The 144,179-nt window shown below is 34.0% G+C and overlaps 5 protein-coding genes and 1 long non-coding RNA gene across 7 annotated transcripts; 3 read left to right on the top strand and 3 right to left on the bottom strand.

Moving 5' to 3' along the window:
- Positions 1 to 5,527: 5,527 nt before the first annotated feature.
- On the top strand, positions 5,528 to 8,173 carry LOC116133858 ((R)-limonene synthase 1, chloroplastic-like). The gene is made up of 7 exons (XM_031419535.1): positions 5,528 to 5,755; positions 5,860 to 6,121; positions 6,204 to 6,579; positions 6,980 to 7,195; positions 7,286 to 7,424; positions 7,515 to 7,763; positions 7,865 to 8,173. The coding sequence occupies exons 1-7, from the start codon at positions 5,528 to 5,530 to the stop codon at positions 8,171 to 8,173; spliced, it is 1,779 nt and encodes a 592-aa protein (XP_031275395.1).
- Positions 8,174 to 27,709: 19,536 nt separating this feature from the next.
- Positions 27,710 to 29,223, bottom strand: LOC116133867. Its single transcript, XR_004128613.1, has 3 exons — positions 29,084 to 29,223; positions 28,700 to 28,963; positions 27,710 to 28,044 (listed from the first exon to the last, which is right to left on the bottom strand). It is a non-coding gene; the product is annotated as an uncharacterized LOC116133867 (long non-coding RNA).
- Positions 29,224 to 52,393: 23,170 nt separating this feature from the next.
- LOC116133857 (circumsporozoite protein-like) lies at positions 52,394 to 52,810 on the bottom strand. Its single transcript, XM_031419534.1, has one exon. The coding sequence runs from the start codon at positions 52,808 to 52,810 to the stop codon at positions 52,394 to 52,396; it is 417 nt and encodes a 138-aa protein (XP_031275394.1).
- An 18,078-nt stretch (positions 52,811 to 70,888) lies between these two features.
- Positions 70,889 to 88,086, top strand: LOC116133856 ((R)-limonene synthase 1, chloroplastic-like). The gene is made up of 13 exons (XM_031419533.1): positions 70,889 to 71,116; positions 71,221 to 71,482; positions 71,565 to 71,940; positions 72,169 to 72,384; positions 72,475 to 72,613; positions 72,704 to 72,952; positions 73,054 to 73,352; positions 74,362 to 74,389; positions 78,394 to 78,444; positions 78,555 to 78,701; positions 87,358 to 87,433; positions 87,523 to 87,816; positions 87,905 to 88,086. The coding sequence occupies exons 1-13, from the start codon at positions 70,889 to 70,891 to the stop codon at positions 88,084 to 88,086; spliced, it is 2,547 nt and encodes an 848-aa protein (XP_031275393.1).
- A 4,294-nt stretch (positions 88,087 to 92,380) lies between these two features.
- On the bottom strand, positions 92,381 to 99,183 carry LOC116133863 (subtilisin-like protease SBT2.3). Its single transcript, XM_031419538.1, is given in 11 exon segments — positions 92,381 to 92,950; positions 93,530 to 93,811; positions 93,918 to 94,188; positions 94,550 to 94,875; positions 95,232 to 95,514; positions 95,704 to 95,776; positions 95,992 to 96,087; positions 96,930 to 97,194; positions 97,197 to 97,326; positions 97,642 to 97,795; positions 98,535 to 99,183. Coding segments are annotated over 11 exon segments (2,535 nt in total). The 5' UTR covers positions 98,780 to 99,183; the 3' UTR covers positions 92,381 to 92,540.
- Positions 99,184 to 107,710: 8,527 nt separating this feature from the next.
- On the top strand, positions 107,711 to 111,866 carry LOC116133819 (probable ribose-5-phosphate isomerase 4, chloroplastic). 2 transcript variants are annotated; one of them, XM_031419503.1, is made up of 10 exons: positions 107,808 to 107,921; positions 108,664 to 108,789; positions 108,887 to 109,014; positions 109,557 to 109,626; positions 109,965 to 110,069; positions 110,179 to 110,274; positions 110,362 to 110,418; positions 111,013 to 111,130; positions 111,224 to 111,290; positions 111,578 to 111,866. In XM_031419503.1, the coding sequence occupies exons 2-10, from the start codon at positions 108,754 to 108,756 to the stop codon at positions 111,654 to 111,656; spliced, it is 756 nt and encodes a 251-aa protein (XP_031275363.1). In that variant the 5' UTR covers positions 107,808 to 107,921; positions 108,664 to 108,753; the 3' UTR covers positions 111,657 to 111,866. The 2 variants fall into 2 exon arrangements, with proteins under 2 accessions (XP_031275362.1, XP_031275363.1); XM_031419502.1 differs by lacking the exon at positions 108,664 to 108,789 and having other exon boundaries at positions 107,711 to 107,921.
- Positions 111,867 to 144,179: the final 32,313 nt, after the last annotated feature.

The raw sequence follows: 144,179 nt of genomic DNA, 5'->3' as shown, positions 1-144,179 counted from the left end.
ATAGTTTTTAGAATAATCTTTTGAAAAAAGTTAAATTGGGTGGGTATTACGATGTAGGATTTGAAAATTAACAAAAATATCCCCTATGTTTGTTTATTTACTAAACACCCCTATAATAAAATATTAAAAGTTAACAAAAACACCCCCAACCCACTCATTAAATACAGATAGCCGGCCACCACCACAGGAGGGTGGCCGGAGTGTTTTTGCAATTTCTAAAAAAAATATTTAGGGGTGCTTAGTTAAATTAACAAATTTAGGAGGTTTAAAAGAAATTGAAAAATATAGAATAATATTTTGGGAATAATGACATTTTACTGTTTAACTTTTTTGGGAATACTAATAATAGTATTCCCAAAAGCGAACCAAATGAAGCCTTAATCATTATCTTCAACAGGTTAATTTTATGCGCACCCCGTGTAATTAAGCGACACATTAATTTTCAGTTAGTCTTATAGGCCCCTACTATTTTCAGAAAGTCTTAAAGAAGCCCCCACTGTTAAGACCGCGTTGGCTCAAGACAAATGAAAAGTATTAAATAGCTTTATTAACCTTATTAAAGCTGCTCAATAAAAATAGAAGGACAAAAAAGAAACTTCAGACAAAATTTTAAAACATCCCTACAGGTTTTCAAATTCGCAAATAGACCTCTAAAAAAATGTTATAGGTTTCAAAACCTACAAATAGGCCCCTATGATCTGGGTTTCTTTAATGTGGGAAAGTCTTTAAGCCACAAACTTAGCCCTATCCAGCACCAGAAAACCACAATCCGGCCAACCAAACAACAAATCAATTCAAATTAAAATAAATACAGATTGACAAAATCAACTGTACAAAGCTGAACACCAAAAAAAAAACTCTCCAACTAATTAATTCCCAAACACAATCTCAAATATCAAAACAATTCCCAAGTACACATGAAAACAATCAGAATTAACACAAATCTCTTATTGACATAATCAACACGGTATAAGCACAAAATCAATAACTTCAGACACAAACTCAATACAGTATAAAAAAATCAATTTCTTCATTACACAAATTCAACACAATAAAACAGAAAATCAAATTCTTCAATAAAACTTCCACCATAAAATTAATATCTATAGCACATTGTTTTGAAGAAAGTTGATGATTTGAACTTGAATTTGTGTATGTTGAAGCCACCACCTACAGTACCACTACTAATTCAATTGGTATTGAAGCCACCCACCCTTGATTTGAATAGTGGGTATTGAAGCCACCTCCCACAATCCACTACTGATTCAAGCCCACATATAACTGAGAGAAGTCGCCCCTCACCAACTTCTTTGTTGTGTCCTAATTTCTCGAATTTAGGATATGGAAAAAGAATGAGAGAGGGGAAGAGGAGAGAATAAAGAAAATGGCAAGAGAATGAGGGAAGAAGAATATTGAAGAATCCAATTCATCACAAGATAACACCTTTAGATATGCCCACCACCATTGGTGGGGTGCAAACCGTGTGTATAACTCTTCTATAGCCTTTAACATTACATTTGTCTAGATGCATAGAAACTAGCAACTTATGCGGTAATGTTCTAGGAATCAACATTACACCAACCATGTTTGGCCTTGCTTGTGCCGACGAACACTCAACCAAGATAATGGCTGTTGCGCCTCTCAATAACGATACTGTTTTTTTTTTTTTCCCTGATTGCTTTTACCTATTTAAGAGGATTATGAGCGATCTTGGTGAATGATTCTTTGGTTTAGTTTTATTTTTCAGGGAACTTTTGGTTTATATAATGTTTTATTATAGGGATGTTATATTAATGGAAATATAGATCACCTTAAAGATTATTGAATATTTAGAGAAATGTGTTTGGTTGGTTTGAATAAATTGGTGAGTATGTTACATTAATATTTTTTGTTAGAAGGATAAATGGGTGAGTATGTTATATAGATTACTAAATTGTCCTCATTTTTAAATATTAATATATTATTATTTTTTGTACCATTTCTTTTAACCCCTTACATTTGAAATTTTGCTAAAACACCCCAACCATATAAAATTTTAATTCATAGCAAAATCACCCATACCCACCCCAAGCCACTGCCGACAACCATTAAAAGTCTCCGTAATGGCGCATGACTAGCGGGATCTAGCAGGTCGTGCGCGGGTAAGACCATTTTCGGCCATGGATCTCTGATTCATGGTCAGAAATAGCCAGATCTGGTCGTTTCTATGGCCGTTTCATGGCCAAAGGTGTGGCTGTGAAACAGCCATAGAAACAGCCTTACCGACGTACAACCAGCAAGATCCTATCGGTCGTGCGCTATTATGGCATGATGAAGGGAAAACATTTACAACCAAAAGTTCTAAGGGCTTTGCAATCAGGTACTTTATCAAATAACGTCTGAAATGGATTGTTAGGCATCAAAATAGCTGAAAGAAGTCGATTTATCAGGTATATGATTGTATGGAAGGCAAACCATCAGTAATGAAGTGGCATAAAGGCTTGAGCCAATAGTGTAAGTCCAATTTCAATAACATGTCGATGCTTGCGTTCTACCTTGTCATTTTGATGATGAATATGAGGACATGGATGCCAGAAATCGATACCTTGTTGTGTAAAGTAAGCTGCCAGGGGTCTGAACTCACCACCCCAATCTGATTGAAAGGATTGAATTTTCCTGTCAAATTGCTAGTCTACTAATTTGGTAAAATGAATTACAGTGGAACTAACTTCAGATTTGAATTTGAGAGCGTGGATCCAAGTATATATGGTGTAATCATCTCCAAATAGCAAGTAATATCTAAAACCAAAGGCAGATGCAATGGGAGCTAGTCCCCAAACATCAGCAAACACCAACTCAAAAGGTTTAAGAGATTGAGAAGAAGAAGATGGCTGAATGTTAAGATGAAGTTTCCCATATTAACAAGCTTCACAGAAATGGACTTTATTGATTTCAGTATGATGTTTTACATTCATGTCTTTCACAACTGATTTAAGAACAGAAAAGTGAGGGTGTCCCAATCTTCTATGCCAAAGTAAAATAACATCATCAACCATTGTAGTTGGAAAGCTATTTGCTAGCTTAGTGGCATTATTTTCAGAGTTATTCATAGCTAAAGTACTAGAGGTAACATGCAAAGATGGTTGAGAGAACAGTTCAGTAGGCTGAAAGGATTGTTGCTTGAGAGAATTTTGTAGAGATACTTCATCTGGTTTGGTTGTAACACATCCAGTGGTAGGTATGGCAAGCTGGTACAGTCCATTATTTAGAAATCCTTGAAGCAGAACTTCTTGACAGATCTTGTCCTTAATAATACACCCATCAGTAGAGAACTCCACAACAACATTATTATCTTTTGTAATTTTTGAAATACTAAGCAATTTCTTTGTTACATGAGGCACACAAAGTATATTTTGAAGATAAAGAGATCTATTGAGACAATTTGAGGGAAAAGTAGTCAAACCTGTATGAGAGATACCAGGGCACTATCCATTTCCAACTTGTAAAGTTTCTGGACCATTATATTAATTTTTCAAGGACATATTTTGTGTGTCAGGAGTGATGTGATGATCTGCTCCAAAGTCAATTAACCAATTGGGATCTGTGACAATGAGAGGTGAAGCTATTTGTGAAGGATGAGTTGTTGTAGAATTTTCTTTTTGGTGATTCTCAAAAGTTCTTTCAAAACCATATGTGACTAGTCTTGGAGAGTACTGCCACTTTGAATTTGTTGTACTTGACTAGTACTTTATTAGTGAAGTTTGATCACTTATCATGCTTGTGGGAACCACAGAGGATTGGTTTGCATAGAAAGGTGGATATGCAGAGTGTGTATTTGCAAGGTAAGCTTGTGCAAAAGTTATGTTTGATGGAGAATAATTGTAGTTTGGTGCAGGTTGGTATCTATGATTTTGAGCTCCTTGAAAATTTGTGTCAAATTTGTGATTGCATTGAAGTGTCATGTGTCATGTTTTCCCACACGGTTGACATATCATTCTTGGCTTGTAGAAATTTTGACCTCTACCGCGGCCTCTTTCAAAACCTATATTGATCAAGTGTAAGTCCTGACTATTTGTATAGAAGTTTCATGACTCAGTTTGTCCTTGGGATAGTGCATGTAAGAATGATTGGATTGCTAGACTGGTGTGTTGAAATTTGGTTGTTGTGGTTGAGGATTAACAAGTTGTTTGTTGCAAGGAAAACAGCTACTTCATGGAATCCTATATAAGTTGAATGTTGTTTTTCCAATCTCATCTCATGTTTGTGCAACAAGAATTGTGCTTCTTGTAGTGAAACTTCTCCACTTCAAGAGGTTAAATTGGCTACTACTGCGTCATACTCTGTTCTCAGGCCATCAAGGATATACATGAGTAGTTCCTCATCATTTACAACCACTCCACTAGTAGTCAAAGATCTAGCAACTTCTTTCATTTTTAGTACATAGTCATTACTGTTTAGATTGTCTTTTCTAGTTGTTTGTAGGAGGTTTCGTAGATGCAATAATTTGGCTTTTGAGTCAGTGAGAAAATGCATCTCTAAGGTTTTCCAAATATCAAAAGTTGTTTCACTATTAGCAACATGTCTGAACATTGTTTTGGAAATAGAAGATATTAGCTAACCAAACAAAAACTGATCTAATTTCTTCCACATAGTATGTTATGCATTTATGATTTTCCTAGAATCATCATCTGAAGAGATTATAAGAGCTAGAGGACATGGTTTATCACCTATAACAAAACCTTCAAGTTCATAGGCTTTTAACACAAGAAGCACTTGTGATTTCCAATAAGCATAGTTCTTCTCTCCCAACTTTACGGTAACATTTGGAAGTGCATTGGTCAAAGGAAAATATGAGACTGAGCTTGAAACCTTCCCATCAGTATTGATGTAAGTTGAAGCAGAAGTCTTAGGATCAACCATTTGACGTTTGTCAAACAAGCTCTGATACCATACAAAGTTTACGGCAACTCTGAACAGAAATAGAGAATAAAGAAAAGCAAAAAAAATTGAGCTGAAATTATTGTATTTTTCCTTAGGACTGTTTGCATTTGATTTGTTTTCCTAATGTAAGTTGCATTGCAACTTGTCAATTTGCATAACAACCTACTCTGCAACTTATCAACTTGCATAATAGTCTTCAATCCACTTGTAGTTTGTTGAAAGAGAACAAAAACGTGTTGACACATTTTGGCGCCTAAATCATTTTGTTTTGCTTAATGTTTGTAGTTATAACACAATCAACAATGTATGTGATTGCAAACGCCCATTTCTACTCGTCCTTCTAGAAAAAAAAAAAAAAAAAAAAAAAAAGAGAGACTATTATACAGAGAAGACTGATAAATGATTTTTATACGGAGAATTTTCAAAAATTATTGAGCAGTATCAAGTACAACTCCTTTTTGAGAGTTTCACAAATTGCAATTGTATCTAAAATTGCAATTTTATAAAATTCTTTCGCACGAAAAACTTCTGGTGGCCTCTTAACTGATCTATAAATATCTGCTTGCATCTCTCAAGTTTACGACAGAGTGAACTTCATAAATTACTAATGGCTTTTTGTATTGCATCAACCTGTAATATTCCTTCTGGTGCTATTTTTCAACACCGTCAACTACTTGTTTCTAAAACACCAACCAGCAGAGTCAGTGTGAAGAAGCAACCCCAGTGCATCGCTAACCCAGAACTTAGTACTTCAATTGCTGTAAGGCGATCGGGAAACTACAAACCTTGCATTTTTAACGAAGATTATCTGCCAAAATTGACTAATGAGTACACGGTAGGCATGGTCTTTTTTTCTTTTTTATGGTCTTAATTTGTTCTTTGCTGAATTTAATTAGTTCAAGTTCAGAAACTAATTACCAAAAACTTAATTTTCTTCAGGGAGAAGCATACAGAAAAAAAGCAGAAAAGCTGACAGAAGAAGTGAGGATGATAATCAATAGTATGGACAACCCATTGGATCAGCTTGAGCTGATTGACAACTTACAAAGACTTGGAGTGGCTTACCATTTTGAACGTGAAATAAAGAACATATTGGACCGTGTCCACAATATCAGCGATCATAAATGGAAGAAAGGAAATCTATATGCAACCTCTCTAGAGTTTAGACTCCTGAGACAACACGGCTATTATGTTACTGAAGGTACTGAACAATTAAAGTTCGAAAAAAGTTGTCATCATTTGAATAAACTAATATGTTTTTCTACTTTGCTTGTTGAGTGCAGAAGTTTTTGAGAGTTTCAGGGACAAGACGGGCAGTTTCTCGGCGTGTGTCTGTGATGATGTGAAGGCAATACTGAGCTTTTATGAAGTCTCATTCTATGGGTTAGAAGGAGAAAGTATGATGCAGGAGGCATGGGAATTCAGTTCCAAACATCTTAAAGATCTTGACGATAAGGATGTCGACCAGAATCTTTTACCGCTTGTTGAGCATGCCTTGGAGCTTCCTCTTCATTGTTGGGCGCCACGATTAGAGACCAAATGGTTCATAGATTCATATGAGAGAAGGGAAGACAAGAATCACCTTTTACTCCAGCTTGCAAAGGTGGACTTTAATATTTTACAGGGAATTCACCAGGAAGATCTTAAAGACACATTGAGGCCAGTAACCCTTCCTCAACTTTTTGTCCTCGTGATTGCGTAGCCTTTATTAATGAAATACTTATTGAAATTGTACCTTTTCCATCCCAACTAATGCATCTGTTTATGTTTCATTACAACATTGATTATAAAATAACGCAAATAAGTGAGTAACTAACTTATAATTAATTAATAAATGGTGTTGACACGTAAACAATTACTTAAGTTAACATATAAAATTGGGATTCCAACTTTGTATGAATAATGTTGCTATTTGTAAAATATGAGTAAAGAGATTTGACAAACAAGTTGAACAAAAAAATTTAATCTGTTATATTGTTGAGATCTCTATGTCAACACTTATATTTGTAATCTGTTTTTAAGGGAGTCAAGTTGATATGTTTCTCTTTTGCTTGTGAAGGTGGTGGGAGAATACTGGTCTTCGAGAGTTAACTTTTGCTAGGAACAGCTTGATAACAGCATATTTATGGGGTTTGGGTATAGCTTTTCAACCTCAGTACTCTTACTGCAGAAGGTTCGTTGCAAAGGCCATTGCTCTAATTACAGTAATTGACGATATTTATGATGTTTATGGTACCTTGCCTGAACTAGAGCTCTTGACTGATGCTATTACGAGGTAATTGTTGGGCAAAATTTTCTTGTTATACAAACCTAGCAGTTCTAAGTAAAAATTATATGTTGCTTTTATATTACACATGTATTTCAGATGGGACATTAAAGCCATGAAACAGCTTCCCAGTTACATGAAAACAAGTTTTCTCTCGCTGTTCAACTTTGTTAATGAAGTGGCTCATCAAGTTCTCAAAGAAAAGAATTCAGACGTCTCAATGACTCTAATCAAAATGGTAATATTATAAAAATCGTTTCTTCCTCTAGTTTTATAATGTTTTGTTGTTTAAATATCTCACTACTCGTCGCTGTGCCATTTACATCAGTGGAAAGATATGGCGCAAGCCCAAATAACAGAGGCAAGATGGTACCACTATCAGTATAAGCCAACGCTAGATGAATATTTGAATAATGCTTATATATCAATTACAGGTCCTATTATAGCAACTCTATCATATATATCGTCAGCAAATCCGATATTAGAGAAGGACTTAGAATTTCTAGAAAGCAATCCGGATGTTATAAAATGGTCATCCACGGCTTTCCGACTTCAAGATGATTTGGGAACTTCACCGGTATAAAATCTAGCATTAATTTATTTACAATTGTTTTTATATACTTTAATTTGAATTCTCTATGAATTAATTGGTTGTGTTTCTTTCAATAAATAAATCAGGATGAGATGAAGAGAGGTGATGTACCTAAAGCAATCCAATGTTACATGAATGATACTGGTTGTTCAGAGGAAGTTGCTCGCGAATACATTAAGGATCTAACAAGGAAGATATGGAAGAAGATAAATGTATACAGAGCTGCAACAAATTGTCCCTTACCTCAACCTATTTTTGAAATGATCATAAATCTTGTGAGAACTTCCCATTACATTTATCGCCGCGGAGATGGGCATGGTGGTGGAGGTCAAGAGATTAAGGATGTTATGTTTTCATCACTCTTTCAACCCATTCTATTGCCAGAAATTAAATAACATGTTTTTTCCGATATGTTCTTGTTGCAAGGAGAATAAGTGTAATCATGTCATGAAATGCAAAATTTAAGGATTAGAACTATATTGTGTTATAATTAACATTATGAATTATTCACCTGAGGTATCTTCATTAATAATTCATGCTTTGCAGATATCATCTGATATGTGGAGGCATTTATAAGTGTGTGACCTGATTGTTTCGAGAATGGTATATGTGATATAATCTGCATATCGTATGTTTAAAAATAATTTCATTGGGTTCCTTTGAGACTACAAAATTTTTACATTTGTCCATCGATGTGTTGTTACATGTGGAAGGGTCATTGATGATCACATAAAGAATTGTCTAACTCTCACCTAAGGACATGAGTGTTAGCTTCAATATGTTGTGAGGATTTAATTAGATGCTAGCAAATCATAAATCCCTATGAAAACGAAAATAATGCGAATAAAGGGCAAATAAATAATCACACACACAAACAAAAGATTTATAATAATTTACTTTCTGTATGAGAACTATGTCCACTTTGCCGTTGCGGAATTTCCACTACTAAAAAATCTCCTTTCTTGACAGATTTTCTTAACCATTCTAGAAACATGTCAAGAATTGTAATTCTTGATAGTTTATGAACTGTCAAGAATTGTAATTCTTGATAGTTTATGAACTGTCAAGAATTTGAAATAATCTTTAACCGTTTTGGATGATTCTTAATAGTTATTAACTGTCAAGGATTTGATTAAAAATAAATTATATAATTTTTTTCTTGACAGTCGTAGTCTTAATTCTTGACAATTTTTAACCGTCAAGGATTAAGTTGAAAAAACAAATATAAAAAAACCCAAACACAATTTTCCCTAGTGAACATTCCCGAAGCCATGGCTGATATTTTTGAAGAAAAAGAGGGATTGAAGGCATGAAAAGAGAATTCTGTTGAGGAGTTTATATAGAGAGAGAGAGAGGTAATATTAATGGTTGGATTGAATGAAGAAGAAAAATGGAAACTGTGTTGGAAAATAAATCAAACATCTCAGTTTTAGTAAAAGTTTCGTTAGTGCGTTATCTATTAGATTAGTGTTTGATTTAATTGATGAATCAGGGGTTTTATCATTTTTATATAAAGATTTGTTATTTATTAGTTTATTGGCGGAAAAATAAAAATGCATGTGACGTGTTTGTATAAAGATAATATTTGAAAGAATAATACTACACATACATCATTTTTATACAACATTTCATATACAATATTATGTGACAATATATGATTGGGTGAAAATTTAATTTTAACTTTAAATTAGCCAATCATATCTTGCCACATAATGTTGTATGGAAAATGTTGTATGGAAAATGTTGTATGAAAATGATGTATGTGTAGTAATACTCTGAATTTGAAAATATATAAAATGAAAACATCTTTCATAATATTGTTTGAAAACACCAATAAAAGAATGAAATACATGAAATTTATCACTTCCATAATCGATAAAAAAAACATTTCAAATCAACTCATCTCAAAAACTTTTCTTTAATATATCAATAGTTAATTTTTCGTTTACAATTTTGGATTAAAAATTCTGATTTGAAATGAAAGTTTTTTTTTTTTTTTTAAAGAGAAAAAAAAAATAAAAAATAAATGATTTTTTCGTTTAAAAATTCTTCTTGGCGTTGCTAATTCATGTAATGTTCAATCTGTTTTTCAAACTCTTTATCTTTTTGTTTGAATTTTTCTTTAATTGGTGATTATGGTTTGCTATGTGTTTTAGGATCCGGTGTGAAATTTTATTGGAGAAGTTGTTGTTTTGGAGTTTTGATTTGGAAGTGTTTGAACTGGATTTTGTGATTGACTTTACCGGTTGAATTCGCCATTTTCACCTTGCCCACCACCTGCTTAAGAAATTGCACAGGCCGCTCTCACCATCATAAATGAGCTGGCTCAAGCTCGAGCTTGAGCACATTTTGCTGGGCTCGTCAAGCTTGAACTCAACACTGTTCAAATCGAGCCTAACTCATTTACCCCAGAACTGGACACGATTACACCCTAGGCCCATCTCTCCTGGTTTCCTGGGTATATATTATGCAATAAAATGAACTAATAGGCAAGAAAAGGTAAACAACGCACCGTAAATTTAATAGTTTTCAATATATAATATTAACAAATTGTTATATTGAGATTCTACAAAATCAAATTAAAATATCAGAAAATGATAAAATAAAAAATAAAAAGCAGGAAAAAGTATAAAGAAAACATGACAGTGTTTGGATGCAGCCACAATTGCAATCGTGTAAAATTTTTAATAAATAAATATATATTTCTTATCATATTAGACATTTAATGATGTATCATTAACACCCTTTGACGATGATTCTGTTATCTAGAAGTTAGAATCAAAGAATTTAAAGACAAAAATACCTCAAATTATGTTATTGAAGATGTGGAAATTAATAAAATAAGACAAATGACTAATATAACTACTATGTTGTCCCTAAGGGGGCGTTTGGTTGGAGGTTCTGTGAGATTACTAGGGTTAAATCATCTTATATTACTTGATTATCATGTTTAGTTGTTAAATAATATAAGATACTGATAATCTTCAAATACCAATAGTGGTTACTATTGGTAATATTATTGGTAATACTGGAAGTAATTTGATTACCTCCATTTTTTTAGGTATTCTAAGATTATTATCTTTTTTTTTGTTACAATTTTATCCCTTATTAATAGAATTTTGGAACAATAATGCCCTTATTTTTAAATTTATTTACATAAATGTCTTTTACTATTTCACCCCAATTAATTAACTTTTTGGACAAAATTACCCTTGAATTCAAAACAAATTGCAGCCCACCCAAGCTGCCACCCCCACCCGCCTGCCACCAGCAAACACCGCCACTGCCAGCCACCGCCGGAATGGCACATGGAAGGTCGAAAATGGTCGTCGTGCACTGATATGGCCATTTCCGGCCAGATCGATGGTCGTTAACGACCGCGTCTATGGCCGTCAATGGCCATTGATCTGGTCGTTGACTACCAAATCAACAGATCTGGCCATCGACCGCCAGATCTGTCACGTCTGGCCATTTTCAGCCAGATCTCTGGCCGGAAATGGCCATACAGTGCACGAAGGCCATTTTTTGCCTTCTGTGCACTGTTAGGTTGCCGGCGGCAGGCAGTGGCTGGGTTGGTGGGGGTGCTTTGTTGATTTTTCAAAATTTTATTATGGGGTTGTTTTTGCTAAGTTTTTAAATGCAGGGGGGTTATAATAATCCAAATAATATAATAATTATTTAATTAGAGGACAATTCAGTAATTTAAATAACATATCCACCAATTTATTCCTTCCAACCAAACATATTAATATAACATACCCACCAATTAACCAAACGCATTTTCCTAAAGATTCCCAGTAATCTTCAAGGTAATCTAACTTTCAATAATCCAACATTCCCCGAACCAAATGCCCCTTACGTATTTTTTAATAGTATAAATTTATTTATTCATTATTTAGATATACTTACCAAAATGTCTGGAAGTTTTAAAATTTGCTCTTTTAACCTTTTGACTCTAACTTCTAGATTACGGAGTTAGCCCTGCAAGTGTTTGTGATACAATATCAAAAGTCCAAGGTAAAAAAGTATGACAAAAATTGGGAAAGTTTTCATCCTAGTGATACAAACACAAACCCTAGGGTGATTTGCATAATTTTCCCATGAATATAAGTACTTACTCGATGTAGACGCTAAAAATCTATGGTTACAGAAAGGATGGATCTTGTGAAGTTGAGGTCACTGATAATCCGCTGGACCTACTGTTAGAGTAGATGCCCTAGAGTCAATCAATTATTGTAGAATTGACTCTTTGTAATAATGTTCATTGATTAATAAAAGGCGTTTTATACTATATCATGTAAATCATCATTGTATGTATTGATATATGTCCTTAGAATGGTAGAACCGTGACAAGGGTATCAAGTGTTTCAAATCTTGATAGTGAAAACCCTATGAGCACATATGGTGGCCATTCTAGAAACGTCCATAGCCCCAGTATTATTCTGAAGTAAGGGCACAAATAATACGGTAAGGCTATCATAGTGTTGAACGACCCTGTTGAAAGGAAGTGACTGATCTCACTTGTCAAGGCTGTTTGGTGACAACCTGGTGCAACACATGGGTGCTTGTTGTAGTCAAGTTCACTGGACTGACCCACCAGAGGATTCCATATGGATGGTAACCCCAGTGTCTATGGAACAAATCCTCTAAAGAATGGTGGTGCATGTGATCCTTAGACTTGAGATCACCGGAGTGTCTTGTGCACCGATTGGTGCAGTTTGACACTAGCCTAACGCAGTTCTATTCAGAGCTATCAATACGATGGTGATTGGCTACATCAAGGAGTGTATCAAGACTATGGTGGATAGACAGAGGATTCATCACTCCCGGGTATAGGAGAAGTTATCTCACGGCCCAATTCAGTAAATGGCAATGACAATAAAACTGTGGCCACAGTGGGATTGAGTTGTTGCTCTATCCAGTTTATAATACAGGTCATTGGTCCAGTGACTGAACACACAGTATCGAGAGTAATCGAAGGTTGACACTATTTCTATGTCTCGGTCTCGTCAAGATAACGGATGATAAAAGGATCGGATTATACGGTAATCATATCGTTGACAGATAGCTGCTTTGCTAAATCTGAATCTATCGGGTGGCCATGATACCTTGCTAGGGGCCAATCTTGGTCTGTGTTTAGTGAGACGATTAATTGGTATTAATCGCGATACTATACACTACCGGTATGATGAGGAGCCTATGGGTCACACACATAGAAGATAATTTAAGAGCCAGCTTAGAAGAATGGCGTTTTTCGTCTTTTTAGGTGAAAGGGTATTTTGGTAATTTTATAGTGCAATTAAATTTGCTGAGGTCGTAGCCTTTATTTAATTTGATATTAAAATTAAATAAGTGAGATTACATTTAAATATGTGTTCGCATATATTTAAATAAATTATCATTATTGTTAAATGTTAATATATATATTAATTTAATTTAATTGAGATAATGATAAATTAAAATTAAAAATATCTTAAAGGGGGTGTTTGAAAACAAGGGGTGTTTGGGTTGGAGCCCAAGCCCATTCCATGATGGAATAGGGTATAGTGTGCACTATATAAGTACACACTTTGTGAAAAATTGAATCAACTCATTCATTGGAAAAAAAAAAAAAAAAAAAGGAAAAGTTCCAGCCCCTTAAACACTCTCACGCCAAATTGCATTTTGCTTGGAATCAAAGATACTTGATTTTTCTTCTTGGTTCTTAAAGGCTGAAGAGGATCTAGCAAATCTTTCTTTAGTTCCTTGAGGTTATTTTCGCGTGGACTACACCGGTTTGATCCTACACTTGGGTCGGTAGCGAAATACGCTCAGAGACAAGTTGGAGGAGCCTCCAAACGTGCGTATGATTTCTTAAACTCTAAACTAAAATCTGCAGATTCTTATTTAATATATATAAACTATAATTTTGTACCTAGATCTTGGTTCTAAGTAACGATGCATGTCATAAATATTTTTTGTTTTTCCGCTGCGTAACTGGATCGTTTACTAACACCTGCACACACGAAGAGACAAGCGTGAAGCTTGCGAGAAACACTGGGGTGGTGTTTGTCGTAAACACTCTGACACTCAAGTCAGCAAGGCTAAAAGAGACTATTTAATAAGCATTAATGGAAAGAAGGATTACTGAGAGTTTTGTCAGAGACCAGGACTATGGCGAAGGCATTAGGTTCTCGAGAGCAAGTAGGTGGTTTTAAGCAGTGGAGCTTGAATGAATTATGAGAGGGCATGCCTCTGTTTATATAATGAAACCAAAGGGTTGGACTCCTAGTAGGACATTGAGCCCTACTTTGGGAGATAATCCCTATCAGGAAAGAAAAATGATTTCTTGTCCTTATCAGATTAGGTTTACTAGTTTGAGTAAGATTCAGAAGAAGAAATAGAAGAGGATTCTAGTTTCCTATTTATGGGCTATTGTAGGCTAATGGGTTGGAACCCAATTTAGCTTAACTTGTAGGATAGTCCAACTCATATAGTGGGTAGTTCACAAGGTGACCAGGGTTAGGCTAAGGCGATTTTTTGCCCATACAATTAGCTCCCCACTCTCTAAGTTAAAGGGTACTTAGCTTAGAGAGTAGATTTAATCGAATGAGTGCAGACTGTGCGGATTAGTGCTAGCAGCTCGTCAGGTCGGATGGACAGTTGTTTGGAATGTGAAAGTTCGCTCGACCAACCTGAGTTGGGAGGAGTTTGCTTAACCAACCTAAGTTATAAGGAGTTTGCTCGTTGATAATCCTATTTTTCTCTATGATTTTGTATTGAATTTCAAAATGATTTAGGATACTTCTCATACAATTTAGGTCATAATTGCTACTTAATTCTATTAATTTTTCTTTGCAGGCCTAAACGATGATTTTGAGCATAAATGATGGTTTTGAGCGTAAATTACGTAACTTGGGGTTGGCAACTCAGAATGACCTGAATTTAGAAGCTATGGAAACCTAAGAAGGAAAGATACAACTTTCATGTTTTGTGTTTTTCCTAATTCTTACTGGAAGAAGGTGAAAATTTGGCTTGAAGTCGTGAACAGCATGTTAGGAACTTAAGAAAAATGTCTTTGGACGTGCTTCAGTATTTGGCCATAACTTGAAATGTAGACCTCAGATTGGGATGATTCTTGAACAAGTAGAAATATAATTGAAAGGTATACAATTATTATGTTTACCACTTTTCCAGATTCAGATTTTATCATGCTCAAATTGGGCCCGAAAGATCCTTGTCGTGGCAAAGAAAAATCATCACCACGGTGAAACTGCATCATATGCGAAAAAAAAAAAACGACCCATTTTGGCTTACCAGGGCTTCATCCTTAAATGAGAGAGTTATAAATTGGCACGAAATGGAAGGGAAAAGGATCTTGGTTCGTCATTTGGGAGGCAGCTCTTGGAATGAGAAGATTATTGAAGATTTAGACTTCAAATTAGAGAAGATTTCTCCATCTTTGCTTGTTTTTCAATGATGAACCTTGATTCAGTTTGTTTTTGTTATTTTGTTTTGTTTTTGAGTATGAACTGAGTTGTTTAGCTAGGGTTTGATGTAACCTTGATACAATGATTCAAATTTATATGAATTGATTTACTTTGAGTTTTAATTACATGATTGAGTGTTTATTTCTTTGCTTAATGACTTTTGGATGCTTGATCACAATTCAAATATATGTTGTTCACAATGAGACTGAGAAGTGATTTGTGATATGTGCCTCTTGGGATAAATACAATAGATTAAGCGAAAACTAGAGATAGATAAACGCGATCTATGAAATCTAGATAGAACTCCACAAAGCTTAAGAGACCTTGAACTATTAAACTTCAATTTTTGGGTTCGGAAGGTTAATAGGATTAGGTGGGGTGGGGTGGGGTAGGGTGGTATAACCAAAGAAGGAGTACCAAACAACTTAGGGAATATGATTTTCAATCAAGGAATTAGAACTTGGGTAATAAATTCTACAATTTGGGTTAGCGTATCTAGGTGAAATCAACACCCTAGCATTTTTTAGCATTGTTTAATTAGTTAAGTTGTTAGGTTTTGCTTTAATTTCATTATCATTTATTTATATTTTGTTAATTTGTTTTTAGTTTGTTAATTTTCCATCAATCCAATTTATGGTTGCCTCAATTAGGATTTAAACTAGAGAAATCGGTACTTAGTAACACTATCCTCGTGGGAATGATACTCTACTTATCACTTTATTACTTTTTACGACTAGTGCACTAGCAACATATGCATGTTTGTGAAATCATGCATCACTCGACCAACCTGAGTTGAGAACACTGAGTGTCCTAGAGAGTATGTTGTTCCTTCCGTAGATGTATGACTATGTGAATCATAGCCCTCTAAGGGTCGAGTTGATTCATCTTGGTCCACCCAGGTGTGGGTTTGGGCAAAGTATTATGGAGTCACTTCAAGATGGTGATGTGTACCTCCCACTCTCGGCTCAGCTCGGCTCATGCTAATGAGTGGATGGTGCTAGCCGAGCAGGGAATTTTTCGGTGATAAATATGAGATGGTATGTACCTCCCACTCGACCCGGCTCATGCTGATGAGCAAATGGTGTATGCCGAGTGGAGCTTGTATGGAGCTTAATGATGGTGCATGAGCTTGTATGGAGTTGGTCTTTGGAGCTAGAGGTTGTGCACATGAGGTTGTCGATAGTCGTTTGAAGGTGACTAAGCCGAGTGGAGAAGTATTTCATGACATCCATGTGCAAGACCAAATGAAAAATAAAACTTAAATGGAGGAATGGCATGCATGGCTTGCAAGTGCAAGACAAAATGAAAAATAAAACTTAATTGGAGGAGTGACCTGCATGGCATGCACATAAAAAGAGATAGCTCAAGGCCCATTCAGCTCGATTCACTATGCCAAGTGAAGGAGGTGCACCGAGTGGGAATGTTTGAGCTTATCCTCCATGAAGTTTTAATCTTAAGCAATAAAAAACTGACAGGTCATTCGGCTCTTCTTGGGGTTCGGAATGGAGCTAAATGATGGTGCATGACCGAATGAGCTTGTATGGAATTGGTCTTTGGAGTTGGAGGTTGTGCACATGAGGTTGTTAATGGTCATTTGAAGGTGACTGAGCCGAATGGAAAAGTGTTTCATGACGTACATGTGTAAGACCAAATGAAAAATAAAACTTATATGGAGAAATGACATGCATGGCTTACAAGTGCAAGACAAAATGAAAATTAAAACTTAACTAGAGGAGTGACCTGCATGGCGTGCACGTAAAAAGAGATAGCTCAAGGCCCACTCAGCTCGATTCATTATGCCGAGTGAAGGAGGCGCACTGAGTAGGAATGTTTGAGTTTATCCTCCATGAAGTTTTAATCTTAAGCAATAAAAAACTGACAGGTCATTCGGCTCTTCTTGGGGTTCCAAATAGAGGACACTTACCGAATGATGTGTTTGGTAACTTGTCATGTTATGGCGTCTTATGCATGCTGAGTGATATGTAGGTGGAGATTTGTTTAACTAGTTGAATAAGAGTTGAATTAGGTCGACTGAGGGATATTGGAGAGTGTCGAATGATGTTACACAGGCGAGCTGAGTGAAGCCAAGAGTGTCAACTAGGTAAAGCCAAGTAAGTAGGTGATTTGTTCATAGGCTAACTCAAATGAAGACGATTACATAATGCGAAGGCCGAGTCGAATAACATATGTGACTCCCTTACTACATGTGTGGAAGACGGAGCCGATTGAGCTTGTTTTGCCAAAGGTTGAATCGAGCGGACTTCATAAAGTTGAATGAAGGACGTCGACAAGACCGAATGGGATTTAAATACCTAATGAACTTCTACAAAGCTGAATAGTGATGCATGGCCGAGTGAAGCTCATAGTGTGATGCAGTTGTGTGGTGCTGAATGGGAATTCGAGGCTAAATGGAGACAAATATAGTAGGACTAGCGAAGTCTCCCACTATCTCCTAAAGAGGCCGAATGAGTGGTCAAATAGATGGACGACAGGATGCTCCAAGCCGCTTAACGATTTCCGAATGTGAAGATCCATTCGGCCTGAAGAGTAATGCCGGATGGATATTGTTTTTACATTAATGTTGGCTGAGTAAACCCATGACGAGTGAAAAGATAAAAGATCATCCAACACATCCATTAGGCAAATTTAGACTAACCATGCAAACGACTCGGCTCGTTGGACTTGATTTTTTGAAGTTGAATTGTTCTCAAACAACCAAGTGTCATGGGAGATTATGACACGCATAGCACCATGATCTAAAATGTTGTTGAAGGATGCTGTTAGAGTAGGTGCCCTAGAGCCAATCAATTATTGTGGAATTGACTCTTTGTAATGATGTTTATTAATCAATAAAATGCATTGTCTACTATATCATGTAAATCATAGTTGTATATATTGATATATGTCGTTAAGATGGTAGAACCATGACGAGGGTATCAAGTGTTTCAAATCGTGATAATGAGAACCCTATGATCACATATGGCAGCCTTTCTAGAAATGTCTATAACCCCAGCATTATTCTGACCAAGGGCACAGATAATACAGTAAGGCTATCACAGTGTTGAACGACTCTGTCAAAAGGCAGTGACTGATCTCACTTGTCAAGGTTGTTTGCTGACAACCTGGTGTAACACATGCGTGCTTGCTGTAGGCAATTTCACTAAACTGATCCACTAGAGGATTCCATATAGATGGTAACCCTAGTGTCTATGGAACAAATCCTTTATCGAATGGTGGTGCATGTGATCCTTAGACTTGAGATCAGCGAAGTGCCTTGTGTATCGATTGGTGTAGTTTGACACTAGTCTAACGTAGTTCTATTTAGAGTTATCAATATGGTAGTGATTGGCTGCATCGAGGAGTGTATCAAGACTATGGTGGATCCACAGAGGATTCATTACTCCCAGGTACGGGAGAAGTTATCTCACAACGCAATTCAGTTAATGACAATGATAGTAAATCTGCGATCACAGTGGGATTGAGTTGTTGCTCAATCTAATTTATTATTCCGGTTATTGGTCTAGTAACTTAATAAAAATATATCAAGGATAACTGAGGTTGACATTATTTCATACCTCAGTCTCGATGAGCTAATAGATGATTAAAAAATTTGATTGCACGGTAACCATATCGTTGATAGGTAGCTATTTCGCTGAATCCAAATATATCGAGTGGCCATGATGTCTTGCTAGGGGTCAATCTTGGTCTGTGTGTAGTGAGACGATTGATTGGTGTCAATCATGATTCTACTCACTACCAATATGATGAGGAGCCTATAGGTCACACACTAAGGAGACAGTTTAAGCATGGTTAACTATGGAATGATATATTCGTTTTTTGGACGAAAGGGCATATTATTAATTTTGTTGTGTAATTAAATTTACTAAGGTTGTAACCTGTATCCAATTTTATTATTGGAATTATTTATCAAAATTACAAGTTTAATTATTGAAGTTAATGTAAATATTTAATCAAATGATTAAACAAGGACCTATATGCAATTCCACCTAAGCTTGGGTTGTTGCTAAACTTTGGGGGTGGAATTGATATTTTTCTTTATTATATAAAGAAGAGTAAAAGACATTTTCCCACCCAAGGTTTGGCGAATCTGCAAGTTCCCACCCCTGGTTTCATAAATTGCAGATTCTCACCCTTAAATTAACGTTGTTACTTTTTTTTCAAAATAACCCCTATATCTCAAATTTCTCTCAAATAAACCCCCAAAGGATCCCGACCAAACCGAGAATCTAGCCTGATTTAGGCAACATTGGACCTCCCCGACACCACCATCAACATCCCTTTATCCTCCTCACCAAAACCCCTAACTTTTCCACCCGATTGCACCTCGACGAGGTGCCGGAATTTGGCTGGAAAAGGGTGAAAAAATGAAAAAACCTAAGAGAGAGGCGGTGGCAATTGGTAGGCAATTACAGCCGACGATGTTAGGAGTTTTAGTGGGGGGAAGTTGGGATTGCTATTGGTGGTCTTAAGGGTGGTTTTCGGTGTCGGGACTTGCCGAAATTTGGATGAAACGCCGATTGACACTAAAAGCAATGACCGGCGATTAAGGGGTTCAATCAGGCAGGGAGGTTAGGGGTTTTGATGTGGGGGTTGAGGGGATTATAATGGTGGTGTCATGAGGGGTTGATTGTGCTGGAAATAGGCCGGAATGGCTTGAAATTGCTGGTGGGGTGAATTAGAGAAGTGAAGGATTATTTTAAAATTTTCCAGTGGGGTGAATTTGAGAAGTGAAGGGCTATTTTGAAATATTTATCTTTGAAATGACCATTTTACCCTTTTAACTGTTAGATTAAACAATTATCTGTTAATTTAATGGTGGGAATCTGCAATTTATGAAACTAGGGGTGAGAACTTGCAGATTCGTCAAACCTTGGGTGGGAAACTGTCATTTACTCTATAAAGAAAGCAAAAGTTAGGTTATATAAGAATTCTCTCATTTTGCTGTCGTGAGTGAGTTTTAGAGATAGTTTTTCTCTCTTATTATTCTTTACACTATACCTTCCAAGTTTCTTGATTCCTTGAAGCCAAGGATTGATTTTAGCAAAATCAATCTTTGGTCTCTGTTGTACTGTCTTCGTGTGGACGACATAAGTTCGATCCTATTCTTGGATCAGTAGTGAAATCGCATTCAGAGACATTTGAAGGAGCCTCCAAACGTGTGTATGATTTTTTATCCTTGTCTGGATTATTGTTATATTTGTTCTTTTCATTTTAAGCATGTAAAATATATATATATATCAAACCCTGATCTTGGGTTATTCAGAGTAATCGATGGGAAATATTTTTGTTTTACATTGTACTTACCCATCGATTTACTTACAGATGCGGCCTTTGAAGGTGTCTTTTGTGGAGAGTCTTGTAATCTTAAACCTGCATGATGATAATGCTCTTTGTCTCTGTTGGTTCTATAGGATAGAGTCGAGTCGAGTCGAGTGGTTTTTCAATATGTAGCTAAGTCTTGTTGATGTTGTATTTTGACAAGTCGATTCCACTTGACTTGGTGGAATACTTGAGCTTTGTGTGGATTGGTATGAGATTGGTCAAGGCCGAGTGGTCTCTCCTTTTGGGGTACTTAATCCAAGTCGAGGGAAGTTTTGCTGAGCTTAAGGCAACCATGAGCAGTAAAGAACAGCTTTATTCAAGTAACTGCTATGCTGAACGAAAAAGAGAGACATGCTTAGATATTACAAGACGAGTTGGATGACGTAAAGCTAAAAGTCTTTGAAACTAAAACCGTTATTGGAAGTGTTATTGATCTTTCAAGCAAATGGTTTATCACCATCAAGGGTAAATGGTATAATACCCCAAGACCAATTGACTACATGGACCCACGTTACTACATCGAGTTTTGGAAAGACTAAATTATAACTTCCGGTTGTAAAAACTGAGTTGGAGTTAGGAAGAGAAACCTTAAGAACAAAAGAAATAGAGATTTCAGCTACAAGGAGAGCCCTCGCAATCAAAGATGAGGAGCTCAACAGTTTTCATAATGGATTAGATGCTCAGGAGCAAGAACTAAAAGGGGCTAAGGGAGAACGAGACCTAGACGAAGAACGAGGCAGGGACGCAAAGAAAGACGTTGACGACAATTGGTGAGACAGTGACAGTGAGGGAGAGTTAATGGTAGGGAGATTGAAGGCGTCGGGTTGCAAAGTAATAGCAGCAGCGATTGAAATGGCAATGGAGTCATCTAAGAAGTTGCTATGTGGGTTTCATGTTTTCAAGAAGAGTTGGCGTTTGATAGAGAACCTTACTTGTGTGATGCTAAGGATTCAGCTCAGTTTCACAGCTAAGAGTTGAGTTGGACAAGATAAGGTGGTCTTTGTTTCAAGGTTCTTGGTTTATTCATATGATGGACTCGTGTTAGGTGGTGTTTAAACAAAACATAGGTGGATAAAATGAAAATTCTCACTTCCCCAGATGCTACAGGGTGTCAACACCTGCCCAAGCATTTGTGGAAAAGAAGCAAGAGTCTAAATGAGTTCGCTGCAAAGCAGTTTTTGGCTTGGGTTGAAGTTTCAAGGTTTGTGGAGACTTGAGCTGAATTCACTTTAGATGGTTAAGTTGAGACTTGAGAGAGAGGCTGATACACGAAGACTGTGTCTCAGAGATTGCCAACAGTTGAATTAGTTTGACTCGATGGGAGTAACCGAGCCACATGGAGAACGTCTAGCGCACTTTGTGATGTTTTCGGAGAGTTGATGAAAAATAACTAAGTGTTTTTACCAGGGGATTTGCTGGTGTTAAGCCAAGTAGAGAGTGACTTGGGGTTGCTTGGACAGTGTTCGATTCTTTTGGAGTGGATTTGAGAAAATGGGTTTGTCACTTGGCGTGAAGGGTCGAGTAAGAAGAAAGACTCCTCATACTTGGTACCTTGTTTTCTTTGCCACTCGATGTGAGGGGTTGACTCGAGTGAAAGGTTGAGAGATTTTGTTAGCGCCAAAGTGAGTGACCAAGAAGAGTCAAGGGTCTAGTGATGGATTGAATGATGAATTGAGTGAGGGTTCTGATGAGCCGGATAGTAGTGAGGGGGATCCTTCCACTAGCAGAGGTTATGAGTCAAGCCGAAAGAAACTCTATAGACGTGAACCAGGCCTTATTGTGTGCATGGCTGACTGAGACTAAATGACAGGCTTGAAGGGGAATAAGATGGAGACGTAGGTGAATATGATGAAGATGTTAGGCTGTAAGAGGGTGATGTTGGTATAAATAAAAGAGAGAGCAAGAGTTCTAGCCATCACAAGATCGAGAGGGGTAACAACAATTTGAGCAGAAATTGCAATGATCAGTGGCTGAGTCCGATACCAAAAGAATTGGCTTGGTACCAAAAAAGATGTGCAAGAGTGGTCTTTGAAGTGGAGAAGGAGCAGAAAACAAGAAAACGTAGAAAGGGGGAGCTTAAGGGAGGTGGAGTAGAGAGAGGTATGAAGTAAATAGTAATCAGTTGCGGACTTGCGGTATAAGTCAGAAAAATAATAGGCGAGTGTTTCTTGATTGAGAGCAAATGCAAAGAGTGAGCTTACAGCTATAGGCGAAGTGAAAAATATAACAAAAATGATTTGGTGTATATGACATATCTTTTTCACATGGGAGATGTGTTTTGATGCTTCAAGGAATCATATCACATGCTAATTGCTAAATAGATATAATATGACATGTGAACAGATAAAACAAATGAAGGAAAGTAAAGAAAAAAAAATTTCTTATCCCGATGGAACTTTCTGATTAACGGTGTCAGTCAAAGGGAGTTTCGTGCCTCCTGCCATGTTGCAAGTCGTTGTTAGTAGATGATTGCCAAGGCCCCACGGTGAGGCCACTAACAATCTACTGGACCTGCACACACGAAGAGACAAGCGTGAAGCTTAAGGGAAACACCGGGTTGACGTTTACTGTGGGCACTTCGACGCTCAAGTCAGCAAGGCTAAAAGAGGCTATTTAATAAGAATTAATGAAAAGAAGGATTACCAGGAGTTTTGTCGGAGACCAAGACTACGACAAAGGCATCAGGTTCTCAAGAGCAAGAACTTAGGAGCAAGTAGGTGGTTTTGAGTAGTGGAGAGTGAATGAATTGTGAGAGAGCAGGCCTCTGTTTATATAGTGAACCCAAAGGGTTGGAATCTTAGTAGGATACTAAGCCCTACTTTGGGAGGTAATCCCTATCAAGAAAGAAAAATGATTTTTTGTCCTTATCATATTAGATTTACTAGTTTGAGTAAGATTCAGGATCTTATCAGAAGAGGAAATAAAATAGGATTCTGATTTCGTAATTTATGGACTGTTGTAGGCTAACAAGCCGAAACCTAGTTTAGCTTAACTTGTAGAAAAGTCCAACTCATAGATTAGGCAGTTCACAAGGTGACTTTAAGCGTAGGCCTAATCAAAGTTCAATTAAGGTCTTAGGCTGTGACATGTTTATTTCGTTATTGGCCTCATCAGAGCCAAGATGATTTTTTGCCCATAAACTCGATTAAGTTTCGGATGCGTTTAAAAAAAGCAAGACCAGATCAAGAAAAAGTTGGTTTTTAAAACCCTGGTTAAAGCTCGAGTTTGGATGAAATAAGAAGGATAATATTAAAACGTAGTGTATTGACAATCCTTTATCTCATATATGTTAGTTTTTCTATTGAATGAATAAGCCAAATTGTTTATAGGAATGAATTTAAAAAAAAAAAAAAAAAAAAAGGGCCTGGGCCTTAAAAATAAGGCTCGAAAAGTGCTTGAGTCGGACCTCGATTATATTATATGAAATTTTATAAAATTACATATACCCTTTAAAAAATTATGGGTAACCCTTGAAAAACTACATTAAGACACCTTCTATAAAGTAATTATAGAAAACCCTAAAATGAACCTTCTTATTTCATCCAAACTCGAGCTCTAACCCTAGTATTAAAAACCAGCTTTTTCTTGATCTGAGCTCACATATTTTTTAATGCATTTTAAGCTTAACCGAGTACGGACTTATTTTTTTAAATGTATCCTAGACTTAACCTAGGCAAGCCCAACTTAGGTATTTACGCCCCTAATTTTCTAAGACCTCAATATCTTGAAAAAATTATAGTCTCCTAAGGGTTACCTATAAGTTTTTAAGGGATATTTGTAATTTGCCAAAGGATTATATGAAATTTTATACATAGTATAACCGGTCCAATCCAAGTACATTCAGAGCCTTACATTCAAGAACCTGGCCTAATGGCCAGATTAGGCCACGTTTCTTTTTTTTTTTTTTTTTTTTTTTTTTGGTATATCAATTCAATAATAGACTACAATTTTTGAGAAATAAGGCATTTGGCCATTTTTTTTTTCTTTTTTTTTTTTCTTTTTTACATTCCGATAAAAGACTTTGGTATATTAATTCAATAAAAAGACTAATATATATGAGATATATTGTGACATGTGTCTTTTTGGTGAGTCTCCACCATGTTTTCTTTCATTTGAATGGAAATTTTTTTGAAGTTATGTTAGTATGAGTTAAGACAGCAAATATTAGAATAGTCTCATATCTCCCAATTCTCTCTTTTCAGTCCTTTTGTTTACTTAATCTCTTACTGTGTTTTATTATTATACAACAAGATAAAGGATAATCAATCCACCATTTGCTAATGCTAACAGAATTTGGATTGTATTTTTCTTAAAATAAAATTACTTAAACCCACCCCCACCCCCACCCCCATGTATATCTATATTACAAAAAGCGTCTTGGATATTTAAAATTGTTTTCAACCCCTTATCAATAAAACCAAGTCCCTATCAACTCCAATACCTTATTTATCCCCAATTCCACTAAAATAAAAAATTAATAAATACAATTTACTTTTAATTCTATATGTTGAGGTGAAAAGTACTTTTCTATTAACAGAACTTTTCAGACTTTTGCAATGAGAGGATATAAATTACAAATGGTTTAATTGAAAGACATTTAACAATAATTTAGTATTAATTTTAACAGAAAATGATAAAAAGACTTAGATACTCTTGATTTTTTTTTTTCTTAAATTAAATTTTTTTACAAAACTAAAAAGTACCCAAAAAACCTATTTTTTAAGAAACCCAAAAAAATTAAAAATTAAAAGGAAATTTAATAAAAATGAAAAAATAGAAAATATTTGGAAAAAAAAAAAACTTTAAAAATTTCTTCTTCTTTTCAAAAAAAAATTAGTATTTACTACATACCTTATGATAAAAGTAAGTCAACTGATTACCAAAAAATAAGTAAATAATCCATGTTTAGCCAAGATTAATATTTTTGTTCTTTATAATCTTCATTGTTATTTATCAAATATAACAACCTTAAGACGCATAAATAATATAAAAGATCTAACTATCTTACCTCAATATATGATAAAAAAAACAATTTAGTAAATATTGATTTATTTAGAATATAGAAATTCTATTGACTCACTAACAGTTAACTAAAACTATTTTTGTCCTTAGGGGTCGATATCCTTTTAACTCTCAATAATATGAAATATTTTCATATTTAATAATCTTAATTCCCAAAATGTTAATGTTTTGTTTAAATGATAGATTTAACCATAAAATCACATTACTTAACTTAATTGTCATTAATAATATAACAAGAACAAAAATAATTGAAATACACTCGACTACCAACTCAAACAATATATAATATGGTCTAATATGTTTTAGTTGGACTATTAAACAAGACACTTAAATATTAGACTCATAGTCTAGTGTTATATATTAAAAATATATAATTTGTTGTTTCATTATAAGTAAATCATTCAATTTTATGACTAAATTTGTTCTTTAAATAAATTCTATACATTTTCGAAAAATACAATTATTGAGTTGATTATATATATCCAAACCCTAATAATATCATAACAAAGCCAAGAGTTGCACCGTAATTAAAAGGAGTTTTAATCACTGTTTTAAAAAACCTGCTATTAGTTAAAAAACTGTTTAAACCCACTATTAAACCGGATGAACATTGCGACCCGCCTGGTCGAACCGGACCGCTTGGTAAACTAGGTCAATGTTTAAAATGAAAAAAAAAAAAACCCTAAATCTAAGTTTTTTTCACGAGACTCCACTCCACTCCACTCTCTTCAATCTCTCAACTCTCTAAAATCGCAACTCCCTGCTCAAAGTAATTGCACTCGGTCTCAATTCAATCTCTCAACTCTACTCTCCCTTGGACCCTTGCTCAATGATGGCAGCACCTCCCTCGGTGGATTTCGACAACAATGCACCTCCCTTCTCCCTTGCTCGACGACGGCAGCACCTCCCTCGCTGGATTTCGACGACGACGCACCTCCCTTCTCCCTTGCTTGACGACGGTAGCACCTCCCTCACTTGATTTCGGTGACGACGCACCTCCATTCTCCCTTGCTCGACGATAGCAGCACCTCCCTCCCTGGATTTCGGCGGCAACGCACCTCCCTTCTCCTCTCTTGCTTGACGATGGCAGCACCTCCCTCACTAGATTTTGGCGACGACGCACCTCCCTTCTCCTCCCTTCTCCCTGGCTCGACGACGGCAACACCTCCCTCGCTGGATTTCGACAACGAAGCACCTCTCTTCTCCTCCCTTCTTCCTTGCTCGACGACAGCAACACCTCCCTCGTTGGATTTCGACAACGACGCACCTCCCTTCTCCCTTGCTTGACGACGACGGATGACGACGCCTCCCTCCTTTGCTGGAATCAACGAAGACAACACTTCTCTTATTCAAAATCGATGAAGACAACGCCTCTCTCTTTTGTAAAGATATTTCCACTATCTTTATTTGATGAATCTATTGCTTTGATGCATAATTTGCTCACTGAATTTGTATGTAAAAAACACTTGCACCAAATGTTTTATTATTAATTATTATGTATTTTATCATTTAATTTGTAATAAAAGAACACATCATGTTTGGACTTTGGAGACTTTGGATTGCAATTCAATCATATTGGGATTGTTATTGAGTTTGAATTGGGTAGTAATTAAGCTGGTATTCTTATTGAAAATCTGAAATTTTTCAAAAAAACATATTTTTTTTTTGCAATGCTAACGTCACCGGTCTAACCGATTGGACCAATTGACCCGTGACCCGGACAGTGAAGCGAGTTGCCCTCCGATTCAGGTTTTAAAACAATGGTTTTAATCTCGACCCTCCTAATGTTTAATCAAATTAAAAAAAAAAAAAAAAAAAACTCTTGAAATTTAAAAAATGACATAAAATCATTTATCATTAGTGAGCAGTTGGAATTTATGAATTTATAATATGATAAAATAAAACATATTTATCTAATTACCCCTCTTACCATTTATTTTAACACCAAACACTTAATATAGAATAATTATTTAATTACAACTAACCACAAGGGGTTTATTGTTATTTAATTATACCTAGTGAGATTATTGTTATTAACCCTAACTGAATTACTGGAATGAAAAAAATAAAGAAAGAATAAAGCACAAGAATAGCAGAGGAAAATTACTAGCTCTGTAATTTGAGTAACCTTGGCTGATGTAATAGTAATAACAAATAGTGATACAATTAACAATTAACAATTCCCCCCAAAATGATCAAATTTAACCATCAAACTATGCCTTTGTTTTTGTTCTTTTGATCGGGGAAAATAAAATGGTTCCATCTTCAACCCAAAAAAGAACTACACAAATAAGGGAACAAAACAGAAATGGTTCTATTTGTCACACACTTTGTATATATAGTGTGCCTCTACAAAACTTGTGGTTAAATACAATTCTTTTGCGAAACATATGAATGTGATATACCCTTCAGCCTGGGGGTAATCAGAACACCTGCCAAAAAAAAAAAAAAAAAAAAAAAAAAAAAAAAAAAAAAAAAAAAAAAAAAAAAAAAAAAAAAAAAAAAAAATTCAACCATTAGTAATCCATACTCAAATCTTGCTTCGTAATTTAGTTTCGGGTAGAAAGATGCTTCAGTAATTAGCTATGAAAGCAAAAAGATGACGAGAATCACAATATCGTTTCACACAGATGATAGTCAAATAGTTTGGGATCGGTGTACAACAAGTACTGTGTTGAAGATTATTTTCAGAATATGTGGATGAAAATTAGAGGGAAATAAAAAAGGAATGAACATGCCGTCAATCGTGACAATATCAATGAATTAGTCACCAAATTCTAATGTTCGATAGTTCTCAAACCCAAGCGATTGTTAAGACTTGAAATAACCAAAGATCATAGATGTGTACGTCGATACACAAGGGCATGGTTTAGTAACAGTGCTTTAGAAAAATGATTTCACAAAAGTGTGATACTATTGAATTGGAAAGCAGACCACTGAGTTTCAGAATATGAAAGCATCATAATAAGTTCCGCTTATTGAGAAAGATTCTCGTTTTGTGTATACTTCTGTTGTGAATTTGTGAAGGTATAAAAAGAAATGCAAGCAACAGATACATACTTTTGAACAATCAAAGAATAAATGTACCTCAAATTAACTCTACATGGAAAGTGCATAGGCAGAGAATTGGTTCTGACATCCCCTTTTGTTCCCTCCAAAATCTGGTTAGCCTTCATCAAAGAAGCAATCAATTTTCTACTCTACAACAAAATTTGTCAGCTAGCTTCAGCTCCAAATCTTTGCGCCAAGAATTCATCAAGTTGTCCCCAATTAGGGACACCAGAATCACTTGAAATATCAGAAGGCAATGATCGAATGCATCCTAGAATATGTTTGATATCGCGATGCAGCCTGGTACATGAATAAAAAAAAAAAAACATAAAATAAAAAATTGCTACCAACACAAATATCTAAAACTAATTCCCAATTCAGGAACAGAATATTTCTGATAGAAAACAGTGGGCATATTACCTTCCCTTTGCTTGTGGAGTGTTGATCTCTAAGCGCAAAAATGATTCTGAAATTTGTGAATGGAAGATTACAACTACTTGCCTGCAGAAAAGTATTCCATATAATTAAATATCAGAAATTATTTTCTCTCATTGATTATCTACAAAGAAGAAATAATCACAATGTACCAAAAGGAAAGGGAAGAAGAAAGAGGGTTCTCATCCAGTAGAATTCATCATAAATATTGCATGCATTACAAAAACTAATCACTTGGAAGCAATATAGACACTGATATTGCAAATACAATGACGACTTTGTCAAGTTATTATGTGAACACCACACCATTACTAATCAAAGATAGGATAATACCTCAAATTTTGTTTTTCATGAGAATTAAAACTCAATTTCTCTTAAAGTGAAAGCATCAGTCAAATAAAGAGAAATTCTGGAATTCTTAGGGCATGTTTGATATAGAATTTAAATGCAATTTTTAGTTTTTCAAANATTTGCATCAGCATAACATTCAACTTGCATAGAGCTTACTGGTTGGAATAACAACCCATGATTTAAGGTACCTTTAATATACCTAAGAACCCTTTTACATGCTTGCCACTGCAGGTCTGTTAGAGCTTCCAAAAACTGGATGAGTTTGTTCACAGTGAAGCAAATATCTGGTCTTGTAAAAGTGAAGTACTAGAGAGCTCATACAATGCTCCTGTATAATGTAGGATTCTAGAAAGACTCATTGTCAATAGAGAATAGTTTGGTCCCTATAGCCATTGGTGTAGAATTAAGCATGTGCCTCTGTCATGTTGGTTTTAGCAAGAAGATCAGAAGCATATTTGATCTATTTCAAATGAATCCCAGCTTATGTTCTGGTAGCTTCTGTAAGTTATTTGTCAACTTATGAATCTAGTGTGGTAACTCTAAGTCGTGGTATGAACACCTCACTTTGTCTTTAGCACAATTGTTTTGTTTAAATTCTGGAAAGACTCACTATCAATAGAGAATAGTTTGGTCCCTACAACCATTGCTGTAGAATAAGCATGTGCCTCTGTCATGTTGGTTTTAGCAAGAAGATCAAAAGCATATTATGTCTGTTTCAAATGAATCCCAGTTGTTGTTCTGGAAGCTTCTGTAAGTTATTTATCAACTTATGAATCTAGTGTGGTAACTCTGAGTCATAGTATGAACACCTCACTTTGTCTTTACCACAATCGTTTTGTTTAAATTTTTAATGTGACCACCTTGTGTTAAAGTGGCCACCTTTTATCAAGTTGTTTATCTGCTATCGGGTGAGCACCTCTAAGTCAAAGTGATCACAATGCATCTGCAATGTATTTTGGTTTACACATATTGTATTTCTAAATTCCGATGAGCTGTTATTATTCTCTTATGGGATATTTATGTGGTCCATAACACTTGTCAAATTGATATTCAATGTGCTGGAAAGTTTATTCTCTTTGATTGGTGGCATCAAGATAATGGAATAAACTTTTTATAAAGTTGAAATCCATAAAGTTCTTGTTAGCCACCTGTCCTTTGCATTGGCTGGTTTTTGCTTATATAAACTCTTCTCCAATGCAATTGTTCTTTAAGCCTGATATTTTCCTTGAAAAGTGTGATAAAATATTCTATTGTAGTTTATTCAAATAATCAAATAAAATAATAGTACACCCTATATAAATTTTCACTACTTTATATTTACACATATACCCCTAACTCTATACACATAACTTCTATCACTCCCTCTCAAGCTAGAGCATATATATATCTATCATGCCTAGCTTGTTACAAATATAGGTTACCCTTTTTCCAACTAGAGATTTAGTAAAGAAATCAACTAGTTGTTCCCTTGTTCTAACATGCTTAGTGGAAATTAATTTCTGTTCAAGTTTCTCTCGCACAAAATGACAATCAACTTCTATATGCTTTGTTCGCTCATGAAAAACTGGATTGTTGCTATATGTATGGCTGCTTGGTTATCACACCACAAGTCCATAATCCTTGGATCACCAATTCCAACTTCTATAAGGAGATATCTTGTCCATATAAGCTCACAAGTTACTTATGCCATAGCTCGGTACTCAGATTTTGCACTTGATCTAGCTACAACAATTTGTTTCTTACTTTTCCAAGAAATAAGATTCCTTCCAACAAAAACACAAAATCCAGTCACAGAATGCTTGTCTCCAGATGATCCTGCCCAATCTGCATCTGAAAATCCTTCTTCTTTACTATGGCCATGATTACTATAAAGGATCCCACGTCCAGGAGCCCCCTTGAGATATTTCAGAATATGAAGAAATGCATCCCAATGAAGTTTCCTAGGAGATGACATAAACTGACTTACCACACTCATTGAGAAAGCAATATCTGGACAAGTTACTGTAAGATAATTCAACTTGCTAACTATTCATCTATATCGCTCTGGATCATCAAACACCTCTCCGTCCTCAGCATTCAATTTTACATTAGGAACCATAGGAGTATCATAAGGCTTGGTTCTAATTAGACCTGTTTCAGTCAATAAATCTAACACATACTTGCGTTGAGACAAGACAATCCCTCTCATACTTCGAGAAACCTCAACTTCTAAAAAATACTTTAAAAGGCCTAAGTCTTTCATGTGAAATTTGGAAGCCAAAAAGATTTTCAAACTATGAGTACCAACACTATTACTACTAGTGATTACAATGTCATCAACATAAACAACAAGGAGGAGAATACTAGAACTAGATTGCCTATAGAAGACAAAATAATCATAAGCACTTCTGTGCAAACCAAATTCAATCACTACATCACTAAATCTCCCAAACCAAGCACGCGGAGATTGTTTCAAACCATATAAAGATTTCCTCAGTTTGCATACCTGTCCAGACTCCTCTTGAGCAACAAACCCTAGTGGTTGCTCCATGTAAACCTCCTCAGGAAGATCACCATGAAGAAAGGCATTCTAGACATCAAGTTGGTGAAGGGGCCAACCATAGGAAGCTACAAGAGAAATAAATAACCGAACTGAGTTCATCTTAGCAATAGGAGAAAATGTCTCCGAATAATCAATACTATATGTTTGAGCATAACCCTTAGCAACCAACTGATCTTTCAACTGGGCTACAGACCCATCAGGATTAACCTTCACCATGAAAACCCACTTACACCCAATGGCCTTTTTGTCACCAGGTAAATCAACGAGATCCCATGTACTATTATGCTCAAGAGCCAACATCTCTTCTTTCATGGCCCTTTGCCATCCATTATGAGCAACTGCTTCAGACACTAAACGAGGAACAGACATGAAATCTAAAGAGGCAACAAACGACTTGGAAGATAGAGACAATGATTTATAAGAAACAAAAGAGAAAATAAGATAAGTATAAGAGTGCTTACCTTTACGTAGAGTAATGGGAAGATTTAGGTCAGAAAAAGGAAGAGTTGGATTCGGGGGCGAGGCAGGCAGTAAGGGCAATGTCTCATGTGTCTCAGATGTCGATATTGGTGCTAGTGCCGATGCCACTTGCTGCGGTGGAGGGCGGCGAGAGTATATTTGAGTGACAAGAGGACGAAACAGGGGTGGAGAACTATAGTGAGTAGTGGTATAGATAAGAAAATCATCAGTGACCAGAGAAGAAGATAGAATGGAATCATCAACATAAGGGGTAGTTTCGAAGAATGAAACATCAGCTGAGACAATATACTTACCTAAAGTAGGAAAAAACAACGATAGCCCTTTTGATATCATGTGTAACCCAAGAATATACACTTGAGGGATCTAGGGTCTAATTTGGAAAGATGAAGGCAAATGTCTTGAACAAAGCAAGTACACCCAAATATTTTGGGAGCAATAGGGAACAAAGGTTGAGAAGGAAAAAGAATATAGTAAGGTATTTGACCAGACAGAATAGATGAAGGCATACGATTAATTAAGTAACAGGCAGTAGAAACAACATCTGCCTAAAACTCTTTACAGACTTTCATATGAAAGAGAAGTGTACAAGCAGTCTCTAACAAATGATGATTTTTTTGTTCAGAAACTCCATTTTGCTAAGGCGTATACACATAAGACGATTGGTGAATAATATCCCTGGTGGACAAAAAAAAAAAAAAAAAAAAAAAAAAAAGAGAAGTAGAAAAATATTTTTTAGCATTATCACTTCACAAAATTTTGATAGATTAAGCAAATTGGTTTTGTATCTTAGCATAAAAGACACAAAATATAGAGAATAATTCAAAACGATTTTTCATAAAATATAGCCATGTAACACGTGAAAAATCATCCACAAAAGTAACAAAATATTTATAACCAGATTTAGATAAAACATGACAAGGACCTCAAATGTCAGAATGTATAACATTAAAAGGAGCAATAGTTCGTTTATTTGTTCTAGGACTAAAAGACACTCGATGGTATTTCCCAAATTGAAACGCTTCACAGTTAAGCTATGACATTAACTGTAAACTAGGACATAAATTCTTTAGGATTGGAAGAGGAGGATGACCAAAACGACCATGGAAGAGAGAGAAGGACAAATCACTGGTACATGCAACATGTGGCAGCACTGGAGTAGAGATGTCATCAAGCACGTACAAGCCACCTGAAACACAGCCCTTACTAATAATTTGCTTTGTCCCGAGATCCTGAAAGATACAATAAGTAGGGAAAAAATAAAGACCACAATTAAACGCAGTAGTGATTTGACTAACAGATAAAAGATTAAAAGGAAAGTGAGAAAGACATAAAACAGAGGAGAGAGACATAGATTTGGTAGGATTATCAATACCACAACCCATAATCGGTACAGTAGACCCATTAGATAAAGCAATAGAAGACAAATCAAAAGAATGTGTAAATGAGGAGAGAATACCTGTATCACCTATCATATGGTGCGTAGCACCAGAATCAATGACCCAGTTATGACTAGAAGTAGATACACAAGCTATTGGATTACCTAGCTGAGTTAATGTAGCAAAAGTTGACGAAATGGATGACTGGGGGCTAGCAAGTTGAGTGAGGCAAGCATACTCATCTGCAAACATAGTAACCTATGAAGGAATAGGTAAAATACCATCTTGAGCAGCAACATGAGCATATTTCTGATTGCTCGACATAGTTGGAGGCTTTCCATGTAATTTCCAACAATTTCTTTTGACATGACCTTCAGCACCACAATGGAAGCAAGTACGAGGACCATTACCATTATCACGAGTACCCCCGATATCCCGACTAGCACCTTTGTTGCCTCTACTACTATTAGACTTCATGCTAGCAAGAGCCACATGATCTAGAGCAACATTCTGAATAGTCTCCTTGTCTTTTGATACTCCTCTATCCTCCCATTTACTAACCCAGAGATGATGAACATAAACTTCCATTAGAGAAGGAAGTTTGTCACTTGTAAGGAGTTGTGTCCGAACTATCTCATATTCTGGTCTCAGCCCAACCAGAAAACACTGCACCACCACTTGCTCTTCTTGTTTTTTCATTTGCACAACATTTGTAGTCACATGGAATATAGCCCGTTTTTCCTGAAAGGCTTGCTTCACCTCTGTATAGTATTCAAGTAATGTCTTCTCTTGCATATTTGCTCGATAAATCCGTAATAACAGCTCATGAAGATGAGACAAGTCCTATTTACTAGCATACAAAAACTCTAGATCCTCCCATAACTTTTTAATTGTATCACAATGATTAGTAACATCATCCACTATGGAATCCAGAGCATTCTAGATCTAATTAAACAATTTATCGTCCTCCATGAGCCATTTCTTCCTAATTCTCCTAACACTCTCTGATTTCTTATCACTCCCTCTGGTTGCTTATCACTCTTTTTTTGTGGAAGTGAATCCATAGGTGGATCCTCAGTCAAATGATCCCCCATGTCAATGCTAGAAACATATCTCCTAATAGTTCGTCTCCATTGAGCATAATTCTGCTTTCCCAGTAACTTCCTATTAGTAGTCTTTATAGATAAGTGGACTAAAATTTCAGTCACCACCTGTTTACCTTCCACTACCATAGCTTAATCAAACTAACAATGAATTCTCTACTAAGCTCACAGACAAGATCACCTCCAATCACCAATATCTAGCAAACCCAAATCACCAATTCACGACTCAAATCCAACACCACAACCAGAATAGTCATCAAATAAACATAAAAAAAGGAACACAATAACTGAAAACTGCATAATAATAAAAACAGATGACCAACCAAAAACCACGATTCAAAAACAGGAGACGTGACAAACTTAGTCATCGAAAAAAGTAACAACCATGAACAGTGTCTTGCGAACAATATCACGTGAATAGTGTCTCATGAACAGCATTGTCGTGAACCAAAACAAAACCCTAAGATTGGTGCTCTGATACCATGTGATTTATACACATAACTTCTATCAAAAAGTACTCTGAAATTCTCTAAATTTTTCTTTTGTTTTTGCAAGGATTCTATGCTTAGGTAAGCTTTAAAATACCTTCATTTAAGTACCTAGAATACGTATTTGCTCTCTATGTTTTGTCACGTAGCTGATGTATGAAACTTGTTAAGCTTCTTCAACCAAAGTGCATCTTTGTTGTTTTTCCATGAGAGAAGCTCAAGGTTGATCAGGTGGTTTTGTGTGTACTTGGAGCTAGCTATGGTAGTATGTTGTTTGACCAAAGGGTAGAGATTGAAGCATTGCAAAACAGGGGTGTTCTTGCAACTGAGGCTTAATCTTTGGCTTTATAATTAAACTAAAATGTATACCTAGTAGATTAACTTCATTTTGGACTTGGTCCCATGGATGAAGGCATTTTGCCGAACCATGTAAAAACCTAGTGGGTTTACTTGGGTTCATTTTTATTGTTTTGTATTTATGTTAAAAAAAAAAACTCTTAAAATCAACTTAGCAACCCTTTCCATTAGGTTTAATTCACTTGGTAAAGGAATTAAAACTTTCAAAATCAAGACCTAAAAAATACTTCAAGGAACCAAGTGTTTTTAGAGAACAGTCGTCATTGAGATCTGTTAGAAGTTGACTAATGTAGGCACCATCTAAACCAGTGATAAGAATATCATCAACGTAGACAAGAACATAGATCAAACCTGATGTTTATTAAAGAGTAAAAAAACTTGAATCAAAAACTGAATTTTTAAACCCTTTAAGTTGGAGAGCCTATTTCAGTTTATCAAACCAAGCCCTTGGGGTTTGTTTGAGTCCATATAGAGCTTTATTGAACTTGCATATAGATGTAGGATGAGCAGGATCCTCAAATCCAATAGGTTGCTTCATGTATACATTTTCAACCAAAACGCCATTTTAGAAGGCATTGTTCACATCTATCTGCTAAACATCCCACCCATTGGTGATAGCTAAGGTAAGTATAAGTCTAATGGTTGATGGTTTGATAACAAGGTTGAATGTTTCAAAGTAGTTAAGGCCAAGTGTTTGTTGGAAGCCCTTAGCTACAAGCCTAGCCTTATATTTTTGTAAGGAACCATCAACATTGAATTTAACTCTAAATACCCACTTGTTTCCTACCACATTCAAATCAGGAGATGAGGGAACTAATGTCCAAGTATTGCTCATAACCAAGGCATCAAATTCAGCTTGCATAACAGTTTTTCACTCATTGCAAGCTAAAGCTTTAGCTACTGATGTAGGTTCAAGCTCTATAGAAGATTGGCCTGTGGTAAGTAAGGCAACACTCCTATCATTGGAACTTGGCAATTGAGCTGTCTTTTTAAACCATGTAACCATAGGATGAGTGTTTGCATTGGTTGCAACCAACAGAGTAGAAGTGTCAGAAAATTGTGAAAAGGTTAGATCAACCTCAAGAAAATAAGTTGGAGGAGAACCTGGTGAAGTGTAAGAAGGAGAAGTGATTGTGGTTGGTGTACAATATACTCATGAATGAGGAGATCTAACTAAGTGTGGTAGGTGAACACTTTGTTATTAAACTAATTGTAGGAGGTGTAAAATCTAGTGCTAATACAACTGAGGGTTTTTTTTGGAAATAACAGATGAGGATAAGTTGAGATCAGTATTGTTAGAAGAGATAGTTGGAGCAGAATGAGTGCCCCCGGCTAAATGTTGAGTAGGATCTGTGTCTTGAGAATTAGTTATTGTAAAGGGAATAGAGGCAGTACCAGCTGAAGTGGGAATGGACATAGTGACAATAGGAAAAGAAGAAATAAGAGGTTCTTCAATGGTAGTGGACAAAGGAATTGTGTTTGTGTTTGACAAATGAGTTGTGTTTGATATACTGATCTGGTTTATAGAGAAAAAGAATTCAATTTCATTAAAACAAACGCTAGATATAATAAACAACTTGCCATCAGATCCCTAGCATTTATATCCTTTATGTATTAAACTATAACCCACAAACACACATTTAGATGAATGAAAACTGAACATATGTTTATTAAACACTCTAAGCAAAGGAAAACAAGAACAACCAAAAGTTTTGAGGTTTGCAGACGAAGGTTGAACATTGAACAATTTCTAATATGGAGATACATAATTGAGTTGGTGTAGGCATTTATTTATTAGAAAATAAGCTATTTCAAAAACTAGTCACCTATATGTCAAAGGCATGGATACATGAGCAAGTAAGGTAAGTCTTGTTTCTACAATATGCCTATGTTTCCTTTCACTTCTACCATTTTGCTGATGCACATATGAACAAGAGTGCCTAATCTAAATGCCTTGGTCAATGAGATAAGGAATGAGAGCTTTAAACTCTCCACCTTGATCAAACTGTAGACATTTCAATTTATAATTGAATTGTCTTTCAGCTAGATGATGGAACTTAATAAATATGGACTTAACTTCTGCTTTTGTTTTAAAAAGGAAAAGCCAAGTGAATGTACTAAAGTCATCAATGAAGGAAACATAATATTTGAAACCTTCAAATGAAGTATAAGGGGTAGGACCCCACACATCACTATGAACTAATTCAAGTGGGGCAACAGTGTAAGACTATGAAGATTGAAAGTTGGTTTGTTGTAGTTTCCCTAGTTGATAAGCATCACAAAAAGCAGTAGATAAGTTATTGGTAATCTTAAATCTAGAAGGATAGAGTTTTTGTAACTCTTTCATGATAGCATGTTGAGTGTGTGAATGAGGGTGACCTAGTCTCTTATGCCAAACCATATAATCATTTGTATGCTTATCAGCAAGAAGAAAAAACAATGGAGTCACTACAAGAAATATATATGTTGTGACAAAATTAATTTTATCAAAAGCTATTTCGTCACAAGTAATATAGGTATTATGACAAAATAAAAAAAAATCACATAAGTATGACAAAGGGAATATACAATGACTAAAAAAAATATGTCATAATATTTTATCACAATAAAAAAACCATAAGAAATATATTGAAGAAAAACAATTTTATCATAATATTTCGTCACAAATTTTTGGTGCCAAATTTGGCACTAGGTAAATGTTTATTGTGACAAACATATTTACTCATAAAACATTTTAGTCATATATTTAGTTATACATGTACTAACTACAAATTATTTGTCACGAAAGAATTTATTATTGCTATAAAAATAAATTGTCATAATATATGCTGAAATAGAGATATTAATGACAAATGTTTGAGTCAAAATTAAGCACCAAGAAAATTGTTTGTCGTGACAAAATATTTGTCATAAAAAACTTTAGTCACTATATTTAATAATACATTCTATAATTACAAACTAATTTGTCACAAAAGAATTATTATCATTACAAAAAAAAAAAAATTATTTATAAATGTTATAATGAGGTATTAGTGACAAAATATTTGAGTTAAATAAATGTGATATTTTGTGACAAAATTTGCTAAAAAAGATATAATATGGTCTCTTTAATTTTATTTTTAAAAACTCAAAAAGGCCAAAAAATTGTAAAAATACAAAATCATTAATAACTTTATAAATGTAAATATTATGTACCATTTCGGCTTTAATGATAAAAATATTTACATTTTCGGCTTTAATGTTATATACTTAATATTTGAATCACATGTTAAATATTAATGTATATATTACAAGTTTACATCAAAGATTAAATTACAAAAATAAATCGATTCAATCATGATTACAAAAAGGGAAAAAGGGAAAAATTGAATTAGGCAAAAAAGGGAATGTCTTTATGAACTCTCCTTTGATTCTCCTAATTTTCTTCGATGTTACAACGAAAAAGGGAAAATGAATTGGGTGAAGTGAGCCGTCTTTGGTCTCTTCTTTATTTGTAAAATTAAATTGGGAAAACCAAATCCTGAAGGAGAAAAATAAAACGCAAGAAGGAGAAGAAGCAGGGAGAAGGGACAAACACTCTTAAAATGCAATTGTTTCCCTCACATTTCAGCTGTGAGTCTGTATTTATAGATAGACATGTAGAACGAAATGCATATATATAATTAGTAAGGAAGAGAAATAGATGAGTAGATTGCTTGAGTGGTTAGGAAAGAATTGAGAGAAGAGTGCATTGATTCGAATCCCGCAGTATTGTTCTTTTAAAAAAAATGGTTTTTTTCTATGATCTTTTTTTTAATTATTATTTTTTTTTCAAAATGGTTTTTTCTTGCTCTTTTTTTTCTTTTAATTTATTTCATTAATGTTTAGCAGCTCCACAATGATCTTTGCACACAATTTACTCTTAATTTGAAAAAGAAAAGAAAAAAAGAACCCATTTTAGCATATTAGAATCTATCCTAATCCAATAAAAATACAATGAATAATCTATGGGTATGCTTCTTATATAGACTTAACAGTTATCTAATTCTAATCTTAAAAGGATTCTAATGATATAAATCCTAATTTTGTAATGAGTTATATTCTTCCATTACCTAGCAATACTTAATCGTAATACTACTCCAACTTCTAATAATAGCTCTGACAATAAAATTAGACTAAATTAATTATCAGAAAACGACCCTATAACCATATTTGATTGATGAATACATAATTTTTACACCATACAGGTGGTTGTCTCATCCATTTTGGAATACTTTCATTCTTTTGGGTGTTACGTACTAAAGTATATACAATATATGATCATATGAAATTAGAAAATTGAGGTAAATTATGCAATTCAAGCTAACTTAAGGTAGGTGTTTGATATATGGTTAGTTTATATCCTATTTAATTTAATGTCATTTCTAATTTATACAACAAGAACTCAATTGAGTGATTGATTTAAACTTCTATTTATAAGATGAATGAGAATATATATGCATGTAAATGATGAATAGTATTAGCTTGAAATTATAACAAAAAAATCAATTACAAATTTATAGTTATGACAAAATTATATACATTTATATATAAAGATAGACATTTTTTATTATAAGTATAAGTAATTGATTAATTAAACAGATATCAAAACTTGAAAAAAGCTTAATTGAAAAGTTTGGGTCGATAAATTTATAAAAATTATGAAAGGTGAATAACATAATTTATGTTGGATATGATGAATGATATATTATATTATTTTTAAAGATAAACATTTTTATTTATTAAAAATTAGTCATTAAATAAAAGAAAAAAAATTAAGTTTTTTAAACAAAAGAAGAAAGCCAATTTTAATAATTAAGGAAAAAATCAAATTCCAATAAATAGAAAAAAATGGCCCAAACCATTTTTATCTTTTCTCCCCACCCCACCGCCTCAAAAACTCCACCCCTAATTTGCTCTCGCAAGCGAGGATTCACTTCTTTACGTCATCCGACGATGCCGCAAGCATCCCTAAAATGTTCGTTAATCTAGGTTTTGATTCATATTTTAATTTAGTCATCATATCACATGCATTTGGTATATTTACGATTTTGGTCTGTATTCTGTGTTAAAATTTTGTTTTTTTTTTTTTTTTTGTAATTTGAGGATAGATTATGTCATGAATCGTGAACGGGGCGTGGGAGTTCTGGATTTGGTATGAAAGGCCTATACAATTTGGAATCTCTTTGAAGATGAGAGTAACAAGGAAACAGTCTTTTGGCAGTTTTGTTGTGTTTTTGGGTTTATCGAAATGAGAATCTAAATATTTGTTGTCTATATAGTTTGTATATTTAGAAACTTCTTTGAAGATTTCAATTGGTGTGATTGATTTGCTTGAAAAATTTGCTTAGATGAGACGGCGAAGTGGGAGAAGATAACATATTTAGGCATTGCTACATGCACTGTGCTTGCATTTACAAACTCTCAGAGGATCACCCAATGAAGAGCCTCTAGTGGAGTTGTTATTTTTATTTCTCTTTTCCTTAAGATTTTTTTTTGAATTTACAGTGGTTATTTTTGTTTTTGTAGAGATTTCTACTATATGCATTATGACAAACATCTGAATGTTGTCTACTTGTATGCATCCTGCCCATATTTACACATTCGCAACAAGGAGTTCCCATGAGGTATGATTTCACAGTTAAATAAATTTATTTGTGTCTAGCCTAGAAGAAGAGATGTCAATTTTGTGTTACATTGATTCTGTGTTTGATGGCACTTTGTCTGACATTCAAACTTTGGGTTGCCTATTGATTGCTTGTTGAGTTCAGCATTATGTCTTTGCTTTAATTTCTTTGGTTATCTAAATAACTAGCAGTATTGATTATCTTTTCTTTGCTTCTTGTGCCTGTTGAGTTCTTTTGCATTATGTATTGAAAGATTTCTATTGCTCTGTTGTTTCTTTCTGCGATTTGTAATATACTATCTTAAGTTGTAGAGAAGCCTAGCATTGCTCTCTCAATTGCATCGTACTCTCGCGTGGCAAAGTACTTGCCGTTTGCTCTCTTTTGTTGCTTTCTAGATAATTAATTCAACTTCTTTTAATAACAATGTTTATAGCTCAAGAAAACAAGTGAATTTGGTGTATCAAGCTTATTACGTTTCGTTGAATGAGAGTTATTGATAAAACATATCTTTGATAATAAGTCTTTTATAATAGTTTTGTGCAAAACTTGAGTAAGCAATTTTGGATTGACAGATTGATTATTTTTCATATGCCATTTTTGACCATTGGTTAGCTTCTATTACTTTAATCTAATTGTCTGCAACTTTAGTTAAGATTTGTATGAAATAAGCTCTTGGTCCTATCTAAAGCTAGTTTCATGTACTTCATTCTAAAGGATTTTTTTTTAGGCTTACTAATTTACAAGGTTTGAATTCCATGCTAATGCTGATATTTCTTGGATCTCAAGCGCATTATAAAGTCACATTGGTCGTTGGGCATGTTTCAGGTCGTTCTTTGTTCTAATTATGTTGACTAAAAAGGGTATATATATTTAATTGATGTTCTAGATTTATCCTGCCATTATATTTCTTGTGCCGGTCCGCAGTTGCTACACTTGTGATTTTCTAGTAGTGCTTGCTCCTACAAAGTGGTGAGTATTATGGTTGGTCTGTGGATACTTCTATGTCAAAACTTGGAGGCTGGGACAAGACTTTTCTCGTCGCTGACCAGAAGCTTTCCAAAGCTGTTTTTGTGGGGAATTATTTACAGATTGTAGGCTGCTGTTCCTCCTTTTCTTCTTTATTGGTTGCGTGTATATGCACGTTGGCTTTTGTAAACTAAAAGTCTGGTATTGTTTTGTGTTGCTGGTCCTTTTGTATGGTCCTCTTGAGGCTTGCTTGGTGGCTTTTTGGAATGTAAATCCATGCCACTTTTTGTGTTCTTCGGCTTGGTTGCTTGGGCTTGTCCAATGGACTTGACTTTGTAGGGGTTGGGACTTATTTTTTTATTCTTTATACAATTACCTTTTACCCAAAAAAATATACAAGAAAGGTTATAGAAATGGAGAAACAAAGTATATTGAGATGACAAAAAATATTTGTCACGCCTATATTATTTTGACAATAAAAAATTTGTCATGTAAAAAATTTGATTAAAAATTATTTGTCATGTTATTAATTTTTTACAAAAATTTTTCTCACTATATAATTTTGATAAATAATATTATCATATAAACAAACATATGACAAAGTAAATGTTGTCACAATAAAGTCAATGACAATAAATTTTGGTCACTATTAAAATTATGAGAAGATAAATTAGTCATTATTCACAATTTTTGATAAAAACAATTTCGGTCATCAAATATTATTTTCTCATTATAAAGCTTATCATTTGGTATTTAAATGTAAATCAATTATGACAAAATTTATTTATAGTGATAAAAATTATCGTCTATTGTTACAAATAATTTATCACAAAAACTAGTTTAAGTGACAAATATTATTGTCACAATAAATAATTAGACTATGGTGACCAAATGCTTTTCGTCACCATACACTTAAGAGTACGAGCTTAATGTGACAACCTGGTGATCAATAAATTCTTCAAGCTAATGTGACCAAACTGGTGACCAATATAATTCTTCAAGCTTAATGTGACCAACCTGGTGCCAATATAATTCTTCACATTAAAAAAATGGTCACAATTTTGATATTATAGTGACAAATTATTTGTTGTGAGAAGCCTAATTTCTTGAAGTGAGTTCAAGTGTATCAGTAGAGTAATATCAGATGCAACAAATGAAACAAAAGGAAAAAAAAAAAAAAAAAAGAGCAATATATAGTATACACATGTGGGAGCACAAAAAGAATGCTTACAAGTAGTAAGATCACATTCACTGTGTAAACAACCATGATGAATTAGATTATGTTTTATTAAGCAAGGTAATATTACAATGCAAGATAGCAGATTGTTCTTTAATAGACTCAAAAACAAAAGAAACATCATTGAACTGAAGCTTTGTCCCTACATCAGACTTATTGACATTAGACATAACATTGGATTTAGTGTTGGGCTTAGATAATTAAGGGATAATAGCTGGTAATGGTGAAGTGGAAACACAGTTTGATTTTAGTACAGAACTCTCAACATATTGTTTGACATCTATTGAAGTAGACGCATGATTTGTGGAAGCTAGAAAGCTGATCTATTGTTTAGAATCAACTGAGGGGGTTGTTGAGGATTAGTCTCTAAGGATGGAATATTCAGCTAATAATGTCCTCTTTTAAGTTCCCCTTGCAGTAAAATGGCTTTGGTTGACTTGTCCTTAACAACACAACAAGTTGCATCAAATTCTTCTAAAACATTGTTATCTCTAGTAAATTTTGAAATGTTGAGAAGGTTTTTGGTAATTTTTGGTACACACATAATGTGTTTAAGATGGAAACATTTAGAGTGTAATGTGTTAGGTAAAAGTTTGTGACTAGTGTGAGAAATGTCCAAGTACTCACCATTGCCAACCTGAAGTTGATCTTTACCCTCATAATTTTTGTTGACACTTAGATGACTCAGGTCTTATGCAACGTGGTCTATGGCTCCATAATCCAGATACCAGATTGGATCAATAGGGGTAAATAAAGTAGCAAGGGCAGTAGATGTAACCTGCTGATTATGAGAAGATCTTGAGGATCCACCAGGATGACTAGTATTGGAGCCAGGAGTGTGAGAAATATGATGTCCTGAACCAATGGAAACAAAATGTGCTTGACTACCTCCTCTAGACATTTGTTGGCTTGGTACTCCAAAAGTAGCATATTGATTAGTATTGCTCAGACTAGGATCAGGTGTAGTGTGAGCAGGAGAGTTAGGAACTTGTGATTGAACATCTCCTTGTTGAAATTTAGTATAAATTGAATTATGTTGCTGCTATTAAGAAGAAGAATCACCATAACCACCAGAGTATTGTTGAGGATTGTTGACTAGCGGAGTTGACATGCCATTGTAAGCAGAGTTAAATCGATGATAACATTGTGCTACTGAGTGTCTTGTTTGTTACAGAGCTAAAAAATGATCTTTCCCTGACCATTTCCTCTTCCTTTGCTTCTACCAAACACTGCAGGTCCATAAGGTCAAGGATAAAATAGAGTGGCTACATGGTGACCATAATATTGTGTAGGGTAATTTTGTGTAGATAAGACAAAATAAGAATGATTATAATGAGGATTGCCAAGTGAGGCTAGTGAAGGAACAAGTGTAGGTGAACATTCAGAGGTTTGGAAATTCTGTTGACTTGATTGATTGTTTGAGACATTGTGACCACCAGTATGTGTAATAGACACTGCATTAGCAGAGTTGTTGCAAACATCAACTGTATTGAGCCTCTCAAGTCTAATTTCGTATTTTTGTAGCAAGAATTGAGCCTCTTGTAAGGTACTATTATCGATTTTGGACTCAAGATGAGATATAAGAGTCACAACTGGTGCATGATACTCAGGTCCTAGACCATCCAACATATACTGCAAAAGCTCCTCATCTGTGATGATCAAACCACTAGTTGACAGACTTTATGCTATCTCCTTAATCTTCTTAACATAGTCACTTATTGTTAGATTTCGCCTTTTTGTAGTTTGTAATAGATTCTTTAGATGTAAAGCCCTAGTTTTGGAATCTCTGTTACAAATTCGTTTTCTAAAACATGCCAAATCTTAGTTGAAAAACAATATTTTGACACATTAGCAAACATGCTATCTAAAATCGAAGCTAGTAGCCAACTCACTAAGAACTTATCAGTTTGTTTCCAAAGGACATAAGTTGGATTGATCCTTTCATCACCTCTTTAATTTGACCTAGGTCACTATCAGTTCCGGAATCAAAAGGGATGAGTGGAGAAGGACATGAAATTCAACCTAAAAGATGATCCACTAGCTCATGAGAGCCGACTATAAAGAGAACTTGTGAACTCCAGAACCTATAGTTGTTTCTTGTGAGTTTAAGATTGATTACTTGTAATGTTGAAGCAAGAACAGATGTTGTGTGATTTGTTGCAGCTTGTATCAACTCCTCAAGGCTATTAAGCGGTTGAGAAGAGGATCATAAAGTTTCAGCCATTGACACAAGTCACAGTTATGATACCATCTAGATCTTGAAGAACAGGGAATGAAAACGAAAAAGGGAGAGTATTTTGATGAATCACTAAACTTTGTTCATTAATTCTTAACTAAATACAAATGTGGATTCAGTTCCATATTTATATAAAAGTGCTACAGTGACTACTTTTTCACTACACAGAAAACGGCAGCGTCTTATAGCTTCATTTTCTACTTTTTCACTGCACAAAAAACGAAAACGTCTTGTAGCTTCATTTTGGTCAACAATGTCCATTGACTTTGGCCAACAAAGTAGTGGCCAAAATTGTTCAAATCCCCAAGATTCAAATTGACTCAACCAATATACCAATTCTTTAATAACCAACCCGAGGTAAAATCTGGCAAAGTGGCTGCGTCTTGGGTTGACCGGTTCAATTGGCCAGGTCAACTGATGGCATCATCATGTTGATGTCAACATTGTTAGAATGTAATGTAAAATGGGTGTTATTTGTTAACTATCAAACTTATGAGGGCTTGTGAAAGATTTACAGAAACGTGTAGTTTTGACTACAACCGTTTTAGCTTAAGCTCAGCTCACTGTCTCACTTTACTCTTTTACATATAAAAGAGTAAAGTGAGCTAAGCTACTGTAGTTGTAAAACGCAGATTCAATAACAAATTTCTTCTCCATCTTTACCTAATTTTTTTTCGAATCTCACTCAACCTTCTCATAGTATCAAAGCTTAAAAATTCCAAAATCTAGAATACAAATTCCTAAAAAAACAAGCTTTTGGTTTGGATGTGGGCTGTTCATGTTTGCTTAGGCCTGTTAAGCAAATCTGGGTGGCAGTTCATTGACTCGAAGTATGCATTTCTCATTTTATTATAATTACAAACCAAGATACTATTGAAAGCGTATAAAACTACCAAATCAAACAAGCTCTCATGACATGTCACAATCTATTTTTATAATGCATCTAATGAGATAAATCTCTCATCAGTTCTATACAAACCAAATAAGCTCACTTAATTAACATTATCCAACTTAAAACAACTGAAGTTAAATTGTCAGGGCAGACACTCAAAATTCAAAAACACAAAATTGCAAACCAAGCAAAACCAATCAAAAAGAATTCTCTCATTTATATTTTGAATTGTCAAATAGTTTTAATTATAAGAAAGCATACAGATAGGTTCGGTGGGGAATCTTGAAGGCTTTGTATCCAATAAAAAAACCTACTAGTTTTTGTCAGTTGATTTAATTGGATGAGTACGAATATATAACAGGTTCCTTGTTGACCACTAATAAATATCTAATATTCTTATTCAGTAAATAATAATATTCCAAGAATTACGATTGTCCAGTGATGGAAACAGCTAGCTCCAGTCCCACTTTTTTGAAGAAAGATGTTCCAACAAACAAAATAAAAATAAAAATGCTCTTTGTGTATGTTATACTCGCAAGGAGAAGGAGAGTCGCATAATTGTTGAGGATGGATTTCAGTTCAAAAGAAACTTTCTATGATTTAAGACCATTATCTTAAGTTAGCTCCTATAAAATGCTAACTCAACATATGGTTAAATTTAATTTTTGCCTAACAAATGTTCTGCTAATAAATTAATTATGTATTGAGTACTTATTTGGGTTGAAACTTGAAATTGAATGAATATGGAATATGGATCCCCTTACTTCAAATTATGGAATATAGATTTAAATAAATATTTAATTAATTATTTTTATCAAATTATTGTTATGATTTATTTATATTTAATAAGATTTAATTTTAAGTTTTGAATATGTTCATATTAATTATGTTATTTTATTATTTGTAGCCCAAAATTACACAACGTATGCTATCTTAAAAATTCTATTATCTCTTCATGTCAAGTTCTATTCTTTTTCCTTGAAACTTTTCCTCTGATAAGTTTTTTGATGAAACTATTCTTGTTGAATAATAGTCGGAGTGGGAAGGGGAAGGGGAAGGGGAAGGGGAGGATAATAATCATGTCGTTTTCCATATATCTTAGAGAAAGAGATTTTAGAATACAAAATTTGATTATTTATGTTTAGATTCTAGATTTATTTTATTTTGGAAATTAAAAAAAAAGATGTATTAGCGCCATCTGCGCCAACAGAGCAAGAAAAGTGTGAACTCTGAAATGAGATTCTGTTGTATTTTTTACTGACTGACTGAACTGACTCTTTAACCAGTAGAAGGTTGACTTTATATAGACAGCCATCAGTAAAACGCAGCGTTTTATAACATTCATATTAAAGAAACGCTGCGTATTAGCCACACTTAAAGATATTACAAAAACCAAATATTAAACTAAGCTTCTCCTTGATCTGCATAAGCCGAGACTAAACCACCAAGTTCTACAGTCTTCTTCTTCTTCTTTTATCAACATCAACCCTTAATTCAAACCTCTTCAGTATTTTCATTCTTCTCAACATCACCCCTTAAACTGAACACCTTTTGATTCTCCATTCTTCTCAACATCACCCCTTAAACCAAACACCTTCTTATTCTCCATTACTTCTGTCGTTGACTTTCACTCTATATGTTGAGAGTGATGCTTTTGCTCAGTCATCGGATGTAAATCATTCAGGGATGAGACTACATTTAGCTTGCTTCTAAGTAGTTCAAACCGTGAACCAGATAGGGGCTTTGTAAGAACATCAGCAATCTGATACTCAGATGCCACATACTGTACACACAACTAGATTAGTGGCAAATGGGTGCAAATGGGGCTTTGGAAGATGAGTTCAAAGCCTTGATGAGAAATGAAACACGGTCTTTAATACCTTATAAACCGGATATGAATATAGTGGGGGTGCAAATGGGTGTTTAAGACAAAGCTGAAACCTAATGGAATCTTACAAAAATGTAAGGCTAGATTAGTGGTTAAAGGGTTCTAACAAACTCCTGGTTTGACTATTTTGATACTTTTTTTCCTGTTATCAAGCTTGCCATCATAAGGATTATTTTATCTCTTGCAGTATACAATCAATGGGATATTTAACAGATTGACATTAATAATGTCTTTCTCAACGGTGAATTGACAGAATCAGTTTTTATGAAGCAGCCTAAAGGTTTTACTAATTCAAAATTTCCGCAACATGTTTGCAAACTTAACAAAGCTCTGTATGGTTTAAAACAAACCCCAAGGCATGCTTTGACAAACTGAAGCACTGTTTGCTTGAATCAGTCACACGCTAAACTTAAAAAGAAAGTGGAAGAATAATGGGGCCAACTTCAGTCTGGGTCGGAGGAGAAAAATTAAACAGGTAATGACTGCAGACGTCATTAAATTTCTTAATACATTAATATGCTGTAATATTGTCATGTGAATATCATTTTAACTTTCTCAATAAATTTATTGTGAAACGTATTTTCTTTCTAAAGTTATACGTGTAAAATTCTATTTTATATCAATCTATAACATCTAACATTTATTTCTTTAACATTGATAATTTTATTATCATGCAACACTTAAAAAAATTAAAAAATATTTCAAATACTAAATAAATTAAACACTATAAATTAATTTTTTTTATTTCAATTAAAATTTTAATTTTTGTTAAAGTTTTATCTTGCTCCTACATTTAATTTTTGGCTACCTCCATTGGTACATATTAATAATTCAACAAGAGAATACATAATGAAATACACATAGCACAAGTCAATAAGCAAAACTCTCTCAAGGTGAGATTGGTGTTGCTATAGTTTCTCCTATAATCATTTATTTCTTAAGCAATTATCCAAAATGTGTTAAGTAAACATGTTTCAAAAGTGATTATTGAATAATCTACTTCTTCCATAATCTATTTTATCAAAAGATTTCAAAAGAAGATATTTCTAGATTTTATAATCCACAATCAGCTTTTATAAAAGTCAATTACCAAATTGTCCCAAGATTAATCATAAGTTCTAATTTTTGTATAAATAAATTTTAAAATTAGATTATAAAATAATAATAAAATATTACAAACACATAACCAAAAGACTAGCCAATAAAGTTGCCGGCCACCGTGTTGGAATATATTTTCTGACAAGTGAGATTGTATTGCCAACACCATTGGGATTGTTGGTTGATGATTTACACAATAGTGTTGACAATTCATATAAGTAACTAGGTGGTTTGCCGCAATGATTTGAGAAATTTTCATCGAAATTCTCCAATTTGTTATGGAGTAGTGCTAGTTGATTTGAGCAAACCCTTAACAGAGTAGATTACCAGCCAATGATTTAAATGATGCCAATGGTATAACCTCATATGTTGGAAAAATATTTTCAAGGGACGATGGCCAACCACCATCGATGGCAATTTTTGCATTTTTAAAATTTTAACCTTTTATTGAAGAAATTAAATTTAATGTATTTTAATCATAGTAGAAAAACTTATTTAAAAATACTTTTTTTGGTCTTTTTGTATTGGTAATATCTTATTTCCTAAAATCATAAGTAGTTTTAAAGTTAGAGAAAAACTATAATACAACCGTGTGAATCGGTACCACGCGCCACTTATAAATTGAAACTTGTTAATTTTATTTAATTAATAAAAATAGAACTAAAGTAATAAGAGTGATGCTATGGGTACCAATGGATGGGTACTAATATGTGTACTAACTAAAGTATAGTACCCGTACTATGGGTATAGTACGAGTACTATGCTTTAGTTAGTACACATATTAGTACACATCCATTAGTACCCAAAGTATTATTCAAGTAATAAACCATAAAAATAAATTATGCCAACTTGACGACAGTAGCAGACCCGAACAATTACCTGAGCAGGGGCAAGGGCAACTATATATAAAAATAATAAATAATAAATATTCATTATTCATTATATATTTTTTAATATATTTACAAACATCCTTAATGCTTTTTTTTTTTTTCTAATTTTACTTAAAGTAATATTTAATAATTTCATTATGATATAAATTTTAGATTCTTTATTACGATTTAATAATAATTTAAATTGATAATATTATTATTATAAATTACTAATGTATATACACTAAGATTAAATTTTTATCTTTAAATGTTTTTGGTCCATTTTAAAGTACAAATGTATAAAATAAGAAAACAAAATGAGGTATGACATTTAATTTTTTTAATAAATTTTGCTTTGACTACAATTATTTTATAGAGAAATATTTCTAATGATTTGTGGGGTCAAAGTAACTTAAATTAACTCACATTATTTTTTTAAAATGTAAAATATATATGCAGATTTGAAGGTGCAGTTGGGCTCAGTGGGTTTAGCCGCCCCCACTAAGCCCAATATGGGCCCGCCCCTGCTTGACGGCTTTCTAATTATTTCTCCGAAAACAAGCAGATGCAAAATACCAATTTCCAAAACCAAACAAAATTATGCGAAAGAGTTTTTGGAAAGGAGTAGTTCAGAAGAGACAGAGCTGACGGCGGAGGCAGTGGCGGCACCTATGGCTATGACAGTGAAGGTGGCAGTAGCGGTGGTGCAGTAGCAGAAACTTTGAATTTTTCTAGAGTTAACTCATAAGTATTATAAAAAAGTTACAACCACCCCAAAAAGTTTTAAGTTTTCACACGGTTAGATTTAAATTTTAAAATCATCAAGTTATGTCACATATGATATAGATTTAATTAAATGATTTCTTTACTTAATTGGATGATAATAATATTATTCTATAAGATATAGTTTATTTGATAATAGTATTATATTTCTACATTTACATTAGTCATTTGTTTAATATACTGTTGTGTGTGATTTGCCATAAAGCTCTGAGATCTAGAAGCTTGCAGAGAGATAGTTCGATCCAGAATTAGCTGACCCAAAAGCAAGCTCGACCTAGAATAAGTTCGATTCAGAGTAAGCTCGATCCAGGTGAAGCTCATCACAGCGACCAATTTAAACAGTTGTTCAACAAAATCAAAAATAAGCTTGAATCTCGGATATTTCGGAATGGATAAGATCAACACTACTGGCAATGCAATCTCAACGCTTAATCACAAAGATTTCATGATTGCAAATCAACTCTGATTGCAATCCAAACGTATCTCTCTTTCCATGAATTTGTTTTGGCATATTATACTTGTTATTGTAAACCCTTAACAGTAATAAGATAATAGGCTAAGTTTTAACTTGCCGAATCACTTTAAAATTCATTTTGTGTTCTTTATTTTACCATATTTTATATTCAATTGTTAGTTTATCTTAAATCACACACTTATCCGTTTCCTTTCTGTCAAGGTCAATTGATTCTCTCAGAATTTTCATATTAACATATACAAATAATATTATACATATCCATCTAAAATTAAACAAAACAAATTAAATAACGAAGAAATTAAAACATGAACATTCTCAACAATTTTTTTTTTTTTTGGACAAAAAAAGGGAAAATTAAGAACGTGGAAATTACAATATGGTACATACGCATGAAAGAAAAGAGAAGACCAGGCAGGCTAGCTAGAAAAGCAGTAGTAATTGAAGTCAATTAAGCTTCATGACTGAATCACTCGGAGCTGTTTAACGTTTTTTATTCTTTGGACAGCACTTTATGGAGCAGAAGGTGAATTGAAGGGAAAGGGAGGCAATGGAAAAGTAAAAGGAAACGGTGGCAATGGCATGTTAAATGGGTTGGGAGGAAATGGAAACTGAGGCAGTGGCGGTGGAAATGGAAAGTTTGGCAATGGAGGCGGCAAAGGCAAGTTTGGCAACGGAGGTAAAAATGGGATGTTGTCAGGAAGAGGAAACGACGGCAAGGCTTTCATATCTTTAAGGTTCGTCTTCTTCGCCTCCTGCTTCTTGTTGTTGTTGTTGTTATTCAAATTGAAGTTATTATTCACCATCTTTTCCGATTCATTTTCTTCTGCGAGGTTTGATTTAAGTGGGCGAGAATATGCAAATTTAAATACCAAAATCAAGGTGAACAAGATGATGATGAGATTGAGGTGGTGAGGTTGAGAAGCCATGGCTGCAGTTTATTTTTGAAGAAGAGAATTCTCTCTTGGGGAGTTTATATAGAGATCGAGAGAGAGAAACACCGAATGGTTGCATTGAATGAAGAAGAAAAATCTCATCTCCTCTTGAATCTTGATGGTCGTGCCATTGAAAGAGCAAAAATTGTAGGGTCTATTCAGATTACTAAATGCAAAGCAGGTAATATTTAGGAGAATCGAAATGAGTGCCGTTTTCAGCAGCATGCAAAACTTCATATTTATTTCCTTGTAAATTCTCTTTTTTTTTTTCTTTTTTTTTTTTAGGAAAATAATAATATGAGAAAAATTAAGGTTCCATTTGAATAGAGTTAATAGAAGAAGAGTTTAATGGAGTAGAGCTTATGAAAATATGGTTTATATGAGAAAGTGGTTAGTAGTTTAGTTAGAAAAATATAAGAGTTTTCTAGTATTAATTTACCAAAAAGAGTTTTGTTATACAAAAATAATTGAAGTCAAATTTATTAAATGTAATAAAGGTACTTTCAAATTTCCACGCTTTAAAAAAGCTCATGAAGAGTTTATGGAAGAAATTCAAATTTTGAACTTCTCCTATAAATCATAAAATAACTTATTTCAAAACATATAAATGCTTTTGAAATGCAATGAAATAACATAAAAATTTTTTAAGAGTGTTTATGTCTTAAAATAAGCTTTTTTGGCTAATAGCTAAGTTGGATTAAATTATATAAGCGTTGAAGAGTCATATTAATAAAATCAGTAAACAAATCAAATCAAAATTGCATTACACAAAAGATTAACAACAATAATCCTCCCTAGGTATAATTAAATAACAAAAATCTATTATAAATTCTAATATAACATTAATGATTCACCAACGACAGAAAAAATTATGTTATTACTGAAACGGAAGGATATTTTATTAAACCTTAGAGGCGTTGATATGATGAACCCATGCATACAAATATTGCAGGGGCATATTCTTATTCAACTTACAAAAAGCAATGACTGTGCGGTTCATATATATTAGTTTCATTTTCGAATTAAAATAAGAATTACAGTTTTTGTCCGAATAATAGAACAGAAATCCAAGTGTAAAGAAAACATGACAGATGTAGTGTGTGGATGCACCCACAATTGCAAGTGTGTAATTTTTGATAAAGAAATATGTTTCTGATAAGATCATGGCACACTTTGCCAGCAAGAAATAAATTAAATGCTGAGTTTTTATTATTATTATTATTATTTTGGAGTTACTTAATTGTGCATCTTCTACGAGAATGAGACCATTCTTGTTCACCCACACGAAATAATGCATAGACAGATATTGAGGTCTAAGAAAACTAGGGATGCAATATGTAAATTTATTAGATGAATTTCAATAAGTCCAATCTAGTAAAACCTCTCTATAGTGATACTTTACATAATAATAAACTCTACATAGCCATAAAAAAATATATTCCCAATTTATAAAAAAATACATTCCCAATTTGGGATAGTTATAAATAAGAATAAATTTCACATTATAATAAGTTATAATTTTTCTAATTCCCATCTTAAGGAAAGTTGCCTCGTAATAATTGTTTGTATATTACAAAATATATATATATATATATATATATATATGCGCTATGATATATTAAATGTTTAAGATGAAATAAAATATTTATCTAAAGTTATTTAGGACAATAATTTATATTTTAGAGTTGTTACAACATCTTTTAACTTGCGAGTACATTACTCGTTAGTATGAATATCTTCTTGTTGAAACCAAAATATTTCTAGCTTCTCAAGCATGTTTAGAGCTTCTCGGCATGAACTTTTTGTATTTCCATACTATCATCCTTATGATTATTTCCTTTCTTTTTTTGTCTAATTGAAGCAATGATTTCTTCTTCAATTAAAACTATATGACTTGTTGCTCATTTGGATGATTGAGAAAAACATTAATATTCATTTGATTAGTGTAGTGAAGTTGCTGAATCTGATCACTCAATTCTACAATGACTATTTAATTCTCCTCATCCACTTTATTTATAACTTGCAATTCATTGGGGGTCCTAATTTTACAATGTTTAAAACAATTGGCAATTGTCTATGGCTTCACATCAATTGACCATGCAACAACTACATTTATAATTTCATCAAGGACACCTATCTTTATTGATTTCAAGACATAATCTTCTACCTGTTTCAAAAGTAGGCAATTAAAGCACTAAATTGAAACCCTAATACTATTAAAACATGAATTGAAATCATAAAATTGTATTACTAAACATGAATTATGGAATGAGAACTTTTTGTAATTACATATTTATTATGTTATAACCTCCTCATAGTAATAAAATTAGTTAATCCCACTATAGAGAGGTTTTACTGTATTAATCTAATCACTCAACAAGGGCATTAATACATAATGAAAATCCACATCACACAATTCAATAGATTTTAACTTATTTTAAAATGATCAATTATATATCATTAGCTTTTCATATAATAATAATAATAATTCTCCAGTAAAGATATTATTAGGCAAATTTTGTGAGGATCATGTTTAAATATTATTGGATTTCTCTGTAAAATGTCAATTTAATTTAATAGTGAGATCTTTTATACTTTTACATGAAATTAACATTTAAATATATAAATAATTAATATTATATTTATCCAGTTAACAACGGAATTTGGATGGTCTATTAATTTAATTTTACATAATCTTTAAGGGATTTTAAGACATCACGTGGTTATATCATCTAATAGTTACAATTCATTTATATAAAATTAAAACATAGACCTAACCAACAAAGAACTCGTTACAACTATCCAAAAATATTTAAAACATAAAAGCTCTCTGGTTGAAATGCAATTGCAACTTAGTTCATTCTTCGTTCACTCTCCAGTTACAATCTAATTTTTTTATCAATCCAATGCAAAATCCTCACGAAATAGCGTTGTAATACTCAATCTATCCTCCTCACCAAAGCTTTGTTGCACGATCCTTGATCACGCTGAAAAAGCTTTGTTATTGATTTTATTATCATTTAATCCTGTAAAAATTGGATGTCATGAATAATGTGAAAAGATGGCGAGTCTTCCATATCTTCATCTTCTTTTTTGATTCATTTGGTTTCTAAGCATGAACAAGCGGGCGAGAATCTGCAACTTGAAGTGCGTATTTGAAAACCAAAATCAAGGTGAACAACAAGATGACGTTGAGCTGATGAGGTTGAAGAAAAAGAGAGACTGAATGCATGAAGAAGAGAATTCTGTTGGGGAGTTTACATTGAAAGAGAAAGAGAGAGGGAGAGAAAGGTAATATGTCTTGATTTCGTGCAATTGAAAGAGCAAAAATTGCAGGGTCAATTCAGTTTACTAAATGCAATGCCGGTAGAAGGAGGATCGAAATGATCGAGTGCCATTTTCAGCTGCATTCCCCGCAAGTCACACTAATTGGTTGACTAACAGTGTCTGGATCCTTAATTATTAGGGCATTGTAAATATTATTAGGTGTAGACGGTAAAATCTACGGTTACAGAAGGAGGACTGATCCTGTCAGGTTGAAGCCACTGATAATCCACTAAACCTACACATAAAGAAAATAAGCGTGAAGCTTACGTAAAACACCGGTGTAGTGTCTGCCATAAACACTTCGACACTTAAGTCAGTAAACAGAAAGAAGCTATTTAGTGAAGGCTAAGGGAAGGAAGGGTTCACCGAAGTCTAATCAAATAATAGAGCTACAGTGAAGGTGTTAGTTCTCAGGAGCAAGAACTTTAGGAGCTAGTAGGTGGTATTGAATAATTGATACTTAATGAGAGGCAAGACCTCTTTTTATATAATGGTCATAGGATCTTCGAATTTAGTAGGACTTTAAGTCCATAATGGCAAAGTTCTAGTAAATAGAAAGAACTCGATTTGCTTGCCTTTGTAGGAATGAAAGTCCGAATCCACATAACATATAGGATCTTGAGTGAATAAGAATAAAAACGAAATAGAAAGTAGATGTATTAGGGTTTTAGTGGGAATCTAGACCCTTAAAGGATATCATCGACCAATGGGTCTGGCCTTAGGTGGGCTAATGATGAGACTCAATCTAAATGATCCAATCTAGAGAGGCTAGATTGGTGTCATGGGTCTAGCCTGTGAAATAAACCTTGATGTAGACCCAACTTAAATTAGGCCATAGCCTTGAATCATGTAGTAAATGTTTCATGCTTGGACCTGATAAGGCTCAAGACTATTTTTGGCTCATACATGAGGCATCTTGACTAGGGAATGGCAACATCCAGTATTGCATCAATGATACAAGCGATAAGGTCCTAATAAAAAATATTTTGAATCCAAAAGAAAATCTTCAATTGCAAGTTGATAAGCTAATTCAATAAGAAATGGGAGTTAGCGCTCCATTTTGTTGGTAGCATATAACCCAATGCAATTCAATAACTTCATATTATAACTTTAGGAATATTTTTTTAGGAAAATAATAATAACCATGATGACAATTAAATTGCATTAATGTTAAGTCTTGAGAGTAATATTAATAAAACCTTTAAACAAATTAAATTGTATTGTATTATATAAAAAATAGTGAAGGCGTAGACATATATAATCAACCCAATAATATTAATTTCTCAAAATGTGAAGGTTTTGTCTAAAAAACAATCTAGGTGTAAAATCTCGTGACTAATCCCAAAATTTGAAGGTTTTGGTTAAAATGTTTTGTTTTATCAATTACACCTTTAATGAAATAATAAAGAGGCCGATTATATTTTTACATCCTAGGTATGACAAAAAAAAACAAATATCCGCACCCCAAGTTTCAAAAAATCTATCAACTTTATACCCAACATTAGTTTCCTTCCATCCAAATTGGCCTTTGGCTGAGTTTGACCATTCAAATGTCAATTTTACCCTTAGTTATCATTATTAAAATATTAAAATAAATATCAAATAATCTACAATCACTCTTCCATCTTTATCGAACAAATTCATTAATAATAAATGTCCAAATTAAGAAAAATCAACCAAAAAGTAATTAAAAAAAAAAAAAAAACTCGATTAAAAGTTGACAACAAACCTTATATAAGAAAATTGAAATAGAAATTTAATCATTATCTTCAACGAGTTAATTTTATTCGCACCCCGTGTAAAATCTATTGTTTAAGCGGCACATTAATTTTTAGAATGCCTTATAAGCCTCTACTATTTTCAAAAAGTCTTAAATTAGCCCCTACTGTTAAGATGTCGTTGACTTCAGACAAATGAACAGTATTAAATAGCTTTATTAGAGCATCACCAATGATGTTCTTTATTTTGAAAAATATCTTTCATATAAATAAAGAGCATCTTCATTAATTTTTAAATATAAAGAACACATTTTTTATTCAAATCCAATAGACTCTTTAAATTTAATGAAGATGCTCTTTATTTTTAAGAAAGACACTTAATGAGAGAGAAAATTAATAAATAAAATGCATAGAAACTTATAATTTATTAATTAAAATTAGGATAGAGAGTGAAATTTGACTTTCTAAATGTGGAGAGTCAAACTCACTCTCTAATTTATATTTTAAAGATAAAGAGTCTGTTGAACTCTTATTTTTATAGATAGACTCTTTATAATAAAGAGTTTGGGTCATATGAAGAGTCATTTAGAGATGCATGTGGAGAGTCAAACTCACTCTCTATTTTATATTTTAAAGATAAAGTTAGAGCATCTCCAAATGACTCTTTATATAACTCAAACTCTTTATTATGAAGAGTTTATCCATAGAAACAAGAATCCAACAGACTTTTTATTCTTTAAATATAAATTAAAGAGTGAGTTTGACTCTCTAGATTTAGAGAGTCAAATTTTACTCTCTATCCTCATTTTAAATAATAAATTGTAAGTTTCTATACATTTTATTTATGGTTTATCTCTTCTATTAAGTTTCTTTCTTTAAAAAACATATTCCGTCTCTTAAAATTTAAAGAGTCTATTGGATTTAAAAAAAAAAAAAATTGTTCTTTATATTTAAAAATCAATAAAAATATTTTTTGTTTATATGAAAGATGCTCTTTAAAATAAAGAGCATAATTGGAGATGTTCTTAACCTTATTAAACCTGCTCAATAAAAATAGAAGGACAAAAAATAAACTTCAGACAAAATTTTAAAACTCCCTACAGGTTTTCAAATGCTCAAATAGACCTCTAAAAAAAGGTTATAGGTTTGAAAACCTACAAATAGGCCCCTGTGATCTTGGTTTCTTTAATGTGGGGAAGTGCTCAGGCCATAAGCCACCACAAACTTAGCCCTATCCAGCACTAGAAAACCACAATCTGGCCAGCCTAACAACAAATCAATTCAAATTAAAATAAATACAGATTGACAAAATCAACTGTACAAAGCTGAAAAAAAAAAAAAAAAAAATCTCTTCAACTACTTAATTCCCAAACACAATCTCAAATATCAAAACAATTCCCAAGTACAATCTTCAGACATGAAAACAATCCGAATTAACACAAATTTCTTATTGATAGAATCAACACGGTACAAGCACAAAATCAATAACTTCAAACACAAATTCAATACAGTATAAAAAAAATCAATATCTTCATTACACAATAAAACACAAAGTTAAATTCTTCAATAAAACTTCCACCATAAAGTTAATATCTATAACACATTGTTTTGAAGAAAGTTGATGATTTGAACTTGAATTTGTGTATGTTGAAGCCACCACCTACAATACCACTAATAATTCAATTGGTATCGAAGCCACCCAGCCCTGATTTGAACAGTGGATATTGAAGCCACCACCCACAATCCACTGCTGATTCAAGCCCACATATAACTGAGAGAAGTCGCCCCTCACCTGCTTCTTTGTTGTGTCCTAATTTCTCGAATTTAGGATATGGAAAAAGAGTGAGAGAGGGGAAGAAGAGAGAATAAAGAAAATGGCAAGAGAATGAGGGAAGAAGAATATTGAAGAATCCAATTCATCACAGGATAACACCTTTAGATGTGCCCACCACCATTGGTGGGGTGAAAACTATGTGTATAACTCTTCTATAGCCTTTAACATTTTCTTCAAATCTAACCTCTCTCCATCACAACCGCTGTCTTACTCAACGCCACCGATTTAAGAATATTGAAGAACCCGGGAACGTGAAAATAGGGCATAATAAAAACACAACTGTCAGATATTCTCGCTTTTGTCTAGATGCATAGAAACTAGCAGCTTATGCGGTAATGTTTAGGAATCAACATTACACCTTTCACTCTTTCCGTTGTTGCCGCAATTGTCGATTGCTATTGGATTGCTGGAGAGATGATAATTTCAGCCAAATTTGAACTGACCTTACACCGACCATATTTGGCCTTGCTTGTGCTGATGAACACTCAGCCAAGATAATGGCCATTGCGCCTCTCAATAACGATACTGTTTTTTTTTTCCTGATTTCTTTTACCTATTTAAGAGGATTATGACCGATCTGGGTGAATGATTATTTGGTTTAGTTTTTTTTGTTCAGGGTGCGTTTGGTTTATATAATATTTTATTATGGGTCACCTTGAAGATTATTAAGAATGTTTAGAGAAATGTGTTTAGTTGATTCGAATAAATTGGTGAGTATGTTATATTAATATGTTTAGTTGAAATGATAAATGGGTGAGTATGTTATATAGATTACTAAATTGCTCTCCTTTTTAAATGTTAATATAATATTATTTTTATTATTATTTTAGGAATCATTTTTTAAACCCCTACGTTTGAAAATTTGCTAAAACACCCCAGCCATATAAAACTTTAATTTGTAGCAAAATCACTCCCACCTATCTCAAGCCATTGCCGACAGCTAGCCACCACTGCCGACAGCTATCGGAAGTCTCCGTAATGGCACATGACTAGCGAGATCTGGCGAATCATGCATAGGTAATGCCATTTTCAACCATTGATCTCTGATCCATGGTCGAAAACGACCAGATCTAATCATTTCTGTGGTCGTTTCATGGCCAAAGATATGGCCGTGAAACGGCCATAAAAACAGCCTTACCGGGATACAACCAGCAAGATCCTATCAGTCGTGCACCATTATGGTGACTGCCGCCAGCGGTGGTCTTTGGTGGCTGGGTTATAGCTAGGGTGTTTTAACTAAATTCTCAAATGTAGGGGGCCTGGGTAATGACTATTTGGTAGACATTTAAAGGCAATTGTATCCGAAATGGTATTTGATTAAGGGCAAAATAGGTATAAAAATCAGATTACATGGTAATCTTTTAATAACACCTCTTGGGAAGGGTATCTGATTACCCCCTATTTAACCAACAATAAACACTATTTACAATAAAAGATATCTGTAATATTTTATTACTTGCAAACCAAACAAATGAATCTCGAAAATTAAACGAAGATTACCGCCGTAATATTATGTGACCTCGAACCAAACGGACTCTCAGGGTTATTTATATTGGGTGAAAAAACATGAATACTATTTTACTGTTAAACTAAACATATGAAAACAAAATTTGGGTTTAACATTGATAGTCGAAAACTTGGTTGGGAAATTGTTGTCTCGTTAGTGGGAAAATATAAGTCGACCTAATAAAAAATATATTAGTTAATTAACATATAATACTAAATTATGTAAGATTATACTAGACTTGACAATCTAGCATTTAATTATAGTGATTTGAGGTTCTACGAGGTAAGTAAACTGGAATTTGTTTTAAAGAAATCATTGTAAGTGTATGTGTTTTGTTTTGAAATATGATTGGTGAATCAATGATTATGGCTTTGCTTGTGGAGCTGATTATTGTTTACGGGTCAGATTTTCATTTATATGTTCTGATCCAAGCATAATCAGATTTTTTTTTATATATTTTGATTATATTATGTTCAATTTCCTCTTTGTTATGGAAAGTCAACTAAGTTATGTGTTAAGTGAAAGAAACTTTGTGAAATGATATCGTGATACGTACATGTTTTGAAAGAAATTGTTTTATAAAAGGATTTATGAAAAACTCCGGTTTTCATACTAAGTTAGCATTCACATATTATTGAAGAATGAATACACAGTGGATTTGGCATAAAGGGTTCTACGGTTCCAAGTTGTCTAAGATAATTATGATTTCAATTATTCCAATTAATATATAGTTGATGGATTTTTAATAACCATGATTTCAGTTGTGATTTGTTCAGGTCATTAAAATCACTCCCTTAATATCTTTTAAATGTAGAGTGTGACAGTGATTTTACAGCTAAATTTCTTTTAAACAAAACCTCGATAATTTAGGAATTAATTAAATTAATGAAGATGATTGTATAAGGAAATCTCTCTTCTATATATAGGGTATGGGTGTCAGCCAAGTTGAGCCGCTCGTGAGCGGCTCAAGCTCGGCTCGTGTCAGCTATAGTGTCTAGTAGAGTTTGAGCTCGCCAGATTTCGACTCGAAAAGCTCAAGCTCGAAAAGCTCGATTGAGAAAGGAAAAAAAGGGGGAATTGGAAAGTTTTTTTTGTAAGCTCGAGTTCGAACTCGAATTTTCAACGTCGAGCTCGAGGACAAATTTTCAAGCTCGAGCTTGACACTATAACAAATGAGTCGAGATCAATTAACTCAAAGTTCAGCTCGGCTCAGCTCATTTACATCTCTAAATTATAGGGAAATGTTTGTGAGCACCACATTTTTTACACAAATCATGACATAATTTTTAAGCCTTTAGATTTAAGTACTTGAATGGTTGAGATTGAATCTTAATTATGTCATTTTAAAAGTGCATTAAATGTGCAAGTTTTTATAATTTTAATATTCAATTAGAATTAAAATAAGTATCATGGGTGCAAACGGTATTTCAAGGTCTTAGAAAACCAAGGACATAAATACTTGAGTCGAGCTTGTCCGGGTTACGCCAAGGCTCTATGATGCAGTTAGAAAGCCTAGGTCGTCTTAGGATGCATTTAAAATAGGGCTAACAACATTACACCCCCTGTAACTTGAAAAATTAGCACTTTGCTTCCAATAACTATGGAAACTACCAAGAACACCCGCTACTGTTAAAAACAAACCAAATTAAATGACATAGAAATTAAAAACATGATTTCTTATTTCTTATTTCTCTGACATGCTATAAGTTTTATTTCTTATATATTTTTTTGTTATTTTTTAGCATATTATATAAAAAGCAAAATTACATTCTCGTATATATGCATGAGGGAAAAGCAATAGTACAATAGTACTTGAAGTCAGTTAAGCTTCATCTTTGAAAAATTACTTATGGAGCAGGAGGCGAATTGAAGGGGAAGAGAGGTAGTGGCTTGTTAAATGATTTGGAAGGAAAAAGAAACTTATGCAAAGGAGGTGGAAATGGCTTGTCAAATGGTTTGGGAGGAAATGGAAACTTAGGCAGTGGAGGTGGAAATGGCTTGTGAAATCGTTTGGGAGGAAATGGAAACCTAGGCAGTACACGTGGAAAATGTTAGAGTAGGTGCATTAGAGCCAATAATTTGTCCCTTGTAAACATTATTTATAATGAATAAAGGCATTGCTTATTTACAAGCATCCATACTATAGCATTTATTTATTTCGTATAAATGAAAAATTGTGAGCAAAGGGAAAGTGACATTCATTAAATTTTACACTTTGCACAATATATACCTTGCCATGATTGTTTAACATAAATAGCCCTTATGATTGGAGTTGTAACCCAAAAGATCACATTCCTCATAATGAAAAGGAAATTTGTGTTTTTGATAAGGCCTGATGAAGGGAAAACATTAACAACCGAAAGTCCTAAGGGCTTTGCAATCAGGTACTTTATTAAATAACATATGAAATGGATTGTTATGCATCAAAACGGCTTAAAGAAGTCGATTTATCAGGTATAGGGTTGTATGGAAGGCAAACCACCAGTAACAAAGTGGCATAGAGGCTTGAGCCAATAGTGTAAGTCCAATTTCAATAACATGCCGATGCTTGCGTTCCACCTTGCCATTTTGATGATGAATATGAGGACATGGATGCCAGAAATGGATACCTTGTTGTGTAAAGTAAGCTGCCAGGGGTCTGAACTCACCACCCCAATGTGATTAAAAGGATCGAATTTTCCTTTCAAATTGTTGGTCTACTAATTTGGTAAAATGAATGACAGCGAACTGACTTTAGATTTAAATTTGAGAGGGTGGATCCAGATATATCTGGTGTAATCATCCACAAACAGCAAGTAATATCTAAAACCAAAGGCAGGGGCAATGGGAGCTGGTCCCCAAACATCAGCAAACACCAACTCAAAAGGTTTAAGAGATTGAGAAGAAGAAGATGGTTGAATGTTAAGATGAAGTTTCCCATATTAACAAGCTTCACAGAAATGGACTTTATTGATTTCAGCATGATGTTTTACATTCATGTCTTTCACAACTGATTTAAGAACAGAAAAGTGAGATTGTCCTAATCTTCTATGCCAAAGTAAAATAACATCATCAACCATTGTAGTTGGAAAGCTGTTTGCTAGCCTAGTGGCATTATTTTCAGAGTTATTCATAGCTAAAGTACTAGAGGTAACATGGAAAGATGGCTAAGAGACACTACAATAGGCTAAAAGGATTGTTGCCCGAGAGAATTTTGTAGAGATACTTCATCTGGTTTGGTTGTAACACGTCCAGTCCATTATTCAGAAATCCTTGAAGCAGAACTTCCTGAGAGATATTGTCCTTAATAATACACCCATTAGTAGAGAACTCTACAACAACATTATTATCTTTTGTAATTTTTGAAATTCTTTGCTACATGAGGCACACAAAGTATATTTTGAAGGTAAAGAGATCTACTGAGACAATTTGAGGGAAAAGTAGTCAAACCTGTATGAGAGATATCAAGGCACTGTCCATTTCCAACTTGTAAAGTTTCTGGACCATTGTATTAATTTTTCAAGGACAAATTTTGTATGTCAGGAGTGATGTGATGAGTTGCTCCAGAGTCAAGGAAACAATTTGGATCCGTGACTATAAGAGGTGAAACTATTTATGAAGAATGAGTTGTTGTAGAATTTTCTTTTTGGTGATTCTCAAAAGTTCTTTCAAAGCCATATGTGACTGGTCCTGGAGAGTACTGCTGCTTTGAATTTGTTGTACTTGACTAGTACTTTATTAGTGAAGTTTGATCACTTATCATGCTTCTGGGAATCACAGAGGACTGGTTTGCATAGAAAGGTGGATATGGAGAGTGTGTATTTGCAAGGTAAGCTTGTGCAAAAGTTATGTTTGATGGAGAATTATTGTAATTTGGTGGAGGTTGGTATCTATGATTTTGAGCTCCTTGAAAATTTGTGTCAAATTTATGATAGCATTGAAGTGTCATGTGTCCTGTTTTCCCACACAGTTGATATATCATTCTTGGCTTGTAGAAATTTTGACCTCTACCGCGGCCTCTATCAAAACCTATATTGATCAAGTGTAAATCTTGACTATTTGTATAGAAGTTTCATGACTCAGTTTGTCCTTGGGATAGTGCATGTACAGGATGATTGGATTGTTGGACTGGTGTGTTGAAATTTGGTTGTGGTTGAGGATTAACAAGCTGTTTGTTGCAAGGAAAGCGGCTACTTCATGGAATCCTATATAAGCTGAATGTTGTTTTTCCAATCTCATCTCATGTTTGTGCAACAAGAATTGTGCTTCTTGTAGTGAAACTTCTCCACTTCGAGATGTTAAATTGGCTACTACTACGTCATATTCTGTTCTCAGGCCATCAAGGATATACATGAGCAACTTCTTCATCATTTACAACCACTCCACTAGCAGTCAAAGATCCAACAACGTCTTTCATTTTTAGTACATGGTCATTAATGCTTAGATTGTATTTTCTAGTGGTTTGTAGGAGGTTTCGTAGATGCAAATATTTTGGCTTTTGAATCAGTGAGAAAATGCCTTTCTAAGGTTTTCCAAATATCAAAAGTTGTTTCACTATTAGCAGCATGTCTGAACATTGTTTCGGAAATAGAAGATATTAGCCAACCAAACCAAAATTGATCTAATTTCCTCCACATAGTATGTTATGCATTTATGATTTTCCTAGAATCATCATCTGAAGACATTATAAGAGCTGGAGGACATGGTTTATCACCTATAACAAAACCTTCAAGTTCATAGGCTTTTAACGCAGGAAGCACTAGTGATTTCCAATAAGCATAGTTCTTCTCTCCCAACTTTACCGTAACATTTGGAAGTGCATTGGCTAGAGGAAAAGATGAGACTGAGCTTGAAACCTTCCCATCAGTATTGATGTAAGTTGAAGCAGAAGACTTAGGATCAACCATTTGATGTTTGTCAAACAAGCTCTGATACCATGAAAAGTTTACGGCAACTCTGAACAGAAACAGAGAGTAAAGAAAAGCAAAAAAAATTGAGCTGAAATTATTGTATTTTTCCTTAGAACTAACTGTCCTCACGTTTTCAATTTATACAGAGAAGAAACAAGGTTGATCCTTGGCAACACTTATCTCAGCCGTTCAATCTTGGTTGAACAAACACAACAACAATTCATTCTAACCATTTGATTTGTTTTCCCACTGTAAGTTGCATTGCAACTTGTCAATTTGCGTAACAACCTACTCTGCAACTTGTCAACTTGCATAATAGTCTTCAATCCACTTGTAGTTTGTTGAAAGAGAACAAAAACGTGTTGATACATTTTGGCGCCTAAATCATTTTGTTTTGCTTGAGCTGAAGCTTGTCTTGCACAGTCAACAATGTTTGTAGTTATAACACATTCAACAATGTTTGTAGTTATAACTGTGTATGTGATTGCAATTTGCAAACGCCCATCTCTATTCGTCGTTCCAGAAAAGGGTAAAAAAAAAAAAGACTATTGGACAGAGAGGACTGAAAATGAGAAGAAAGAAAAATGATTTTTATATGAAATAACTGTGTATGTGATTGCAAATGCCCATCTCTACTAATCGTTCCCCCAAAAAAAAAAAAAAAAATTATTAGACAGAGAAGACTGAAAATGAGAAGAAAGATAAATGATTGTTATATGAAATAACTGTGTATCTGATTGCAAACGCTCATCACAACATAATTATGTATTTTTAGCCGTAGCGATCATTATCGCTAAAAATATGAATTTGCATAGTTAAATAGTTTAGTTACAAATGCAATGCTTTGTAGTTTATTGTAACTAGAAGTGGCGTAACTAAAAGCTAATCATGTAATTTGCGGTTGCTGTTGATTTTCCAATTGTTGTTATTGTCATCTACAGTCGCTGACATTTGTTACTCCATCATTCTTAATCTCTTCTTCTTACTTTATTCTTTTACAATAGTCTTGTACCATTGTATAAAAAATTTTATGAAAGTATTAAATCAAACACATAAACAATAAAAAAGCTTGTAGGAAGGTAATTTTGCAGTATTTTATATGATTTAATTTATATCATATCTCCTATAATTTTAACCGTATTTTATATGATTTAATTTGTTTTTTCTATTTTCTTGCATTTTCTATGTATAATTAATAATAAACAAATGCTTGTCATTCTCAAATATTAATAGTATTATTAACTCTATCATCATCACCTAAAACATACATACAAGTTAATATGTACAAATATGTAACATTAACAATTTTTATAATATCTCATATTTCATACTTAAAATCATCTATATTTCATAAAATGTTAGTTTTAAATTATCATAGAAAATAAAAAAACCTCAGAGATCCTTTAAAATAAAATTTTATTTTACAAAAGCCCACACTCTTAGCTCGTTGAAGAATTCTTTTAAGTTAGCGATTGGTTAAAGGTTCCAATTTACTATAGACCTTAGCGGTATGATTAACACTATGTTTGATTATAACTATTTAATTCGTAAGTAATAAAAATATAATTACTCACGAGATAAATTAGAATATCTATAATTGCATACTATAAGGATGGTAGTAAATTAATTTTCATGTTCTTTATTTGCTATAAATTCAAATAATTTATAGTTAATACACACATACTAGCTATATATTTAAACTAGTGGCTAATAATGATACTATAATATTATTACTACCATGAAAATAAAATTTGTGTAGTTAGATATTTTAATTAGCTACAAATTTCAATATTTTATAACTAATGCACAAATAATAGTTATATATTTAAACTCGTAACTAATAATGATACTATATGTCATGTAAATAAAATGTTTACAGCTAAATACATTAATTAACTATAATGTTTTACCATAGTTAATATATTATAGCTAAATAATTAATTATTACCACAATTTTAATAAATTAAAATAAAAAATGAATATTAGCTTTGAGAGATAGAAATCTTATCACTGAAATTATTTAAATTAGCTATAAATATTAATTTTTATAGCTGTAAATATATATTTACAACAATTTTTGTTTCTCTAGCTAATTTTTGTAACTATATGTATAATGTTATAGCGCATCTCTAATGTTATAGTGCATCTCTACTCGTCCTCATGGAAAAGAAAAAGAAGAAAAGAAAGACTATTAGACAGAGAAGACTGAAAATGAAAAAAGATGGATGATTTTTATATGAAATAACTGTGTATGTGGGTATGTGACTACAAACGCCCATCTCCACCTGTCCTTCTAAAAAAAAAAAAAGACTATTAGACGGAGAAGACTGAAAATGAGTAGAAAGATAAATGATTCTTATATGAAATAATTGTGTATGTGATTGCAATCGTCCTTCTAAAAAAAAGAAGACTATTGGACAGAGAAGACTGAAAATGAGAAGAAGAAAAATGATTTTTATATGAAGCAATTATGAGGAGGGAGAATTTTCAAAAATTAGTGAGCAGTATCAACTCCTTTTTTAGAGTTTCACAAGGGGCCCGAAAGGGGCGGGCTTTACCCGAGGTTGACGGGTTTGGGTTTGGGTCTGGGCTTGATTTTAAGACCCGATCTCGGGTACGGGCTGGGCATAAGTACATCTTTAGGCCCGGCCCGGCCTGGCCCGTTCCGAAAATTTTAGTATTAATTTTACTAATTTACCCTTATACTATATATTTAATTACAATATTATCCTATATATATCTATTTTTCCCAAACCCTAACCTCAATTTTTATCCCATATTGAAGGTTTAACATGTTAAAATTGCCTTTAAATGAGTTAGATGGGTTTGGTTCAACTTATAAAAGTGGATTTCACCATAACATATTATGCACAGCTAAAAAGTTAGTATAATCAAATATTATGGAGTTTTAATTGCTCAATTATTGCTTAAATTATTTGCGGAAATAGCTTCAATTAATATTTAAAAACTATTTCTAAAATTAAAAATAAAAAAAATTGAAATTTATTAATATTTAAAAATAAACATTATTAAAAAAGGCGGGCTTGGGCCGGGCCTATGGTTATAAAAAACCCGTCAGGCCAGGCTTGGGCTTTGCCTATCATACCCGTAGCGGGCTTGGGCATGTGTCATGAGGTCGGGCTTGGGCCTGGGCCAAGGGGTACCCGGTCTCGGCCCAGCCCATTGCCATCACTAGCCCCCCCATTTCACTACGGCTTGACGCATCGTTCCCAGACCCACTGGCTCCATTTGGGTTTCCTTCTTGGTGAGACTGTATATTCTCTGCTGACCGTATCTCAGCCCTGCCAGCTTCTTCCTCATCTTTCCGTCGCACCCAAGACTGCAACTCCATTAAACATTCTCTGATTGTACCCATTTCAACCCCCAACTTCGTAACCTCTCTCTCAACATTATCCATTCTTGAATCCATCCTTGTCAAGACCATTACCCAGACGACAGTGCTCTGATACCAATTGATAGAACCTGTCCTGCAAAAACACCAGCAATACCACAGAATATACCACAACACACAACCAGTCACTCACAATCAACAATAAAATGCCCAATTCTATTAATATTTGCACAGAACACTACAACTAGAACAATAATTCCAGTAGCCTTGCCCTATCAGTACTCACTAAGCAAATGTACTAAATAAACACAGCAAGTGCAATAAAAGAAATGGTACTAAAGGCTGACTTCGAGGGTCAGTCACCTCCCAGAATATTGACTTCGAGGGTCAGTTGCCTCCCTGCCAAATTAACTATTTTCTGCTTGATTCCTCTTTTTCTCTCCTCCCCTTTTTTTTCATTCCTGACACCTTTTGTACTTCTAACCGAATTCCTATTTTTGCTCTTGTCAAGCCATCTGTCCTTTCTAACAAACTCCGTCCTTTCTAACAAACTCCAACCTTTTTACTTATTCCTCTACTTTTTTACCCTCTTGCCCTTCCTATGGTATACCAGTCCTCTGGGTTGTTCATCAGTTTACAACTAAATACATTAATTAGCTATAATGTTTTACCATAGCTAATTTATTATAAATAAATGATTAATTATTGTTACGATTTTAATAAGTTAAAACAAAAGATGAATATTAGCTTCGAGAGAGGATTATCACTAAAATTATTTCAATTAGCTATAAATATTCACTTTTGTAGTTGTAAATATGCATTTGTAACCGTTTTCCTTTTGTATCTAATTTTGGCAGCCCATGTGTACAATGTTGTAGTGCATCTCTACTCGTCCTCCTAGAAGAAGAAGAAGAAAAAAAAAAAAAAACCTATTAGACGGAGAAGATAACTGATTTTTATATGAAATAACTGTGATGTGATTGAAACGCCCATGAAATAACTGTGATGTGATTGCAAACGCCCATCTCTACTTGTCCTTCTAGGTTAAAAAAAGAGTATTAGACAGAGAAGGCTGAAAATGAGAAGAAAGATAAATGATTTTTGTATGAAATAATTGTGTGTGTGGTTGCAATCGTCCTTCTAGAAAAAAAAAAAAAAAAAAAAAAGAAAATAGAATATTATACAGAGAAGACTGAAAATGAGGAGAAGATAAATGATTTTTAAATGAAGCAATTATGAGGAGGGAGAATTTTCAAAAATTGGTGAGCAGCGTCAACTCCTTTTCTAGAGTTTCACAAATTGCAATTGTATAAAGTTTTTGGGCTAAAATGGCAATTTTATAAAATTCTTTCGCGCGAAAAACTTTCTGGTGACCTCTTAACTCGTCTATAAATATCAGCTTGCATGTCTCAAGTTTATGACAGAGTGAACTTCACAAATTACTAATGGCTTTTTGTATTGCATCAACCTGTAATATTCCTTCTGGTGCTATTTTTCAACACCGTCAACTACTTGTTTCTAAAACACCAACCAGCAGAATCAGTGTGAAGAAGCAACTCCATTGCATCGCTAACCCAGAACTTAGTACTTCAACTGTTGTAAGGCGATCAGGAAACTACAAACCTTGCATTTTTAACGAAGATTATCTGCCAAAATTGACTAATGAGTACACGGTAGTCATGGTCTTTTTTTCCTTTTTATGGTCTTAATTTGTTCTTTGCTGAATTTCATTAGTTCAGGTTCAGGAACTAATTACCAAAAACTTAATTTTCTTCAGGGAGAAGCATACAGAAAAAAAGCAGAAAAGCTGACAGAAGAAGTGAGGATGATAATCAATAGTATGGACAACCCATTGGATCAGCTTGAGCTGATTGACAACTTACAAAGACTTGGAGTGGCTCACCGTTTTGAACGTGAAATAAAGAACATGTTGGACCGTGTCCACAATATCAGCGATCATAAATGGAAGAAAGGAAATCTATATGCAACCTCTCTAGAGTTTAGACTCCTGAGAAAACACGGCTATTATGTTACTGAAGGTACTGAAGAATTAAAGTTCGAAAAAAGTAGTCATCATTAGAATAAACTAATATGTTTGTTCTACTTTCCTTGTGAGTGCAGAAGTTTTTGAGAGTTTCAGGGACAAGACGGGCAGTTTCTCGGCGTGTGTCTGTGATGATGTGAAGGCAATACTGAGCTTTTATGAAGCCTCATTCTATGGGTTAGAAGGAGAAAGTATGATGCAGGAGGCATGGGAATTCAGTTCTAAACATCTTAAAGATCTTGATTATAAGGATGTCGACCAGAATCTTGTACCGCTTGTTGAGCATGCCTTGGAGCTTCCTCTTCATTGGTGGGCGCCACGACTAGAGACCAAATGGTTCATAGATTCATATGAGAGAAGGGAAGACAAGAATCACCTTCTACTCGAGCTTGCAAAGGTTGACTTTAATATTTTACAGGGAATTCATCAGGAAGATCTTAAAGACACATTGAGGTCAGTAACCCTTTCTCAACTTTTTGTCCTCGTGATTGCATAGCCCTTATTAATGAAACACTTATTGAAATTGTACCTTTTGCATCCCAACTAATGCAACTGTTTATGTTTCATTACAACATTGATTATAAAATAACGCAAATAAGTGAGTAACTAACTTATAATTAATTAATAAATGGTGTTGACACGTAAAAGTCAAGTTGATATGTTTCTCTTTTGCTTGTGAAGGTGGTGGGAGAATACTGGTCTTCGAGAGTTAACTTTTGCTAGGAACAGCTTGATAACAGCATATTTATGGGGTTTGGGTATAGCTTTTCAACCTCAGTACTCTTACTGCTTAATGTTCGTTGCAAAGGCCATTGCTCTAATTACAGTAATTGACGATATTTATGATGTTTATGGTACCTTGCCTGAACTAGAGCTCTTGACTGATGCTATTACGAGGTAATTGTTGGGCAAAATTTTCTTGTTATACAAACCTAGCAGTTCTAAGGAAAAATTATATGTTGCTTTTATATTACACATGTATTTCAGATGGGACATTAAAGCAATGAAACAGCTTCCCAGTTACATGAAAACAAGTTTTCTCTCGCTGTTCAACTTTGTTAATGAAGTGGCTTATCACATTCTCAAAGAAAAGAATTCAGACGTCTCAATGACTCTAATCAAAATGGTAATATTATTTAATTCGTTTCTTCCTCTATTTTTATAATGTTTTGTTGTTTAAATATCTCACTACTTGTCGCTATGTCATTTACATCAGTGGAAAAATATGGCGCAAGCCCAAATAACAGAGGCAAGATGGTACCACTATCAGTATAAGCCAACGCTAGATGAATATTTGAATAATGCTTATGTATCAATTACGGGTCCTATTATGGCAACTCTGTCATATATATCGTCAGCAAATCCGATATTAGAGAAGGACTTAGAATATCTAGAAAGCAATCCGGATATTATAAAATGGTCATCCACGGCTTTCCGACTTCAAGATGATTTGGGAACTTCACCGGTATAAAATCTAGCATTAATTTATTTACAATTGTTTTTATATACTTTAATTTAAATTCTATATGAATTAATTGGTCGTGTTTCTTTCAACAAATAAATCAGGATGAGATGAAGAGAGGTGATGTACCTAAAGCAATCCAATGTTACATGAATGATACTGGTTGTTCCGAGGAAGTTGCTCGTGAATACATTAAGGATCTAACAAGGAAGATATGGAAGAAGATAAATGTATACAGAGCTGCAACGAATTGTCCCTTACCTCAACCTATTGTTGAAATGATCATAAATCTTGTGAGAACTTCCCATTACATTTATCGTCGCGGAGATGGGCATGGTGGTGGAGGTCAAGAGATTAAGGATGTTATGTTTTCATCACTCTTTCAACCCATTCCATTGCCAGAAATTAAATAACATGTTTTTTCCGGTATGTTCTTGTTTCCAGGAGAATAAGGGTGATCATGTCATGAAATGCAAAATTTAAGGATTTGAACTGTATTGTGTTATTATTAACATTATGAATGATTCACCCGAGGTATCTTCATTAATAATTCATGCTTTGCAGATATTATCTGATTGGAGGCATTTATAAGTGTGTGACCTAATTATTTCGAGAATGGTATATGTGATATAATCTACATATTGTATGTTTAAAAATAACGTCCTTGGGTTCCTTTGAGACTACAAATTTTTTGCATTTGTCCATCGATGCGTTGTTACATGTGGAAAGGTCATTGATGATCACATAAAGAAGTGCCTAACTCTCACCAAAGGACATGAGTGTTAGTTTCAATCTGTTGTGGGGATTTAATTAGATGCTAGCAAATCCTAAATCCCTATGAAAATGAAAATAATTTGAACAAAGGGTAAACAAATAACTACACATACAAACACAAGATTTATAATTGTTTACTCTCCGTATGAGAGCTATGTCTACTTTGCCGCTGTGGAATTCCCACTACTGAAAAATCTCCTTTTTTGACAGAATGAGTTAAAAGATTTTCTTGAGTTCTAGAAACATGTCAAGAATTGTAATTCTTGACAAATTCTTGATAGTTTATGAACTGTCAAGAATTTGAAATAATCATTAACTATTTTCGATGATTCTTGAAAGTTATTAACTGTCAGGATTTGGTCAAAAATAAATTGTATTATTTTTTTCTTGATAGTCGCAGTCTCAATTCTTGACAATTTTTAACCGTTCTAAGTTGAAAAAACAAATTCAAAAAAACCCAAGCATATTTTTCCCTAGTGAACATTCCCAAAGCCATGGCTGATATTTTTGAAGAAAAAGAGAGACTGAATGCATGAAAAGACAATTCTGTTGAGGAGTTGATATAGAAAGAGAGAGAGGTAATATTAATGGTTGCATTGAATGAAGAGGAAAAATGGAAACTGTATTGGAAAATAAATCAAACATATCAGTTTTACTAAAAGTTTCGTTAGTGCGTTATCTATTGGATTAGTGTTTGATTTAATTGATGAATTAACAGTTTTATAATTTCTATATAAAGATTTGTTATTTATTAGTTTATTGGTGAGAAGAAATAACGTGACGACAAGGTTCGTCGTCCCTCTCTTGCTATGTTAGCTTGATTGTGTTGGTGTTATTTTATGTTTTATAAAAAATTACTTACAAAAGGGAAAGGTCTTAAGTGTTGATGGTCATGCCTTTGAAAGAGCAAAAATTGCAGGGTCAATTCAGCTTAAAAAATGTAATGCATGTAAGATTTAGGAGAATTGGAATGAGTGCCATTTTCAGCTGCATGCATATATAACAAATGGTACATTTTCATTAGATAATGCTAAATTATACAGAACTTGATAATCTAGGATTTAATAATATAGTTTGACAATCCAATTAAAACATGTTATACCATACTTGACCATGCTAGATGGTGATAAACTTGATAACCTGGCCCATTTGGTTATTTTATCCTTGTTAATTTTCGTTAAGGACAATTAGGTTAAGTTGTATGATCTTATAAATAAATACGTTCTTAAAACAAAACTGTGATATTTTGGAAATTAAAATTAGTAAGAATGATTATATATGAGAATATTTCTTAATAAAAAAAAAAATAGTTAGATGAGGGATTTCTCTTTTATATGTATATTAGTTTTTCTCATTTTATTATAATTTTCAATTCGAATCAAAATAAGAATCTTGGGTTGTAAAGGGTATTTTAAGCTAATAGATACTTAAAGATATTTGAGGTATTAGAAAATTAGGGACATAAATACCCGAGTCGGACTTGTTTGGGTTAAACCTAGGTCCTAGGTAGAAATGGCAACGGGCCGATCCGAGACCGAGTACCCCTTGGCCCATGCCCAAGCCCAACCCCATGATAAAGGCTCAATCCTTGCCCGAGCCCATCACGTGGATGACAGGTAAAGCCTAAACCCGGCCCAACGAGCTTTTTGTAATCTCAGTCCCAACCCAAGCCTATCCATATTTATAATGTGAATTTTTAAATATTAATAAATTTCAATTTTTTTTATATATTTAATTCTAGAAACAGATTTTAAATATTAATTTATTTTTTAATACTCACCAAATATTAATAAATTTTATTTTTTTTATATATATGTAGGATAATTCTGTAATTAGATATATAGTGTAAAGGTAATTTAATAAAATTATCAGGTTAGACTAGGCTGGGACAAGACTGAAGAGATACTCATATCCGGCTCATACCCGAGGGCAGACCTTAAAATCAGTCTCAGGCCCAAACCAAAGCCCACTAACATTAGGTAAATCTTGACATTTTCAAGATGGACAGGCCATGTACCTAGGAATACTAGGTCCATTGTCATCTCTAGTTCTAGAAGGCATTCAAAAAAGCCTGGTCTTTAGATTCATTTAAAATATAGGGTTAATGCCATTGATTTTCGTGATGAGAAATTTCATTAGCTTTTCAAAGATATTTTTTTCTTTTGGAAAATAATAATCGTTAGGAGAAATTTCATTATTTTTTCTAATTTTAATTTAATTTTCAATGCGAATGAATATAAGAATCTTAGGTGCAAAGGGTATTTTAAGTTAATACATACGTAAAGATAAGGTTTATTTTTATATGAATTTTGCGTATTAATTTTTTTTTTTTTTTTTTTGAATGTATTGAAAATGAATAGTATAGGCGAAAAATAAAAATTCATGTGACGTGTTTGTGTAAAGATAATATTTGAAAATATATAAAATGAAAACATCTTTCGAAATATTGTTTGAAAACACTAAGAAAAGAATGAAAAACACGAAATTTATCACTTCAATAATCGATAAAAAAACATTTCAAATCAACTCATCTCAAAAACTTTTCTTTAATATATCAATAGTTAATTTTTCGTTTACAATTTTGGATTAAAAATTCTGATTTGAAATGAAAGTTTTTTTTTTTTTTTTTAAAGAGAAAAAAATAAAAAATAAATGATTTTTTCGTTTAAAAATTCTTCTTGGCGTTGCTAATTCATGTAATGTTCAATCTGTTTTTCAAACTCTTTATCTTTTTTTTTAAGTGTTCAATTTATGGTTTGCTATGTGTTTTAGGATCTGGTGTGAAATTTTATTGGAGAAGTTGTTGTTTTGGAGTTCTGATTTGGAAGTGTTGAACTGGATTTTGTGATTGACTTTACCGGTAGAATTAGCCATTTTCACCTTGCCCACCACCTGCTTAAGAAATTGCACCGGCCACTCTCACCATCATAAATGAGTGGCTCAAGCTCGTTTAACGAGCTCGAGCTTGAGCGCATTTTGCGGGGCTTGTCAAGCTTGAACTCAACAGTGTTCAAATCGAGCCTAACTCGTTTACCTCAAAACTCAACAGGATTACACCCTAGGCCCATCTCTCCTGGTTTCCTGGGTAAAATGTCATAAAACTAACACAAATTTTATATATATATATATATATAATGCAATAAAATGAACTAATAGGCAAGAAAAGGTAAACAACGCACCGTAAATTTAATAGTTTTCAATATAAAATTTTTGAATATATAATATTAACAAATTGTTATATTGAGATTCTACAAAATCAAATTAAAATATCAGAAAATGATTAAAAAAAAAAGCAGGAAAAAGTGTAAAGAAAACATGACAGTTGTAGTGTTTGGATGCAGCCACAATTGCAATCGTGTAAAATTTTTAATAAATAAATATATATTTCTTATCATATTAGAATCTTAGACATTTAATGATGTATCATTAACACTCTCTGGCGTTGATTCTGTTACCTAGAAGTTAGAATCAAAGAATTTAATGACAAAAACACCTCAAATTATGTTATTGAACATGTGGAAATTAATAGAATAAGACAAATGACTAATATAACTACTATTTTGTCCCTAAGGGGCATTTGGTTGGGGGTTATATAGGATTACTAGGGTTAAATTATTTTATATTACTTGATTACCATGTTTAGTTGTTAAGTAATATAAGATACTGGTAATCTTCAAATACCAATAGTGGCTACTATTGGTAATATTAGAGGTAATCTGAATACCTCTATTTTCTTAAGTATTTTAAGATTACCAGAGTTATTTTTTTTTGTTACAATTCAATCCCTTATTAATAAAATTTTAGGACAATAATGCTCTTATTTTTAAATTTATTTGCATAAATATGTATTTTACTTTTTCATCCCAATTAATTAACTTTTTGGACAAAATTACCCTTGAATTCAAAACAAATTATAGCCTACCCAAGCCGCCACCCCCACCCACCTACTACCACCTATCGCCAGCAACCACCGTCGCAGCCAATTGTACCCGGAATGACGCATGGAATGCCGAAAATGGTCGTCATGCACCGATATGGCCAATTTTTCCCAGATCAATGGCTGTTAACGACCATGTCTATGGCCGCTAATGGCCATCGATCTAGTCGTTGACTACCAAATCAACATATTTGGCTGTCGATAGCTAGATTTGTCACGCCTGGCCATTTCCTGTCTTTCATGTGCTGTTAGGTTGTCGACTGCCGACGGCCTGTAGTGGTTGCAACGGCCGGCAGTGGTTGGGTTGGTGGGGGTGCTTTGTTGATTTTCTAAACTTTTATTATGGGGTTGTTTTTGCTAAGTTTTTAAATGCAGGGGGGTTATAATAATCCAAATAATAATCAATATTAAAAAATAATATAATAATAATTTTTAATTAGAGGACAATTCAGTAGTTTAAATAACATACCCACCAATTTATTCCTCTCAACCAAACATATTAATATAACATACCCACCAATTAACCAAACGCATTTTCCTAAAAATTTTCAGTAATCTTCAAGGTAATCTAACTTTCCACTAATCCAATATTCCCAGTAATCCAACATTGAACCAAACGCCCCTAGGTATTTTTTAATATTATAAATTTATTTATTCATTATTTAGATATGCTTACCAAAATGTTTGTAAGTTTTAAAATTTGCTCTTTTAACCTTCTGACTCTAACTTCTAGATTACGGAGTTAGCCCTGAGGGTGTTTGTGGTACAATATCAAAAGTCCAAGGTAAAAAAGTATGACAAAAATTGGGAAAGTTTTCATCCTAGTGATACAAACACAAACCCTAGGGTGATTTGCATAATTTTCCCATGAATATAAGTTCTTACTCAATGTAGACGCTAAAAATCTACGGTTACAGAAAGGATGGATCCTGTGAGGTTGAGGCCACTAATAATCCACCAGACCTGCACATACGAAGAGACAAGCATGAAGCTTACAGGAAACAATGGGGTAATGTTTGTCGTAGATACTTTGACGCTCAAGTCAGTAAGGCTAAAAGAACTATTTAATAAGAATTAATGGAAAGATGGATTATTATGAGTTTTGTCGGAGACCAGGACTATGGCGAAGGCATTAGGTTCCCGAGAGCAAAAACTTATGAGCAAATAGGTGGTTTTAAGGAATGGAGCTTGAATGAATTATGAGAGGGCAGGCTTCTGTTTATATAGTGAAACCAAAGGGTTGGACTCCTAGTAGGACACTGAGCCCTACTTTGGGAGGTAATCCCTTTCAGGAAAGAAAAATGATTTCTTGTCCTTATCAGATTAGATTTACTAGTTTGAGTAAGATTCAGAATCCTATCAGAAGAGGAAATATAATAGGATTCTAATTTTTTATTTATGGACTATTATAGGTTATGGGTCGGAACCCAATTTAGCTTAACTTGTAGTACAGTCCAGCTCATAGAGTGGGCAGTTCACAAGGTGACTTTAAGCGTAGGCTCAACTAGGGTTAGGCTAAGGCCTTGGGCCATGAAATGTTTATTTCATTATTGGGTCTCGTTAGACCTAAGACGATTTTTTGCCCATATAATTAGGCCCCCACTCTCTAAGTTAAATTTAGCTTAGAGAGTAGATTTAATCAAATGAGTGCAGACTGAGCAGATTAGTGCTAGCAGCTTGTCAGGTCGGATGGACCGTTGTTTGGAATGTGAAAGTTCGCTCGACCAACCTAAGTTGGGAGGAGTTTGGTTGACCAACCTGAGTTAGAAGGAGTTTGCTCGTTGATAATCCTATTTTTCTCTATGATTTTGCATTGAATTTCAATAGGATTTAGGATACTTCTCATACAATTTAGGCCATAATTGCTACTTAATTCTATTAATTTTTTTTTTGCAAGCCTAAACGATTATTTTGAGCATAAATTGTGTAACTTGAGGTTGGAAACTTATAATGACCTAAATTTAGAAGTTATGGAAACCTAAGAAGCAGAGATACAATTTTCATGCTTTGTGTTTTTCCTAATTCTTACTGCAAGAAGGTGAAAACTTGGCTTGAAGTCGTGAATAGCACATTGGGAAATTAAGAAAAACTTCTTTAGATGTGCTTCAGTATTTTAGCCATAACTTGAGATGTAGACCTCGGATTGGGATGATTCTTGAACGAGTAGAAATTTAATTGAATGATATACAATTATTATGTTTACCACTTTTCCAGATTCAGACTTTATCATGCTCAAATTGGGCCCAAACAATCTTTGCTGCGGCAAAGAAAAATCATCACTGCTGCGAAACTACGTCATATGTGAAAAAAAAAACAACACAGTTTGGCTTACTAGGGTTTCATCCTTAAATGAGAGAGGTATAAATTAGCACGAAATGGAAGGGAAAAGGATCTTGGTTAGTCATTTGGAGGCAACTCTTGGAATGAGAAGATTATTGAAGATTTGGGCTTCAAATTAGAGAAGATTTCTCCATCTTTGCTTGTTTTTCAATGATGAACCTTGATTCAGTTTGTTTTTGTTGTTTTGTTTTGTTTTCTAGTATGAATTGAGTTGTTTAGCTAGGGTTTGATGTAACCATGATACAATGATTCAAATTTATATGAATTGATTTACTTTATGTTTTAATTTCATGATTGAGTATTTATCTCTTTGCTTAATGACTTTTGGATGCTTGATCACCATTCAAATATATGTTGTTCACAATGAGACTAAGAAGTAAGAAGTGATTTGTGATATATGCCTCTTGGGATAAATACAATAGATTGAGCGAAAACTAGAGATAGATAAACGCAATTTATGAAATCTAAATAGAACTCTAGAAAGCTTAAGAGACCTTGAACTATTAAACTTAACTTTTTGGGTTCGGAAGGTTAATAGGAATAGGTGGGGTGGGGTGGGGTGGTATAACTAGAGAAGGAGTACCAAACAACTTAGGGAATTTGATTTTCAATAAAGGAATTAGAACTTGGGTAATAGATTCTACAATTTGGGTTAGCGTATCTAGGTGAAATCAACACCCTAGCATATTTTAGCATTGTTTAATTAGTTAAGTTGTTGGGTTTTGCTTTAATTTCATTATCATTTATTTATATTTTGTTAATTTGTTTTTAGTTTGTTAATTTTCCATCAATCCAATTTATGGTTGCCTCAATTAGGACTTAAACTTAAGAAATTGGCACTATCCTCGTAGGAATGATACTCTACTTATCACTTTATTATTTTTTGCGACTAGTGCACTAGCTACATCTGCATGTTTGTGAAATCACGTGTCACTCGACCAACCTATTAGAGTCATGAAAGTGACTCTATTTTGGTGATAAAAATACCCCATGTGTGATTAAATTGAAGTATATTGAGATAATTAAAGAATTTATGAATTTATTCACGAAAATCGCTTCCTAATATTTTTCTTATGAATTTAACGTGTTTGGAATGATTTTGGAAAGTATATGAGTTGATATTAGGTTGTGGTTTATGGATTAAGGGTGATTTTGTCTCATTTATGCTGTTGAGGGGGTAAAATGTCATGTTTTAAGGGGCTGATTTTGTCACTTTTCAATTGTGTAAGGACTAAATTGATATTTTACAAATTGTTCTATAAAAGAAAAATGCAGATCGCGTTTTCCATGGGGGCTGTTCATTATCATTTTCTGGCGACCCTTCACCTTCTCCGATCAAGCTCCGGTGACCCTTCATCTCCTTTTCCAGCGACGATTCGGCTTCCCCTTGCTCCGGTCACCATCATCCCTTCATCACCACCGTGAACCAAGCTTCCCACCGCGACGTTTCATCTTCCCACTGCGACTCTTCATCTTCTCGGCCAGTTTTGGCTGTTTTTCGGTGACGTTCCAGCTCCCCAAGGGTCGATCTCCCTTCCCCACAGCCGGATCTACACTTCCCTAGCTTCAGCCACCGCGAAAACCGCAGGAATCCGCGATTTTGCCGCCGTGCCTCTTCATCTTCTAGGCCAGATCCTGCTCATTTCTGGTGACTTCTCACCTCCCCAGGACCTGATCTGAACTCCCCATCACCAGAGCTTTCCATCGGTACCTTCGGATCCCATTTCCGCCACCGTTTTCCAGAGACTCGTCGGAAAATTAACATTTTCCGGCAAAGTGCGGCTGTTCATATTCCGGGCTGTCCGTTGGTCGTTTTCGCCCCTTCTTCGCATCATATCGTTGTCGGTTGCCTCCTCTCCGCCATGATCAGCTTCGTTTCCACCGTTTCGGCCTCCATCATCACCACCATGAGCGACTAAGCTCCCGGTTGTCTGTTACGGCATAGGCGAGATCGGGATTGACTCCACGACTCTCCTCATCAGCTCTCGACTAGTTGGATGAGCCCGATTGTAGGACATTTGGTAGTATTGTGCTTCATATTATATTTGTTTTTGTTTCATGATTGATTTCGATACTTTAATATGATTTGAGCATAACTTGTGATGAATATTGTTGTCCATTATGATTTAATGTTTTCATAGAACTTGCTGAATGATAAACTTTGGTTTGGAATAATTAAATGATTAATATTGCTTTTCATTACTTCGCATCGATTGTAATTGAGTTGTGTTCGGATTTAATTTAATTTCTACTATTGTTACGTTTATTGTGAAGTTGGTTGATTGGATATTACGTATTGACAAATTGTATTTGTTAATCGCGTACCAGCTAGTGGTATTGCCTTGTAGCGTTTATCGACGTTCAATGATAGTCTTTAACCAATCGAACTTGAGTGATCGGGTGAGACAGGATAGATTATACCTAGAGTGTCGGGAAACCATTTCATTGATTTACCTTGCCTTGTAGGTTTAGGGGATCGTAGAGGGTGGAAGAGAATTGTGTGAGTCGGTCTTGTGTCGAACCGAAACCGTAACGGCAACATTTTTTATTATAAAGTCTTTATTTGTTTAAATTTCACTATTTCATTATTTGCATTTAGTCTATTTAGTTTCATTAATCCATTGCCAATTTCATTTCTGCTACTTAAAATACATTAGGTTGTTAGTCTTGCTCCCTGTGGATTCGATCCTGCTTACCGCTACTACGGTATTTAGGTTTAATTTTAAGACCGTGACGATCGGTCTAACACAACCTGAGTTGGGAATACTGAGTATCCTGGAGAGTATGTTGTTCCTTCCATAGATGTATGACTATGTGAATCATAGCCCTCTAAGGGTCAAGTTGATTCAACTTGGTTCACCCACATGTGTGTTTGGGCAAAGTATTATGGAGTCACTTCAAGATGGTGATATGTACCACCCACTCGGCTCGGCTCATGCTAATGAGTGAATGGTGCTAGCCAAGCAGGGAATTTGTCTGTGATAAATATGAGATGGTATGTACCTCCCACTTGGCCCAGCTCATACTAATGAGTAGATAGTGTATGCCGAGTGGAGCTTGTATGGAGCTGAATGATGGCGCATGACCGAATGAGCTTGTATGGAGTTGGTCTTTGGAGCTAGAGGTTGTGGACATGAGGCTGTCGATGGTCGTTTGAAGGTGACTGAGCCGAATGGAGTAGTGTTTCATGACGTGCATGTGCAAGACCAAATGAAAAATAAAACTTAAATGGAGAAATGACATGCATGGCTTGCAAGTGCAAGACAAAATGAAAAATAAAACTTAAATGGAGAAATGACATGCATGGCTTGCAAGTGCAAGACAAAATGAAAAATAAAACTTAATTGGAGGAGTGACCCACATGGCATGCACATAAAAAGAGATAGCTCAAGGCCCACTCAGCTCCATTCATTATGTCGAGTGAAGGAGGCGCACCGAGTAGAAATGTTTGAGTTTATCCTCCATGAATTTTTAATGTTAAGCAATAAAAAACTGACAGGTCATTCGGCTCTTCTTGGGGTTCTGAATGGAGCTGAATGATGGTGCATGACCAAATGAGCTTGTATGGAGTTGGTCTTTAAAGCTAGGGGTTGTGCATATAAGGCTGTCGATGGTCGTTTGAAGGTGACTAAGCCAAATGGAGAAGTGTTTCATGACATGCATGTGTAAGACCAAATGAAAAATAAAACTTAAATGGAGATATGAGAGGCATGGCTTGCAAGTGCAAGAAAAAATGAAAAATAAAACTTAACTGGAGGAGGGACCTACATGGCGTGCATGTAAAAAGAGATAGCTCAAGGCCCACTTAGCTCGATTCATTATACCGAGTGAAGGAGACGCACCGAGTGGGAATGTTTGAGTTTATCCTCCATGAATTTTTAATCTTAACCAATAAAAAACTAACAGGTCATTTGGCTTTCTTGGGGTTCCAAAAGGAGGACACTTACAGAATGACGTGTTTGGTAATTTGTCATGTTGTGGCGTCTTATGCATGCTGAGTGATATGTAGGTGGAGATTTGTTTAACTAGTTGAATAAGAGTTGAATCAGGCCGGATGAGGGATATTGGTGAGTGTCGAATGATGTTACATAGGCGAGCTTAGTGAAGCCAAGAGTGTCAACTAGGTAAAGCCAAGTAAGTAGGTGATTTGTTCATAGGCTGACTCAAATGAAGACGATTACATAATGCGAGGGTGGAGCCAAATAACATATGACTCCTTTACTACACGTGTGGAAGATGGAGCCGAGTGAGCTTGTTTTGCCAAAGGTTGAATCAAGCGGACTTCATAAAGCTGAATAAACGACGTCCACGAGACCGAATGGGATTCAAAGACCGAATGAACTTCTACAGAGCCAAATAGTGATGCATGGCCGAGTGAAGCTCATAGTGTGATGCAGTTGTGTGGTGCCAAATGGAAATTCGAGGCTGAATAGAGACAAATATAGTAGGACTAGCGAAGTCTCCCACCATCTAGTAAAGAGGTCGAATGAGTGGTCAAATAGATGGATGACAGGATGCTCCAGGCCGCTTAACGATTTTTGAATGTGAAGATCCATTCAACCTGAAGAGTAGTGCTAGATGGATATTGTTTTTACCTTAGTGCTGGCTGAGTAAACCCATGATGAGTGGAAAGATAAAAGATCATCCAACACATCCATTAGGCAAATTTAGACCAACCATGTAAACGACTTGGCTCGGTGGACTTGATTTTTAGAAGTTGAATTGTTCTCAAACAACCAAGTGTCATAGGAGATTATGACACACATAGCACCATGATCTAAAGTGTTGTTGGAGGATGTTGTTAGAGTAGGTGCTCTAGAGCCAATCAATTATTGTGGAATTGACTCTTTGTAATCATGTTTATTAATCAATAAAAGGCACTGTCTACTATATTATGTAAATCATAGTTGTATGTATTGATATATGTCTTTAGGATGGTAGAACCATGACGAGTGTATTAAATGTTTCAAATATTGATAATCAGAACTGTATGATCACATATAGTTGTCATTCTAGAAATGTCCATAGCCCTAGTGTTATTCTGACCAAGGACATAAATAATACGATAAGGCTATCATAGTGTTGAACGACGACTCTGTCGAAAGGTAGTGACTGATCTCACTTATCAAAGTTGTTTGCTGACAACCTGGTACGACACATAGATGCTTGCTGTAGGCAAGTTCACTGGACTGACCCACCAGAGGATTCCATATAGATGGTAACCCCAGTGTCTATGGAACAAATCCTCTAATGAATGGTGATGTATGTGATCCTTAGACTTGAGATTAGCGATGAGCCTTGTACATCGACTAGTGTAGTTTGACACTAGTATAATGTAGTTCTATTTACAATACGGTAGTGATTGGCTGCATCGAGGAGTGTATCAAGATTATGGTAGATCGACAGAGGATTCATCACTCCCAAGTATGGGAGAAGTTATCTCACGACGCAATTTAGTTAATGACAATGATAGTAAATCTGTGATTACAGTAGGATTGAGTTGTTGCTCAATCTAATTTATTATTCCGGTTATTGGTCTAGTAACTGAATAAAAATATATCAAGGATAACTGAGGTTGTCACTATTTCTATACCTCAGTCTTGATGAGCTAATAGATGATGAAATGATTTGATTGCACAATAATTATATCATTGATAGGTAGTTATTTCGCTGAATCCAAATCTATCGAGTGGCCATGATGCCTTACTAGGGGCCAATCTTAGTCTGTGTGTAGTGAGACGATTGATTGGTGTCAATCATGATACTACTCACTACTGGTATAATGAGGAGCCTACGAGTCATACACTAAGGAGACAATTTCAGGATGGCTAACTATAGAATGATATATTCATCTTTTGGACGAAAGGGCATATTGGGAATTTTGTTGAGTAATTAAATTTACTGAGGTTGTAACATGTGTCCAATTTTATTATTGGAATTATTTAGCAAAATTACAAGTTTAATTATTGAAGTTAATATTAATATTTAACTAAATAATTAAACAAGGACCTATGTGATTCCACCTAAGTTTGGATTGTTGCTAAAATTTGGGGGTGGAATTGATATTTTTCTTTATTATATAAAGAAGAGTAAATAACATTTTCCCACCCAAGGTTTGGCGAACCTGCAAGTTCCCACCCCTAGTTTCATAAATTGTAGACTCCGGCCCTTAAATTAACGCCTTTACTTTTTTCTAAAAATAACTTCTATATCTCAAATTTCACTCAAATAACCTCTAGAAGATCCCGGCCAAACCAAGAATCCGATCTGATTTAGGCACCATTGGACCTTCCCGACACCACCATTAACATCCCCTTATCCTCCTCACAAAACCCCTAACTTTTACACCCGATTCCACCTCGGCGAGGTGTCGGAATTTGGCTAGAAAGGGGCAAAAAAATGCAAAAACCTAAGGGAGAGGCGGTGACAATCGGTAGGCAATTGCAGCAGATGATGTTAGGAGTTTTACTGGGGGGAAGCCGGCGATGCTATTGGTGGTCTTGGGGGTGGTCTTCAGTCTCAGGACTTGCTGGAATTTGGATGAAACGCCAATTGACACTAAAAGCAACGACCGACAATTAGGGGGTTCAATCAGGCAGGGAGGTTAGGGGTTTTGATGTAGGGGTTGAGGGGATTGTAATGGTGGCGTCAAGAGGGGTCGATTGTGCTGGAAATAGGCCGGAATGGCCTGAAATCGCCGATGAGGTGAATTAGAGAAGTGAATGATTATTTTAAAATTTTCCAGTGGGGTGAATTTGAGAAGTGAGGTTATTTTGAAATTTTTATCTTTGAAATGACCATTTTACCCTTTTAACTATTAGATTAAACAGTTATCTGTTAATTTAAGGGTGGGAATCTGCAATTTATGAAACTAGGGGTGGGAACTTGCAGATTCGCCAAACCTTGGGTGGGAAAATGTCGTTTACTCTACAAAGAAAGCAAAGGTTAGGTTATATAAGAATTCTCTCATTTTGTTGTTGTGAGTGAGTTTTAAAGAGAGTTTTTCTCTCTTATTATTCTCTACGCTATACCTTCCAAGTTTCTCGATTCCTTAAAGCCAAGGATTGATTCTAGCAAAATCAATCTTTAGTCTTTGTTGTACTGTCTACGTGTGGACGACGAAAGTTCGATCCTATTCTTGGATTGGTAGCGAAATCGCATTCAGAGACATTTGAAGGAGCCTCTAAACGTGTGCATGATTTTTTATCCTTGTCTAGATTATTGTTATATTTGTTCTTTTTATTTTAAGCATGTAAAATAAATAAATAAATAGCAGACCCTAATCTTGGGTTATTCAGAGTAATCGATGGTAAATATTTTTGTTTTACGTTGCATTTACCCATCGATTTACTTACAGATGCAGCCTTTGGAGGTGTCTTTTGTGGAGAGTCTTGTAATCTTAAACCTGCATGATGATAATGCTCTTTGTCTCTGTTGGTTCTACAGGACAGAGTCGAGTGGTTTTTTTGATATATAGCTAAGTCTTGTTGGTGTACATTGTGTTTTGACGAGTCAATTCCAGTTGACTTAGTGGATCACTTGAGCTTTGTATGGATTGGTGTGAGATTGGTCAAGGCCGAGTGGTCTCTCCTTTTGGGGTACTTGATCCAAATCAAGGGAAGTTTTGCTCAGCTTAAGGCAACCATGAGCAGTAAAGAACATCTTTATTCAAGTAACTACTATGCTGAACAGAAAAAAAGGACATGCTTAGATATGCAAGACAAGTTGGATGATGTAAAGCTAAAAGTCTCTAAAGCTAAAACCATTATTGGAAGTGTTGTTGATCTTTCAAGTAAATTGTTTATCACCATCAAAGGTAAATGGTATAATAACCCAAGACCAATTGACTACATGGACCCACGTTACTGTAGCGAGTTTTGGAAAGACTAAATGATAACTTCCAGTTGTAGAAACTGAGTTGGAGTTAGCAAGAGAAACCTTAAGAACAAAAGAAATAGAGGTTTCAACTGCAAGGAGAGCCCTCACAATCAAAGATGAGGAGCTCAACCGTTTACATAATGGATTAGATGCTCGAGAGGAAGAACTAAAAGGGGCTAAGGGAGAACGAGAACTAGATGGAGAGTGAGGCAGGGACACAAAGGGAGACGTAGACAACAACTGGTGAGACAGTGACAGCGAGGAAGAGTTAACAGCAGGGAGACTGAAGGCGTCAGGTTGCAAAGTAACAGCAACAACTGTTGTAGTGGCAATGGAGTTATTTAAGAAGTTGCCATGTGGGTTTCATGTTTTCTAGGAGATTCGGCTTTTGATAGAGAATTGTACTTGTGTGATGCTAAGGATTCAGCTCAGTTTCACAGCTAATAGTTGAGTTGGACGAGATAAGGTGGTCTTTGTTTTAAGGCTCTTGGTTTATTCATATGATGGACTCATGTTAAGTGGTGTTTAAACAAAACATAGGTGGATAAAATGAAAATTCTCACTTCCCAAATGCTACAGGGTGTCAACACTTGCCAAAGCATTTATGGAAAAGAAGCAGGAGTCTAAAAAATTTCGCTGCGAAGCTGTTTTTAGCTTGGATTTAAGTTTCAAGGTTTGTGGAGACTTGAGCTGAATGCACTTCAAATGGTTAAGTTGAGACTTGAGAGAAAGGTTGATACACGAAGACTGGGTCTCAGAATTGCCATCAGTTGAAGTAGTTTGACTCGATGGGAGTAACTGAGCCGCATGGAAAATGTCTAGTGCACTTTGTTATGTTTTCGGAGAGTTGATGAAAAATAACTAAGTGTTTTTACCAGGGGATTTGCTGGTGTTGAGCCAAGTGGAAAGTGACTTAGGGATACTTGGACAGTGTTCGGTTCTTTTGGAGAGGATTTGAGAAATGGGGTTTATCACTTGGCGTGAAGGGTCGAGTCGGAAGAAATACTCCTTATACTTTGTACCTTGTTGTCTTTGCCACTTGATGTGAGGGGTTGACTCGAGTGAAAGGTTGAGACATTTTGTTAACGCCAAAGTGAGTGACCAAGAAGAGTCGAGTGAATGGTCTAGTGATGGATTGAATGATGAGTTCAGTAAGGGTTCTGATGAGCCGGATAGTAGCGAGGGGGATCCTTCCACTTGCAGAGGTTATGAGTTGAGCTGAAAGAAACTCTATAGGCGTGAACCAGGCCTTATTGTGTGCATGGCTGAGTGGGACTACATGACAGGCTTGAAGGGGAATAAGATGGACGTAGGTGAATATGATGAAGATGTTAGGTTGTAAGAGGGTGATGTTGGTATAACTAAAAGAGAGAGCGAGAGTTCTAGCCATCACAAGATCAAGAGGGGTAACAGCAGTTTGAGCAGAATTTGCAGTGATCAGTGGTTGAGTCCGATATCAAAAGAACTGCTTGGTACCAAAAAAGATGTGCAAGTGGTCTCCGAAGTGGAGAAGGAGAAGAAAACAGGAAAACGTAGAAAGAGGGAGCTTAAGGGAGGTAGAGTAGAGAGAGGTATGAAAGAAATAGTAATCAGTTGCAGTATAAGTAAGAAAAATAATAGGCGAGTGTTTCTTGATTGAGAGCAAATGCAAAGAGCAAGCTTACAGTGAAAAATATAACAAAAATGATTTGGTGTATATGACATATCTTTTTCACATGGGAGATGTGTTTTGATGCTTCAAGGAATCATATCACATGTTATTTGCTAAATAGATATAATATGACATGTGAATAGATAAAACAAATGAAGGAAAGTAAAGAAAACAAAAATTCTTATCTCGATGGAACTTTCTGATTAACGATGTCAATCAGAGGGAGTTTTGTGCCTCTTCCCATGTTGCAAGTCGTTGTTGGTAGATGATTGTCAATGCCCCATGATGGGTGCCAAACTATAGGCTAAAAATTTGCTATTATGGAAAGGATGGATCCTGTGAGGTTGAGGCCACTGACAATCCGCTGAACCTGCACACACGAAGAGACAAGCGTGAAGCTTACAAGAAACATCGGGTTGGTGCTTGCTGTGGGCACTCCGACACTCAAGTCAGCAAGGCTAAAAGAGACTATTTAATAAGAATTAACGGAAACAAGGATTACCAAGAGTTTTGTCGGAGACGAAGACTACGACGAAGGCATCAGGTTCTCAGGAGCAAGAACTTAGGAGTAAGTAGGCGGTTTTGAGTAGTGGAGATTGAACGAATTATGAGAGAGCAAGTCTCTGTTTATATAGTGAACTCAAAGGGTTGGAATCTTAGTAGGATACTAAGCCTTACTCCCTATCAAGAAACAAAATGGTTTTTTGTCCTTAGCACATTAGGTTTACTAGTTTGAGTAAGATTCGGGATCTTATCAGAAGAGGAAATAGAATAGGATTCTGATTTTGTAATTTATGGACTCTTGTAGACTAATGGGCCGAAACCTAGTTTAACTTAACTTGTAGAATAGCCCAACTCATAGATTAGGTAGTTCACAGGGTGACTTTAAGCATAGGCCTAAGCGGAGTTTAGTTAAAGCCTTGGACTGTGACATGTTTATTTCGTTATTGGCCTCATCAAGGCCAATATGATTTTTTGCCCATAAACTTGATTAAGTTTCGGATGCATTTTAAAAAAGCAAGACCAGATCAAGAAAAAGTTGTTTTTAAAACCCTGGTCAAAGCTCAAGTTTGGATGAAATAAGAAGGATAATATTAAAACATAGTGTATTGACTATCCTTTATCTCATATATGTTAGTTTTTCTATTGAATGAATAAGCCAAATTTTTTATAGGAATGAATTTAAAAAAAAAAAAAAAAGGCCTGGGCCTTAAAAATAAGGCTCGAATGCTTGAGTCGAACCTCGATTATATTATATGAAATTTTATAAAATTACATATACCCTTTAAAAAATTATAGGTAACCCTTGAAAAACTACATTAAGACTCCTTCTCTAAAGTAATTATAGAAAGCCCTGAAATGAACCTTCTTATTTCATCCAAACTCGAGCTCTAACCCTAGTATTAAAAACCAGCTTTTTCTTGATCTCGGCTCACATTTTTTTAATGCATTTTAAGCTTAAGGACTTATTTTTTTAAATGTATCCTAGACTTAACCTGGGCAAGCCCAACTTAGGTATTTACGCCCTAATTTTCTAAGACCTCAATATCTTGAAAAATTATAGTCTCCTAAGGGTCACCTATAATTTTTTAAGGGATATAGTAATTTGCCAAAGGATTATATGAAATTTTATACATAGTATAACCGGTCCAATCCAAGTCCATTCAGAGCCTTACATTCAAGGACCTGGCTAGAATAGGCCAGGTTTCTTTTTTTTTTTTTTTTTTTAACATTCCTATAAAAAATTTGGTATATCAATTCAATAAAAGACTACAATTTATGAGAAATAAGGCCCTAGTTAGATTAGGCCAAATTTTTTATTTTTTTATTTTTTTTACATTCCAATAAAAGACTTTGGTAATATTAATTCAATAAAAAGACTAATATACATGAGATATATTGTGAGTTGTGACATGTGTCTTTTTGGTGAGTCTCCACCATGTTTCCTTTCATTTGAATGGAAAATTTTTTGAAGTTATGTTCGTATTTAGTAAGAGTTAAGACAGCAAATATTGGAATAGTCTCATATCTCCCAATTCTCTCTCTTCAGTCCTTTTGTTTCCTTAATCTCTTACTGTGTTTTATTATTATACAACAAGATAAAGGATAATCAATACACCATTTGCTAATGCTAACAGAATTTGGATTGTATTTTTCTTAAAATAAAATTACTTAAACGCCCCTATGTGTATCTATATTACAAAATGCTTCTTGGATATTTAAAATTGTTTTCAACCCCTTATCAATAAAACCAAGTCCCTACCTTATTTATCCCTAATTCCACTAAAATAAAAAATTAATAAATACAATTTACTTTTAATTCTATATGTTGAGGTGAAAAGTACTTTTCTATTAACAGAAACTTTTCAGACTTTTGCAATGAGAGGATATAAATTACAAATGGTTTAATTGAAAGACATTTAACAATAATTTAGTATCAATTTTAACAGAAAATGATAAAAAGACTTAGATACTCTTGATTTTTTTTTTATTTCTTAAACTAAATTCAGTTCTTAAATTAAATTTTTTTACAAAACTAAAAAGTAACAAAAAAAAACTATTTTTTAAGAAACCAATAAAATTAAAAATTAAAAGGAAATTTAATAAAAACGAAAAAATAGAAAATATTTGGAAAAAAAAAAAACTTCAAAATTTGTTCTTTTAAAAAAAAAAAATAGTGTTTAGTTTTGATTTTTTTATTGTATTTTTTATTTATTTAAAAAATAATTGATGATATTCTAACCCTTAACAGCTTAAATTTTTGGCTCAAATGGCATCTTGAAAAATATTATAAGAAGGGGAGTCAGAGCACAAACAGAACAATTAAAGTTAAAAATTATTGATCATGGCATTTGCATTACAATACATTACAACCACCTGCATTAGCATTTACAGAATAATGAATGAATTAATCGATTGACAAAAACAAAATTATGAAACAACACCAAAACAAAAACCAAAAAACAAAAACACATTCTCAAATGCTCACCTATTAGACTATTAGTACTAATCTATAACATTTTAACTATCACTGACAGTGGAATGTTTACAACATGCCCTTTATGCCCAAACGGTCCAATCCTTCCGAAGCTCGTCACCATACTGTTCATTGTCGCATTGAAGGATACATTCAAGACCTGTTTCTCACCACTGGCTATCGAGAAATGAGTCGGAGACACCTTGATGGAGACTCCATACGGAGTACTCCAACCAACACTATAATACTCTTTGCCAGCGATATTAGTCACTGTTCTTTGGACCGTTCTGGACTGATCCAGTTTTGCAATTGTAATAGATGGCAAGTTCAAGTCAGCACCGGTAATGGTGTAATTGTAAGTCCAGCAGTTCTGACCGGTGTAATTCAAGACCACCGGCTGAGATCCGTTAATGCCACAGAGAAATAACATGTAGTCATCATAAACTGCAATAACAAAGCATATAGTGTAAAGATAGGGTAAAATTAATGCAGAAAAAACTTCACAAACATTGATGGAATCAAGAAGAGCTCGCACTGAAAGGTGGTAAGGAGAGATAATGCAGAATATCTTGCAATCTGGTAATTTGCAATTGCATCAAACCTCGTCACATAATTAAAATACTTATAGAAGTTGTGAGAACGCATGCACATTAATTTCTTAAGCTAATGAAGATGCATTAAAAAGATCCCGTTTGATACATGATGCATCTCACGGATGTGATTTTTTTAGGTATCATGCCTAGGTTTCCTACTCTCAGGTTTTCCTCTGTTCAACCAGTGAAGTGTTCTTTTTTTTTTATTATCATTTTTTTTTTTTTTTTATCTTTATTTTATCTCTTTAAGTTGATGCAATCAGATCCCAATTTCATAGCTATTTTCCTGCATCAGCTCAGGTTCTGTTCACCATAACACTTTTGATCTGCAAGCAGCACTTAACGTCCATTTTTTTGATGTTTTGGATGAAACAACTAAGACCATGCATCAATCCCAAACCAAAACAGTGCTAAATGCATAATGACTTACCAGAATCGAAAATTAGACCCGGATCCAGTGATGCAGTTGCATTTACAAACCCACTTCCCATATCAAATGGTGTTGCTGGTGACTGATTTTCATCTGGTTTAGCATAAGTTCGCTGAGCCATTATTGGTCCTCCATTCTTGTCATATAAATATGTTGTAGTGGAAAGTGCGGATGCAATAGCTGAAGGACTAAAAGTGGGGAACTTTTGCTTAATTAGTGCAGCAAGCCCGGCAACATGAGGAGCAGCCATGCTAGTTCCAGACATCATTGCAAAGCTCTCACCTGAAAGGGTTACATGAATAGTTTAAGGTAGGTTTTACGACTTATGTCAAGCTTTAATTCTTTGTGGTATCATTATTGAAATGTTATCATGTGTAGGTCTTCAAACCTTGGAATTCAACTGAGTCAGTGCCAAGAGAACTCCAAGCAGCCCAAATAAAATTTCCAGGAGCAACCACGTTGGGTTTCATTATGTCAGCATCGTCAAGGAAGGTGTCTTCTGGATCTGGTCCCCTAGCAGAGTAATACATAACCTTTGGAGCCGAGTTACTGAAGTTCGCTTTTAGCCCACCTGAAATGCATGCCACTGCTCCAAATCTAATAATTTTCTTTGTAAGCTCATCTCTCTCCAAAGAAGAATTGTAATATTGGAGTAAAACCTGCCAAAGAAATCAAGAAAGCTTTAGTGATTTAGAGAGCAAAAAAGAGAGATGGGTAATGGGTTGATTCAAGCCTCAGTATTCACTGAAGTCACTGAAAGTCTTGATAAAAACTAAATGAAATGATCTGCAAGAGGCAATGTTGCATCACCGAAAAAGGGTCATTTGTTTAAGATAGAAATAAAGGGCCAGCATCCAATGTAAAGACAAAATAATCATTTCCCCAGTTCAAAACAATGCATCAGGCAGAGAGGGGGGTGTACACTTTGTGTGTTTGGTTAAGGAAAAATCATAGAAAAACAGTTTATGACATAAAAGAATATTTGCTGGTTTCTGAACAAACAAACACACAGAATCACACCTTAGAATCATCTGGGGATGGAATTATGATGCCAGGCATTCTCAATGGAGTTGGATTAAGCTGAAAACCAATCACAAAAGGGTCCATGTAGAACACAACACCCACTGCACTGAGATTTTTTGCTGTTTGTAATGCCTGTTTGATAGTAGAGAGTCCAAGCACAAACCGTATTGAGTAGCTACAAATCAAGAGTTTTCCTTGGACCAAATCCTTGTCGAAATTACTTGACTCTTGGCATTCAGTCACATACATATCATCAGCAACAGTTGTGCCGTTGTTCAAAGCATGAAGTGCAGAAATCAGAGTGTAATCTTTATCGGTTCCCGCTGAACAAAAACATAGTACACCATTTATCTTTCATTGTAATAGCTAATGAGCAATGCTTGAAATCAATATATAATGGCATGCATCAATAAATTCACCATCAGGTGCAAATAAATGGCCCATCTAGGTATCACAAAATAAGTGATAGATTGTGCCATGCCTGCAACTGATCCTAGCTCTGACACAGTACCAAATAAAGGACCTTGACTTGGTCAAGTTAATTGTCTTTGAGTTTATTTTCATTTTTATTGGCTAAATTGTCAAGTTTGTACAATAATTCAAGGAACTCAAAATTATGATCTTTCATATGAAATAATGAAGCAATAGAAGAAATGGAATAACTGGAATACAAACTTACGTGCAAGTCCAGCTCCAGGAATGACAACATCATTGCCAAGATATATTGAGTTTGAGTAAACTCTGTCATGAGAGGCCGCACCAACAGTGAATATCCATGGACTAAAGGAAGACATGCTCTTAGGCGAAGGTCCAGTATTTCCAGCTGCTTGCACAACAAAAATGCCAGCCTTCACAGCTGATAGCAGGGCCATGTCAATGGGATTAAAAAAGGTAGCAATACCAGGAGGACGCCGGTTGGGAGTAATTGATAAGCTTATAATGTCGACTCCATCCTGAGCTGCCTGTAAACCGATGATGGTAATATATATATATATATATATCAATTACAGATCCCATAATATTCATGGTATGCATAGCTCCTATTTTCTTCATTGAAGCATCATACTATTTATATGGTAAGGCCTTCCTGGATGAACATCAGTTCTCCAACAGGACCAAAATTCAGAAACAGAAAAACCAACCATATGTACCTGGTCTATGGCAGCAACAACATCTGCAGCAAAGCCTCCAAAGCTTTTGTACAATGCCTTGTAAACAGCAATACTGGTAAAGATGGTCATTTAATTAACACATTAACCAATAAAACTTATATAAGAAGCATTCATTATCTTAAACATTGACTGAGCTTTATGGCAAGAAATTCAACAGAAACATAATTGTGACTATGATCATCTTCAAACTGAAAACAAAAAATTTTCCAATTTTCAAACACATAAAAGTGAAAAAAAAAAAAAAAAAGGTTGGTCCAGATTAATTACTGTGAACGAGGAGCTATCCCACTTGCCTTTCCAAAGTTATGCTCGGCAACAACTACTGGAACACCGTGGTTTCCTGCAGCAACAGAAGCTGTATGCCTGTGTATATATACATATAAGGTCAAATTACATTGGGAAGAAGTGAATGAAAATCAATATAGCATATTGACACCCACTTGAATGTGGGAATTTTCATAACCTTTTCCACAGCTTTTGAAAAGACTATTTATTATATTTTAGTATCATCAACATTAGCCCATTTAATGTTCTCAAGCTCATTGAAAACAAGGTCATCAGAACATTCAAAATAGGTGTGAAACTTGATTTTATTACAACCATCATGACAAATCTAAAGAGATACAATGGAAATTTATAGAACTCATAAATTAAATTATATAGTTTTAGTTTCCATTTGGTCTATAAACATTTTGAAGCTACACAAGAATGACACTATGACACACTTGTCTACTTGCCGTCAACAAGGGCATCTGGTGCAGGGAATGTCAAACCAAAAAAAATCAAAAAAACAAAACAAAATGGAAGGGGAATAAGGAAATGTGACATATAACTGCAACCATGTCAACATCCTGATGACAAAAAAGACAAATAGCAAAACATGTTCGCTCAAACTAGTACAGTCTATTAGTGGATTGAACCATCTGAAGAAGTATAATTCCCTGAAAATCATAATTACTAACCAGTACATGCCTCACTATTAGCATAGTACAAAAGTAATGCTATCTAGTTTTCATAGTCTCAGATTTTAATGAAGGCTATAAAGTCGTACAAAAAACCAGCAAACCGAAGGGATGTTTATGTTGAAAAATTTCGAAGAGAAAAGGAGAAAATGTTGTAATCTTTGAAAGAACCATCTCAGATACAAGGAAAAAGCCACTAATAAAACACTATAATACTAACAATAAAATGCAAAGTACACCCACATGCCATGGCCATCACCATCAAATGGTGAAGCATAGTCCTCACTTGAGTTGAAAATTCCTCTTGTTATTGCAGAGGCCGCAAAATGCCGGGCGCCAATAAGTTTCCTATTGCATGAACCAGATGGAAAATCCCGAGTAACCTCACAAATGCCGGAAAAATGGGAAGGGACTGGATATGAGCGCTCAGTTGCATCATCAGCAAAACTCAGGTGAGTTGGATCAATACCCGTATCAATAAACCCTATCACTATTCCTTCTCCAGCAGTTCCATTCCACCTTCTTGGACCCAGGCACCCTGCGGCAAACCCAAGAACTGTGGAGTATGTGTAGTTGCAGTTCTAACTGAAAAATCCAAAACGATATTTGCCACTTCTCTCCTCCTTGAAAGCTTATCTGCCTTTGGAGTTAATAAAACAGAAAAAAGAAAGAAAAAAACTTTCAAAAGTGAATTTCTTCCCAAATATTAGAAACAGTAGTCACAAAAAGTAGAAGTTCGCTTGGCATTTTTTATTCCCGCATGCAAGTATGACTAAACAATAGAAAATTAATAATAAAAGACATACAACTTTTACTCAGAAAAACTTTAAAAAAGAAAAGTGAACCCAAAAAGAAAAGCCTACAATTAATCAGAGCACCACCAATGTACTACCAGCATAATCATCATAACTAAATAATGATAAATGATAACAATAAATATTAATTTATAATATACCTGTTGAGGGGTAACAAGCACCGAAAAGCCATTAATCAAGTAGTGGTAGCTATACAGCTTCAGGTACTTCTCCCCCCTCAATGTCTTCCTTAATATTGAATCATGAACTCGAGAAATATAAGAACCAGGGCTTGGATGGGATCTTGAAGCATTCCTGTATATAGAAAGCACATATTCAAAAGCATAATTGGTCAAATGCACTCTTCCATTGTCCAAAATACAAAAATCGAAAAGGGTATCAAATTATAGGATGAAAGTATATACCAAACCTAATCATCAGTATCAGGCGAATTATAAACAAATAATTAAACTAGAAAATTAAGTATAAACAATTAGCACTCACTATTTCGCACACTGATTTCCCCAAAAATCCCACAACAAAGACAATATTTGTCAATTGAAATTTATATAATAACAACAACAACAACAACAACAACAACAACAACAATAACAATAATAATAATAATAATAATAATAATTAAAAAAGAGTAAGAGAAAAGAACACAGAAGTTCTTTTAGAATGGGGAACATCAAATCAACAGTATGGTATAATGTATATATGTATACACACACAGATGTTTACAAGAGTTTCATAATGGAAAATTTAGAGAGGAACCCACAAGGAGAGACAAGAGGGCCCCATGAGACATTTGGTTTTCTATTCTACTTTCTAAATCCCTAAAAACACAACAAAATTAACTATTTAAAACCATTAAAAATCAATCAAAAAAATAAATAAATAAAGAAAACACATAACATTTGGCAAGATAAAACTCATCTTACTAATACCAAACTACTGAACTACAACTACTCGTGTAACATATTGAAATAAACAAGCTAAAAATGTCAACACAAAGAGCTTTAAAGTAAACATTAGAATAAAAATTCAGCACCTTGGTTTCTGAAATATAGTTAATCTGCTAGAATTTCCATGTTGATTATTGAAGTGATGTTTATTGTTCAATCTTTTGAGCTCTTGAGCATACGAATGAGCAGAAGGAGCTTGCTTAAGAGTAACAATGTACACAGCGGTAATTGCCTCATCTGAATCTTCTTGACACAAAGTGGAGAGAAACAACCCCACAAAGAGAAGCACCATTAAATGACCCAAGAACAGGAACTTCTGAGAGCTCTCCATTGGGTGAAAATTAAAAGCAAAATCAAAACCAAAACCCCAACAACCCAAAAACCAAAACCAGCTCAAAACGAAGAATCAGAACAACCCATGAAGCTCATTTTCAATAAAGCTCAGAGCTTTACTGAGAAAAAGAAAACCTTGTGAGTAATGAGGAAAAAACTAAGAAGGAGAAGAGAAAAGTGGGAAAAATCAAATGTCGCCCATTAAACCTCCGTGAAAGAGAGGTGTAATGGGAGAGAAAAAACAAAAGAAAGCCACTTTTTTAGTCAGAAAACAGAGGAAAAGAGGGGACTTTAAGTGGCAGAGAGGAGAGAGAGAAGGGGAGTATTAATAGAATGGGAGGTTTTAGAGGAGAAAATGGAGGATGAATAAGCAAAAAACTTTCTTGGGGAGTGTGAAGATGAACGTTTAGTTTAATGGGAGAAGAAGAAGATGAAGGGAAAATGAACGTTTTCTTTTGTTTTGTTTTATTGAAGGGATTTTATTGTCTTATTGTAATTTTCATTTTTTTTTATTTTTGGAGCATGTGTAATTCTAAATAAAATTTAAAAAAACTTTTAAAAAATTGTTATATATTTGACCAAATTTAAAATAAATAGTAGTATTACAATTATAATATTTTTATACAATATTTCTCGTATAAGATTATGTGTCAAAATATGATTGATTGATTTTAAATTAAAATTAATTTTTTACCCAATTATCTTTTATCACATAATATTGTATAAAAAATATTGTATTTATAGTATTATTCTACAATAAAGCCTTGTCACAAAGGAATTTGACAACATACAAAAAAATATCAGACCGATAATGTTAATATTGTAATTGAAAAAAGTAGTATTATAAATTTAGTATAATTAGGGTCAATTCTTAAAAAAAACAATAGTATCTGTATTTCTTGAGTGATTTTAGTATTGTAATTATTTTCGTTAAGAGATCTCAAAATGTGAAAAATAAATCGTAATTTAAATATATTTTGACATAAGTGTAGGTTTATATTTAAACGTTTTTTTCTTTTGGGTTGCCTCTCTTCTTTTTAATTGAAAAGTAAAGATTATAATTTTTGGCGGAATTTTTGTTTTTTTTTTTTTTTACTCATTGAATTGTATAAATATTTTGGATAAATTTTGAAATCATTGATTTTAAATAATTTTCGTATAGTCCAGAAAATTTTTTTTTTTTTTTTTACTTATTGAATTGTATAAATATTTTTGATCAATTTTGAAATCATTGATTTTAAATATTTTTCGTATAGTCCAGCAAAATTTCTAGATATAAACAAATTATTGATTTTGTTAATATAAAGAAATTGCATAAATTTAAAAAAAAAAAAAAAAAGGAAACAAAGTTATATAAATGTAAACCAAGTAGTAAATACAGGTACGACAAAAAAAAGATACGAAAATTTTACGGGTATAATACGGTAAATGGAGAAAAATACATTTGTAAAAATTCGATTATAAAATTTGGATACGGAAAAAATATGGTATGAGTATATATGGGTTTAATACGGCATATTGTCAATAATACGTTTTAAAAAATACAATAATATCAATTTTAGTTTTAGCACTTTTCATAGTTCACCCGGTTAAAATCTATATAACATTTCAAATATATGGGTACAACCAAAAAAGGTATGAGAATTTTACGGGTATGATACGAAAAATTGTGAAAAATACGTTTGTAAAAATTTGGCAAAAATTCAGATACGAGAATAATTCGCAAATAATACAATTGAGGCATATAATTCGCGAATAATACGACTAAACTGATAAAATACGTTTGGTCACGAATAATACGTGAATTATATGGTTGGGAGTGTAATTCGCGAATAATACGCGAATTTACTAACTAAGATAACTAACTAACCCTAAGAAATTATGCATTTTATAAAGAAAAAGAGATATAAAAATTAAAAATTAAAAAATGAAAAAATTAGAGAATTAAAACTATTTGTTATGACTAATAGATTTTTCTAAAAATAATAATATGAAATAAATTATAAATTTACTTATTATTAAAAAAAATTGATAAATTTATAAAATTTTATTTTTCAAAATCTCCCACTCATTGGAGCACAAGGAGCCAATGCGACCCTCCCCGGATTTTGGCTTGTATCTGAATAAAGTATAAACACATGTAATTGATATTTATTGAAAATATATAATGAAAATATCTTGATTAAATTAAAATAAAAAAATATATACGTCACAAAATTCTTACCAATTTGGAGAATTCTCTTTTATTTATAGATTGGAGAGAATGAAAATGGATTAAATATATGTTAATATGCATTATCTAATCATTTTTGTAAACACATATATGAATAAGATTTTATTGGACAAATGTACAATTGACTTGATATAAATTAATTAAAGAAGGAAAAAAAAAAAAAAACAGACAGAGAGAGAAGGTACACTTGAGAAAGTGATAATTAAGACGAGTATGTCACAGCATCTATACAACGGCCATGGTCTCGTTCTTTAACAAAATTAATCAGACAAATCGCTCCACCAACTAAGAACGGTTATGCACCATCACCCATAGAATCAAAAAAGAAATTTCGATCAATCAATCTTTACTGTATCTAGACCTGACACGTTTTTCCATGTTGAGTCAAATTAAGCCACAGACTCAACTCTTAGTGGTGTCCTTCCATCAATTTTTTTTAAGTTACAGCCGTGTGATCATACTCCCCCTAGAATTCAAAGACTTTGATTTCTCATAAGGAGTCAACGGAGTCTTAAAAACAATATCTGCTAATCCATGATCGACATCGTTTATGGTTGAGACTAGGACGATATCTAATCGTCTTCTAGTCACTAACTTTTATTTTTAATTAATGAAAACATCATTGGTAAATGCTTTTGCAATTGTTTATCTTTCATAAATCCAAGAATTTCACCTCTGACTATGAAATAAGAATACCTCCAACTATCCATGTTAATCATTACTTTCGATCCCAAAGGCCAATAAATAGGATTGAAATCCTATGATATTATCTCATACTAATGTATCTAAAGTGTAAGTTTGTCTTGACTCTTAAGTACTCTAATTTCTTTAAAGTAACAGTGTCGAAGACACGATCTAACCAGTTAAGGTCAAGAGTGTATCGACGATAGAAGAGACGAGCCAAGATACAAAAATATAATTTCACATATAAATTTACATCAAAACCAATTAATCACGATTATGGTTAACTATGTGAAAATTAAAATTAATTTCCCAGAATATTATTAAACTATAAATAAGATTTTATTATACCGACATACAGTTAGCGTTATACGCTGTCTCAACGGGAGACTTTATTTGCTTTTTTGTTTTTTGTTTTTTGTTTTTTTAACAAAAGAAAAGAAAAGTCAGAGATGGTGGGCTGCGGCTGTGGTGAAGGAAAATGACGGTGAAGTGATGGGCCAATCTTTTGTAGTTTTGGCCCTTTTCTCTTTGTGCTTTGTCTGTTCTTCTCCAACGTTCTAATTTTTTAACCGTCAAAACCTGACACCCTGGATAATATTGTCCAAAATTAATTAATTTTATTTATATAATGCTTCCAAAAAGGAATTCTCGTACTTTCAAATTACTTTTTTTTTTTTATTTGGGTATTTATATTAGTATTTTTCTTACATCTCTAAAACAATACTATCTATAAAAGATAAACTTATATTTCATTCTATTAATTAAAAAAATATTTACCAAATATAATAATTGGGCATCCTTCGGTTAATGTATATAATATGATAGCCAAATTATCATAATTTAACGTAATTTTTTTTCTATATTTAATAAATGGGTATTAATATTAGCTATATTTATTGAAAATTTTGTTAAAAGAAAAAAGAAAAAAGAATGAAGAATGTGGGAGGGTTGTGGGACGGTGGTGTATTAAGCACTCAATTAAAAGGCAAGCACATGCTCAAAGTGAAACAAAAGAAAGTGGGATTCTTCTTCTATTCCATGTTATCTCTTTCTCCTTCTTTATTTAATTTATTTTTATTTTTATTATTTGATTAAATGCTATCATAATTTTGTTTGTCAAAAGAAGTGGGTCAATGTTGTTATTATAAATGCACCGTTGTGATTTGTGAAAGCTTTTTGACAAAAATAAATAATAGAGTCGTTATTGAGTTCCTTCCCTGGATGCTCTTACCATTCACTAAAAAGAAGCCGATTCTATAATCATTCTCATCACTTTCACTTTGATTCTAATCGATGGTCTTCTCCATGTGCCTTTATCATATTGTTTTTTGTTTGTTTGGTGAGTGAGAAAATTTGAGGGATGATAAAGATAAACCCTAATTAATGAGACTCTTTTTGGGTTTTATCATTCGGTGTAAAGTAAATTATAAATTTATTTATATAAACCATATACGTGCTAAATAATGTTACATACATAAAATAAATATATAAACTAATGTGATATAGCTTTTTAATAAACATATCATTCATTCATAGTTATTGAGTATTTATTAAGTTGTTTTAAATATATTCATGTATTTAGTTTATATCACATCAGTTTGTATTAAAAAAAAAAAAGAATTGTATATTTAGTATTATTTTATTCTAAAGTTATTAATTTTTTTTTATAAATATTATAGCATCATCATTCGGTAGATAATGTAAATTAACTATTTATGGATAGTCTATTAATTTTCTAAGCATGGCAATGAAAAAGGTATCTCCAAAAGTAGTCATTATGGTGGTATATTTGAACGTTTGCATCAAAGATAATGTAATTAGTGATAATATTTATACCATTATTACAAAGCTATTAGCTCTTAAACCAACACCTACAATAATAATTTAAGTTGATAATCACTTGTTAATAAATAATTAAGAATATTAGGTCAGTACCAAGCTATGATCATTTCATAATGTATGAAAATTAAAGAGGAATAGCCTTAAATTGGATTAATAAGTTTATAGGTAAAAGGATGAATTTATATTTAGTCTAATATTTTTTATTTTTTTTTTGGAGTTGTAATAATCCTCATTAGGATACCTTGGATGATTAAGAAAGAATCTTATGTCTCATGAGTTGGATGATTTTTTTTCTTTTTTTTTTGGGTAATTGGACTGGCCGAGTTAGCTTACATACACCTTAACTAATATTCGGGGTCCATTGAACATCATACAAGCCCATTAGGCTAGGTAAGTCACAAATATGGTCGATGACCACTTTGTCAGATTCGAACACAAGACCTCTGGGTAATTCACTAAGATGGCTAAAGTTTTGTCGTCCAGTCACAAGGCTAGTGGTTAAGCTGGATGAGTTACTCTACTTAGAAAGTTAGTTTTTTGAGTTGGATAGCTAGATCTTCTTCAAAATGGTATCAAACCAAAACCCTCAAACATTGTAATGTAGTGGGTTCAAGTGCTCGGATGCGAAGGTTAAAGTCATCTCTTCGTCGAAGGTCTCATTTGAGGAAAATTTGTTTAATCTCATTGGATACCTTGGATGATTAGGGAGAAATTTTGAGTTTATAAGGTTGATGAGTTACAAAACCTATTTTTGAAACTTGAAAATTCTTAAGGAGCTATAATGTATTGCTCTTTTAGGATTGAAGTGATCATTTTGAAAGATTTATGATGTTCATCCAAAAGTGTAAAAAAATTAATCAAAATGAATATGAACATGCAAGTAATGTTCTTATATCAATGATTAAAAGCAAAGCCCACATGACAAAGGTCCCTTTTATGGGCACATGAAAAATAAGGTAGCAAGCAAGAGAAGTCTGAGGTTGAAGGACATCAGTCAAGTGAGTCATTTTTATTTTTAGCTTATCAAGATTATGTACAATAAAAAGATGAAGCTTTTTAAAAGTAAATTAAATATCATATTACATTAATTTTATAATAAAAATATAACATATAACATGTATAATTATAACATTCTACAATATATTTTAATGCAACTCCACCATTATGTATAAATAAATGAGTAATACTTTTTACTTATAAAAATTCTATATAAAGTCACTCATACAAAGTAATTGTCATTTAATATGTATTTATTAAATTGATTTTTTTTATATTAATTCATCAATTCATAATCTGACATGTCACTTTGTAGGAAAGAATTTGTATTGTATTTTTGTAAGTATAGTATTGTTCTAAATAAATAAGTGGTTATTAAATGGTGTCAAAATTTTAAGTAAAAAAATAAATTTACTATATCCCAACCTATCAAAAAACATTACTAATGTGTTTCGGGGTGTTAAAATAAATTTATATTTGTGTAATCAATATAATATTGATAGGCCACGACGTTGGGATGAGCTGGGACATGCATGCAACGTAGATAGTAGACGGAGTCCCTGCAGGAATGGACTGGGTCGTGGGCTCGTGGCAGTTTACGTGCAGAAGGAAATGCAGTTTACTCATCCGTAGTTGCAAGTTTTATGTCATTTTATTTCAGTTTGTTATTGCTCTGTTGTTATGCTATGTTTTATGTGTTTGAGTTCTAGTTGCTAGTTTCCCTTCATTTCCGGTTTGTTTGTACGTGGCTTTGCTTATTTAAGCAGTCAAAGGTTATCAATGAAAGGAAGCAAAAATCATCAGAAAATATTCATCCAACTTGTGGTACTTTTCTCACCCGAAGAGAAAGCAATTTACGTTAGCATCAGTAATATTTGTTGGGACCTATCATTGGTATCAGAGCCAAGTTGTTATGGCAACCAATAAAGAGCATATTGAATAGTTGGAGGCTAGGCTTGGTGAAGTGCAAGATGGGCTACACCGAATGGAGCTCGGTTTGGCGGACAGGCTGCGACATATGGAAGAAACTCTTAACCGTCTCTCTGATGTACTCCTTGCAGACTAGGAGCCTCCAAACCAGGGTAACCCACACCGTGAAGGCCACAATGGGGGACGGCTTGTTGTATCCTCCAAAACGGCAAAACTAGAGTTTCCTAGATTTTCCGGAGATGACCCGACGGAGTGGTTCAACCGTGTGAACCAATTTTTTGAATTCCAAAATACTCTCGAAACCCAGAAAGTTTCCTTAGCCTCTTACTATTTGGAAGGAGTGGCCAACCAATGGTGGCAATGGATCCGCAAGACGTTCCAAGAACAAGGACGCGCTCTCTCATGGGTAGATTTTGAAGACGAGCTCTAGGCATGCTTTGGGCCATCGGAGTGCGAGGATTTTGATGAAGCCCTTTCAAGGATACGGCAGGATGGTTCATTGCATGATTATCAGCAGGAATTAGAGCGCTTGGGCAATCGTGTACAAGGTTGGACCAAAGAGCTCTTGTGGGAACATTTATGGGTGGCTTAAAAATGGACATTTCGGATGGTATCTTAATGTTTAAGTTTCAGACATTAAAGGAGGCTATCAGCTTTGCACGAATGAAAGATGATCAACTAATGAGACAAGGCACATGTGTACATCCTCCACCACCAGTGAGAGCCCCGTTAGCTCTTCCGCTAGCCGCACATGTAGCTCATGTTCGGTGACTGACTTGGGATGAAACGCAGCGAAGGCGAGCTCAAGGTCTATGTTTTAATTGTAATGAGCATTTTACTACAAGTCACCGGTGTCAAGGGCCACGACTACTCATGCTGGAAGGACATGATGGCAACGGCAGCATTATTTGTGAAGATGTCACCGGAGAGCAACCAACTCAGGGGGGATGTGTTGTTCGAAATCGGCAATATGGTACTTTTGAAGCTACACCCATACCAGCAGCAAACAACCTTCAAACGGGTCCAGGTTCGCCAGAAAATGGCTAGACGAAAAAGCTCCTGGAAATATTTCCAACTATGGACCTTGAGGACAAGGATCCACTTGATGGGGGGAGAATTGAGGCCACGAGGTTGGGATGAGCTGGGACATGCATGCAATGTAGACAATAGACAGAGTCCATGCAGGAATGGGCTGGGTCGTGGGCTTGTGGCAGTTTACGTGTAGAAGGAAATGCAGTTTACTCATCCATAGTTGCAAGTTTTACATCATTTTATTTTAGTTTGTTATTGCCTTGTTGTTATGCTCTGTTTTACGTGTTTTTGTTCCAGTTGCTAGTTTCCCTTCATTTTTGGTTTGTTTGTACGTGGCTTTGCTTATTTAAACAACCAAAGTTTATCAATGAAAGGAAGCAAAAATCATCAGAAAATATTCATCCAACTTGTGGTACTTTTCTCACCTGAAGAGAAAGCAATTTACGTTAGCATCAGTAATATTTGTTGGGACCTATCAAATATATAGTAGTTCTTTAGTCAGAACCATGTTTAATCACTGTTGGATTCTTATTTATAAAATATCATTTCAGTCCAATGAGTGCATCCAACGTTATTCCAACATGGTCTTGATACAACGACTAGAGAATTATATATATATATATGTATATTTTCAAGATTTTTGGGGTGATAATTTATCTCAAATTCTACTTTCACTTTTGAAGCATATACTAAATTCTATTGTCAAAGTTAGTGTAGAGTGATTATGATTTGTAAAAGAAAAGTAATAAATCCTTTTGCTAAATTTGGGGAATGGTGTTTGCATTTTCATCAACCATGCTCTTTGATTTTTCACATAAAGGTATTTAAAAGTTGAAGTTTTGATCATTATCCCATTTGGTTTTTTAATCCTAAAGTCTTTTCCTTTTTGGGCTAATTTTACTTTATTATAATCCTCCTATTATTATTAATTCTAATCACTCAAAAAATATCAATTCAAAAAGATAATACAACATTTATAAGAAACCTCCTTTGCAAGAGTATTAACAAAAATTAGACTGAAAAAAAAAAAAACTAATTTTATTTTTAATTAAACTCCAAGAAAATCACCTTCTCATTTAAATCGAAAGCCCAATGGGCTCGGGTCAAAAACACTTGAAGTATCGGTGGCCTCATTTATCAATCCAAAGCCCAATAGATTGAATTTTTCGGGTCAACCCGGTGGGGGATTTTTTTTGAGAACAAATTGAAACCAGAAGAATCTGAATCTGATAACAGAGTGCAAGAAGAGAGAAGCAAAATGGCATTAATGTGGACCTCAATTTCAGCAATTCAAAACCCTTCATTCATAAATTTCAAGAACATCAACGACAGAAGATTCTTTAGAGCAATTACTCGAGCAATCGGTAGCAGTAGCACTGTTTCTGATGGCTCTTCGGTTCTCCTCCGGGCGGCCAAGCACACTGTAAGTACCATCCATTGCCCACTTCAAGTTTGTTTCCCTTCTGTGTAGAAATTGTCATTGTACTGATTGTGTAAGTGGGTTAGTTTCAGTTTTAAAATAGTAACATTTTTTACCATTCAAATTGTTTTTTTCTTTTCCTCATTTGTTAACGTTATTGTGGTTGTTTTAATGTTTATTTACAATGGAAAGTAGCAAAAGATAACCATAACTTGGGGTTTGAGATTGTTGACCTTAATAGTTCTTATATTATGTAGAAAACTTTTGACATATTTCAATTAAAAGTACCCCTGAAATGATAGTTTAATTAAAAGTACCCCTGAAATGATAGTTTAATTTCGTCGTGCTCGACACACTTTGACGTATTTTTATTCAAGCATGTCGAGTGTCATTGATTGCATTGAGACCTAGGATAAAAGAAGATATAAGTAGGGAGGCTTGGCATACTCGACTCACTTGATGCACTCGACAGCCTCTACCATTGTGTTAGTAAAGAGTATTTTGGTTCATTGGGTAAAATGTAGAAAGATACTGAAGAGTTTTTGAGCATGTTATTTTTCAGAAAATCATTCGAAATATGGTCATTTTAAACAGTATATATATGTAGGTAGCAAGCTTCTATATTTTTATTGGGCTGTGTATATATGGTGATATGGTATGTCTTTCCCACTTAACGCTTTTTTATGTTGTAGTGTTTTGTTTTGACTGAATACGTGCATTATCTTCTTGCTGACATTTGCGTAAGGTATGGCTTCTGCCTATTTGGTGAAGTAGTCAATTTCTACTAGGATGAAGCAATGTCCGTGGGAAGCTTCCAGAGTCATTTTATCCTCCAATGAAATCGATTCCCCACATTGTGATCAGCCAACACGTTGTCATCTTTCTTTGTTAAATTATACTTTAGATTGTATTGGTTATTATATTATGCATGTTGCTTGAAATTGAACTGGCTTGGTATTGATTTGTAGGTGGATACATACATAAAAAGTGGCATGGTTGTTGGTTTAGGGTCTGGTCAGGCTTCTGGTATGGCCATACAATATTTGGGTCAGCAGCTTCGTGCAGGTGCTTTGAAGGATATAGTAGGAATACCCATGTGAGTGTGTGTTCTATTTCAATTTTCCTTAACCACACTATGAAATGCAGCTGTTTGTTGTGTTTGTGGCCACTTTATGCAAATGAAACAACTTGTCAAACCATATCATCTATATTATCCCTTGCCTTGTTTTAACGGTTGCTTGGTAAACAAACCGTATCTAATTATTGTTTCAAACCGACATTCTTAAGACTATGAGTCTAATTGTGAGTTTTAGAAAGAATAATGCTACGTTTACAGAGTTTGTAGTCCAAGTTTAGTTTTGAAATAATGTGGCAAATGATGTGATAGTTTAAATAAATGCCATATCACTTGGATTTAAATTTTGTAAGTAGTATTATATTTTCTGGATATAATTTTAAAAGTTAGTTTAAATTCTTAAAACAATTATTGTCTTGTTATTTTCTATGAGATAGTGTCCAAATTATATAACGAAATTCTGTACTGTTCCCTGGTTTCTGAAAACTACAATGGAATCATGACTCAAATAGCTCCTTAATTCTTTGTTCTTAAAACATACAACTTGCTTTGGTCTTGTGCAGGTCTATAACAAGTGCTACTGAAGCAGCAATGTCTGGCATTCCATTGGATAAATATCAAGATACTTCTCAAGTGTGCACAGATTCTAATCACCTATTATATTTCCTTCTAATTGGGGTTTGTGAGTATTATGTGATTAGATGGCCCTCACCATGTTTACTTTGAAAAACTCAATTAGCTACCTTTCTAACACTTTTATTCCTAATTTTACAAGTGCAGAGCTCTGGTCTAGAAGATTTTGTTATTGTTTCTTCTTGTGTAAAATTTGACATTCAGAATAGTTCTCTTTGGAAGTGAACTTGAATATTTTCGCTTAAATTAATCCATGAATTTATAGACAATTATATATTATACTGTTATTTGAAGTTTAAATTTGAGTATAATATTACTTTTAAGCTTCTATTTTGTAGATTGATTTTGCATTTGATGACGCTGATATTGTAGAAGAGGGAACACTTGTTGCTGTCATTGGGCGTCAGCGACCTCGAGGCGACGAGTCCATAATCGAAGAGAAGGTGACTGTGTAGTGTTTTACCTTGATAAATTAAATTTTATGCATTTATACCGGAATATTGCTTCTTAAGGAAAAGCTGACTGCTTAATATCTTTTTGTTTTGCTTACAGTCTATACTGAATGCAGCTGATAAACTTGTGTTCATTGTACCAGAAAACCGGTTTAAAGGTGGTCTAGAGGGTTCTATTCCAGTTCTAGTTCAATCTGTAAGGAATATATTATTAAATATGCCAGGCATTAACTTGCAGATTAACTGAAGGATGCCCAATTAATTTTAAATACTTGCATTTCAGCTCAACTGGATGGACGCTGCTGAAGAGATTGATGATATGTTTTTAGGTGATGCAGAGGTATGGTCTTTTAAAAATATATCACAAAGTCATTGAACTGAGCTGTGAGTGTCATAACTTGAAATCATAAAATTAAATCACTTAAAAACTTATGGCTAAGATCCCCGATTATTTCCAATGCCACACCCCAATAGATGCTTACCACATTAGAGAAAGTTGTCACTTGAAAAGGATCAAATTGTGCTTAAATTGATGCAAAGTTGGTCACATGATTTTGTAATGGCATTGAGAAAATATTAATTTTGCTTTGTGGAGAGGCTTAGTGGTTTCCACGCAGGATGTGCTTCACTGTTCAATAGATTTTCAGCCAAAGATAATTTGGGGATCGACAATTTTTCCGTAGTGTGTTTTCCTTTCATTTCAGAAATCAGTTTAATTTTGAACTAGAAGAAGAAATTGGCTTGTCTGGTTAGCCTTTGTCCACGGAGTTATGTAATTTTGCTTAAATAATGGTCAATGCCATTATTGAAGACATGAAGAAAACAACATTTACTAATGTCCATGGCATTTGCAATATAGCTTTTTGTTTAGATTCATCAGATTGAAGGAAAACATATTGCTTATTTTAATAATTCTTCTGTTTAATTACTCAAGGTTTGGAGGAGACCATCTATAGGGCACGCAGGTCCTTTAGGCGGTGACTTCCCATTGATCACGAAAGAAGGTCATAATGTTCTTGATGTCATCTTCACATCTCCAATACAAAGCCTCGGTAAGTTTTGTGATCATGTTATTTCCCGTTACAGGGCTTGCATTTACGTTTCAAGATATGTTCCTGCTTAACCCTTGCATATGTTATTTGCAGCTGAAGTGGCTGAAAGCCTTGATAAAGTTGATGGGGTTGTGGATCATGGCATTGTCTCCAAGTCCCCGTTAGTATCCTCGTCTCCTCTGTACTCGCTTTAGCATTCATTCTGTGTGCTAAACTACGAAACAAAGTCGTCATTGATGTATTCTTGTTTCTCCATCAGCAACATCTACTTGTCATTGATAGTGCATTAAATGTTCCTCTTAGACCTTTCTTTTCTAATAAAATCATCTGAATCCTTCTTTTGTTTTGTACATTACATGGTCAGTAATCATGTTTGCTCCAAATAATTATCTGTTTTACTGATTCAATATATTTCTAATTGCTAATCCTTCCATTAATGAACTACAGGTGTACAGTGGTGATTGCTTCCGAAATTGGGTTGTCCATCGTGGATAATCTTCCGGCAAATGTCGTGGAGGGACCTTAAATGGTGGCAGCCTGCGATGTATGTTGCCACTGTGATTCTGTGGTATTGTTTTTGCACATAAGCATTTTGTAATGATTAGTACTGAGAGTTTGTATCTTCTACTTTGAGTTTTGAGTTGGAGGAAATATTGAGCTTGTAATATGAATTCGTATCCTAATTTATATTTCAACTAGACATGGGTATGTTTATTCAATATTTTTTAAATAAATTGTAAACAAATTTATTCTAACAAAATAAACTAATTAGATTAAAATATAATAATCGTTAAATTATATAAATTTTAAGGTGTATATATATATATATATATATATATATATATATATAGAGTTGTGTTAAGGTAAAATTAATAATTGTACCTGTATAATTATTAAAATCAATTATAGGTGAATGTCATTAAATCATTCATCCAACTTGAGAAGATTATCTGAATATTATATGGTCTAATTATATTTTTAGGATCATCACCTTGTACAATTGATATTATTTTTGCAAATATGTCTGTATTTTGTAGTAAATCGTGTATGATATTAATGATTACTTGAATATTATCAAGATTGACCATTTAAACTTAACATTTATACTAACCTTCCGCAATTTCTGTAACTTATATTTTCAAGTTGCGCTACGTGGGTATATTTATTATATTTTTTCTTTTACATTATTATTGGTTTTTTTTTGTGTTTTAAATATATATTTTCTATATTGAAGTTCGTTTTATATTGAATTGATAATTAAAAAATTAATAAATAAAATATCCACAAATTGAACTCAAAGTTTATATCATCATGGTTCTTCTCAAATATGTCACCATTTGAAATCTGCAATCAAAGTTTAAAATTTTGTCAAAAAAAGCAAAAAACTTTGCAAGATAACCCACTGGGTATTATTGATAAGTCTATAAATCAATCAAAGAAAGAGAAATCTTGTTGAAAAATGTGAACTTTTAAGCAAGAGACTTGCAGAACCAAAGGAAAAAATTGATTTTGATTGTTGAGAAGAGAAAATGAATTATTATTATTATTTTAGAAATTAAAAAAAAAAATTAGAATGTTGAGATGAGAACTCGCATAGAAAGCAACAACAACTCCAACAGTATAATGTGAAGGCAACTTAATTGAAGCATTGAAGAATCCATGAAAATAAAGGTCCTATGATACAAATATATTTGCTACAATTAGAATTGACCATCACCTATAGTAAGAAAGGCATTTGATGATAGCATCCTAAAGAAAGACGATAATTGTAAACCTACACATCAAACAACAAAATCAATCCAAAAATCAACAAAAAGAGATAGAACAAATACAATTAAAACTACATATCAATATTTGTTTTCGTTTATCATCACTAAAATTGAATTTGTTTTATGTGTGTGATGATAACAGGCCTATAGTTATCCTAATTCATCTATAATATATCAAATTAAAGCTCTATCTTTCTAGTTTCCAAAGATTCAAACCGCTCATCAATTGGATTTTTATTTAGTAAGTTATGACTAATTTACTATTGACTGTTCAGTGGAAATTGAGAAATAGGGGAAACCCAAATGTGTATGATAATAGAAGGAATGGTTCGATAGTGGGGCTACATTTATCCAAATTAAGGGTATAATATATCAAATTAAAGGCATGTCTGTCTAGTTTCTAAAGATTTAAACCTTTCATCAATTGGATTTTTATTAAATAAGTTATGGTCAATTTACTATTGATTATTAAGTAGAAACTGAAATTTGTATGATGATAAAATGAATAGTTTGGAAGTGGGGCTACAGTTGTCAAAATTAAGCATATAATATATCAAATTAAATCCTTATCTATCTAGTTTCTAAAGATTCAAACCTCTCATCAATTTGATTTTTATTGAGAAAATTATAATCAATTTACTATTGACTGTTTAGTGGAAACTGAAATGTGTGTGATGATAAAAGAAATTGTTTGACAGTGGGGCTACAGTTATCTAAATTAATCGCAAAATATATCAAATTAAAACTCTATCTGTCTAGTTTCTAAAGATTCAAAGCTCTCATCAATTGGAGTTTTATTGAACAAGTTATGATAAATTTACTATTGATTGTTTAGTGGAAACCTAAATGTATGTGATGATAAAATGAATGGTTTATTAAAGCTACATGATTCAACATCAAACATCAGTTGATATTTGTTAAATAAATGAAATTAGTTATATTTAATAACAACCTCTTTCATGATATATGTATGTAACATAAAAAGATATCAACAAAAAGAGATAGAATAATTACAATTAAAACTACATATCAATATTTATTTTCCTTTAAGGATAATAATAACAGTTTAACATATTATAAATGATTTACTAGAGCTACATAGTTCAATAACAAACATCAAATAATATTTGTGATACAAATAAAATTTGTTATATTCAACAACAACCTGTTTTTAATATATGCATGTAACATAAAAAAAAATCAATAAAAAGGGATAAACAAATACAATTAAAACTGCATATCAATATTTGTTATCATTTGTCATCACTAAAATTGAATTGGTTTTATATATGTGATGATAAAATGAATGGTTCGGCCGCAGGTCTATAGTTATCCAAATTCGTCATATAATATATCAAATTAAAGCTTCGTCTTTCTAGTTTCCAAAGATTCAAACCGCTCATCAATTGGATTTTTATTGAGTAAGTTATGACTAATTTACTACTGATTGTTCAGTGAAAATCGAGAAACATGAGAAACCAAAATGTGTGTGATGATAAAATGAATGATTTGGAAGTGGGGCTATAGTTATCTAAATTAAGCGTATAATATATTAATTTAAATCCTTGTCTGTCTAGTTTATAAAGATTTAAACCTCTCATCAATTAGGTTTTTATTGAGCAAGTTATGGTCAATTTACTCTCGACTGTTTAGTGAAAGTCGAAATGTGTGTGACGATGAAAGGAATGGTTCGGCAGTGCGGTTATAGTTACCCAAATTAAGCATATAATATATCAAATTAAAGCGCCATCTGTCTAGTTTCTAAAGATTCAATCCTATCATCAATTGAATTTTTATTGAGTAAGTTATGGTCAATTTACTATTGATTGTTCGATTGAAACCGAAGTGCGTGTGTTAAATAAATGAAATTAGTTATATTCAGTAACTACCTCTTTTCATGATATATGTATGTAACATAAAAAAATATCAACAAAAAAAGATAGAACAATTACAATTAAAACTGCATATAAATATTTGTTTTTCTTTAAGGATAATAATAATGGTTCGGCATATTATAAATTGTTTACTAAAGCTACATGGTTCGGCAACAAACATCAGATGATATTTGTGATATAAATAAAATTTGTTATATTCAGCAACAACCTATTTTCGATATGTGTATGTAACATAAAAAAATATAAAAAGAGATAGAATAAATATAATTAAAACTACATATCAATATTTGTTTTTCTTTGTTATCACTAAAATTGAATTGGTTATATGTGTGTAATGATAAAGTGAATAGTTCGGCCATAGGTCTATAGTTATCTAAATTCATCATATAATATATCAAATTAAAGATCTATCTTTTTAGTTTTCAGAGATTTAAACCGCTCATCAATTGGATTTTTATTGAATAAGTTATGGTCAATTTATTACTAACTGTTTAGTGGAAATCGAGAAACAGGAAAAACCAAAATGTGTGTGATGATAAAAGGAATGGTTCAGCAGTGGGGCTACAGTTTTTCAAATTAAGTGTATAATATATCAATTTAAAGCCCTGTCTGTCTAGTTTCTAAAGATACAAACCTTTCATCAATTAAATTTTTATTGAGCAAGTTATGGTCAATTTACTACTGATTGATCAGTGGAATCAAATTGTATGTGATGATGAAAGGAATAGTTCGATAGTGAGGCTACAGTTATCCAAATTAAGCATGTAATATATTAAATTAAAGCATTATCTGTCTAGTTTCTAGAGATTCAATCCTCCCATCAATTGGAGTTTTATTGAGCAAGTTATGATCAATTTACTATTGATTTCTCAATGGAAACAAAAATACGTGTGATGATAAAATGAATGGTTTACTTGACCCAAATTTAAGGGATTATCACATTAGGACTGATAAGAAATATTTCAAATAGCACCTATCAATTGGAAAACAGAATCAGCCAAAATTAATTAATTTAACATATATACTTGCGCATCAACATGGCATAAACAATTAATCATTTATATAACAAATTAAAATGCACGAATGTTTTTACAGAAAACATATTCAACACAAATGAACTATTCTACTAATATAGATATGACACGTACTCACAGTTTGACTGATAATAGGATCATCCTCGATTTGATCTTAGTAAAGTACATGAACATTTCCTTGAAAATAAACATAATAAAATTTAATGGATCTTTATGTTAAGATTGTTAGGAAACAATTATTCATTCGTACAACAACTATTACCTAAAAAAGAAATTAACAAAAGTTAATTAATCTTCATATTAAAATTGTTAAAGAATACACACTATTAGAAAAATCCCCATTCTTGACGGGTAATAACTGTCAAGAAAGGGGTTTCTTGACAGTTTTTCACTCGTCATTGAAGCCAATGTCAAGAAAAGGTGGTGACCATTTTTGAACTATCAAAAATTTCTTGAAAGATCTTGACAGTTATTACCCGTCAAGGATTTAACCTAATTTTAACAAATCCTTGATAGTTTTTGAACTGTCAAAAGATTTTAACCAAAAAAAAAAAAAAAAATTTAATAATAATAATAATCAAATTTTATTAATAATAATTTTCAATCTTTGATAATCTTAAAACTGTCAGATTTTTGTTTATAAATATATTTTTATAAATATTTTTATTTTGTAATTAATTTATTACCAATTAAAGAATAAAAAAATGCAATGATATTCTTCATAATATTCCTCAACAAACAACAATTATCACAATTCATAAATAAATTTAAACATTCAACAATCTCTGAACCATACTAATTAAGTAAAAGAAATTCAACAATAATAGTATATCATTCAACAAAAGTTTAATACATATTTTTTCCCTCGTTGATGCATTGACATCAATGAAACATCAATAACTAAAAAAAGTTCGATACATACATTGTCCATTCTCCTCTACCTTCATCCATCTCTATGCATATTTTTTTTCCCATGAACGGTAAACGATTAAACATACATCCAAAAGCACACACTTCAGTGTTTTCCTCAAACATAGCAAACATATGACATTATTATTTAATCAGAACTTAAACAATCTAAAGCAACACCAATCTAGCCTTAGCTTGGACTAAGCAACCATAGCTGAAACAGGTTGGCTTCAAGTCGGGCAACCCCAGAATTCTACTAATTACTCTACCAAGCCCAACCTAGGGAACTGCATTCCAGTTTGAATATTTTCTTTACTTACAAATTTGGACAAGCTTTCTCCGGCCTTAACACATCATATTACAAAAATCAATCCATTAAGTGAAAAGGGATAAAACAGTTACGGACCAAGAGGGTGATGGGAAGAATAAGTATGATCTGAATGTGTAGTTTATAGATCACCATCACAGTCAGCCAAAGTGTAAAGTTCCAAGACCATTAAGTTCAGAACGACAAAAGACATGCCATTTTCAGTGCAAGGCCATCTCTCTCAGGAACATTCTTAGCAATTGTCTATTCCAAGACAATAGAAAAGGTGAAATAGCATGTTATAATATATAGCAATTTAAAACCCGCCATTAACAATTATGATCTCTTAGCAATTTTCATGATTCCAAGTCAAAGGGGAAGGCAAAATGACATGTGAAAACATTATAGCATTTAACAATTCTGCACAAAGAAAAAACTACAAGATCACCAAAAATGAACTAAAGCAAGTTCACTGTTGGAATTAGAAAGCAAGCAAAAGAGAAATAGGGAGACATCCGGAGCACATAAAATTGGCTTGGAACTCTAGCTTTAGCAATACAACTACTAAACTCTCACTGCCACAATCGCATGACAGATCAAAGCAAGCAATTTGTTCACAATGTCTAAACATAAGTTAACTAAGCATCCATGCTTCTGATGGAAGTCAAGACACTCCTTACAAATTATCTAAAACTTTAAGCTGAATTTGAATCCGTGACTTAAATCAATCAAATTTACCTCCTATTAGAAAATCAACCAGAGTGGCTTTATTTTTTCTTTGAGATTAACAAAGCAATATGACAACCACTTATAATAAGTAGGCAAAAACAAGCTGGTCCCTGAATGTCTTAACAATTCCAACTGAACCCACACAGCAAATTATGAAGTCACATGATCAAGAGAATTCATGCACACCTGTAGTATGTGAGCAAGTGCCATCTGGAACTTTTCTAATGGAAGGTCAACAAGGCGAGGGAAAATAGGTAGCCCCTGAAGTCATAAAATTATTCGACCTGTGATAGTAATATTGAATTTGACACCTGTAAATTAGAAACCAAACAATATTCAGTAATGCTACTTTATGCAATTAACATAAGTTATTCCAATGCAAATACAATCAAATTAGTAACATGGAAATCAGATTATATTGGAGACAACTAACAGATCTCGTTCCATATTTTCCACTAAACGTCCTAGTGTTTCTTACTGCCAAACTTCATAAATTACTACCAAATATATCAATTTTAGTTTTAAGCTGACTAACACATTTAATCCAAGCTTAATATTTAAAAAATATTTTTTCTTATAGTACACCAAATAGTCAACAGAACATATACTTTTATTATAGGCCTTACTATGAAATATGGAAGAAAAGTCAACAGAACATATAGTATGACCATACCATCAGATGTGCGATCTTCCACATAATCAAACAAACCAATAACAACTGCCACCAAATAAGTAGACATTATTGGTGATTCTTGATATGAAACTGTTTTTTGATGCCCATCCACTTTCTCCTAAATTCATTATTAACAGGTTAGGACAATAGACTGCATTAAGATGAAAACTTGAAAACAGGAGAGGAGAAGTACTTCAGAGAATATTTTATGGAAAGAATCAGAGAAATGAGTTTGATAAGCATATCTAAACCCCTCTGCACCACCAGTATTATAGTCTACATTCTCCGAGTCTCTACTTCACCCTTCCATTAATGATTAATCATAGGGATAAAAAAAATGATTCAGTTAATTTGAAAACCTTTTAGTGTGACACAAGAATCAAAATGCATACATTTTGAAAACTTTAATACGTAAAAGTTAAGTGCCTCCTGTAAAAACATTTTACAATATTAAAGACAGACCAAAGATACCTAATGACTATAGAATCACAAACTAGAAGTGAAAGAATACATAAGTAAATGAAAAGAAAGAGAGGGAGAAAGAAGAAAAGGAGTAGTTACCATGTCATACTGAGCCCTCTTCTTAGAATTTCACAAAATCTGCAATATACCAGAATGAGCAAATCATCATAAAGAGAATTGGGGCTAGTTGGACCATGTCAGAACAAGATCAGTTATATTTTTAGTAGGAAGAACAGAAGTTAACAATCATGATGCTAATGGACAGAGAAAGTACAACTATCAGACTAAAGTGCATCAGAAAATAATAATAATAATAATTATTATTATACTTCACGATCCAACCAAAGCTACAAACCTCATAAGCATCTCTTATCTCTTGAAATTTACTCTTCGCAGAAGGATTATTCTTATTTGCATCTGGATGATACTTCTTGGCAAGCTGCACAATTTTTTGGATGCCAACATCTTAGACAATAACCATAAAAATAAAAGGTCTGTCAGATGATGGCTAATCACATTAGACCAAGTGCAGACATGATTTCCCAATGGCATAAGTGGTAGAAAAATATATGGCAACGCTGCCAACCTCAAATATCCCTAGATTCATAGTACTAGTAAAATTAGATGCATCTCTGGTGTACCTTCCCAAGTTCCATTAAGGATCCCACAAGCAAAACTATTCCTAAAAGTAAAAATAGCCTACATAGTTTTCACCCAAACACTAAAGCCACCTATTTTAAAGAGCTAAGGAAAAATTAAGCCACTGACCCCATAAAGAACAGCTAATAGTGATTGCAAGATGCCAGAAAAGAAAGAACAAGCCACAAAAGATGTTTTACACTACGGTAAGGGGTTTCCTATGATCATGATTAAAATGTAATTCCTAACTTAAAAGCATATTAAGTGCTCAAATACTCACGGCATGAAACGCCTTTTTCATCATCCTGGCTCGCATTTTTAGGAAAACCAAGAACTTCATAGTAGTCTCGCTGACTAGAGTAGCAAGATCCTTGAAAATACATTAAAATAGAACAATAAGAACCAAACAAATATAGAATGCTCACCCAGAAAAAAATGGTTAAGAAATACAATAAAGACTAGAAGCATGAATACTGTTGACAATCCAGTATTAAATGAATGCACGATTAGTGGAGATAATTGATATTGTTGGAGTCCCACATCGATTAGGCACCTTCAAGCATGCTAGTTTATAAGAAAGGGTAGTTCTCCCATTCAACAATGCCTTATTGGGTGAGGAGTCAGATCTACCTCAAATTCTATCATGGTATCAGAGCCCATGTTTAGTTGAGCAGAGTGCTTGACCAGCGGATGAGGAGTTAGAGCTAACAACTACCTCTATTAACAGGCATGACCCAACATATGGGCTTGACTGTGAGGGGAAGTGTTGGAGTCCCACACTGACTAGACATGCTCAAGTCTACTAGGTTATAAGAGAGGGTAACCCTCCCATTCAACAAGGCCTTATTGGGTGAGGAGTTAGGCCCACCTCAAATTCTATCAGATATGATCTCAATATATATAGTAAGCCAAAATCATGTTAGCTGAAATGGTGTTATTTACCTTCTATGTAATGATGTTGTATTTATTTTACATTATTTGCTTTCCTTACATGTTACATCTATACTTGTATAAATTGTGACACATTGTACATGAATACATATCAAATACAAAAGTATTATTTCTCTCTATTTCTTGCTGCCTTTTTCTCCTAGCATACTAAGCAACTAAGTTGCTTCTCCTGCCTATCCAACCTCTCCTTGGCATACTTTAGTAGTCCTACTACCCTCTCTTGCCACTCTCAATTCCAGGTTCTTACATGGTATCCAATTCCAGGTTCTTACATGGTATCAAAGCAGGCCTTCTAGAAAAGCTTTCCCTACCTCCCTCCCTGCCGCTTAAACTCTACTCCCTGGTATTACTTCACAAATGGAACCCAACAACAAACATGCCCCAATAACCAAACCGAGCCTAACATCCACCTCGGCCCAAACCCACAGCACCATCAAGATGGCCAAAACGGCCCACAAGCCCAAACCCCTCCATCCAACCAAACTAGCCCAAACCAATTCCCATTCGGGTATATAGGTTCTGGCCCAAACCGCAGCCCCTCCAATTCTGGCTTGTTCAGCCTCAACATCGTCGGTCGGAGCCTAGTGATGCTCTGTTTTCCTCACCGTCCGATGGGCTTGAACTTTTTCTGGTCAAACAAGTCCTCACCAGATCTGAAAAGTACGCGACATGGGCTCGCAATTTCCGTCAAGCGTTGATCACCAAAGACAAAGATGACTTCATCGATGGCACCGTCGCACCATCGGCCAAAGCACATCTTCAAAAACATTGGATGAGATGCAATATGTTGGTCCGTGCCTGGATCAGCAACTCCCTGACCCAGGATGTTGCTGTCGCTTTACTACCAACAAAAATCGCCGAAGAACTATGGCGATCTATAAAGGAGATGTATGGGCAGTTGGATCTGGCAAAAATCATCACTCTCTGGCAAAGCCTTGTCGAAGTGAAACAAAGCAACAACACAATTACTATGTATTACAACAGGTTGTCAGCCATCTGGAATGAGCTTGACGCCATCATAGAGCCGTTGCAAGGCCCACCAGAAACTCTTCACCAGTTTCAGAGGATCAAGGACCAAGAACGGTTGATCCACTTTCTTCTCGACCTAAACGAGAGTTTTCTCTCCTTCCGAACTTAGATGTTTGCGAAGACATCCCTTCCTTCTCTTCGTCGGCTGTACCAGCTCGCCATTCAAGATGAAAGTAAGCGCTCAGCCTCCATAGAATCACCACGACAGGGTGATTCGTTGGCTTTTGTAGCTGAAAAGGGAGAGACCACAGGTGGGGAAAATCAGCCACTAGGGTTTCCAAATGAAAAGGAGACCCTTTTATATCAAGGGATCAATAGCTAGGATCAAGCCAAACAATCCAATGGCCAGCAGACAATCAACATGGTCAACACAATCAATGGAGTCAATAGTCAACAGAATGGCAATCCATCCAACGATCCATATTTGGGGAATTTCCAATATGGATCTAATGGCTCAAGATCCTAAAAACTATTACCTAAAAAAGAAATAACAAAGTTAATTAATCTTCATATTAAAATTGTTAAAGAATACACACTATTAGAAAAATCCCCATTCTTGACGGGTAATAACTGTCAAGAAAGGGGTTTCTTGAAGTTTTTCACTCGTCATTGAAGCCAAGTCAAGAAAAGGTGGTGACCATTTTTGAACTATCAAAAATTTCTTGAAGATCTTGACAGTTATTACCGTCAAGGATTTAACCTAATTTTAACAAATCCTTGATAGTTTTTGAACTGTCAAAAGATTTTAACCAAAAAAAAAAAAAAAAAATTTAAAAATATAATAAAAAAATTATTAATAATAATTTTCACTTTGATAATCTTAAAACTGTCAGATTTTGTTTAAAATATTTTTATAATATTTTATTTGTATAATTTATTACCAATTAAGAATAAAAAAGCAATGATATTCTTCATAATATTCCTCAACAAACAACAATTATCACAATTCATAATAAATTTAAACATCAACAATCTCTGAACCATACTAATTAAGTAAAAGAAATTCAACAATAATAGTATATCATTCAACAAAAGTTTAATAACATATTTTTTCCCTCGTTGATGCATTGACATCAATGAAACATCAATAACTAAAAAAAGTTCGATACATACATGTCCATTCTCCTCTACCTTCATCCATCTCTAGCATATTTTTTCCCATGAACGGTAAACGATTAAACATACATCCAAAAGCACACACTTCAGTGTTTTCCTCAAACATAGAAACAATGACATATTATTTAATCAGAACTAAACATCTAAAGCAACACCAATCTAGCCTTAGCTTGGACTAAGAACATAGCTGAAACAGGTTGGCTTCAAGTCGGGCAACCCCAGAATTCTACTAATTACTCTACCAAGCCCAACCTAGGGAACTGCATTCCAGTTTGAATATTTTCTTTACTTACAAATTTGGACAAGCTTTTCTCCGGCCTTAACACATCATATTACAAAAATCAATCCATTAAGTGAAAAGGGAAAACAGTCGGACCAAGAGGGTGATGGGAAGAATAAGTATGATCTGAATGTGTAGTTTTAGATCACCATCACAGTCACCAAAGTGTAAAGTTCCAAGACCATTAAGTTCAGAACGACAAAAGACATGCCATTTTCAGTGCAAGGCCATCTCTCTCAGGAACATTCTTAGCAATTGTCTATTCCAAGACAATAGAAAAGGTGAAATAGCATGTTATAATATATAGCAATTTAAAACCCGCCATTAACAATTATGACCTCTTAGCAATTTTCATGATTCCAAGTCAAAGGGGAAGGCAAAATGACATGTGAAAACATTATAGCATTTAACAATTCCACAAAGAAAAAACTACAAGATCACCAAAAATGAACTAAAGCAAGTTCACTGTGGAATTAGAAAGCAAGCAAAAGAGAAATAGGGAGACATCCGGAGCACATAAAATTGGCTTGGAACTCTAGCTTTAGCAATACAACTACTAAACTCTCACTGCCACAATCGCATGACAGATCAAAGCAAGCAATTTGTTCACAATGTCTAAACATAAGTTAACTAAGCATCCATGCTTCTGATGGAAGTCAAGACACTCTTACAATTATCTAAAACTTAAGCTGAATTTGAATCCGTGACTTAAATCAATCAAATTTACCTCCTATTAGAAATCAACCAGAGTGGCTTTATTTTTTCTTTGAGATTAACAAAGCAATATGACAACCACTTATAATAAGTAGGAAAAACAAGCTGGTCCCTGAATGTCTAACAATTCCAACTGAACCCACACAGCAAATTATGAAGTCACATCAAGAGAATTCATGCACACCTGAGTATGTGAGCAAGTGCATCTGGAACTTTCTAATGGAAGGTCAACAAGGCGAGGGAAAATAGGTGCCCCTGAAGTCAAAAATTATTCGACCTGTGATAGTAATGAATTTGACACCTGTAAATTAGAAACCAAACAATATTCAGTAATGCTACTTTATGCAATTAACATAAGTTATTCCAATGCAAATACAATCAAATTAGTACATGGAAATCAGATTATATTGGAGACAACTAACAGATCTCGTTCCATATTTCCACTAAACGTCCTAGTGTTTCTTACTGCCAAACTTCAAAATTACTACCAAATATATCAATTTTAGTTTTAAGCTGACTAACACATTTAATCCAGACTTAATATTTAAAAATATTTTTTTTTAGTACACCAAATAGTCAACAGAACATATACTTTTATTATAGGCCTTACTATGAAATATGGAAGAAAAGTCAAAGAACATTAGTATGACCATACCATCAGATGTGCGATCTCCCAAATCAAACAAACCAATAACAACTGCCACCAAATAAGTAGACATATTGGTGATTCTTGATATGAAACTGTTTTTTGATGCCCATCCATTTCTCCTAAATTCATTATAACAGTTAGGACAATAGACTGCATTAAGATGAAAACTTGAAAACAGGAGAGGAGAAGTACTTCAGAGAATATTTTATGGAAAGAATCAGAGAAAGAGTTTGATAAGCATATCTAAACCCCTCTGCACCACCAGTATTATAGTTACATTCTCCGAGCTCTACTCACCCTCCATTAATGATTAATCATAGGGATAAAAAAAATGATTCAGTTAATTTGAAACCTTTTAGTGTCACAAGAATCAAAATGCATACATTTTGAAAACTTTAATACGTAAAAGTTAAGTGCCTCCTGTAAAACATTTTACAAATTAAAGACAGACACCGATACCTAAGACTATAGAATCACAAACTAGAAGTGAAAGAATACATAAGTAAAATGAAAAGAAAGAGAGGGAGAAAGAAGAAAAGGAGTAGTTACCATGTCATACTGAGCCCTCTTCTTAGAATCTCACAAAATCTGCAATATACCAGAATGAGCAAATATCATAAAGGGATTGGGGCTAGTTGGACCATGTCAGAACAAGATCAGTTATATTTTTAGTAGGAAGAACAGAAGTTAACAATCATGATGCTAAGGACAGAGAAAACAACTATCAGAACTAAAGTGCATCAGAAATAATAATAATAATAATTATTATTATACTTCACGATCCAACCAAAGCTACAAACCTCATAAGCATCTCTTATCTCTTGAAATTTACTCTTCGCAGAAGGATTATTCTATTTGCATCTGGATGATACTTCTTGGCAAGCTGCACAATTTTTGGATGCAACATCTTAGACAAAACCATAAAAATAAAAGGTCTGTCAGATGATGGCTAATCACATTAGACCAAGTGCAGACAGATTTTCCCAAGCATAAGTGGTAGAAAAATAATATGGCAACGCTGCCAACCTCAAATATCCTAGAAAACTCTGTCTGTCTAGTTTCTAAAGATTCAAAGCTCTCATCAATTGGAGTTTTATTGAGCAAGTTATGGTAAATTTACTATTGATTGTTTAGTGGAAACCTAAATGTATGTGATGATAAAATGAATGGTTTATTAAAGCTACATGGTTCAACATCAAACATCAGTTGATATTTGTTAAATAAATGAAATTAGTTATATTCAGCAACAACCTCTTTTCATGATATATGTATGTAACATAAAAAGATATCAACAAAAAGAGATAGAATAATTACAATTAAAACTACATATTAATATTTGGTTTCTTTTAAGGATAATAATAATAGTTTAATATATTATAAATGATTTACTAGAGCTACATAGTTCAGCAACAAACATCAAATGATATTTGTGATACAAATAAAATTTGTTATATTCAACAACAACCTGTTTTTTATATATGCATGTAACATAAAAAAATATCAATAAAAAAGGATCAACAAATACTATTAAAACTGCATATCAATATTTGTTATCATTTGTCATCACTAAAATTGAATTAGTTTTATATGTGTGATGATAAAATGAATAGTTCGGCCGCATGTCTATAATTATCCAAATTCATCATATAATATATCAAATTAAAGCTCCGTCTTTCTAGTTTCTAAAGATTCAAACTGCGCATCAATTGGATTTTTATTGAGTAAGTTATGACTAATTTACTACTGATTGTTCAGTAAAAATCGAGAAACAGGAGAAACCAAAATGTGTGTGATGATAAAAGGAATGGTTTGAAAGTGGGGCTATAGTTATCTAAATTAAGCGTATAATATATCAATTTAATCCTTGTCTGTCTAGTTTCTAAAGATTCAAACCTCTCATCAATTAGGTTTTTATTGAGCAAGTTATGGTCAATTTACTACCGACTGTTTAGTGAAAGTCGAAATGCGTGTGATGATGAAAGGAATGGTTCGACAGTGCGGTTATAGTTACCCAAATTAAGCATATAATATATCAAATTAAAGCGTTGTCTGTTTAGTTTCTAAAGATTCAATCCTATCATTAATTGAATTTTTATTGAGTAAGTTATGGTCAATTTACTATTGATTGTTCAATTGAAACCGAAATGCGTGTGTTAAATACATGAAATTAGTTATATTCAGTAACTACCTCTTTTCATGATATATGTATGTAACATAAAAAAAGATCAACAAAAAAAGATAGAACAATTACAATTAAAACTGCATATAAATATTTGTTTTCCTTTAAGGATAATAATAATGGTTCAACATATTATAAATAGTTTACTAAAGCTACATGGTTCGGCAACAAACATCAGATGATATTTGTGATACAAATAAAATTTGTTATATTAAGCAACAACCTATTTTCGATATGTGTATGTAGCATAAAAAAATATCAATAAAAAGAGATAGAATAAATACAATTAAAACTACATATCAATATTTGTTTTTCTTTGTTATCACTAAAATTGAATTGGTTTTATGTGTGTGATGATAAAGTGAATGGTTCGGCCATAGGTCTATAGTTATCCAAATTCATCATATAATATATCAAATTAAAGATCTATCTTTTTAGTTTTCAAAGATTCAAACCGCTTATCAATTGAATTTTTATTGAATAAGTTATGGTCAATTTATTACTAACTGTTCAGTGGAAATCAAGAAATAGGAAAAACCAAAATGTGTGTGATAATAAAAGGAATAGTCCAGTAGTGGGGCTACAGTTATTCAAATTAAGTGTATAATATATCAATTTAAAGCCCAGTCTGTCTAGTTTCTAAAGATACAAACCTTTCATCAATTAATTTTTTATTGAGCAAGTTATAGTCAATTTACTACTGATTGATCAGTGGAATCAAATTGTATGTGATGATGAAAGGAATAGTTCGATAGTGAGGCTACAGTTATCCAAATTAAGCATGTAATATATTAAATTAAAGCATTATATGTCTAGTTTCTAGAAATTTAATCCTCCCATCAATTGGAGTTTTATTGAGCAAGTACGATCAATTTACTATTGATTTCTCAATGGAAACCGAAATACGTGTGATGATAAAATGAATGGTTTACTTGACCCAAATTTAAGGGATTATCACATTAGGTCTGATAAGAAATATTTCAAATAGCACCTATCAATTGGAAAACAGAATCAGCCAAAATTAATTAATTTAATATATATACTTGCACATCAGCATGACATAAACAATTAATCATTTATATAATAAATTAAAATGCACGAATGTTTTTACAGAAAACATATTCAACGCAAATGAACTATTCTACTAATATAGATATGACACGTACTCACAGTTTGACTGATAATAGGATCATCCTCGATTTGATCTTAGTAAAGTACATAAACATTTCCTTGAAAATAAACATAATAAAATTTAATCGATCTTTATGTTAAGATTGTTAGGAAACAATTATTCATTCGTACAACAACTGTTATTGAAAAAGAAATTACAAAAGTTAATAATCTTCATATTAAAATTGTTAAAGAATACATATATTAGAAAAATCCCCATTCTTGAGGGTAATAACTGTCAAGAAAGGGTTTCTTGACAGTTTTTCACTCGTCATTGAAGCCAATGTCAAGAAAGGTGGTGACCATTTTTGAACTATCAAAAATTTCTTGAAAGATCTTGACAGTTATTACCCGTCAAGGATTTAACCTAATTTTAACAAATCCTTGATAGTTTTTGAACTGTCAAAAGATTTTAACCAAAAAAAAAAAAAAAAAAAAAATAATAATATAATAATAATAATCAATTTTATTAATAATAATTTTCAATCTTTGATAATCTTAAAACTGTTAGATTTTTGTTTATAAATATTTTTATTTTGTAATTAATTTATTACCAATTAAAGAATAAAAAAATGCAATAATTCTTCATAATATTCCTCAACAACAACAATTATCACAATTATAAATAAATTTAAACATTCAAAAACCATACTAATTAAGTAAAAGAAATTCAACAATAATAGTATATCATTCAACAAAAGTTTAATACATATTTTTTCCCTCGTTGATGCTTGACATCAATGAAACATCAATAACTAAAAAAGTTCGATACATACATTGTCCATTCTCCTCTAACTTCATCCATCTCTATATATATATTTTTTTTCCCATGAACGGTAAAGATTAAACATAGATCCAAAGCACACACTTCAGTGTTTTCCTCAAACATAGCAAACATATGACATTATTATTAATCAGAACTTAAACAATCTAAAGCACACCAATCAGCCTTAGCTTGGACTAAGCAACCATAGCTGAAACAGGTTGGCTTCAAGTCGGGCAACCCAGAATTCTATAATTACTCTACCAAGCCCAACCTAGGGAACTGCATTCCAGTTTGAATATTTTCTTTATTACAAATGGACAAGCTTTCTCCGGCCTTAACACATCATATTACAAAAATCAATCCATTAAGTGAAAAGGGATAAAACATTACGGACCAAGAGGTGATGGGAAGAATAAGTATGATCTGAATGTGTAGTTTATAGATCACCATCACAGTCACCAAAGTGTAAAGTTCCAAGACCATTAAGTTCAGAACGACAAAAGACATGCCATTTTCAGTGCAAGGCCATCTCTCTCAGGAACATTCTTAGCAATTGTCTATTCCAAGACAATAGAAAAGGTGAAATAGCATGTTAATATATAGCAATTAAAACCCGCCATTAACAATTATGACTCTTAGCAATTTTCATGATTCCAAGTCAAAGGGAAGGCAAAATGACATGTGAAAACATTATAGCATTTAACAATTCTCACAAAGAAAAAACTACAAGATCACCAAAAATGAACTAAAGCAAGTTCACTGTTGGAATTAGAAAGCAAGCAAAAGAGAAATAGGAGACATCCGGAGCACATAAAATTGGCTTGGAACTCTAGCTTTAGCAATACAACTACTAAACTCTCACTGCCACAATCGCATGACAGATCAAAGCAAGCAATTTGTTCACAATGTCTAAACATAGTAACTAAGCATCCATGCTTCTGATGGAAGTCAAGACACTCCTTACAAATTATCTAAAACTTTAAGCTGAATTTGAATCCGTGACTTAAATAATCAAATTTACCTCCTATTAGAAAATCAACCAGAGTGGCTTTATTTTCTTTGAGATTAACAAAGCAATATGAAACCACTTATAATAAGTAGGCAAAAACAAGTGGTCCCTGAATGTCTTAACAATTCCAACTGAACCACACAGCAAATTATGAAGTCACATCAGAGAATTCATGCACACCTGTAGTATGTGAGCAAGTGCCATCTGGAACTTTTCTAATGGAAGGTCAACAAGGCGAGGGAAAATAGGTAGCACCTGAGATCATAAAATTATTCGACCTGTGATAGTAATATTGAATTTGACACCGTAAATTAGAAACCAACAATATTCAGTAATGCTACTTTATGCATTAACATAAGTTATTCCAATGCAAATACAATCAAATTAGAACATGGAAATCAGATATTTAGAGACAACTAACAGATCTCGTTCCATATTTTCCACTAAAGTCCTAGTGTTTTTACTGCCAACTTCATAAATTACTCCAATATATCAATTTTAGTTTTAAGCTGACTAACACATTTAATCCAAGCTTAATATTTCAAAATATTTTTTCTTATAGTACACCAAATAGTAACAGAACATATACTTTATTATAGGCCTTACCATGAAATATGGAAGAAAAGTCAACAGAACATATAGTAAACCATACCATCAGATGTGCGATCTTCCACTAATCAAACAAACCAATAACAACTGCCACCAATAAGTAGACATTATGGTGATTCTTGATATGAAACTGTTTTTTGATGCCCATCCACTTTCTCCTAAATTCATTATTAAAAGGTTAGGACAATAGACTGCATTAGATGAAAACTTGAAAACAGGAGAGGAGAAGTACTTCAGAGAATATTTATGGAAAGAATCAGAGAAATGAGTTTGATAAGCATATCTAAACCCCTCTGCACCACCGTATATAGTCTACCATTCTCCAGCCTCTACTTCACCCTTCCATTAGATTAATAAGGAAAAAAAAATGATTCAGTTAATTTGAAAACCTTTTAGTGTGACACAAGAATCAAAATGCATGCATTTTGAAAACTTTAATACGTAAAAGTTAAGTGCCTCCTGTAAAAACATACAATATTAAGACAGACCAAAGATACCTAATGACTATAGAATCACAAACTAGAAGTGAAAGAATACATAAGTAAATGAAAAGAAAGAGAGGAGAAAGAAGAAAAGGAGTAGTTACCATGTCATACTGAGCCCTCTTCTTAGAATCACAAAATCTGCAATATACCAGAATGAGCAAATCATCATAAAGAGAATTGGGGCTAGTTGGACCATGTCAGAACAAGATCAGTTATATTTTTAGTAGAAGAACAGAAGTTAACAATCATGATGTACTGAAGAAGAAAGTACAACTATCAGACTAAAGTGCATCAGAAAAATAATAATATAATTATTATTATTATACTTCACGATCCAACAAAGCTACAAACCTCATAAGCATCTCTTATCTCTTGAAATTTACTCTTCGCAGAAGGATTATTCTTATTTGCATCTGGATGATACTTCTTGGCAAGCTGCACAATTTTTTGGATGCCAACATCTTAGACAATAACCATAAAAATAAAAGGTCTGTCAGATGATGCTAATCACATTAGACCAAGTGCAGACATATTTCCCAGAGCATAAGTGGTAGAAAAATATATGGCAACGCTGCCAACCTCAAATATCCCTAGATTCATAGTACTAGTAAAATTAGATGCATCTCTGGTGTACCTTCCCAAGTTCCATTAAGGATCCCACAAGCAAAACTATTCCTAAAAGTAAAAATAGCCTACATAGTTTTCACCCAAACACTAAAGCCACCTATTTTAAAGAGCTAAGGAAAAATTAAGCCACTGACCCCATAAAGAACAGCTAATAGTGATTGCAAGATGCCAGAAAAGAAAGAACAAGCCACAAAAGATGTTTTACACTACGGTAAGGGGTTTCCTATGATCATGATTAAAATGTAATTCCTAACTTAAAAGCATATTAAGTGCTCAAATACTCACGGCATGAAACGCCTTTTTCATCATCCTGGCTCGCATTTTTAGGAAAACCAAGAACTTCATAGTAGTCTCGCTGACTAGAGTAGCAAGATCCTTGAAAATACATTAAAATAGAACAATAAGAACCAAACAAATATAGAATGCTCACCCAGAAAAAATGGTTAAGAAATACAATAAGATGTAAGCATGAATACTGTTGACAATCCAGTATTAAATGAATGCACGATTAGTGGAGATAATTGATATTGTTGGAGTCCCACACGACTAGGCACCTTCAAGCATGCTAGTTTATAAGAAAGGGTAGTTCTCCCATTCAACAATGCCTTATTGGTGAGGAGTCAGATCTACCTCAAATTCTATCATGGTATCAGAGCCCTGTTTAGTTGAGCGAGTGCTTGACCAGCGGTAAGGAGTTAGAGCTAACAGTTGATTTTCGCAAGTGTAACGAAATCGTGCAAGTAATAAAGTGTAAGAATACGGATGTAGAACCAAGGAATTCTAATACCAAGTACCAATAACTATCCTATTACTATTTGATTAATCAGATTTTCAGAATGATTCAATGAAAAATAAAACAACTTAGAAAAAATAGAAACAGACTTTTATTAACACTTTAGTAGGAAATCAATATGACTAAACCTAGGGCATAAATTTCACACCAATTTAATCTTATGCATTGACAATTATCGTTAACCCAATTAAGCTTATTCTAAAGACAAACTCCCTAATATTTCGCTAACTTTCTCTCGAACAATTAACAAATTAACTTCTAATTACTAACCCGAATTATCTCTAATCAGATTTAAGCAATTGGAGATCATTAAGTTCTATGGAATTTACCGAGCCTCACAGATCGCGTAACCTATCTCTAACGTTCGCTCAATCTATGGTTTTATTACCTTAGACTATTAGGTTTCATCTCTCGATCTAACCTAACCCATAAAATCATTCAACTCTAGGGCCCTTAAGAATTGAAAGCTTTAAGCGCAATAATAAACTTAAAACAAAACTTATAAAATTAGCAACAAATAATTCAATGCATATTCATAAAATTGGGCTACATCTTAGCCCTAGAAAATAAAATTAGTTCATACTTTCAGTATAAAGTCATTATATTCATAAACATGAGTATAAGAAAGAGTAGAAAAACTTCCTCTAATTGATGACTCAAAATTGCAGGAATTTCCAATCTCCAATCAGCCGCCCAACTTCTCTCTCCTTTTTCTCTCTAAAAATCAGCTAAAGACATCTATTTATACCTAGGGTTTTGGGTATGATTCCCACTATCCTAATCACATTAGAACTCTAAAAAAGAAATACACGTCTAAATTTAATGTAAAAAAGTCCAGAATCGTAGTTGTGCCGCAGCATTATGCCTAGGCATAGTTGATTCTGCCCCAGAACTCGAAATCTTGACAAGACGGTGGTTTTGAGCATGATAACGTTCGAATCTTGCCAAGTGGTAACATATGAATTGTAGCCCTTTGAATCAGATTTCCAAGGTTCAAGATTCATCTCAATCCAAAATCTACAGCTCAAGTTATTGTCAAATTACTGTCGCATGTTCAAAACTGGAGCGTTTTCCAGGATTTTCACTTTAACTTCAAATCGCCATAACTTCTTCGTTTCAGCTCCAAATCACGAACCATTTGATTCTTGTCGTCCTACATTCCATCGTCGATATAACCTTCACTGAATATCATCTTTAAGAACATGAAAACACTCGAAACATACCCGTGATCCCATAAAAGACATTTATGAAATAATTAAGTTAAATTTCACAAATTAACAATCATTTTTCCACAAATAATCCATTGAATCACTAACAAATATGTATTTTCAAGCTTTTATCAAACAACTACCTTTATTAACGGCATGACCCAACATATGGGCTTGACTAGACATGCTCAAGCTCTAGGTTATAAGAGAGGGTAACCTCCCATTCAACAAGGCCTTATTGGGTGAGGAGTTAGGCCACCCTCAAATTCTATCAGATATGATCTCAATAATATAGTAAGCCAAAATCATGTTAGCGAAATGGTGTTATTTACCTTCTATGTAATGATGCTGTATTTATTTTACATTTTTGCTTTCCTTACATGTTTACATCTATACTTGTATAAATTGTGACACATTGTACATGAATACATATCAAATACAAAAGTATTTTCTCTCTATTTCTTGCTGCCTTTTTCTCCTAGCATACTCAGCAACTAAGCCAACCTCTCCTTGGCATACTTAGTAGCCCTAATACCCTCTCTTGCCACTCTCAATTCCAGGTTCTTACATGTATCAAAGCAGGCCTTCTAGAAAAGTTTCCCTACCTCCCTTCCTGCCGTCAAACTCTAATCCCTCATTTACTTCACAAATGGAACCCAACAACAACATGCCCAAACCAAACCGAGGCCTAACATCCACCTCGGCCCAAACCCACAGCACCATCAAGTGGCCAACAGGCCCACAAGCCCAAACCCATCCATCAACCAAACTGCCCAAACCAATTCCCATTCGGGTATATAGGTTATGGCCCAAACCCGCAACCCCCAATTCTAGCTTGTTCAGCCTCAACATCGTTGGCGGAGCCTAGTGATGCTCTGTTTTCCTCACCATCCGATGGGCTTGAACTTGTTCTGGTCAAACAAGTCTCCACCAGATCTGAAAAAGTACGCGACATGGGCTGCAATTTCCGTCAAACGTTGATCACCAAAGACAAAGATGACTTCATCGATGGCACCGTCGCACCATCAGCCAAAACACATCTTCAAAAACATTGGATGAGATGCAATATGTTGGTCCGTGCCTGGATCAGCAACTCCCTGACCAGGATGTTGTGCCGGTTTACTACCAACAAAAACGCGAAGAACTATGGCGATCTATAAAGGAGATGTATGGGCAGTTGGATCTAGAAAAATCATCACTCTCGGCAAAGCTTGTCGAAGTGAAACAAAGCAACAACACAATTACTATGTATACAACAGGTTGTCAGCCTTCTGGAATGAGCTTGACGCCATCACAAAGCTGTGCAAGGCCACCAGAAACTCTTCACCAGTTTCAGAGGATCAAGGACGAGAACGGTTGATCCACTTTCTTCTCGACCTAAACGAGAGTTTTCTCTCCTTCCGAACTTAGATGTTTGCAGACATCCCTTCTTTCTTTCGTCGGTTGTACCAGCTCGCCATTCAGATGAAAGCCAGCGCTCAACCTCCATAGAATCACCACGGGCGGGTGATTCGTTGGCTTTGTAGCTGAAAAGGAGAGACCACAGGTGGGGAAAATCGGCTACTAGGGTTTCAAATGAAAAGGAGACCCTTTTATATCAAGGGATCAATAGTAGGATCAAGCCAAACAATCCAATGGCCAGCAGACAATCAACATGGTCAACACAATCAATGGAGTCAATAGTCAACAGAATGGCAATCCATCCAACGATCCTATTTGGGGAATTTCCAATATGGATCTAATGGCTCAAGATCATCGATCTGTAAGAAACTGTACTGTGATTTTATAGAGAAGGAATCACAATTGAGAAACTGCTGGAATTACATGGTCTCAAAATAGCAATCCAACGAAAATAGTGTGACTACCACCACCACAGGATCTGCTGCTCAACCCAATTGATAAAACCTGAACAAATTAGCTAACTCACCACCTGCTCAATCAACTACCTCCCACAACGCTTCCGCCAGTCATGTAGGTATTCTTTGTTTCAGCAATTCAATTTCCCGTAATTTGGATTATGATTCAGGGGCTAGTGATCACATATTTGCGATTCTAAATATTCAGACACACACAAAACCCACTACATCCACTTCTGTTAGGATGCCTAATGGTACCATCACTTCGGCAATCCATCCAGGATCAATCAAACTCAGTGACTTCATAATCCAGAAATGTCCTTTTTGTCCCTGATTTCAATTTTAACTCATATGTTCAAAATTTTGCATTGATAATAATTGCACATTACAATTTTTGCCTAATAGTGTACCTTTCAAGACCCTTCAAATGGCAAAAAATGGGCTTGGGTAAAGCCTATCATGGGTTATACTACTGGGAGCCTTTTTCATTTTCTTTTCTAGCAAAAATAAATTCCATTATTGTAATGCCAATATCAAAATAATTCTATTATTTTTCATCAATGATTGGGTCATAGTGCTTCCATTCCTATTAACTTGTCCAATTTGTCCAATTGCTAAACAAAACCGAATTCGCTTTCCCATCAGCACTTCCTCCACAAATACCCCTTTTGCCTTATCATCTTGATATTTGGGGACCTATTCTTTCCCAATCATGATGGATCCTGTTTCTTCCTAACCATGTTGGATGACTTCTCCTGGGGGACTTGGATATTCTGATGCAAAACAAAGCTCAAGCCTTTTCTCACATCCTTAATTTCCTCTCCATGGTCCAAACACAATTCCACAAACGGGTTCAAAGGGTTGGAACTGACAATGCTTCAGTTTTTTTTTCAACAAATAGTGTTCCTCTCTATTCCTTTCTCATGGAATTCTTCACGAGAGTTCTTGTACTTATACTCCTCAACAAAATGGAATTATTGAAAGCAAAAATTGTCACCTCTTAGAAGTCGCTAGAGCCCTTAAACACCAAGCCAAAATACCAACCACATTTTAAGGCGAATGTGTGATTACTGCTACCTATCTCATTAATAGCATGCCTACATGGGTTATTAGAGGTAAAACTCCTTTTGAATTGTTGTTTGGTAAGAAACCTAATAACACTCACTTACGAGTTTTTGGTTGCCTTTGTTATTCCACTACTATAGGGTCCTGTGACAAGTTTGCTCCTCGTGCCAAAAAATGTATTTTTATGGGATATCCCATGCTACAGAAAGGATACCGTTTATATGATTCCTAACATAACAAGTTTTTTGTTAGTAGAAATGTAGTTTTTCATGAAGATAACTTTCCCTTCTCAAACAATGAGCCTTCATCCATTACATCGCCACCTGCAACATCGGATCATTGGTCCCCACTAGAGACTCCCATCACTCTCATTCCTATTCCACCTAATCTAGCACCATCTGACACTTCACAATTTTCAAATCAACATACCGAATCTACAATGTCCAATGCTCATCCACTGTCTCTGATCACCATGGATCCATCCACTATAGGGACCCTCTTTTGGTTGATTCTCCAGATGCTATCTCCCATACACCATCACCAGATATTGCTCCACTACGCCAGTCCTCCCGCATTTCCCGACCTCCTGTATGGACAACCACCTACATATGTTCTAATGTAAAAGGTATCTCCTATCCCATCTCTGATTATGTCAGCTTTGATCGCCTATCTCCTGCCTATAAATCATGTATGAGCAACATTTCTAATGATCGAGAACCTTTCTCCTTCACTGATGCCATCCAACACCACTGTTGGCTTTAGGCCATGGAAGCAGAACTGAATGCTCTTATCAGTAATAATACTTGGGATCTTGTTTCTCATCCTTCACTTCAAAAATCGATTGGTTACAAGTGGGTCTACAAAATCAAGCATCGTGCTGATGACTCCATCGAAAGATACAAAGCCCGCCTTGTTGCTAAAGGTTTCACCCAACAGGAAGGTTTTGATTATCAAGAAACCTTTTCCTTAGTAGCAAAGCATGTTACCGTTTGAGCCTTTCTATCTGTTGCCTCTCATTATGACTGGCAATTACATCAGATGGATGTCCACAATGCCTTCCTCCATAAGGATCTTGATGAGGAGATTTATATGACTCTTCCAACCAGTCTTTTCAATCAGGGGGAGAATTTGGTATGTCAATTGTGAAAATCTTTATATGGGTTGAAACAGGCATCTCGACAGTGGAATGCAAAGTTCACAGAAGCTCTCATTGTTATTGGATTCTGTCAATCCAAACATGATTATGCCCTATTCTCCAGACATCAGGGTGAGTCTTTCCTTAGTCTTATTGTCTATGTTGATGACATTCTTATTACAGGGAACAATGAGAATGCAATCAAAGAACTGAAAGAGTACCTGCACAAAACTTTCCACATCAAAGATCTAGGGGCACCAAAGTATTTCTTGGGAATCGTTTGCTGGATCCTCAGAAGGAATATCTCTCAGTCAATGAAAGTATGTACTTGAACTCATATCAGATTTAGGGCTAGTAGCGTGCAAACCAAGCGTCATTCCTATAGAACAGAATGTCAAGCTCACCACACAGGAATACGATGAAAAGAATCAAACTTCTAAGACAGATCCCTTATTAGAAGACAACTCTAGCTATCAACGACTCGTCGAAAGACTCATATATCTGACAATGACTGGACTAGACATTAGCTGCGTTGTACAAATTCGCAACCAATTCATGCATTCCCCAAAACAATCTCACATGGATGCAACAATTAAGGTACTTAACTATCTAAAGGGTTGTCCAGGTTTAGGACTTCTCTTACCAAGGAAAGGAGACTAAGTATCACGACATACTATGACTCAGATTGGGGCTCATGTCCAATGACAAGAAGATTCCTCACTGGATTTTTTATTAAACTTGGAGAATCTCTTATCTCTTGGAAGACAAAAAGCAAACCACAGTGTCGCTATCATTAGCAGAAGCAGAATACAGAGCCATGGCCAAAACCACTTGTGAAATCACATGGATTCTTGTATTATTAAAGGATCTAAACATACAAGTAAAAACACTAGTAAGATTATGTTGTGACAACAAGGCAGCAAACGATATCGTAGCCAATCTAGTCTTCCATGAAAGAACGAAGCACATAGAGATTGACTGTCACTTTGTCAAAGACAAGATACAAGAAGGTATAATTAAAACGAACACATCCGAACCACATATCAACTAGCAGATATCTTCACCAAACCATTATGTCAGAGACATCATTGATTTTTATTGGGCAACTCGGAGTTTATGACATTTATAAACCATGAGCTTGAGGGGAAGTGTTGACAATCCAGTATTAAATGAATGCATGATTAGTGGAGATAATTGATATGATCTCAATATATATAGTAAGCTAAATCATGTTAGCTGAAATGGTGTTATTTACCTTCTATGTAATGATGCTGTATTTATTTTACATTATTTGCTTTCCTTACATGTTACATCTATACTTGTATAAATTGTGACACATTGTACATGAATACATATCAAATACAAAAGTATTCTTTCTCTCTATTTCTTGCTGCCTTTTTCTCCTAGCATACTCAGCAACTAAGTCAACCTCTCCTTGGCATACTTCAGTAGCCCTACTACCCTCTCTTGCCACTCTCAATTCCAGGTTCTTACATGGTATCAAAGCAGGCCTTCTAGAAAAGCTTTCCCTACCTCCCTTCCTGCCGCTCAAACTCTAATCCCTCATATTACTTCACAAATGGAACCCAACAACAAACATGCCCCAATAACCAAACCGAGCCTAACATCCACCTCGGCCCAAACCCACAGCACCATCAAGATGGCCAAAACGGCCCACAAGCCCAAACCCATCCATCCAACCAAACTAGCCCAAACCAATTCCCATTCGGGTATATAGGTTATGGCCCAAACCCGCAACCCCTCCAATTCTAGCTTGTTCAGCCTCAACATCGTNAAGAATTAAAAGTTAAAACCCTAAATTGAAAATATTATTGACAACAATAATCACCTTGAGCCGTGAAGTTGGATCTAGAATGAATCAACGTTGTATGGAGCTTCTGCGATTTAGTGGAAGAGCAAGAAAGAGAGATCTTATGCGGAAGAGAAGGAAAATTTTCTGGTTTTTGGGCGGAAGATTTGGTTTTCGGGGGGAATCTCTTGGTTTTATTTTACTTTGTTGTGTATTTTAATATTTTATAACCCTAAACCTTTGCCTTCATGAAAAAAAAAAAAAAAGTTGGAATGGGTGGGAAATTTTGCCTTAGTAAAACTTATGACTTTTGGGCGGTGGGAAACTTTTTTTAAACTTAATGTTGACAATTAAAAATTTTCCAGGATTGAAACTATAACCGTCAAGAAAAAAAATTTATACAATTTATTTTTGACTAAATCCTTGACGGTTAATAATTAACAAGAATCATCCAAAATAGTAAAAAATTATTTCAAATTTTGACAATTCATACATTGTCAAGAATCTGTCAAGAATTACAATTCTTGACCCTTTTTTAGAACAGTCAAGAAAATCTGTCAGCTCATTCTATCCAGAAAGGGGGTTTTTCTAGTAGTGACACTTACTGTTCGGTAGGACTAACACAATTATCATTCAAATAGATTGACCGAACAAAAACAATCATTCAACCAAATAATAACTGTTAAAATAGTTAGAAGATATACTTACAATTTCGTATTAAAATATGTTAGAAGATATACTTACAATTCAGAAGAACGAATCAAAATAACAAGTCATTTGACAATGTCAATCAGACATCCTTCCTTTATTCCATGCCAATTCATGAATCTTTAACATGTAAATAACAATAAAAACATAAATAAATAAAAAATCATCGATTAATAAAATCATGAAGAACAAACGTATTATTGACACAAACAAACATAACCTATAAACAATTAACAAAAGACCAGACGTATTGTTGACACCAACTAACATATTGTGATAATATAAAACTAAATATACGCCCCTTTTATAACCCCTTATTTAGACTTTTTGAATGCCAACACAATTAAATACGAAGAAAGGTTTGTAATGTCAATACAATGCACCTATATAATTATTAATAAACAGGTATGCTTTTACTATCAATCAAATGCACCTATGTAATTCAATATTTATGTCTATTTATTTAGACTTTGGAATACCAATACAGCAATTAATATTATCTATATCATCACCAATAAAATTCAACCACATCATAATCATAAATCCAATGTGTCATTATGGTTAGACCTTTAGAATGCCAATGCAATGCACCTATATAGAGGTGGGCATTTGGGATTGGGCCCAAAAGCCCAGCCCCAAAACCCGGTCCTAGGACGCCTGGTTCCAAAACGGGACCAGGCCTAAGGAGGAGGGCCCGGGCCCAATTTTTTTAGATTTTTTTAATGTAGTCTCCTGTCAAATTACATAAAACCCCCTGCCAATTAAATAGACATAAATTAAGAGGGCTAAAATTTTACAAAATTTATTTTTTAAAAAAAAAAAAGTTTGACTAACCGTTGGCTGCTTTATATGTTTTTTTTTCATTCCCCCCCCCCCCCCCTTTTTCAAACGACTACACTATAAATAACCCTAAAATCTTTCATTTTTTTGCCACCAATCAATCTCTCATTCTCTCAATCTCTCTACTTCAAATCTCCAATCAATTTCTCATTTAATTTATATTTATATTTATAATTTATTCATATTATTTATTTATATTATTCAATTTTTTTCTATTTTTCAATATCATCATAATTTCATATTATTATTTAATTTCTTTTCATTTTAATTATTTATTATTTTATCATAAATTTATAATGGCTTCCCNAGATTACAGGTTATGAGTTACATTGGACACAAATGAATGAATAACGAAAATTTGTTAGGGGTGTATTTGTAAACTTATAAGGTGTTTTTGTTATTTTTTAAACTAATAGGGGGGTAATTGATTTTTTATAGGGTACCCTGGAAAGGAACCGGAACCTGCATTTTAGGTTCCGGTTCCTTGAATTGAAGAACCTGTACTGTGCGGTTCCGGTTCCGGTTCCCCGGAAAAGTGCAGGGTACCCGGAACCACTCACCCCTAATGAGCATGTTCCATTTAGACGTCCATAACTTTTTATCCGGGAAGAGTTACGGGGCCTGTAAGACACCATTGGAAATCTCATTCAGAGCCCGTCGACGTGGATTGATATAGAATGTTTGACAGATGAGTTCACAGAGTGGGCAAAAAGTCAAAGGGCTTAAATGAGCATGCCCCATTCAGCAGCCATAACTTTTTATCCGGGAAGAGTTACGGGGCTTGTAAGAAACTGTTGGAAAGCTCATTCAGAGCCCATCAAAAGTCTGCTGACATGGACTAATGTAGAACCTCTGGCAGATGAAGTCATGCAGCGGGTTGAACGTTAGAATTCCGTGCGTAAAGCTCAAGGGGCTTAAATGAGCAAGTCCCATTCAGACGGCCATAACTTTTGATTTGGGAAAAGTTACGGGGCCTGTAAGATACCATTGGAAAGCTCATTCAGAGCCCGTCAGAAGTCTTTCAATGTGGACTAATGTGGAATATCTAGCGGATGAATTCATGGAGTGGGCTGAACATTAGAAATCCGTGCGTAAAGCCCAAAGGGTTTAAATAAGCATGTCCTATTCAGACGACCATAACTTTTTATCCGGGAAGAGGTATAGGGCATGTACGATACCGTTGGAAATCTCATTCAAAGCTTGTCGACGTGGTCTAATGTAGAATGTCTGATGGATGAATTCATTGAGCAAGCTGAATTTCAGAACTCCGTGCATAAAGCCCAAAGGGCTTAAATGAGCATGCCCCATTCAGACGGCCATAACTTTTGATCCAGGAAGAGTTACGAGGTCTGTTAGATATTGGTGAAAAGCTCATTCAAAGCCCGTCAGAAGTCTATTGACATAGACTAACGTAGAATGTCTGGCGGATGAATTCATGCATCAGACTGAATGTCAGAAGTCCGTGCGTAAAGCCCAAAAGGCTTAAATGAGCATGCCCCATTCTAGAGGTGGGCATTTGGGACTGGGCCCAAAAGCCCAAACCCAAAACCCGATCCTAAGACCGTTCCTTGAGAGGACCAGTCTTAGGAGGTCTTGTCCCAAAACAGGACTAGGCCTAAGGAAGAGGAATAGACATAAATTACGAGGGCTAAAACAAAATTTATAAAAAAAAAAAAAAAAAAGTTTGACTAACCGTTGGCTGCTGCAGCAGCCAATAGTTATATTTTTTTTTTAACCGTTGGCTGGCAATGGTCACATGCCAGCCAATGGTTATAATATAAATTATAACCTTCTTTTTTTTTCATTCCCCCCCCCAAAACAACTACACTATAAATAACCCTAAAACCTTTAATTTTTTTCACACCAATCTCTCATTCTTTCATTCTCTCAATCTCTCTTTTCTCATTCAATTTATATTTATATTTACAATTTGTTCATATAATTTATTTATATTATTCAATTTTTTTTCTATTTTTCAATATCATCATAATTTCATATTATTATTTAATTTCTTTTCATTTTAATTATTTATTATTTTATCATAAATTTATAATGGCTTCTCCAAATGAGTTTTACGTTCCATCCACCGAAGAAATAGAAGGCTTCAATCCATTTTCACCATTTCCTCCAGAGGAAGCAACTGCAATTCCACAACCACATTCGATCGGGACGAGGTGTAGCCAAACACATGTGAGCTGCGAGTCAACGGGCACGGGCATAGCCCAACCCCCTCGACCGTCAAAGAGGGTCGTGTCCGATGTATGACGATACTTCACCAAATCAAAACGGCCAAAGACAAATGGGGAGGGGGAAGAATCGTGTGGGATATGTAATTTCTGTGGAACCATTATTGGCACTGAGAAGGGGACTTCAACGATGCGACGACACGTGAAGAAGAAGCACCCCCAAATAATGCAGTTGCCCGATGCACCTTCAAACGGATCAGGTAGACAAATTCAAACTCAACTTAATTTTAATCCACAATCCTCAACTCTCTCAACATGGCAATACAATGCACATGTTGCACGAGAGGAAATAGCAAGATATATAGTTGCTACGAACTCTCCCATTTGTTTATCTGAAAATCTTTTTTTTATTCATATGGTTAAAACTGCATTTTGTCCAGCATATACCCCTGTTAGTAGAACTACAAGTAGAAGAGATATACTAAAACTTTATAACAAAATAAATAATAAACTTAAAAACGAATTTCAAAATTTTAGGAATATATCTATTGCACTTACATCAGACATATGGGCTTGTAGATCAAAAACCGATTTTTTAACTGTCACATTACATTTCTTAGATCATAATTGGGGTTTACAACAAAAATTGATAGGTTTTAAACCATTATATGAAAAACATAGTGCTTAAACTATTTATTTTACAATTCTTGAAGTTTTGCAAGAATATTTATTAACTGATAGAGTTGTAGCGCTAATGCTTGATAATGCAGCTGCTAACACCGCGACAATCTCTTTATTTGAAAAGAGATTGGATTTGCGTGGTGAAGACAAATTTGTTCACTAGAGATGTGCTTGCCACATCATCAATTTGATAGTTAAAACAGGTTTAGATGCTCGGCGGTAGCAATAAAAGATGGCAGGAGTACGTCAAATATTGTAAGCAAGAGGACCCACCGGTTCGACCTTTGAAGTTATGTACAGACATGCCTATCCGTTAGAACTCTACCTACTTGATGTTGGAAAAAGCTTTGCCAACCGCGCAACAAATTACAGATTTCATCAACCAGAAAAACCGTCCAGAGGAAGTTGTCAACTATGATGATTGGGCGGTTTGTGAACTTTTTTATTCATTTCTTCAAATTTTTTATGATGCTACTAATACATTAAGTGGTACTTATTATCCAACTACTAATTTAGTGTTAGATATTTTACTTTAAATTGCTAAAACTTTTGCTCAATATAGATATAATAACATTTTAAGTGAAATTGTTTTAAATATGGAAGAAAAATATAAGAGATATTGGTTAGATATTCCATTCTTATATGGATTAGGCCTTGTTCTAGATCTTAGGTTTAAATTACACGTAGTTAACTGTATAACTACTGAGATAGGCCAACATTTAGGATATGATTATACGTCTTATTTGACTGACTTTAAACAAAAATT

Source organism: Pistacia vera, unplaced genomic scaffold (genome assembly GCF_008641045.1).
Source record: "Pistacia vera cultivar Batoury unplaced genomic scaffold, PisVer_v2 Contig276, whole genome shotgun sequence".
NCBI classification, from domain to species: Eukaryota; Viridiplantae; Streptophyta; class Magnoliopsida; order Sapindales; family Anacardiaceae; genus Pistacia; species Pistacia vera.
The sequence above is the reverse complement of the archived record's forward strand: the minus strand, read 5'-3'. Positions and strand labels throughout refer to the sequence as shown.

Excerpts from the sequence above, each read along its gene's own strand:
- LOC116133819 (XM_031419502.1), top strand. The coding sequence starts at position 107,757 with ATGGCATTAATGTGGACCTCAATTTCAGCAATTCAAAACCCTTCATTC. Across the intron at positions 110,419-111,012 it reads TGTTTTTAGGTGATGCAGAG|GTTTGGAGGAGACCATCTAT; the intron begins GTATGGTCTTTT and ends TAATTACTCAAG. Across the intron at positions 111,131-111,223 it reads ATCTCCAATACAAAGCCTCG|CTGAAGTGGCTGAAAGCCTT; the intron begins GTAAGTTTTGTG and ends TGTTATTTGCAG.
- LOC116133857 (XM_031419534.1), bottom strand. The coding sequence starts at position 52,810 with ATGGCTTCTCAACCTCACCACCTCAATCTCATCATCATCTTGTTCACC.
- LOC116133856 (XM_031419533.1), top strand. The coding sequence starts at position 70,889 with ATGGCTTTTTGTATTGCATCAACCTGTAATATTCCTTCTGGTGCTATT. Across the intron at positions 71,483-71,564 it reads CGGCTATTATGTTACTGAAG|AAGTTTTTGAGAGTTTCAGG; the intron begins GTACTGAAGAAT and ends TTGTGAGTGCAG. Across the intron at positions 87,434-87,522 it reads TGATAATGCTCTTTGTCTCT|TTGACTTAGTGGATCACTTG; the intron begins GTTGGTTCTACA and ends AGTCAATTCCAG.
- LOC116133858 (XM_031419535.1), top strand. The coding sequence starts at position 5,528 with ATGGCTTTTTGTATTGCATCAACCTGTAATATTCCTTCTGGTGCTATT. Across the intron at positions 5,756-5,859 it reads AATTGACTAATGAGTACACG|GGAGAAGCATACAGAAAAAA; the intron begins GTAGGCATGGTC and ends AATTTTCTTCAG. Across the intron at positions 7,425-7,514 it reads CAATGACTCTAATCAAAATG|TGGAAAGATATGGCGCAAGC; the intron begins GTAATATTATAA and ends CATTTACATCAG.